Raw genomic sequence first — 144,179 nt, 5'->3', positions numbered from 1 at the left:
ACAAGAGCCCCAGAGCACTCCACATGCTTACCAGCCCTTGTTTAGAAGGGGCTTAGAGGAAGTTCCAGTCTATGGTGTCTTTCCTGAAGATTCCTTCCAGACTGCCTCTCACCTCAACTCTGTGCATCCAAATCGCCTCCTGCATTCTGGGCTCAACCTTTTTCCTGACGCGCCTTCTCGGTTCCCTGTTCTGCTGGTTGTCCTCCCTTCCTTCAGATTCCAGAGCTGATTTTGTAGCTTCCCTCTTGTTTGCCCTTCCTTCTAGTCTTAGGTTTTATTTTTACTTAGTTGCCCAAAAGATTTGGTGCAGCACATCTGTACATGAAGTTTAGCAAGACAGAAATAATCCAGACTGGAGAAGAAAGGGAAAAAGAAAATACATAAGCTGTAAAAGTTAACCTAGCTGCAACTGCCGAGCTTCAAGAAGAGAAAAGCGTGCGACATGGCTCTCCATGTCAGTAAGCGTCCAAGGAAAGCAAAGCTTTTGTGGGTAGCAAATTCTACAGCTTCTCACTTTACAAGAGACATCGAGTATGGTAGACCTTGTCAGCACGTTTATGGAACTTGGAAATTTTCATGTGGCTTGTCTTGGTTCAACTTCACCGCTTACCTGTTGGAGATGTCCCCAGCACAGCGCAATACCCTCTTCTCTTGGGTTCTACTCGCTTTGCTGGGACCAAGCTGGAAATCAAATGGTCTTCCGGTTATAAACTTTTATGTCATGTTTCCTGTCCTGTGGGAAAAATCATATCCACAGGGAGGCCAGTGGCCAGCTACTTTGTCAGCCTGCACCATGAGGTCCTTCCTCCCTGTCTGGCCCTCAGACTCCTGTGGCTGCTTAAACCTTTACCAGCTGCCCTCTCCCACCACAGAGTCTAACCAATGAAGAATTCATAACGAGCTATGGCGGATACCTCTTCCATGATTGGCTGGGTTGCCAGGTCCCCTTTGCTCCTCCAGGATTAGGGGCAGTAGTGGGCAACTGCTCATCCACCCTGAGCGGGACACAAGGGTGAGCACAGACTCATCTCCTTGGTCTGCCACTTGCCAAAACACAGGCTGGGAAACTTGAGGAAGGTCCACAGAGGCGGGACGGAGGGGCGAGGAGGGAAGGCCAGAACGGACCCTTAACGTCATGACCCACCAATCACTAGTTTAAAACAATAGCTGATTTTAAATAATTCCGTCCAGCCGAGCACAGACCGGTGGTGCGGACCCACTTGACCTTCGTCACGCACAGTGTGACTGATCCCCCTGCCGTCTCCCCACCCTGCCGTCTTACCTGCACTTCCTACGTGGCTCCCAAAGCTAGCTTGATCGCAATGCCCCCCATGCCTGGTGACAGCTCAGATCCCTCCAGTGGGATGTAGGACCTTGTCCGAGGGAGGCGGCCCCTGGTAAGGAAGCAGAATAATGAGTCCCAACGCTGCACCCTAATCTCCAGAATCTACAAAGATGTCACTTGCCTTAGTGAAAGGGACTTTGTGGGTGGGACAACAGTGAGGGTCTTGAGATGGGAAGAAGAGCCTTGGATGGCAGGTGGTCCCACAGCCGTCAAGAGGGTCCTGAGAAGTCCAAGAGGGGACCAGAGAGGCAGAGGTGGGATGCAACAGCCAAAGCAGAGTGGCGGTGGTGTGACTCACCGGCCCCGGTGACGCTGAAGGCAGAAGAGCCAAGCAGTGCGGGCAGCCTCTTGAAGCCGGGGGGCAGGGACCCACGTTCTTCCCCGCACCTCCATGAGAAGCACCCCCTACCAACCGCTCAACTCCAGTCCCAGCAGAACTGGTTGGAACTTCTGCTCTCCAGAACTGTAGGATAATAAATCTGTTGTTTTCAACCACTGTGGTTCTCAAATTTTGTGACAATTTATTACAGCATCAGTAGGAAATTAATCTAGTATCCCTTGTCAAATGAACACACTTCTGATTTTTCCTTCCTTCTTTCCTATCTTCTTTCCTTCCTTCTTTTCTTCCTTCCTTCTCTCCTTCCTTCCTTCTTTTCTTTCTTCCCCCCTTCTTTTCTTCCTTCCCCCTTTTTGTTCCATGGGATGTGATACGAAGCCTGGAGGGATAGCAGCCATCTTGTGATCCTGAGGCATTATGAGGGTGAAACCTTCATGCTCAGGATGTCAAATGGAGTCTGTTTGGGGCCCTGAGGGCTTCAATGAGTCTCCAGTTCTGAACTTCTTGTCGCATGAGACAAATGAGATTCCCTCTTCCTACGTCAGGTAGTAGGCACTTGGGTATTGGTGTGCTGAAGCTCACCCACCAGCCTCTGGGGAAAGAGTGGTGAATTTTTAGGAAGTGGACTAACTGATTGCTAAACAGAGACGATAGTAGAGATCAGGTTGTACAGTCTAACGATTAAATAAGCTGTATGTAAAATGAAGGTAACACACACTCAAAGCTCACCTCTCCCTGGCTCACGAGTGAACTCGGCTCTGTGCTCTGGGGTTTGTGTGTCAGAGTGTGTATGAGTGGTGGGGACGTCATGCACCACCTAGTTCTGCCACCGCAGACGGCATAGGTACCACCTCTTCCCAGCCCCACCCTCAGGGGCGTCACAACACTAGCTTGAAGCCACCCAAGAGGGAGAATTTACACCACAGAAATCAGCAAACACTACCAAACAAGGCCTGATTATTTCCCCAGAGTCTATTATTTACTGGCCAGTTTTATTTTTGTGTTTCTACCGCCAAATACATTTCTTTTACAACTCTTAAGAATTGACACTTAAAGATTATATATATATAATCAGGAGTGTCATGTGATAGATACAGTGTGTAATGTTCAAATCAGGATAGGTGTAGCTAGCTCCTTAAGCATTTATAATTTCTTTGTGGTGAAAACATTAAAAAACCCTTTCTTCTAGCTTTTTGAAATACACAGCACATTATTGTCATCTACAGTTGCCCTACTGTGCAGTAACACACCCAAGCTTCTTTCTCCTTCCTGTTTGGAACTCGGTGCACGTAGACGGTCTTTCCTCAACCTGCCTCCCCATTCTCTCCTAGCTCTGGTAACCACTACTCTACCGTCAAATGCATCTATGAGAGGCATTTGTTTCTAGATTCCACATCTGAGTGAGACCACTGGGGTATCTGTCTTTCCATGCCTGGCTTTTTTCACTTAACATAAAGTTCTCCAGTTCCATCTATATTATGACAAATGATAAGAATTCATCTTTATGGCTAAAGAGTATTCCATTACATATACACACCACATTTTCTGTATCCATTCATTTGTTGATTGACACTTGGGTTGATTCCATTTCTTGACTATGGTAAATAATGCTAGAGTGAACATGGATGTGCAGATATCTCTCTGACACACTTATCCCATTTCCCTTGGATATATACCTGGGAGTGGGATTGCCAGATCATATGATAGTTCTATTTTTGAACCAAATACATTTCTAACTAATGCACATTTGATGGTTTTTAAGTTTCCTCACCGAGCACACTGCTTGTCATAAGAGCCATGACTTGTCAACTCAAGTTATATTGACACAAAACTAGATTCTTCCAGTTTCCCTTTTAAATAGACAGTTAGGTACCAGGCACTGTGCAAGGCAGGTTCTTTCTTATTTAGTCTCACATGGTCCTTGCCACTCTTCTCAAAATTCCCATTCCACAGGTGAGGAAACCCACACACATAGGGACCATAGGGTATGTCAATGGCCTGTGGCCAGTCCTACCTGATCCTCACCAAGATAGGACTGAACCCACTCTCGTCTGACTTGGAAATCTATGTTCATTCTCTAGTAACCCTATGTGTTTTGAACAAGGTAGTGTGAATCAATATTTGTTAAGTCATTTAAACAAAAGGGCAACTCTTGCAGAGAGTTGGGGGCCTGGGACGCTCTGCTCACGGCCAGGGTGGCGTCCTCACCATATGTGCAGAGAACCTTGGCACCGGGCTGCTGTTCCTGAACATCAAAGCGAGCCCTGAAACACTTATGGTCAGAAGATTGAATTTCATAAAAGTATTAAATTTATGTGTTTTCGAACAGCCTCGCTGGGGGAGGCACCGTGGTCACCGCTCTCTCATCTTGAAGCAGACAGAGAGTAATTTCCTCCTTTGCTGGTTGTCAGCCTGGCTCCCAATCATTCCCTCCAGAGTTGGCAGAATTTCAATGACTCTAAAATTAATCTTTGGGGCAGAGTCTGTCCTGTGCCTTGAAATTCTGGGAGCTTTGCTGTGGTCTCAATGTCATTGCCTGGGATGGGAGGTTAGGAGGTCAGAGGTGAAATCCCAATTCTTCGTCCAGCTGGGGAACCATGGACAACCCTGCAGACACAGTCTACCCTGATTTTGTGATGGGGAGTCCCACAAAATTTCTCAACCAGAGTGATTAGAACTCAGAGAGAATGGCAAGCCATATTCAGGAGGTTTTAAAATTAGTTTGATGCACACTTATTGAGTTCCTAAGGAAGACAGACATGTGAACGGATACAGTGACACAGGTAGTGACACAGGTAGTAAAAAGGTGTGTACAGGCTGCTGGGGTCACACAGAGCCTGGGGTGACCCTGCCCAGGGAGAGAGAGTAGACAAAGTTTTCTGGAGCAGGTGATGCCTGAGGTTAGGTTTTGAAAAGCAGAACTGGATGAGTGATAAGGTGGGGAGAGAGTTACAGACAAGGGAATAAGCCCCTACTAAGCAATAAGGTGGTTAAACTGCAAGAACCTTAGTTTATGAAGCAGAGCATAAGACACGGAATGGCAGAAAAATAGCTCCAGGCATGAACCAGGGCCAGGATCTGTAGGGCACCTGGATATCACACTAGGGTACCTGGACTTTATCCCACATGCAATTGGAAGTCATCCAAAGTTCTAACCAGGAGATGACACAGACATACTTGTGTTTCTGAACCATCTTAGAGGCCTCAAGATCCTTAGCAGTTCAGGGCAACAGCACAGGCAGGAGAGGAGCCCAAGGGGAGAGCAGAAGAAAGATGGCAGAGGACCAGCCTACTGACCCCTGTGCACTTGTTGACAGAATCACGGGACAGAGGGAGTGAGATTAAAGCCAGTCTACGACAAGCCCCGAGTTTCTGAATTAGGTAACTAGCTGCATGGTGGTAGTAATTAAGCACAGGTGGCCACAGAGCAGGCTGGTAGGCGAGAGGAGTTGTAGAATGAGTTCAGTACAATTTGGGGGGCGGATCACAAGATGGAGGGATGCAAAAGCAAACGGACAGACAACTCTTCATGGAGGACCAGGTGTGGTTCACCTTCGACTCAGCTCTAGCAAGAATCCTGGCACACAAAAGGTTCTGCACCAGTATTTGTAAAACAGAAGGCTACATCAAGCTCAGGAGAAGGAATAGAGTTTACAGAAAGTGCTGATTAATTGTACCTGCTAACTTGACTGGGCTAGGGGACGCCCAGAATGCTGGTGACACATTACTTTGGGCATGTCTGAGGGCGTTCGCAGGAGAGACTGCAGTTTGAATCAGTAGACTAAGTAAAGAAGGGCCACTCTCACCAAGGTGCGTAGGCATCGTGGAATTCATTAAGAGCCAGACAGAACAAAGAGGCAGTGAAAGGACACTCTCTGTTCCAAACTGGGACCCATTTGCTTAGACATCAGAACCACTGGTCCTTAGGTTTTGGATGTCAGGACTTAACAACAGTGACCATCAGTTTCTCAGGCGTTCGGTCCTGGTCTGACCTACACCACCAACTTGCTGAGTGGAAATCTCGGAACTTCTCAGGCTCCATCATCAGGCAAGCCAGGTTCCAGGGTCAGCCTCCTCTTACAGAGGTGAACACGTCCTACTGGTTCTTTCCTCTGGAGAATCCTCACAAACACGCTGAGAGTGGTTGAAAGTGAGAATGAATAAAATTCCAGAGAAAGAGATTTTCTAGAGCGTAAAGAGAGCCAAGCTCAGGGCCCCTGGGAGAACCACCCTGTAAGAAATGGACGAGACAGGCAGGTACAAGGAGCTCGCGACTGGGGATGCAGAGTGGTTGGAGGGTCGCAGAAGTCAAGGACGCAGGGACATCATGAGACACTCTGAGGACATGGAGAGCTGGGACACCCTGAGAGAGGCCTGCCGGAGCCTCTGTGGGCCTTGGCAAGAGCAGTTAGTGTGGTGGAGGAGACAGGGGCCAGAAGGTGCTGAATGTCACACGGAGGTGAGGAGAGGGGCCAGGGAAGTGGGGAGCACTGGGGGCACTTGGGGTCAAGGGGATGATTTCTCAGAACAGGAAAGACTGAAGCACGGCTGGAAGTGTTCAAAAGTTGAACCTGCAGGGGGAAATAGGATCATCTGCTCTGTAAGGTCCTGGGCAGGTACCGGGCAGGAGACTGGCCACACAGTGGGCAGAAGGGCCCAGACCAGGGGAGATGCACTGACCGCTGCCAGGAGGCACAGGCCGGCGTGGGGAGTTGTGTGGAGGTGTCGGGAGACGTGGCATCATTGACCGACCACAGCCAAAGAGCTGGGAAAGGCTCCTCGTTCTCACCCCGGGTCTGGTAATGCATTAGGACATGTTCACCCAAAGACGCGGTTCATACTCGCGGAAAATCACAACTACGAAATTCCAGGGACAGACGAAGAAGACATTTTAGGATGAGGCTTCATTAAAAGGAGGACACCTTAGAAACAGAAGTTACAATGACTTTTAGAAGAAATTTCAGAAACATTTCCAGAACGAAATCGTACACCACCCGTCATCGGGTGAAGGGCTAGAGATTCTGGGGATGCTTCTAGTATATTGTTTTTTATTTTCTACCATGTATTGGATTTATTTTGAAATTCACAAAAAAATACAGTTAAAACAGGGCTGACATGACAGCGCTGAGTTTCTCCATCCACAACAATTCACATTCTTCTCTGTTCATTTAGCAGCAGTACCAAGGGCGTTTCCTCTGCTGGAAATCTTCCTCCCCCAGTCAGGTTACACACAGGGGACCTTCCCGCCACCTCCTGACTGGCTCCTCGCCTTTGTCCTTACAGCCCTACTCCCAGAGCACAGGAAGCCGCCCCTGCATGAATACCGACTTTGAGCTGGTGTCCAGCACTGCGGCCAACTCACAAGAAAGAGCCTGTCCTCACACAGGGCAGGTGGCCGAGGTGCCAGCCAGTCCTGAAGTCAGCACAGTTTCCTTGACACTTTGCCTGAGTTCTCGCCTAATTCTGAAAATGTGATCCAGGTGGGTGTTTCAGGGGCCGATCCCAAGGATTTGAAAGAGACAGAAAAGAGTGGGAATCGCCAAACCTTCTTCTTAAAAAAAAAAAAAATGATTGGCACCAAAATAGACAGGTAGACCAGTGGTACAGGAGAGAAGACACAGAGACAAACCCACGTAAGTACAGTTATCTCATACTAGACAAAGGTGCCAAAAACTTACAATGGAGAAAAGACAGCCTCTTCAACAAAAGGTGCTGGCAAAACTGGAAATCCATATGCAGTAAAATGAAATTAAACCCCTCTCACCCTGTACAAAACTCAACTCAAAATGGATCAAGGATCTAGGAATTAGACCAGAAACCCTGCACCAAATAGAAAAAAAGTAGACCCGAATCTCCATCACGTTGGCTTAGGACCAGACTTCCTTAACAAGACCTCCATAGCGCAAGAAATAAAAGCAAGAATCAATAAATGGGATAGATTCAAACTAAAAAGTTTTTTTCTTCAGCACAGGAAACAATCAATAATGTGAAAAGAGAGCCCACAGAGTGGGAGAAAATCTTTCCACACACACTTCAGACAGAGCAATCATCTCCAAAGTTTATAAAGAACTTAAAAAACTTTACACCCAAAATACAAAGAACCCAATCAATAAATGGGCTAAGGAAATAGGCAGACACTTCACAGAAGAAGATATACAGGTGATCAACAAATATATGTAAAAGTGCTCATCATCCCTAGTAATTAGAGAAATGCAAATTAAAACCACCCTAAGATTTCATCTCACTCCAATTAGAATGACTATTATCAAGAACACAAGCAATAATAAGTGTTGGCCTGGATGTGGGGAAAAAGACACACTTTTACATTGCTGGTGGAGTTGCAAATTGGTACAGCCACTCTGGAAAGCAGTATGGAGATTCCTCAGAAAGCTTGGAAAGGACCCACCATTTGACCCAGCTATCCCACTCCTCCGTTTATACCCAAAGGACTTAAAATCAGCGTACTACAGTGATGCAGCCACATCAGTGTTCATAGCAGCTCAATTCACAATAGATAGATTGTGGAACCAACCTAGATGCCCTTCAATTGACGAATGGATAAAGAAACTGTGGTATATATACACAATGGAATATTACTTGGCCATAAAGAAGAATAAAATTATGGCTGGTAAATGGATGAAGTTGGAAAATATCAAGCTAAGTGAAATAGGCCAAGCCCAAAAAACCAAAGGCCGAATGTTTTCTCTGATAAAGTGCATGACAATATATAACTTGGGGGTGTAGCAGGGGAAAGAAAAAAAAATTACATTTTTTTTATATATTTATTTTTTAGTTGTAGGTAGACACAATACCTTTATTTTATTTTTATGTGGGGCTGAGGATTGAGCCCAGGGCTTCGTGTGGGAGTGCGCTACCACTCAGCAACAGCCCCAGCCCCTCCAAGCCTTCTTCTAATTAGAGTGCTATGATTATAACAATAGAACTTCAGTGTCTGCATTTGTAAAATGGGGGTAATAAAACCCACTTTGCTGACTTTTGAGAAGTGGATGAAGAAGTATGACCTTTGTGTGTATGTAATATCTTGTGATATCTTGATATAACTATATCTACATAAGATGATATGTCTTTTCTGTATTGGTATTAGAACTTCTCAGTGTGGGGTTTGCATTTGAATGTGATCATTTAGAAATTGAATAAAACCTTGAACAATTCACTTCACAACCTTCTCTCTTCATTCTCTCATTTGTACAGTGGGGATGATATTACTACCTCTGTGGTGGTTCTAAGTGCCTTAAAAATGTGTGTAGAAATAGACAGTGTCCAATAAAAGGCTTTTATTATTTGTAAAAGGACTGAGTACATGGAAGGAGCAAGAAATGCTAATTCTGTGCCTCTTTGCAAAAGCCGTACAGCCATGACCAGGAACATAGCTTGCCCTGCTTCTGCTCAACAGGCCTGCAGAGGTGGTTGGCGACCCAGGCTTGTCTCAAGTGCCTTTTGTTTTAGATTCAGCACACTGACTATGCTGCTTGCCGGAGTGTTACCTGTCTAATCAGAGGACAGTGAACAAGAATGGATCCTGTATCGTCAGACAGCAAAATCCATGACAAACCAAAGAGAAGGAGACAGGGTACAGGTTCATGTAGGGAAATCTCCCAGAAAATGTCAGAGTGGAGACTGACTGCAAAGAAGAGCATTGTGACATTTGTTATCGATGCCACTCATCACTGTTTTAATGTCCTTCTGCTTCCTGGTGTCTGTTGTGAGTCCCGCCTCTGTAAGCCTGAAGACAAAGCTTGCCTGCACAGGCTCCCTTGGAATTAGGAGGTGAGCATGTGACCACAGTTCCGCTAATCGCAAACAGTTCTTCTGTTCAGAACAGAACAACGTGAGGGGAGGTTCCCTGCAGAATCAATCAGAGGGTGAGAACAGCAGCCTGGGCAGAGGTCCTAGCCACAGTGCCCTGTGCTCGCCGTGGATGGGCCAGTTGTGAGGTCTGGGTCCCTCTGCCTTGGGATGGCATTTGCAAACCATCAAGGAATGCGATTGGAGTGTTGTTCCTGCTTGTATCCTCCCCAGGAATGGGTTTCTGACCTTGCAAGGACTCCGAAGGCAATCCGTGAATGTCTTCCCTGACCACATCGCTGAGTGGGAACTCTGTTGTTTGCACTGAGATGCCAGCTAACGCACCTGGGCTGTGTTCCTCCATCAGAGCACAGGCTGGTGTAGACGTTGCTGTCTGTGGGATAATATTTGAAACAGTAACTGGGTGTTTGCTCCATATCCATTTTCTTGCACGGGTGCCTTTCTTCCTGAGCATAACACTGAACCCAGCACCTGCCTCTCCCATTACTTTAGAAAAGTCGTGTGGAATAAAAGGGGGAAAAAGAATACATCTCTTTAGGATTACAGTTTTAAGATTCTATATTATTAGAGGAGTGGATAGGATTTGGAGTACAGATAAGTTGAAGAGAAAATAAATCAGGCAGGTAAAACTATACACCCACCTGACAAATATTCTCCAACTTAGAAAATTATATTGAGTCAGAAGGAAAGCAAAGTGTACATAGAAGTGGGGTCTCTTGGAAAAAAGGGTTTGCTCCCTGAGATGAATCCCAAGGAGAAAGTAAATCCCAGGGCTACATTGTTGGCTCTGAGAGAAGGATAGATCTATACTTCATTGCCTGAATCAGACCTGGGTGTAAACAAGATAGATAAATAAATAGGTTGTAGGATGCCGCAGCAGGCAGACCTGAGACGACCCATGGTTTCCTCAAGCCCTGTTCTGCCTTGCTAGCACCATAATGATGTTGATGCGCCCAACAAAGCCCCGAGCAGAGGACAGAACCGAGCATCTGAGGCACTCCTGTGCTTGGCAGTGAGGCATCTCCATGGCGACCTAGTAAAACTAACAACTCAGGACTAGAGAGGATGCTGAGGGATGTTTGTGGGTGCTGGTGAGGACAGATGGCAGTAAAGACCAAATGAAATAGCCTCATTAAGAAGCTTCTAGGACTTGTTCATGAACTCTGGGGGAGAATGGGATGAACCACGCAGGCATAAGTGGGGCTTTCAGGGAAAAATAAAAGTAAGTAAGTTCCCTGTGGAAAACGGAAGGTCACTTTCCTTCCCTGAGTTCATGCACTGAACACGGCATGATAATTTGGGTGAGAAGGTGGCAGTGGAGTAGCTGGCAAATGAGGGAGCAACTGGCAAGAGGCAACTTCAGTTCCACTCCTAACTTAAGGTCCTGGTTTTACAAACGGGTTGATGGAGGCCAAGGGAGAGGAAGCAATTGTTCATGATCACAGAGCAAGCTTGAATCCGGGTCTCCTAACTTCCAGGCCCACGCTGCCTCCCAAAATAGCTTGTTGTGCGCTTTCCAAAAGCAACAGAACGGGAGGCAGCGCTCTGCCTGCGGTGGGCCATTTCCTCACACTGCAGTTCCTTGGTGCCTCTGTCTTGAGGGAACAGTCCCTCCCTGTCGTCTGACCCCTCATTATGTCTGGGTAGGGGAGCATAGCTGCACATCCTAACTGGAGGGATTTACAACTTTTCCTATGTCAGGTTTGGGTCCAACAGTGATGACCAGCCCAGAATCTTCCAACTGGGTTTAATCCTGAGGCAGGATGACCTGTGAGAATCTCTGCCCATGAACCTGTCATTTACCTTTGGTCCAGGTGGCACAGGGACATTTTCTAATCTTACACTCTCGTGATGCTTAGGACCGGCCACTTTGGTTTAATGGTTGAAGTCGGTCTTGAACTCGCTTAGGTAAGCCCACAAGTTGCTTACAAGGTATGTGAGTCCAAGACTCACAGACGTGGGTTTAGACTCCAGGATATATTGGAAACAGATATTTCAATTCCATCAAGAACTCCTCTATGTTTAATTTCTAAGCTACTATTTTATTCTTGAATTCAGTAATCCTAGAAAAGGATTCACCCTTAAGTTGGCCAGTTGGACCAGAGAGAGTGGCTCACACTGGCATGTCCCTGTCTTGGCTTCCACTTAATGGAAGAGGTGGGGGCAGAGGGGTCCTCCATAGGCACCCAGCACCGGTTCTAGTATCTATTAAGTGTAGGACTCACTTACAGGGAAAAGAGCCAGGATTTTCCCTTGGGAGCCTCCCACTTTAGAAGGAAAAATGACATAATGCGGTGTTGGAAATGCCATTATGGTGTTGGGTAGATGGAATGGAATTCTCTCTCACCCAGGGCCCGGGTTCGGAAGTCAGAAAGCAAGGCAAAAAAGCCCACAGCCAAGTGCGTATGAATACCTGAATCCCACCCAGCGTGGCCAGGTGCTCATGCCTGAGAGCAGAACCACAGGGACTCACACCACCCGGCTCACGGCTCCGCCTCTCGCTCCGCTGAACAGACTGGCTGGCAAAATCACCCTCCCTGGCCGGAGCAGGCTCCCTCCCATCCTCTTACCAAGAGCATGGAGTTAGATCTGTGGGATGGGACTAAGTCACCGCACCATGCAGCACTGAGCCTGAGAACCGGGATTCCAGCCTGGGTTTGCTGAGTTTGATTCCCCACCATGTCCTTTACTCCAGGCAGAATCCGGAGTCACCTCACCCCACATTCTCTAAGCCTTTTAAAACTGGAGGCAGCTCTGCGGCTCCTCCTGGGGCTTCTCCAGCCCTCCCAGCAGCAAAGTTCAGCTCCTATGGATCCGTGTGAGTCCCCAGAGGCTGGGTTGGGCTGGGCTGGACTGGGAGGTCATCCGGACAAGCAATGGGGGTGGCGGGCTGCAGTTCCCGGGCAGCTGAAGGGGTGCCATCCATTTTCCTAGGTTGTATATGCTACAAAGAGCTTATCGAGGGGTGTTTACAAATGTGAAGACCTTGCTGTTTTTAACAGATTAACATAACATATTGACTCGGTGACCTGGCAGCCCATTTACATGAGTTGTTAGTTTATACTTGACTTTTCCTGGACGGTAGGCAGATAAAGAGGCCACCAAGTTGGTGGGGAGGAAGCGGCCTGGCCCCGAGTATCCATTAAGCAGCTAAGCATGGGGTCTGTGGGCTCTACGCACCCTCAAATTCAGCCAGAACTCACCTCCCTCTTTCCCAAATGGAGATAGGAAGCCTCCCTCCCTATCTGCCTATGTCCTGCCTCTGTCCCTCACTGAACGTGTCCAAGCACTGGTTCATGTCCAAACAACATGGAGGGATTTTACTGTCAAGTAAAAATATCAAGCATTTAGGTCACAACCAGGTCAGACGGGCCAAAGGGCTCCCAGGGCCTGACCACATGCTCTGGTCTAGCAAGGTCTGGGTCCAGGGCAGTTAACTGTGCCCTAGCCTGACCACTGCTCTCGGGTTCCAGGTGTCTAAGAGACGGGCCTGCTGCGTGGGTGAGACAACTGAGGCTCCGAGACATTCACCCAAGTGATGGCATTCCTCCCCACAGACTGGGGCCAGACTCAGGCCTCTTGGTTTCTCACTTGGTTTGTGCTGCTCAAGCAGAAGCCCAAGGACTGGGAAAGTTACAAAGAACAGATGCTCGTTTGCAGGCTGGGAAGTCCAAGAGCAGGGTGCTAGTGTCTAGCAAGGGCCTTGGTGCTACATCATCCCGTAGCAGGAAGTCGGACAAGTGAGTGTGCGGATGAGAGAGGAAAGGATTTTTTTCAGCAACCCCCTGCTGAGATAATGCTACCAATCCCTTCAGAATCTAATCATCTGGGACAGGTTCCATCTCTTCACACTGTCACAACAGCCATTAAGTCTCAATGTACATTTGGAGGAACCTTCCAAACTCAGGTGTGTTCTTCCACCTGTGACCTAACCAGATCTCTTAACTGCTAGGGAACAGCGGAGCTTGTCGCTTCCAGAAGCCCTGGGACAGATGCCCGACCATGGGACCTGCGAGCAGTAAGTCATTTTCAGTCCCCAGTGAGCAAGAGACTCCACTAGGCAGCTTGTTCAAAGTGCAACCCCCAGGGGCTCACAGACTGTGGGTCTGCAGTTCAGCCAGCGAGAGGCATTGCTGACACATCCTTCGCAGGCCCTCCCAACCCCAGGCTGGGCAACCGGGGGCGTCCGCAGCACAGGGGCCCTTCTCTCCAGGAGTGGAGGGTCTCTAGTGTGAGTACGTATCTCTTCCCATCCCAGGTCCTCGTTCTAGAGCTCCCCTAGCGCCCTGTAACTGTGTTCGTATTGGAGACTCTCCTGATGGTCACCCGGTTACCGCACAACCCCCTCCAGAACTTCAATTTGGTCCCCACAGCCTGTGGCATGTGCTTCGGGGAAGGCTAGCTTCCTATCCCAGGGGTGAAGCGTGAACAGTCCAAACCCATGATTCCCAACCCTAGATGCACATGAGCGCTCCCTGGGGTGCCTCGCACACGTGTGTAAACATACACACACACACACACATGTGCATGCACGACAAGGCCCCAAGTGAGCCTAATTACATCCACATCTGAGGATGAAATTTAGAGTTGAGAATCACTGGCCCAACCATTTCCATTACCACTGGTCTAGGATGAGCATTCGATAAAATTCTGATGAACTGAAGGGATAAGAAGTCTTCTGGCAGGTGGAATGTTAGGGAAATTTTTCCTCTTTCTTTAAAAGAAGTGTGAGAAAAGGATGACCGCCCTTTCCTTTTTCTGATTTTCATTTTACCATGTATATTTATGATGCCTGGAGTCATTGCAGCCATCTTGGGGCCATGAGGGAACCAGCCTAACCATCCCAGGCTAACAATGCCAGAGAAAAAGGAAAAACTCGAGAAACTTGATGGTATCTTGGGGCAACTTACTTAAGCAACCCTGGAGTCACCTTACCCTCAGAATGCTTCCTGTGAGAGGTGATTAGCATTCTTAGATTATTTAAGACATGTTAAGCTGAATATTCTGTTACTTGCAGCCAAAAGGGTCTCTCTCAGCAGGTACACCCACTAAGGAGATTCACCTGCCTACTGCCTGAGCTATTTCTAACAGGCCTTAAGTACATCAGCAGCCGGGGCCCACCAGACAGTAAGGCTGAGACTCCGTCTACCTGCCCAAAGGACTTCAAGTGCAGTGACCTGGGGTATTGTTATTAAATCACTAGCTACCCTGAGAGCTGCCTCGGTAATAATCATGGCATTTAGAATACACTCCCCTCGTGCCAGGAGTCGGGTAAACCAGAGTGGCCACCACATGCCATCTCATCCCGTCCTGAAAATCACCCAGTGAGATGTGGAGCGCCTGCGTTTTGCACATGAGGAAACTGAGACCCAGAGAAGCTAAAGAATTTGACCATGGTTGCCCGGCCCTGAGTGGTAGAGCCAGAACGCTCACCCCAAGCCGACAGATGCTGAGAGAGTTCTATCCAGGAGGCCGTGCTGTTCCATTTTCTGAGACTTATGGAGCCCTGTGTGTTCACACATACACTGAGGTGCTCAACGATGCGAATAAAAGGCATCCATCATTGTAATCCCTAATGGAGATAACAGAAATATTAGCAAAGGCTGAAGTGAAAACAGTTCAAGTGCGGCCTAATCTTTTACAAGGCCAAGAAATGATTTACTTTATCACAGCAAAGAATTTTATTTGACAAATGCATACTTTATCATCTCTGCTCTGCTGAAAATGTAAGTTTACATTTTTCCCAGCCATAAAATTAAAATAATTTTGGCTCCAAAAACTTAAAAGAAATCCCATTGTACGTTCAAGTATTTCCCTGGAAATTTAAATGTGAAATATGGAGCTGGAACAAGTAAAAGTACTTTCAGGTGGACAGACCCTGGAGTCAGGAGGGGCAGGGTTCAAGGCCTGTCCGGGCTTCTTGCTCACTACGTGACCCCGGGCAGGACATTTCTCTCCTCCGCTTCCCTGTCTGTCGGATGAAAATCACAAGTCTCACTGCAGGCCTCGGCAGGGGTTTCAGTGGGATAGCCTGTGCCCATTGCGTGGCCACTGAGATGCACAATAAAGTTTTCCTGTTACCAACAAATGTTCAGGAAGCGTGTAGCATGGTACCTGCCACACTAAGCAGCTGCGCGACAGAGCTCAGCTCCTTCCCTGTCTTCCTTCAGTTGTTCCTCATTTCCAGCCTCCAGGGGTGCGACTCCAGACAGCAGCAAACCCAAGAAGGTCCCCTCCACCTGGTTGTAGAAGGAGTGACAAGACAGCATCCCGATCTTGGTTCGCTCGGCTTTCTGGCTGCTTGTCACAGCATCGTACTGTCCCCTGACCTCTCACAGGGCAGCTAGCCAGTCTGCCAGTGGATCATCTGCCAACGCAGAAGACAAATTGGAGAAAGTCAACGGATGGAAGTAAGAACAAGGAGAGGAAATGGTTCAGGCAGCTCAAGAGCCGAGGTCTCTTGGAAGCTGTAAAGCGACTAATCTCCATGTCCAAGTCAGGGTGGATTTCAACAAATGAGAAATGTCCAGGGAATCTGGAGCGCTCGTGGGAGAGGTGAGAGACAGGGCCCTGGCGGGGATGACCTAGCCACGGTCAAAGGGACACCATTGGCTCTCTCAAACGATTGGTTACCAAAACTGCACCCCAGGTGGCACGGAGATAAGCAGCCTAGAAACCAAAAGTCACCCCCAGCCCACCCCTGCATCATCAGTACCTCCTCTCAGCCACAGGAAACGCTCAGGGCTGTCCCCATTTTACAGAATTGCAAACTGAGGTTCATCACTGGTTATAGGTTCTCTATCAAATAAAGGAAATGGAGAGACGGAGATATGTGTGCAGCAATTCCCAGAGAGAACCCAGAGCCCTGTGTCTGGGCTCGAGCCCCAGAACTGATTTTTTAAACTTTCCAGGTGATGACAATAATCACCCAGTTTGTGAACCACTGATATCATCCAAAAAACGCACTGTGGGTAAAGTAAACACAGCCAGGCAGAGGAGGAAGCTGCCTGAGCTCACACAGCTGCTCAGTGGGTAAGCAAACATGTTGGTCCCTCAACCAGTCTTCAGGGCACTTCCCAGGTCACCCCACAGGCTGTTTGACAGCTCATGACAACCTCCAGTAGGGTCACTTTCATCCAATCAATAAGGCTTTATTGGGGGCAAGTTTGGTGCCAGGCACCAGGTTCTGGCCTTAGGGCTCTCACGGTCTGATGGGAAGTTGGTCAGGTAGCCTCCCAGTGGCAATGCAGCATGAAGGTATGTTGAGGGAAGGCAGCTGAGGTACAAGCAAGGGGCACACACGGGGTTAGTAATTTCTCCCTGGAAGGCTTTAGGGGAGGGAAGCAAAAACTAAGAAAAGTGACTTACCTGGCGGACTGATTACTTTTGTTTTAATCAGCCACTTGTGTGCCAGGACTTCAAATAATTCAAGTTAGAATCGACAATGTTAAATGGTAAGTGTCTAAGGGTATTTATTATGTGGATAAGAAAAAATTAGGAGCCACGGAATAGGTTAGGGCAAATATGTAGGACCAATATAGAGGTGACCTCTGACTGTGCCCAGGCTGCGTCTCTCTGCTTGTGACCACCGGTGGAGATCAGCCCTCGTCTGCACCGTGCAGGACACAAGAGGGGTCAGCACATCCACCAGCTCACACAGGGCTTCACCACCTCCAGGGTGACATGAGAAGGACTGGAACTCACTTTCTGGTGGGTGAAGGTGACTGGGAAAGGCACACTTTCATTTGTAATTAGCAAAGTAAGCCAGGGAGGTGTCTCTGCAGGACGGTTTGGCAAAATTCAAGAAAACATACAACATATTCAAAATGCCCTTTAAGCCAGTCATTCTACTTTTAGAAATTTATCCTGAGGGTAAATATGAAAAGGCAAATATAGATAGATGTGTGCAGGATGTTCAACAAAGTATATGGTTGTATAATAGTGGAAATGTGGACAGGGGTGAATGTCCACAGGTAGGAGATGGATAAAATGAATGATCGTGTAACTATGAACTTAAAAACCGTAAGTCATTAACAATTCTGTGTATTCACATTCACGGAGGTAAGAAAATGTTTATAATATCAGTTGTAAAAAAGCAAGTCTTGAAGTGGTTATTTAATAATATAATGCAGCATTGATGAAGTTCAGCTCTTGGAGACACGCCGTGGTCTCCAGGAAGAAGGCTTTTCTCCAGAAGGCGAACAATCACGAGCAGGGTAGGAGGTGACTTAAATATTTTTCCTCTGTATTCTTGTACAATATTTACATAATCAGAACAAATGATAGGGTTACTTTTATTTAAGATTAATGTTTTTGGAAAAAAAAATAGTCCTAAGTGATAAGAAACTGCAATTTAATAGAGATTGCAAATATTCAATTCTCATTTTTATGGACTTCTATGTCATCTAATTTTCTTCTTTTCTCACTCATGACAAGAGTCGTTCATTTGAAACTGTTTCTACACACCTCTGATAGTCAGACTCAGGGACACCAGGACTGAGGAGCATGGCCGGCTGGTTACCAGGTGAGGCCTTGAGCCAGGTGATCCAGGACTGCTTGGCTCACTGCATCACTTAGCAGTCCTACCACCTTGGGTGGCCCATGGCACTGCTGAGGCTGCTTCCTCATCTGTCGGAGATCCTACCAACACCCACCGAATCCGTTCTCCATTGCTCTGAGGTTAGTTGCTCCCAGACTCAGGAGCTGCAACAAGAACGGTTTACTGTCACTCCTAGTTTCCGTGGGTCAGGAACTTGGAGGCAGTTTGGCTCCTAGTTAGGGGTCTTTGCTGAGGCTGCAGTCAGGTAAAAAGCCAGGGCTACACTCACCTAACAGCCTGGCTGTTTCCAACTTCGTTGTGCCAAAGGGCCGCAGGTCAGGGCTGACTGTCGGTGGGGTGTCTTCTCCACAGGCTCACACAGCTGCTGGAATGTTCTTGCGGCACAGTGTCCAGCTTCCCACAGGAGGAGAAATGCAAGGGACCAAGGTGGGAACTGCAGTGCCTTGGGTGGCACTGGAGGTCACTCACCATCACCTCTGAGGTATTCCAGGAGCACAGTGGGCTCTGATTTAACCAGCGGGTAACACCAAGGTGCAAATATCAGGAGGTGAGGATGGTAGGGCCCTTTGAAGGCTGACCACCACATACTTCAAAGGAGAAGACATTTACAAGGAGCTCCGGACACCTGTGCTGCACTGGGAATTAGCGACAGATGGTGAATGATGGTCCCGACCTCTGGTTTTCCAGATGAGGAAAGTGAATCAGAGAGTTTAAAAGGTATGACTGGTCACGCAGGCAGCTGATTTTTGTTTGTTTGTTTGTTTATTGTGGTACTGGCAATTGAACACAGGACCTTGTGCGTGCTAGGCAAGCGCTCTATCACTGAGCTCCATTCCCAGATCTTTTTATCTTGTGCCAGGGTCTTGCTGAGTTCCCCAGGCTGACCTTGAATTGAGGTCTTCCTGCCTCAGCCTCCCACATTGATGGGATCACAGTTGTGCCCACTGTGCCTGGCTAGGCTGTTGGTTTTTGAGACAGGAGAAGTTAGTTTTCTAACTGGCCTCTTCTTGCTTTCCCCCAAAGGAAATCCCAGTAAAGATGTACAGTGGGGGCCCACCTGCTGGAACTCAGGGGTCTGCAGAGTTGAAGAGCAGATGTTTTAGAAGGAAGGGTGAGAAAGCTGTGAGAGGATTCTTAATATCAGTTGGAGGAATTCATTTTTCTTTGATGGAAAAGGCCAAAAGGGTCACTGAGGGGTCCTACACTAGAGAGTGACAAAACCCCAGGGTAAGTCCATTCTCTCGGTTGTGTGTGCAAGTCTTGTGAGGCCTCTGAGGGAGGGGCAATCCACCAGGTATTGGGAGACCAGGGCGGCGATCATGGAGAACAAAAAGGGGTCCAAGAGATGTGGCATCTAGGGGTCCCGCCATGCGCCATCTGTGAGTTCCATGGTCATTAAGGACTGAGGGTGGAGGTGAGGGTGGCCGTGCCCAGGACCTCTGTCTCCCTCAGCCCAATCCACAACCCTGAATCTACTTCCTCCACAGTGTGGGAGACCCAGGAACATCCAATCCAACTCAGGATCAGGATTTTGAAGCATGTGGTCTGACTTTCCTCTTGTTTTCAGCTCTCCATCATCGAAACCTGGCGCCATGAAAGCCTACACAGAATAGAATGTGTATGGTTCTGAGCTGAGCCCAGAGGCCCCTGCCCCACTGAAAGGCTCACTTCCTGCAGGGAGGGTGCTCTGGGGGGGCTCACTCAAGGCTCTCGTCCAATCCCTTTCCCTCCCCAATGTGTTCTGACCGCTCCTCACCCCAACTTAGAATGCTCTCTGCCAGGGTCCCGCGTGCCAGGTTCACCACTGATGGAACCTCTCCTGATACCTTGGGTGCCATGACCCTCCTGCCTCCTCTGCCTACTACTCTAGGCTGGGGGCTTCCTGAGGCAGATAGCAGGTCTGTAGGTGCTGTGTCCCTAGGGTGTGGCCTGAACACCATGATTCCACTCTCTGAAAAAGTCTGACAAATAATACTCTCTATCCTAATTTCATTAGCTTTATATCCAGAAACTAAGGTTTACAGTCACAAGGCAGAATCCGGCACACCCTCGGGGCTGCCATTCACAGCATCAGTGCTAAAGGTTTATCACGTTCTCTAGGACAGAGAAATGCCTTGTTCTAAAAAAAATGGTAAGACAATGCTCTAAAACAGGCAAGTAAGTGACTTGGAAAAGGTACCCATTTCCTAACAGGTATGAAGGTTCTAAATGCAGTAATAGTAGCCCTAGCCACACAGAGGTAGCTGGCCGACTGAACTTTAAAAACTGGGTTAGACAGGGCATATGCCTCCCACTGATCTTCAGTTACACCACTCCCTACTGTCTTACGTACTTATCTGCTTTTTATTCCTATGTTTACCTGGGTAACCCCTGAAGGCATGAGTTCCCAACCCTGCAATATGATACAGTGCTCCAAAAGGAATCATTTCCATCTTTGGGAAGCAAATGTTTGCAAGGTTATTTCTTAGGCTGGATGGAAATCTTCATAGATTTTCCCTACCCATCTTATTTCTGGTGTACTACAGGTCCTACAGCACAGATATAACCTTGCCCTAAAGCTCACTGTCTGACCTATTTGAATTCAACCTTCAGAGTTTCTCAGAGCCCTTCCCTTTTCCACATTAATTTAGCATGTTGTCGTCCTTCCAATGTTTCATAAGACATTGAGTCCCCTCACCATAATCAGAATGCACCTTTATTCTTTTGAAGAGGAACATTCATAAGGTGAAAAATACTGCAGGCCTGGACTAATCCCTCACAATTCAGGATGCAATCCAAAACTCAGCTGCGACAGCATCCTTGGGAACTACCGAATTAAGATTCCCGGGTAACTCACATGCACATACCTACTCAGACAAGAAGCAAAAGTTTACACTTGCTTTTGAAGGGACTTGTTCTGCTATTGGACTCATTTCCTCTTATCAGAAATCTCTGGTCTTTTCCACACTTACTGCTATTCTGCATCTTCTTATGTTTTATTGAAGTTAACAGTCTTATTACATTTTGGTGAGTTCTGCATGTGTCTACACTAAGCTCTGTAGAGCAAAACACAGATCATGTTAATCTGTCTTTGATGTCAAGCAAAGGCTCCATTTTGTAATAGTTACAAAAACTAGAGACTAGGCAAAATGACCAAGGAAAATCAACATATGCTGTTAAACAACTCAAGGTGTAGCTTGATCCAAGGATCAAGCACAGTGGCAGGAATTTGGACTCCTGACCCCCACCCCTTGGCATTAGCCCCGTCCCTGGAAAGGTTCTCCCTCTGCAGCCTCAGGTGGCTGCCAATATTGCTCAGCGCTACATGTCTTTTTATTCTAGACCAGTGGGTACAGTCTTCTGAAAACTCCTGTGAGGGCTGTTTCCTTTCACTTTTCAGAAACCTAAGCAAATGTCTCCTCAGTTAGCTCTGAATGACTTATCAGCTCATTTCTGAATCAACCACTGAGGGGAGGGGCGAGTTTACCCTAACATGCTGAAACCAGTAAGGATTCACTCCTAGAGCCATGAATGGCTGAAATGGAGGAGGGTCCGCCAGGAAATCAGGAAACTGACCTGGGAGAAGTGGTGACATGGGTGCCAGGAGGCCACAGACGTCTGCCATGATGCTTAACAGCTCTGCATCCCAGGTTCCTTTCAGTCTCCCAAGTGTGCAGGACACTCGGCATCACAGCAATCGCCTGCAAGGGTTATCGCTCAAAAACCTATTTTTGAAATGTACACAATTATTATGCTCCACTGCCTTGTTTCAGTAATCAACTTTAAAGGGCTTGGCCTACCTCCTCCTGGAATAATAAAGCAGTCACAGGAGCTCTTGGGCCACTCCAAAAACCACTCCAGAGTGGTTTGCCACACATTATAGAGGGTGCACTTGAAAGGCAGCATCCAAACTTGGGTGGAAGACTTTTGTGTTTTTCAAAAATTCAATAAGCAGCAGAAGTGACCGCATGTGTTTGAAACAGCATGCATCTTCAGGAGACAAAGTGCCTAAAACTAGATGAGGAGACTTATAATTTTTTAAATTAAAAACTGTAGACCAGAGAGGTAACAGTCAAAGTAAAATAAGCACAAATCCTACTTTTTGTTTCAAAAATAAAACCCGAGGTATGGGGAAGATTGTAATATGGAACTTAGGAATATGCTTTCTCTGCCTGCTGTTCTGTATATTCATTATGCCTGCTTGCCTTGACCCAAAAGGCTCTCAGGGACTGGCCACACTTAACTGAGAGACCCAAGGCAAGAGCAGGGAAGGGGTCAATTTCTGACTTCACCTCGGTGATCAGGGGAAACTGTCACCAGCTCCTCTGGACACATGCTGGTGGCCGAGGAGTGTGACAGCATGGGTGGACCAGTTCTCAAAGGAGCCACGTACCAGAACTGTTCCATGCCCAGGAAGGACGCCAGTGGAGTGGGGCATCTGAAGAGCAGAGAGAAACAGGGCCCGGTCTCTTCCAGTCTATCTCAGAAGAATTCTGGGTGGCTCCTGGCTTCACCACTGACGCAAGGAGGGGCTCTTACTCTACACTCACTTATCCTCAGCATCAGTTCCCTGAGAGGAGCCAATGATTCCTCTTTCATAGATTAGTGTGAAAATAAAACTATTCCTGTGACAAGTGCTAGAAACGTCCAGAACAGAGCAAGTCCACAAGGGCCATGCTTTCCCTGCCCCACTCAGTCCCTTTCAGTGCTCTGACATTATAATAAACATACACTGAACAATTTTGTTCTCACCGCTGGGCTTATACAATCATATATATGTGTAAAGTCATAGCATAGAGTACTGCAGTAGCTGTCCTGGGGTGGATAGAGGGAAACTTTTCAAAGTTCTCAAGTTTTTACAGAGATATAAACAACACAGAGTGACCAAAAGGAGCTTGGTCTCATTCCCTACTAAATATAAAACCTTGGGCAAGTTAGTTCAATAGTGGGCTTCAATCAACCACAGCATTTAAAATAGCAGCAGCAACAACAAACATCTCTCCTACAAGACTGTAAAGACTGTGAAGGTTGACATCTCATTTGCTCAACTTTATATCTGCCTAAAGGCCCGGGTCCACATACGTTAGGAAGATGTTGAAAGGAAGGATAAAATGAACTCGTGTGAAGAGTTTATCACCTTGAATGGCTTAAAAGGGTGCTAAATTATTACAAAAGATACAGAAATCCAAACAAAGAAGTTAGATCTACTACCTAATGAGTACAGTCAAAATTTTAAAATCACCTTTAATTTAAATTTTTTAAATTTAATTTCTTGACCCAGACACAGATGATTTATCAGGTCTACCACTGAGCTTCCATGATCTCTGGTAAGTTACTTTTTTTGCCACACTTGTTTCCTTAGCCACACAAGGACCCGAAACAATTTTCCTAAGATTCCTCACAGCTCCAAAATCAAGTGTCCAAAACTTCTGCACACACTTGTGGCAAATTTCCTGTGAGGGACATGAGAGAGAAGAGACACAGAACTGCCCTTCCATTAGCTCGTGGCTCATGAAACAGGCAGGAGTAGGAACAGCTCTGACTTAATGCAGAAGGGCGGGTGCCATCTGAGGAGGAGTAATGTGGAGCTTCCAGCTGGCTTTGTACAGGTGGCCTTCATTCTGGTTTCAATGTGGCAAACAGAGCACCCATCACACCAGGCACTGTGCCCGGACACAAAAACTGAACCATGACCAAGACCAAGGGAACTCTTCTTCATGGTGCCCGAAGTCTTGTGGCAGGAGACGGACAATGGGAGGGTCGGGGTTGCCAGCAGAGGGTTCCACGGAGCAGCAACAGGAGGAAACGCAAAGCAGACAGGAATAAGTTCACAGCTCTACCTGCGCAGAGGTGAGGGCAGCGTGAGAGAAGCAGAAAGGTGGGATGCGGCTGCTAAGGAGCTGCTGAAATGCCTCCACCTTGTGTGGAACTCAGACTATGATCAGTCCAACATGATAACCAAGCAACTCCAAGTGACTGACCGTACACTGAACCTCACGGAATCCCTGATCGTGCATTCAGTTACACGTTTTCTATAATGAAAAGAAATAAGGCTGAAAGAAGTTTTTAAAAATTTAATTTAAATAAATTTATTTGTGAGAGAAAAACATCTGAACATCAGGTACAGTCTGATCCACAGTGATCTAACAGGATGTTATAACTCATTCTGGAGTACTCTTAGACACTCTGTAGGGAAAATTCCATGTGGAGCATCAGCTGAACACTTATTAAAATTCATAAAGCCATCTAAGCTGAGCATAATACAATACATAATGACCATGATACAGTAATAAAATACAATATCAAATACACACTGCTTTTTGAGTTACAAACTATAGTATAAACAATTTAGGCCCCTTTTTAAAAAATGAAAAATATTTCTATTACAGCCTTATTTCAAGCATTTTCAGTTAGGTACAGCTTTACATATTTTCACTTACAAGAGATAGCAAAAGAATGCCTTCTTAAGGAACTGCAGGCAAAATGTGTGACTTGTTTCAGTATATGCACTCTGAAGTATACTATGACACATGTGAGTTCAGATAAGAGAATGGAACTGTGTTGTGGCAAAATCCTGGCCGATGATCAAGACATGGATAGTTTTCACATTTGGTTAAAAAATTTACACTGGGAAAAAAACAAGTGAGGGTACAAAGAACCAATATCACTCCTTCCAAAGAAGCAGTCCAATGCCAGAGAGTGGGCTTTCCGTTTTGACTTCAAAGTGTGTGGTCTCCTAGCTGAATTCCTTTCAGTCCAAGGCGCTGCCTGCGGCTGAGAGGCAGCACTTAAAGACGAAGCGAGCAGGGAGGAGAGTGGTCACTGACAGGCAAGCTCCGAGACGGCCCAGGCCCACTCAGGGTGAGGCGGCCAGCGCTTCGGCATAAGAGAGAACACACTCACTGCACCACACACATGGAGCTCCGGGGCGGGTGGACCGTTCTTGACATGGGATCCTGGTTGTAGTTTACAATATCTGCCTTCACCACCCTCTGTCATAAGAGAAAAGAGTTATTATCGGTACATCAGAAAGAGCTCCCCACAGTATATTTTTATTTTCTGAACTTTGGTGAACTCCTGATGATAAACATCATAAAAGAAACAGGAGTTGATATTGAAAGAATCAATCAGAACTAATGAACAGCTGTGTTTTTTGGTTTTCTTGTTTGTTTCTTTTTTTCTTAAAGAGGCAATAGCAACTCAGTTATTGAGGCTTTTCTGGTTTTATAACATTAATTGGCAGCTATCACACAAGTCTCATAAAAATGTGGCAGAGCAATATGACAATCTAAACCCTGATTATAATTTAAAAGAATTAAAATAAATCATTTACACATACTTTAATTCATGATTTTTGCCATCTACTAAGTATCTCCATAAGCCAGGACACTCAGCCATGCCTTTTCTTGGAATGTTTACAGTGGTCTGTGCGTCAGTGAGGAGAGGTGTGTTGAAGAGGACTCACAGAGAAAGCAGAGATGTTCTGAGCAACCAAGTGTTCAGACTTCTCCAGTTTTTAAATCTTGCCTCCCAAATTCCTGACTTACTTCTAAATAACTACTGGTTTGTGAATAATGACTCTAACAAAATAAGGTATAATGAGGAATTTAGAAAATTACTTCATATTCATGTTTTTAAAATAATTCAATCTAAAAGACACTTTTAACTCTTCTCTCTTTTCCATAAGCCATATATGTAAAGGAACATCCGAAACAATGAATTTAACAAAATGCCCTAATATTTATCTCTAAGTAATAATTTAAATTAAACAAATCCTTTACTGTTTTCTTTAAGTCTGCACATAGAAGCAGACAAAAAAGGGCAATTCAAGGCAAATTTGAAAATACTCTTTCAATTCCCAGCTATGTCAGAAAAAACAGCAAGGAATGAATAAGGAAACAGCTGCCTCCATTCTCCCCTTCACTGCAGGTGTAATAAACACAACCATAAAGACAAACATGTTTAAAAGTAACTGAAGTGTTATTTTAATTTGTTCTCAATTTCTTATTTAATTTTTAAGTCTTCTGGCAAAGGATCAATTTTTCAAAGTTTTAAAACAGACTTATGCAATATTGATTTACAAAATGTACAATTATCATCCAAACTTCATTCACAAGGAATGAAGAACAAGAGAGCATTCACTGGTCCTCCCCTCCCACCTCCCCAAATTGCAATAATTTATCCATTAATACCTGACTATTGTACTGAACAGATTCTACTCTGAGAAGAGCTGGTATGTTGATTATCTTCTTCCGGATACTTCACTATTTCTGCCCTGACAATATGCTGTCAATTCCATACAACATAAACATGATGAAGGAGAAAGAATAAAAAAGAGGGAGGGAGGGAAGGAAAGGGAGAGAGAGAGAAAGAGAATGAAAAGTATGTTCAGTGACTGAAAACAGAAGGGAATACCAAAGTAGAAAAAGAAAATCAACATATAAATTTAAACATGTCACAAAAGAAATAGCAGAAGGCATGCAAACAAAAGGAAAGAATAGGAATAGAAACCCAATAAACATTACTCTTTATAATTCTATTTAAATACTGAAATAGGTATGTCCATTGAACCTGCAAGACATGTAAGTTTTACTTTTCACCCCACAAGTATATATAACATATATAATATCCAGTATATTAGAGGACTATCAAGAATCATCAGGCTTTTCTACACTAAAATACAGTAAGAGAATTAATTCCATTTCCTACGACACACACCGCTGAGGATTCTATGTGCCAATTACTCTTTGCTGGGAACACGGGTAAATTACACAGGATCTAGTCACCAGCTGCTATACGACTATTTGACATACAACTCAAATGCTTTACTAGTGGATCTATGCTGTAAGAACACAAAGGAAGGAGTAATTAAGCATCTTTCAAGGCAGAGCAAGGAATGAAGAAATTAGAGGCAATTTTTACACTTAATAATATTTGTCACTTGACCAAAATTTCCTTTTGAAATTACTCTTCCACTCCTCCTAACTCTGACCTCTGTGCTTCCAAATTGCCAAACAAAAATAACAAGTTCAAAGTGCGACTGTGGGACATGTAAAAAAAATTACACAATATTTATTGTCTTCACAAACAGCAGCCCATATTAAGAAGCTCTTAACAGCTATTGTTTTCAAATCAAAATTTACAGTATAATGTTTTTAACTGCTACAGCCCTTAGGATGGAACAACATGCATGACAGAGATAACAAGCTCCCCAACATTTTTAGACTTGAAGCTATCTTTGCTTTTCTGAATGACTGCAAATATCTTATTCCAGAAAATCCTTCCTTTATACTAGCACCTACTAATGTATTAACTCAAACAGAAAAGAATCTTGATATGGGTTGCTGCTTATGAAGACATTTATAAATGAAGATTTGACAAACAACTGAGAGTAAATGAATAGGATGCTAAGGTATATGGATGTATTACCTTAGACCCATTCTGCTTAAGTTCTGTAGCAAACAGTATTAACTTCCAGACAAGACTCAAGATTTGCTAGGCACTCAGCTATTGACAGAAGCACTAACCACAAGATGAGGCTGAAGAGGCACCTCAGTGAACTGTTGAGCACCACCACCTAGTCTCCTTAAACCTACTGCTCAATGTTAAACTATGAATTTCAGTGATGAAAAGGGATTTCTAATCAGTAAGCAACTCATCTATCCAACAGTTGTTGGTTTATGCCTCTCCTATAAATAACCAGGGTACTGGACTGTGCTCCAGACATTTTGGTCAGAGTACTGACTGACATAAATGACTTTGGTTTTCCTCATCCATCTTATCAAATTAAAGAAGACTTAACAAGGCAGCATCTTTCTTGGGGATCTTGACTGTGTGACAAAAAGCTTTGTATGCTGTTTCCTCCAAACTGGAAACCCTTATGAAAGCTACAGATTCAAAACTTTGCTTTCTATGAATAGAAAAATATAATTTCCACATCATAAACTTCATGGTAGGTCGTTTCACAGCAGTTTGCTTGTTTACAAGTCATTTATTGATTTTTTTCCTCAGAGAAAATATGACCTACAAAACACCAACCTTTATTTTTAGAGTCAGAAAGTACACTTTAATTATTCTCCCCCACTGGCCAATGCAGTGAAAATGATGAAGTAGCTCTAGGAGGAAAGGAGCCGTGCAGGTGAACAGGAGCTCTGAGCTCCTCAAAGAGCATCTGCAAGAGCTTAGTGGAAAGGGAAGTGGTGGAGATCCAGAACCCACTCGAGAGGCAGCCTGGGGGTGGGGGGCTAAAAGGTGTGAAGATACAGATGGACTCCCAGGAAGGCACTTAAGATAAATTTAATTAACTGTGTAATTGTGCCTTAATCTAGATAGTTTCTACTTCAGTAAAAGACACGGTTTGCCAGACCAAGGAAATGGAGTAAGCACATCATAAAGCTAAAATATGTTACTATCTGTATCTTGGTGTTGTGAACATTTAGATAAAGGTTTTTTAAATTTAGATCTCTGTTCTTGAGATGTATAAAAGTAGGACAAAAAAAAAACCAGATGTGTAAACTATTAAAGAATATTCTGGTTGATACATAAAGTGTAGCAAGATTACAGATTATCATATGAAGCATGGATACAGCATGTTAATAAGCATAGTACTTTGTACATAGTAAAAGCTAAAACAAAAACTACTATTCTTCTTCCCTATAATGGGGCCATTATATGCTACCAGTAACATAACTTTGGGTAAGTTTTTTCATTTCTTCAGTCTTCACAAACAAATAATTTATAAAATACAAGGTTTATCTATGTGGTATCTAAGATCCTAGATAGACTTTAAATTTTATTTAAAAATAAATTTAGGGGCAGGGGATATAGTTCAGTTGGTAGAGTGCTTGCCTTGTGGATTTGCGGATTTGGGTTCAAATCCCCAGCACCACAAAAAAATAAAATAAAATAAAAAATAAATTTAAAGGTAAATAGGAAAAAGAAAAAAGGTATATGACGTGGAAATCCATTAATCAATATTCAGTGCCTGAGGGTTAGAGGGGTATGTACAAAATGAGTACCTGTGTTCTTTAAGGGAGACAAGCAGCAGTACTTAGAAAAAGGAATTCTGGTGCAGTCCTCATAAACACTGGAGAAAGTGACAGAAAGATTAACATTTGGATAAGAAGAATCTAAGTTCACTAAGGGCTAATTAAAGAAGGTCGATATTCAGGTAAGTGAAAGAGCAGGGAAGACCCTTAGGACCAGGCCTTCAATGGCATCCGTGTAGTGCAGCTACACACTAAGATGCTAATGAAGACTCGGCTGAGACCTGGAGCATGCCTACCACATGGTAGGTCCTAAGTAGACACTTTCATGTACAGTATGAAAACGATCTCAGGGGACAACAAATAATGTATGTTTTAGCAGTTTCATGAATGTCTCATATTACAGAAATTTTTGTTTTTAAGAAACTAATGCATAACTACTTCAAACTAAATATGAACTCATAGTTTATTAACTGACAAGAAAAAAAATGCCAAGACTAACAGCATGTTTATAGCCCTTAACAAAAGCATATATAGCAAAACTTCCAAACAATTAAGATTAGAAACAAAATAAAACTGTGCATTTCATCACAGGTTATCCAATACATTATTAAAGAACTAAATGCTGAATTTTCTGGAGAACAGCAGTTAAAAATTTATTTTTCCCTGACTACTTTGCAAACAAAAACATATATATAATCTGAAAAACCAGAACATCTGTTAACAAAAGTCCCAATTTTTACACCATCTTAGAGGGAAATATTTGGGGGGAGGAGAAAAGTTGAAAAATTATGCCAATAAAATTATTAAATAAGTTGGGGATTGTAAGAAATGCATCTGTAATGTACCTAATTGTTTAAATGTTTTCCTGCTCCATTTATCCCAAAGCTCCTTAAGGATAGGCACTTTACCTTATTCATCTCTATGTCCACAGATTTTAGTAATGTTCCCTGGCAATAAATAGATTCTCGAAATGTGTTTGCTGCATTACTAGAAAGTAAAAAGGGATAAGGATGTAACTTAGGGATAGAGCACCCCTGGGTTCAATGGCCAGTACTATAAATAAACAAACAAACAAACAAAAGTATAAACACAATTAAAAAAATAGATTGCATTCACTTTCCTTTCTTCCTTTCCTTGTTTTCTTTCTTATAAAACTTATAAAATGTGTTGATAACTTGATTTTATGATTCCAACCTGGGTTAGAACTAAAATAGCAAAATCCCTTTAAATAACCAGTGAATAAAACTAAAACTGAGCCTCATTATAAATATTTATGTCAGAAATTAAATGATTACTAGAGCATCAATTCCCATGTTACTGATGAGTCTAACATTAATTTTCCCCTCAAAATAAAATACTTTCAATCTCTCTCTCTCTCTCCTCCTCTCTCTCTCTCAGTGGAGTTCACTATACTGCCCACTGGGTCCAAGCAATCCTGAGTGCTGGAACTACAGACTCATGTCACCAGGCCCAAGTAGAACTTCTCATTCCCTTCAATAAACTTTCAAAATTGTTTCACTGAGAAATATCAAGTGTGAAATCAATAACTTCATTGGCACATCTACCAATGCATCAGGTTTAGGGAAGGATACATGAAGCATTCTGAGACGTAATAGAGGAGGGCTCCAGTAACTTACATTTCCCTTCACACTCATAACTAAAGGCAAGCTCCACCAGCAAACTGAAAACAGAAGGAAACCTCAGAGCACAGTAAACAGGGCAGTATGCAGGGAGGGAGGGTTAGGGTTGTGTAAGTTAGCACTCCAACATCTCTTTAGGTTAATCATGCCTGAATGTTAAACACACCTCTAAATCAGGAATATCTGGATGCCCTTGTGACAAGAGGGAGCTAAGAAAAGTAAAGTTTCCTGGAAAATTTGCCTTTTAAAATTATCACAGTTCCTCCTCTCTGGGGGTCTTCCTGCAACCTGAGCACCCCACACAGCCCAGGCCAAACTCAAGAGTTCTCCTTCATGCAGCTCACACACCTGTGAAGCACCAGCATGCTTTTCAGCCTAGGGACAGTCACCAATCACTGCAGGTCCTTGTATCCACTCTTCTAGGCAAGCAATCATAGCGTTACAATGGACTTCTTCTCTGTCTTATACAGTCATTCCACACACCCTATAAATTCTTCTTGGAAAAGCCTTTTAAATCCATCCACCCTTTCTCTTCTGCCTTGACTCTGGTCTTTACCACATGATAGCAGTAACCCAGTCTCTTACCTCAATCTCCTTCCTATCCAACCATACACAAAAACACCCCAATAGACTAAGTCTATCTCAAAATTGCTTTTATTTATTTCCCCACTTAAAAATTATTTCCCACTTGCTATAGGTTAGATAACATTCATCAATTTGGCATTTACAAATCCCTATAATCTATTCTTAAACTCCCTTTATACTCCAATACAAATGGTCACTTATTTTAATCAAACTGCTCTTTTGTTTCCTAAATATGATCTAAGCTTCTCTACCCAGGTACATTGTTCATGTCAGCTCATTTTTTAATCCTTTCCTTCCTCTGCATTCCAAACTGCTCTGTACACCTTCCCCCAACACAGGAGAGTAGTAACAGCAGAGGAATTTGTGTCAGACAGACCTGCGTTCACACCCCAGCTTCACCCTGCCTCCCCATGGCTTAGTGATCAAGTTACTCAGCTTCTCCACAGACTCAGTGTCCTGACTGTAAAATAATGAAATGTCACCTATCCCAGAGAGTTATTCTGAAGATTAAATGAGATAGCACAGTACGTGGCATAAAATATATTAATTTTCTTTACTAGAGGCAGGGACTACAATCTTAAACTTCTTTAAGTCTTTCTTACATCCACCACGACATTGTGTATATAATACATGATCAATAAATGGCTTATGCCTGCTTGGTAATCATCCACAGACTCCAATTAACCAGCAACAGACATCATTTAGAAAAAGAAGGGGGAAAGTAGAAAACCCACAGAATCTCTGAGGTCTGCAGGGGTCTGCGTGATCAAACAAATCATGATGACTCTTCTTTCTTGTATTCTCCCAAACTAAAACCAAGTTAACTATTTTTTATGTGTCTAGGAACTGTTTACACAGCACAAAATATCTTATCTTTGTGTCTGGCCATAGAAAGTACTGAAAAAAAATGTCTTTAAATCATGCAAATTAAAAGTAGCAAATTTCAAGTCCCAAATATTTTAATCAAGTCCTAGACATAACCATCTCAGTGTAACAATTTCTAATTCATATCTGTTCTAATTACACACACATACCCCAGTAACCACAAGAAGGTGACAAAGAAATAACTTTAAAAGAAAGAAAAATTAAGGATGGGAAAAGATAATTATACCTTTTAGCTATATGGCAAAGGGGGAAGGATAGAGAAAATTGAGGGAAAATGTTGTTAGTTTGTTGCTTCTAACCAAACCAACTTGTGAAGTTTAACTGTGTAGACTCTTGCTTTAATTTTTCTTTCTATCAAACACGTGACTTGGAGTGCAATCATAATGGCATCTTCAAGTTCTTGACTGCTGGTATCTGTTTTGTTTTAAGTCTAAGGCAACTATCAAGGACTAGTGAAAGAACCCAGAAATTCTCAACAATTAATAACGCTATTATACGGATAACATCAAGAACTAATATTATAGTGGAAGGTGTTTTAAAGATGAACAGATAACCCAGAAAGAGCCTAAATGAAGAAGTGCAAAACAATATACTCAGAACCTTAACTCATGAATTAGCCACTGATTAAATTTTTATTACCTTTTTCTTTCCACCAAAAAGGAACAAAATGAAGTTTCAAGGACATCATAATATGTTACAAAGTTAACATCCTTCATCTTCTGCAATTAACACTGATTCATACACATAATCTATTTCCAAGGTTTTACAGGATATGTACATAGAATGCATGAAATTTATAGGCAAAAACTAATGACCTGTTAAAAATTCATTAATTTTTTTAAAATATACAGTTCAAGATAATCACCTGTGACTGTTCTATTTCTGCTTTGTTTAATTTTATCCCAAGGATTTCAGCAGCAACTTTCTGGAAGCACAGGAAGACCTATATAACAAAAATAGGTTTAAATGATTTAAAACAAGCATGTTTAAGTTACCTTCAAATAAATTGAATTGTCTAAAAATTGATAAATAACAAGAATTGCAAAAATATGATGTAGCATGTGATTCCAAAAATAACTTCGTTAGCAACTTATCATTTTTCAAGTGATTGAACTATAGTTTGAAAGTCCATGAAATTCAATGAATTAGTCTAAACTTATATTTATCCCTAAATGCACATTTGTAAATATTTGACATGACAAGTACAATCACCACTTTAAAAACACACACCTACTAGCATAACAAACTCCCTTAAATTCCTGAAGAAAATAAAAATAAATTAATCTATATTTTACTGCTCTGGTTTATCACTGCCAACTCCATTTGGTTCTTTGAGCTCACTCTAGTGTATCTTAAAAATATTATAGTGGACTGGGTAATAATCTTTCTGGCTTTCTTATCAATTTCAACAAACACTTCATGTCTCTTGAGTAAAATGGCTTGCTACTCTTTACTGTATTTTATCATTTTAGAATAAAGGAACCAATATACTCCTTTATCTATTATAGTTCAACAGAAATCTACATATGCTTTTCTATATATAGTCAGTCTATGGCAGGTCCATTATGATTCCTAGAGCTTCCATCCTGATATTTATTGCACTATAACTTATCTTTGCCTCAAAAATGTCCTACCATATGCCCAGTCCTATTCATATCGTGATTACTCACTGAATATTTACCATGACTTTAATAATTTAATTTTAATTTATAATAAAAAAGAAGGCACATACCTTTGAAAAATGCTATTTTACTTCAAAAAAGCATGTTTTAGTTCCCTGATGGTCAATGTTGAAGGAACAACAGAAAAGCTAATATGATGGAGTATAGAGAAAAAGAGGGATCATAAAAGAAGAAAGGCATTTGGCATTTTCTTGGAGCTCAATGGAACCCAAAGGAGAATGGCTGGGCAGGACTTTTGTTTTGTCAGGACCCATCCAGTTGGTGTGTTAAGCATTCAATACAGAATTGCAAGTGAACAAAAAGAAAAATCAGCAAGGAGATTAATGTAAGAGATTATGGAAGCTAAACCAAAGTTGTAGCAGTGGAGTTGGTAAGAAACATTCATCAGGATCTGGATTTATCATTAAAGAACAGCCAAAAGGAATTGGTGATGGACAGATGTGGGTTGTGAGAGAAAGGAGAGTCAAGGATGACTCCAAAATTTTCTTGATCTGAGCAACGGGAAGAATAGGTATGCCATTTTAGAAGTGAAATTTGAAGAAGAGAATATCAAGAGCTCAGTTCTGCCTGTGTTAAACTGTTAAACATCTCAGTGGTGATGTCAAGGGGGCAGTTGGATCTATGAGTCTGGGCACAGCCCTGAGACTAAATTAGGTACTCATGGAATAAGTTTAGAAAATGAGGCACCCCAGAACTGAGCCCTACAGCTCAGAGGTTCAAGAGACAAGATGAGAGACTACTTAGGTAGAAGGAAATCAGGAGGCATAGTATCCTAGAAGTTAGATGAAGAAACTATTTCAAAGAGGAAAGAATAAGCACTATTTTATATGCAATTACTAAATAAGAAAGATGAGGACCAAGAAGTGAGCACTGAATTAAGCAAAAAAGAGGTGGCTGGTGACCTCTGACCATAGCAGCAAAAGTCTGCTGGAATTGATCAACAGAAAATGAGAGAGAAACTGGAGACAACTCTTTCAAAGCCTTCTGCTAGAAAGTGAGCAAAGAAATATGGTAATAGAGAGAGATGTGGAATTGAGAGTTTTCTTATTTTAAGATATATCATAGTATCTTGTATGCTTATAATCCAGTAGATGGGAAAAAATGATGATGCTGGAAAAAGTGAATTGATATATCATAGATTAGGCAAAGGGAAATGGGCCCAGTATAGTTCTTAATGGAGGGTCACCTTTCCTAGGAGCACAGATCCTACAGTAACCATGGGGAAGAAGTTTGGGAACAGATGAGGAGAAGAGAAGACAGGGATTACTATAGATGTGGTAACATGATTATGTTGTCTTCTCTTTGTTTCAAATTTCTTAGAAAATAGGAAACAGAGTCACCAGTAGAGAGGGTGGAGGAGAATGTTTAGACATTCGAAGAGAGAAGAGAAGCTATGAAATAGTCATCCAGATAAGAGGGTGAGATGATAGGAGAGGAACACAAGCAGCATTAAGGGCCCTCTTGCCGTTAATCATTGTAAGTCTGAAGTGAAACGTCTGGTATGCCTCTATTTTTTTGTGATCACATGCCTTGGTGCAGCCACAGGAAAGTGGAGGCTTGCTTTAAAGCAGAATTAAGATTTGGCCAAGTGAGTATGACAGTGCGAATGAGGGGAAGAGGAACTGAGGGAATAAGGGTTTAGACTGACCATGAGATTTAGTTAGGAGGAGGCAAAAATGAGGACATAAAAGGAGGTTAGGGATTTTAAAAAGAACTCAACATCAATATCTTACAGGTCCTGGTTAGGTTAAAAAAATGACTGGGTGTTATGGTTCAGATATAAGGTATCCCCAAAAGCTCATCTATCAGACAGTGCAAGAAAGTTCAGAGGTGAAATGATTGAGAGCTTAAACTAATCAGTTCATTAATCCAGATGCATGTATTAAGTGAGTGGTAACTATAGCAGGCAGGGTATACCTGGAGGAGGTAGGTCATTGGGGTATATATTTTGTCTCATGAATGGAGAAGTCTCTGCTTCCTAGCATCTTGTCCTGAACAGATTTACTCTGCCATGATATTCTGCCTCATCTGGGGCCCAAAGCAATGGAACTGACCCTCTATTGACTGAGACCTATAAAACAGTGAGTCCCAAAATAAGCTTTTCCTCCTCTGTTCTTGAATGGTCTTTTGGTCAAGCAGCAAAAAAAGCTGAGTAAAACACTGGGTTAGGACATTCAGGCTGTAAGCTGGAAAGACAAAGCAGGGTAGTGGTCAGTGATTAGGATGCTGATACTGATTCAACAGAAGGACTGCAATGATTTTTAATGACACTCATAGGAATGAGTGGCTCAGGTGTGGTGGAAGACAAATAAGGATACTGAAATCACTAACAGTTATGACAGAGAATCAGAGAAAGTACTATAAGCCAGGAGCTCAACACAATCAATGAAGGGAAATAGAAATAACCTGGATCTAGAGACAACAAGGAGTATTCTATTGATTCCACAAGTGCACAATGACTGGCACATATGTGCTTTAAAACCATTTCACAGAAGTGTTTATAAAGAAAACAATGAGCATTTTTAATGATGGTTCAATGTAAGTACAGACAATACCAAGCTAATCACGAGCTAAAATACTGGAAGTTAAAATCATCCTAAAATGACAAAAGATTCCTAGGAAGATTTGAGGACAGAAGTTCAGTGAATCCATAGACAAGTTTATCAAGTACTGACAATGTATGTTTTAAATGGCATGTGGAGCATGTGTCCATGTTCATGCAGTCCTGGAAGAAGGAGTTCCAAAGGGTCAAATTAAGTGGACCGAACCCCCCAAAATGATTAAGTACCCTTTATGCTATTAATATTTATCTCAGTCATAAAAACTATGAAGGTTATCATCCTGGAAAAATATCAAAAAGGTTAAATCACAGAAAAATTTGAAACTTTGGTTGAAATTTTCAAGGAAAAAACAGTCATGCACAAAGCCCTGCATTTGATTCCCAGCACCAAAAGAAAAAAGAAAAAAATAACAAATTAAACCCTAGATAGCAGCAAACATTTACAAAAAATTATAACAAATGGCTGTTATCTTTAGTATAAAAATGGTCAAAGAAATTTTTTAAAAGCAATGGAAAATTAATAAACTGGTAATAAGCAGAAAATGAACTGTTAATGAAATTTCCAAAGGTTGAACCACAATTTCAACTTCAAGAAAATTCAAATTTTAATAGTGAAACATATTTTTTCTTTCTTTCTTTTGTCTACCACTTTGATAAAAACTTAAAAATAAATAAATTCTCAATATTAAGAAGGGTATAGTGGTTTAACAATCATACAATGATGATGACAATATAAATTAACTTAGCCTTTCTGGTAGTAATTTACAATATGTTTCCATCCCCTATTAAAGAATCCATCTAAAGAAAAAAATCAAAACATCAAAATCTTATGGACAAAATTTTACATTAGAACATTATGTTTAAAACTTAGAAACAAAACAATATAAACATAGTTAAAATATTCTAAAACATTAACTTAATAGATTATGAAATCTATCTGATATCATTAACTGATAAGGGGAATTTTTCTACAGATAAAGACAGTAAATAAAATTTTTAAAAGTATTTCTATATTGTATCTTAACTCTTTAATGGATTTTTACTGTGAATTGGAGAGTGGGCCCTGAACATCACTTCTTAGGTTCACAGTCCTACCTCCAGTACTTATTAGTTTGGTAACCAGGGCCCTGTTACATGCCCTCTCTTAAGATTTACCTTTGAAATGGGAAAATCAAGGTACTAAAGCACCTGTCACAGAGTAAGCACTCAATAAATGCAATCTGCTAGTAGTAGCAGTACTAGTGCTTGTGAATATCAGAAAATGAAGACAAAAAGAATTCACATGAAATTAAGAATGGTCACCTCTTGGATGTGGGCATTATGGGTGATTTATGTTCTTTTAATTCTTTGAATTTTAAGATTCCTTAAAATAATAAAATAATGCTAAATTAGTTATAAAAGTAATATAACCAGAATAAGCATGTAATCTATTTTATGTTTTTAATAGTAATTAATTTGTTTCAAAATTTGAGGAATAGATTATTGTCTGGGGAATGTTAGTAAATAAAAGTTAAAAATTACTTATAACACACAGTATTCATTATTTTACTTACAGAGTCTCCTGTCTTGGCTGAGACAAAGTGGCTACTAAAACCATTTTCCTGGCAAAATCGTAAATGTTTCTCAGGTTTTACTGTTCGCATATGCTCCAAATCAACTAGAAAAGTGTTAAAGAGAGAAAAAAAAGTAGACTATTAGAGTCAATCAAAACAGTTTTTTACATGTTTAATTTGACTAACTTTGCAATAGTATTCCCTGCCTCAGACACTAGCTGTGTAATGCTAGGCAACTTGTTTAATTTCTTTATGCTTCAGTTTCCACATTTATAAACTTGAAATGATAAATATATTTATTTAATATGGAGGAGTTCTTTCAGAATTAGTTTATGTAGAGTGCACAATGACTGGCACATATGTGCTTTAAAAAAAAGTTGAGCTGTCATTATCTATATAATTAAACACACTGGTGATGCTCAAAAAAACTCTACTTAACATAATGTGATTAATTAAAGATAAGATACACTTACCCAAACACATTTAGTTTGAAACAGCTTAATTTCTTTAATAATTAGTTTTGAAATCTTTATAAACGTTAATATAACACAAATATACAGTATTCTGCCAAAAGAGATCAATATTACATTACATATTTACATTAATTTATTTACAGCCATGGTTTAATTTTATAAAGACACATTCAACTGTTTTCCATGTCTAAAGTACCCATTTGGGGAGTAATGGATAAGTATATTTTGCTTGAATAGCTGAAAGGACTTTAAAGTACAGCACAGACCTCATATCCAATACTGGTTTTATCCAGCACTCTATTTTTTCAAATGTGATCCTTTATTGAACAGTTTCTCTTTTTACAACACTACAGACCCTATAAGGGTGTTGACTCAAAGCTGTCAAATTATAAGGCAAATATATTCACAGGACTTAAGGACAACTAGGCTCTTTGAGTCAATAGAGGGGAAAAAAAAAAACTTAAACCTATTTCCTGAGGAAGGGACCCAACTGACTTGTAAAACTTGTAAATTTGCAAATCTAGTAAGCCTACATAATAGTGGCAATTGATTATCAACTAAAAAATGCTCTCATACTTCATAAAAGGCTTTATTTAAAATTATATTGAAGGTTCTTAGTTTGCAGGCTCAAGAGATCTTTCTCTAGGAGATTTCTGATGTACTTGGGGATTCCTGAGCCCCATTTATATTGCTTTCCTTGGAAAATAGGGAGGTTTTTTTTTTTTTTTTTTTTTTTCCCTCTTTTGGACAGAAGTTTCTATTCCTTAAACATCACTGAGACCTTATTTACAAGAACAGGCCAAAAAATGTCCAGATGCCACAAGCATCAATTCGTGGAAGACCAAAATACTAAACTATTAGCACTCATGTTTATACATCTAGTTCATCATAATATTGAAACTAAAATACTTTCGTAATTCAATAAGAACAAATTCTGTTGCTAGAAAAAATCCCCAATGAAATTTCTATCCAATTAAAAAAACATGAAGTTGTGTCATTTAAAGTCTGTCTGAATTTGTATTTTCTAATGAGATAGTCTGTCATTGTCTTTCTTCCTTTTTTTAATTTTGTCTTCTCTTCTTCCTCCCATCTCCCTAACTACCACATAAATTATTACTTTGGGCAATTTACATCCAAAGGTTTTTTTCTCAATAAAGATAACCATGAAGAGGCAGAACTATCACTGGTCAATTTAAAATACCATCTATTCAACAAGCACTTATTGAGCACCTGTTATATGCCAGGAACGGTGCAGGCAGGCAATGGAAGGGAATTAATTCTTTCTGCTGTGGGAGGGTTTTTGGAGCTCTGTAAATCCAACATGAAAAATACACAGTCCAGTCCTTCAAAAAGTCACTACTTCTGATGTGTTAGAATTTAGTAGGCAACATTTAAGAGGGCTCAGTTACTAGATGATTTGTTCTGAATGCGGCCCATAAAATTATATGTTAAACTTATTCACTAATGTGATAATATTAAGAGCTGGGATCTTTAGAAAATAATTAAGTCATGAGGGACTGTGACTTCATTGATAAGATCAGAATTCTTATAAAAGGATTTGAGTGAATGGCTTTCCTCTCTTCTACTCTTCTGTCATGTGAGGACAGCGCTTAAGATGCCATCTTGGAAACAGACATGGATCCTGATAAGACACTGGACCGGCCAGCACCTTCATCTTAAACTTCTCAACATCCAGAATGGTGAGAAATAAATTTCTTTTGTTTATAAATTACTAAGTTTCATGTATTTTGCTATGGCAGTACTAATGGACTAAGACAATGCAGCGATTCATTCTAAATAAGAAAGAGATGTAAAATATAATGATGGGATTACAGTGAGACACTAAGAAAATCTTTTTCTTCTATTTTTTAAGAGCATCCTTAAAATTATCCAGTAAACTATTACAATGACCTTTTGCAAAGAATCAAACAAAAAATGCAGTATATTTTCAATATGATTCATTCTCCAATTAAAAATAATTTTTATCTGGAAGGAGTGGCCACTGGAATGAAAATACATTTTTGAAAAGAAAGCACCAAAAAGCATTCTACTGTCATGTATAACTAATGAGAACAAATTAAAAAAAAAATTTTTTTAATTACTTTCACAGGAGCTGGGGATATAGCTCAGTATGTAGAGTGCCTGCCTCACAAGCACAAGGCCCTGGGTTCAATCCTCAGCACTGCAAAAAAAAAAAAAAGTACTTTCACAGAAAAAAAAATAAAAAAAGAAGAAAGCAAGCACCACAACTTTATAAACACCAGAAAGTCTATGTGCTTTTAAAGACACTGTTCACTCAATGTACAATGGTTAAGGGAACTGCTCATTTTTCATCCCTGTGTTCCTCCAAGTCAAATTATGAAATTTATATTCCCAAGAACTTCCAATGACAATTTTTACCTGTCACTGTCCTTTGTGAAGTCTGTTAACAAAGGTGGTACTATTTTAGTATCACTGTTTTTGAACAGCAAGAATTTCCTGAAGAGTTAGGCAAGTCACAAAAGAAATGTTAACTGAGGACCCCATTTTGCTTAAACATGTAGACTTCCAAACAACATAGAAAACCCAGAAATTAACCTCATATATATGATCAAATGACCTTTAACAGGACAGTCAAGACTACTCAAAGGGAAAAAGGACAATCTCTTTAATAAATGTTGGGAAAACTTTAGCATTCTTTCTTGAAGCTGGACTTTTATCTTACATCATGTGTAAAAATTAACTCAGAATGGAATAAAGACCTAACTAACCACATGACCCCCAAATGAAAACTCTTTAATATGAAGAAAAGTTTTAGGACATTGGACTTAGAGATATTTCTCAAAATAAATAAATAAATAAACAAATAGGACTGCATCAAACTTAAAAATGTTTTTGTATCAAAGCACACAACAGAGTGAAGAGACAATCTAAAAATGAGAAATTTCTGCAAATCACTATTTGATAAGGGATTAATATCCAGAATATATTTTAAAGAGTCCTACAACTCAACAACAAAAATCCAAGTAACCCTACTTAAAAATAAAAGAATTACACAGACATTTCTTCCAAAATGATATATAATCAGAGAAATGTAAGTTAAAACCACAAAGAAATATCACCTCAAACCAAGTAAAATAGCCACCACTGGGGGGTAAAAATCAGAAGTGCTCATAAGGATGCCAGAACACTTGAGGACTGTAGGTGGGATTGTAAAACAACACAACTGCTATAGAAAAAACTTGACATAGAACTACCATATGATCCGGTCATCAATTCTAGGTATATCTCCTAAAGAAAGGAAAGCAGAGTCTCAGAGTAAATACTAACACACCCCTGTTCATAACAACACTAGACATGTGAGCCCAAAGGGAGCAGCTCAATCCATCGATGGATGAGTAAACAAAATGTAGTACAGACATGCAATGGAATGTTATGCAGCCTTTAAAAGGAAGGAAATCCTGTCACATGCTACAACATGGATGAACCTTGAGGATATTATGCAATGTAAAACAAACCAGTCACCCAAAAACAAATGATACTGTGTGATTCCAGTTACAAGAGGTAACTAAAGTACTCAAATTCATAGAAACAGAAAATAGAATGGTGACTGTCAGGGGGATGTAGGGAGTCAGGAAAGTGAAATTGTTTAATGGGTATAATTTCAGATTTGCCAGATAACAGTTTTGGAGATCTCTTTCACAACATCATAAATATGTTACACTTCTGAGCTATATACACTTAAAAATGGCTAAGATGGTAAATTTTGTTATGCGTTTTTTAACCACAGTAATAAAAGAAACATAGCCTGCTGAAGCTAGAATTTCTGATATTCAACTACTCTTAAATATTTCAATGGAAAACTTCAAATTTATAAAAAAAAAAATAGATAATGACTTTTAATATACACCTCGATCAGCCTTAACAACTGTCAGGTCATGACTAATTTTCTTTCTCCCACACCCTATTTTAAAGCAACTTGAATACACTCCATATCACATCACCCATCAATATTTTAGTATCATGCATTCCTAAAGTATTTTTGTTTGTTTTGATTTCATTGAGCTTCATAGTTTTGGTACCAAAGCAACACAGGAGAATTTTGAATCCAAAGCTGTTACTTTCATCTTTCAGTTGGCCCTGCTGATTCCAGTGGAACACTCACTCCCCTAAATTTATGTGCAGGCTCAGATTTATTACACAGGTAACTTCCAGGATAAAGGGACTTTATACTAAGATACAGAGACAGATTTTGATGAGCAACAGGAAGTAAAGGGTGTTTAATAAACAGTAAACAATTTTAGGAAAAACTACATTAGATCAAAGGTCATTGTGAAGAAAGCATCATTACAACAAAAAATTTTCCCATATCCCAAGAGATGATCTTTGATGTTTATTGATCCTGAGATGATGGATTATATATAAGAACTAGCTATACAAGAAATAACTTTTCTTAACTTCTCAACTGTATGTATTAAGGCAAATGTAGAAGAAACCTGGGCTAAATACAACTATAGTTCTTCAATTATTCACTGATTCATCTGAAGATGAAGTAGGGTGTGAGAGTGAAGAACATACTTCCCAACAGGGGACATATCTTTGCCAGCACTTGTCATCTCTTGTTTTATTAATAACTATATATTGTATTCTTGAAAACTGCTGAGAGAATATATTTTAAAGTGTTCTTACCATAAAAAAATGGTATGTGAAGTAATGCATATGTTAATTGGCTCAATTTAGTCAATCCCTAATGTATATATATTTCTAAACATAATGTATGCTTTATATATAGATACACGTATATACATGTACTATGTAATTTTGTCAATAAAATAATTAAAATAGAGACTTTTAAACAGAAAAAGAAGAATGCACTCCCCAGAGTCAAAGTGGCTAGGTTTGATTCCTTGCTGTTATTATCTATGGGACACTGGGCAAATCACTTCATCTCTCATCAGTTTTCTCATGTACAAAATGGGGGTGATAACAGTACCTCTCTTATAAGGTGGCTACAGTGGATAAAAGGAGTAGACACTCATAAAGCAAAGAGATCAATGACAAGGTAAGGTACATGTGTGATGGCACACACTCAGTATTAGCCAGTGTGACTAGCGTCTTTTAACTAATTAATGCTGGGAAAGCAACAGGAACATATATTTAAAAAAAAAAAAAAAGTAGTATACAATGAAATGCAGAGACCAAGAGAATAATGGAGGGTTATAAAAGGTAAGATACAACAAGAGGATAGAGAAAGGCAATTTCTAAAACTGCTTGGGGATGACCAAAAAGATCTCACAGAGAACATGATATTTCAATTAACTACTGAAGAATGAAGAAAAGTTATGGCAGGGGTAAGGATACATATTTTTTACAAAAACCAATATGTGCAAAAGCATCTAACAGAACTTGATCTGGTGGCATCAGTAGCCTAGGCATGAAAGTCTTTCCTATGTGCTTACATGCACATAGGAAATCAACTACGCAGCTACAGCTTTCACCAAGCCTATTTCACACATTCCAGGCCACCTGAACAAGAAAAAATTATAAGCTCCAAAAGAAAATCCTAGTGGGTGCCATATACTAGAAAACCTTCATTTTCCCCATTTCATAGGAAGCACTTCTACTGAATAAACAAGGTGACAACTGTCTGTAAATTCAGAAATTATTCAGAAGAAAATTACAAATGATAAAAATATACTCTTACAGATGTCGTGAACAGTATACTTTTTTCTGTTTATTCCATCTTGTAAACATAAATAATTATCCCTATCTATGTTATAACTTTAAAAATAGAAGACAGCAAGTTTGATACTTATACAGATGGCAATTTATTTTTCTTCCTTGGGATAGTTGTTACAGTCCTATACATCTCTCAACCTAAAATGATCCATATTAACAGTATAATTGAGAAAACCACAGATAATAACAACAAAAAAGATAGTTCATGTACTTCTTTAAAACAGGTAAAACAATAGCTTCAAATAAATTTATTAAGTCTATATGAGCATCTATTGTAAGTCAAGTACTGTGCTAATAATAAACATAAGCAATAAATAGGGGAACAAAACAGATGTTACCCATATCCTCACATACATGATAAAGAATGATAAATAAGCAAACATGTAAATAAATGAGAAAATTATAATAGTTATCATAATGTAAAATGATTATAATCTAAATGGTGACCAGATATTGAGTAAGAGAATGAAATAGAAAAACAGGCACCAGAACAGCAATTATGACAATTTTATATAGGGTAACCATGAAAAACCTCTTTGTTCTGAGATCTAAATATAAAAATAAGCAGAACAAGTTAAGAGGAGGTTCAGGGAAACAAAAGTTTCAGTTACTGAAATGATGGAGAGGAAAATCAGAAGAGGACAAGATTTGCATCCCATAAGGAAAGCAAAGAAGTATAATGAGTCAGAGTCGGTACCTGTAGCACCATGAAGATATGATCCAAATACAGCAATGAGAAGCAAGTGGAAGGCTGTAACCAACAGCACAATATGATCTTTACATTTAAAAAAAGTACTCCGGATGCTAGAGGAGAAAGAAGGTTGGAGAGAAAAATAGAAGCAGAGAAACCACTTTAGGAGACTTTTTAAACAACCCAAATGGTTTCAAAATTTACAAAGTCCTTTGGGGCATCATAACAACCTTGAAGAATAGATAAGCTTTATTCCAACTGTATGCACACACACTAAAAAAAAAAAAAAAAAAAAAAAAAAACCAACAACCAGGTACAGAGTGACTTGACCAAAATTCCAAAGATAGTTATTAATAGCAACAGAATATTAGAACTATGCTACCCAATTCAAAACCTAAGTCTCCCCAAGAAGAAAGAGCATCAGCTTTGGTGATAATCACTTAACAGTGTTTATTCAGAATTCTAATTAAAATAAAAAAGATCAAGAAACTTTAGTCACTATTATTTTTTTAAAAGTGTGATATATCATACAGTTGGTTATTATTGTTAGTACTTTTAAAGTATTAGTAACAATAAGCCATAAAACTGAGCCTATAAGCATTATAGAAGAATATTAGATATGCTTTGCCTGAGCACTTGATTCTTTAGTCGTTTACAAAGGACTTGCAGCTGTACCTACTAGTTGTGTAACTATGTTAAAATGATCCATCATGATTAGCCCAAACATGACAAGTAAAATTTCCATAATAATGTGTTAAATTTGATTTACATATGTTTAAAAATATGTATACATGCTGACTTCTAAAACACACTAATGCTAATAAACAAATTATATAACAACTTTCCTTTTAATTTCTATTTGTTTACTAGCATTCAGGAGTCCTTATTCAAGGATGTCCATAGCATCTACATAAATAATTACTGCAAATGTAATTGATTTTTTTAAAAAACTGGATATATTAAATATATTATAAGCAGAATCACAGATTAGACAAAACGATGGAAATTTTTAATAAAATTTTAAAATTCTGAAATACTTTGTAATGTAATACCTTTACTTTTTCGTATTGGTCTGAAACTTTATAATGTTCCATTTCCCAAATACTACTTTTTCAACATACTGTAAAAACATGTTCTATAATGAATATGACTTGTTTTCATTTGAACCAGAATGTTACTTCATGTTTTAAAAAAAGGGCAAGTTCTAAATGATGCTAATTCATTATATTATTGTCCTACTCTCTAAAATCTAAAAATGGAAAAAAAGTGTTAAAAGTATAAACTATTTTTGATCCTTAGTCCACACATATTAGCAGGAACAGAATATTCTCAGTAAAATGACTGTAAAAAAAAGTCACTAATTTAAAAGAAGTAAAAGCAAAATACAAATATAGTACTTGTACAGATTTTCACAGTAATTTTTAGGTTATCAAGGAAACATCTAGAGTGTTGATCTGGTTATACTCAATTCAAACAAACTACTTGTCACATTAACTACCTCCAGGAAGTTACTCCAAACACAAAATAAACTGTTTATGCCCCTACTCAGATAGATAACATGACAGATTGTTATTAGTTGAAGACAGATGAAATACATTAATTTGATTGTGAGCATGTGTTTAATTTTACCCTGCCATGTACACTCTCTAATGCTGTCTTTCTATGATGACACAGTAAATCATGCCATATTAGAAGAATTGCTTAATGCAAGAAAATAAAAAATTACCAGAACTTGACTTTGACTTTGCAGATTCTTAAACCAACCTTCTTATAAAAATAACTGCCTAAAAATCAATGCATTCTACAAACATATAAAGAAAAAAGGTAACAGAGCAAAGAAACTACTTTAAATTCTAGTATAAATTTAAAGACCTAAATGCAGTTTAACATTTTTCCTATGTTAGTTTTTATACTTATTTATAAAATGTCTCTTCCTTCCTCTTCCCATTTTCTACTAGGTTTCATGTATTTACCTTATCAATTTGTGTGAGGACATTCTATAATAAGGATACTTGTCACATTTGTTCTAAACATTCCTCTTTTTTTAAATTTATCTTTTAATTTTTTTACAGACTGCATTTTGATTCATTGCCCTTGGTTTAGAACTTTCAAATATTTCATGATGCTTTTGAGAAAAATGTTAAGATTTTAGGAAGTCAAATACTCTGAGTAAGTACACTCAGTTATACTTAATTGGTTCTTTTGTTACATGCAGCCAAAAAAAAAATGAACAACATAAAAAAGGGCACAAAACAATAGCCAGTCGCAAAGTATTTGTTGAAGAAAATATTTCTAGATTATTAAAATTAACACAAAATATCAATCGTACCTAAAATAATATTTATTCTTTCTTTTACAGGAATACTATACAGGACTAAAAATTAAGTAGAGTTTCACACCACAAATGAGGCTGGGGTTATAGCTCAGTGGCAGAGCGCTAGCACATGTGAGGTGAGGCACTAGGCTCAATCCTTAGGACCCGTAAAATACACAAATAAAATAAAGGCATTCTGCCCATCTATAACTACAAAAATTAAAAAATAAATCAAAATAAATCTCACAGACATGTTAAGGTACAAATGAATACACTAATGATTTCATTTACATAAAATTCCAAAATGGCAAAACTAAAATCTGGTGAAGCACACAGAGAGTGAAAGCAAAGGAGAGGCAAAGATCAGGACAAAGGTCAAAGTTACTGTTTGGTTTACATGTTAGGCCCCCCAAAAAGCTCATGTGAGACAATAAAGAACATTCAGAAGTGAAATAATCCTGGATGGTGATAAACTGAGTGGTTACTGAAGAAGACAGGCAGGTTGTGCCTGGAGGAGGTGGGCATTGGAGGGTGTGTCTTTGGGGGGTATATAGTGTATCTGGCGAGTGGGGTCTCTGCTTCCAGATCCTCATGTGGGTTGCTTTCCTCCGCCACACTCTTCCACCATGATGTTCTGCCTCACCTCTAGCTCAGAGCAACAGTCAGTCATCTGTGGACTGAGACCTCTGAAACCATGAGCCCCCAAACAAACTTTTTCTCCTTTAATTGTTCTTGTTAGGTGCTTGGTCACAGAAGCAAAAAAGCTAACTAAAACATTACATATGAGGACAGAAAAGGGACCCAAGAAGAGCCTCTGGAGAGGCTAAACCTCACCCAGGCACAGTTCTTTAAACTACACAAACACTTTACATACTCCTCTAGATGTATACCTCCTTATAGTAAAATTCCCATTGAAATTGAAATACATGACATTCTTCTCTTACTAAACTTTCATATGATCAGTGTTGCAAAAATATTCATAGTTTTCATCATTTTTCCCAATGATTTCTTAATCCTTTAATCATAAAATCATACCCTCTTGACCCACCTATATAAATCATGAACCCTGTGGGGTTTTCTCTTTAATTACTTATCACCTGATAGATCCGATAGATCCTCACTTATTTTTTTCTTCTAGCAATTATCCAATGCTTTAATGAATTTTCCATTCTGTTACAAGATTTGCCTGATCAATTTGTATTTTTCTTTATTTTGTACAACCACATACATAGCCACAAAACAACCTAGAAGATTCTGAGGTGATAACAATGAATATGTTTAACTCAATAGTCACCAAAACACCACCAACAGCAACAAGTATCAAGAGAACAGAGAGAAAACTATGTAAGAATTCATGTTATTTCCTCAACTCATTTAGTACCATTAATAGGATTATCCAAATTTCTTCTACTGATCTATTAATGCCCAACTACTTCTCCTATTACTTCAGTTCAATGTAGCGTTGTTGTTGTTTTTTTTTTTTTTTTTTGCGGTGCTGGGGATCGAACCCAGAGCTTTGTGCATGCAAGGCAAGCACTCTACCGACTGAGCTATCTCCCAGCCCTATTACCTCAGTTCAAATTAGATAATGGAAGTAAATGAAGGCAAAGCACCAGTGAATAAAATCTTTCTGTATTTGTGGCTGACTACAATTTCTGCTGCTTTTTATAACATCTGTGCATAAATTATATAGGAAGATTGGCATTTGCTCACATACCAAAAGGGTAAAGGAACTGGAAAATTAATAAACATTCTTTAATACAATTTTGGGCATTTACCATAGAAATTCTTATTAGATAATTTCATAATGATGCATACTAGATAGGCTTATTATAAAAGTTTCTTAAGATAAGTAGGTAAAAGGCCCAGGTTCACTCACACCATTCATACACAGACTTGTGGGGTTAAAAATATATTTGCCCTGCCCAGATACTAGAAAACCCTGGCATCTTGCAAAGAACAGAAGAACTGCCTTGATTAGGCAACTATCCTATGGTTTTTTAATCCTTCTTTATATTTTCTCCTATTTTCCAATACCAACCATGATTGTAAACATTAGAAATACTGGAAGAGTGGAAGTAATACAACATGATTTCAAATAACAACAAAAGGTCATGAGTAAACAGAAAATTGTCCCAACAGTCATAGAATTTACAGTAATACAAGTAACAAAGACTTGTATAGCACCACACTGTTTTCTAGGCACTTCAAATGTATTAATCATTTAATATTGACAACAATCATTATTTGACAAATGAGGAAACCAAGCTGTAAAGGAGATACAGGACTTATGTAAGACCAAGCATCTAGTACCAACTAACCAGTTATAAGTCCTGATAACTAGTATGGCAAATGCTTCTCACTCTGTGTTTTAGGAACATATTAACTCTCTGTGGTCCTTTATCCTCCATATACATTTCAGATTTAGTTTGCTAAAACAACAAATACACAAATACTATTTGGACATTTGACTAAAATAACACTGAATCAAAAAAACTGATCTGAGGAAAACTGATACTTTTTATAAAATTAAATATATCTTTGAACAAGGTGTATTTGCTGTCTTTCATTATATCTTGTTTTTGTTTTGTCTCAATATAAGATTTCTATGTGCTAATTATATCACCTGAGAATCCTGTAGCTAATTTCTTCCTTTTAAATCTGTAAGTTGTACATGCCTCTTTCTTGCTGTTTTTAACCTTAACAGTGTTGAACAGGAATGGTGAAAGTGATTTCCTTGCCTCGTACATGATCTTAAATGGAAAGTATTCACTCTTTCACCATTACGTATGCATTAACTATAGATTTTTCATAATGCCATTCATCAAGCTGAAGTTCTTTCTCATTCCTAGTATGCAGAGAGCTTCTTTTAAAACCATGAATGGATATTAAATTAAATGTTATCAAATGCTTCTATTCATCTATTGAGATCATGGTATAGTTTTCTTCTTTCATCTATAACATGGTAAATTACACTCACTGATTCAAATATGAAACCAGTCTTCCATGTTCATGATAATCATAATGTAATATCCTTTGTAAATATTGTTGTATTTAATCTGTTAATATTTTGTTAAGAATTTTTTTTCAAATTTCTTCCCTTAACCTTTCCTTTTTCCTTTCTTCTTGCTTTGGGTTTAATTTATTTTCTATTTTCTTAAGGTAGAACTTAGAGCACAGATTCTAAGGATTTTTTCCTTTTTAAATACAAGCATTTAATAATGCTAAGAAGCATAATCCTTTATAAATACTGCTTTAACTACATGTTATAAACTGATATGCAGTTCTCTTTTTTATGAATTCAAAACATAATTTTTGTGATTTCTTATTTGTCTCACAGGTTATTTATAAGTGAGTCATTCAATTTCTAAGTATTTTGGTGATATTACAGATAATTCTGAGGATTGATTTCTAGTTCACTTCCATCACTGTTACAGAACATATTCAATTCTTTTAAATTTCTTAATTCATTTTTTTCTAGGTGATAATATTTTCTATTATTGTAAACATCCCATGTGTATTTGAAAGTAACATGTACTCTGTTGTTGTCAGAAGGGATGTTCTATAAACATAAAATTAGGTCCAGCTGGCTAACATTGTTCATACTGGTTCCTTATAGAAAGCATACAGTTAGGACTGCCTTTCTATCCCTATATTTTAATTGGTATATTTAGACCAGCTATCTGCAAGAGTTTTTTGTGAAGGACCAGATAATAAATATTTTAGGGTCTGTGTGTCATGCATTCTTTGAAGCAACTACTCTTCCATTTTAGTGAAAATGCAGCCATGCAGACAGATCAGAGTGACTATTTATGGATACTAAAATTTTATTTCCACATAATTTTCAAGTTTCATGAAATATTATCCTTCTATTTTTTTCCCCTACCATTTTAAAATGCAAAACGCATTCCCAGAGAGTGGGTCATACAAAAACAGGTCATGGGCCATAGTTTGCTGACCTCTGCTCAAATCACCCCTCTGCTGAAAAATCCTTAGAGGCTTTCTGTGGTTCTCACGATAAAATCTAAGCTCCTTAAAACATTTTGTCTGTTTCTCAATTCTTCCAGCCTTGCACCTTAAGCTCCAGCTGTGACAAAATGTTGTAAATCCCCCTTATGTTAGATATTTACTAACTTTTGCAGCTTTATTCATTCTTTTACTTCTTTCTGGGTTGCCTTTCACTTCTCTTCATGGCACACTCCTGCACATCCCTATCATCTCTGCTCTAAATTTTTCCGGCCATTTCTTCCTATCAAGTTCCCTGTGTCTCAGGTACTTCACTCTACAGTAACAATATCAGACTGTCCTCTCCTACCACTGTGCTTGGTAGGCACTCATGAAGGAATAAAGGAGTGAATGGACACTTTAAAATGTACAAGGGAACTAAATGTGTGCAAATGTTTATAATACATTAGTGAGATTATAACATGTAATTATATGTTTAAAATAATAAAAAATACATTTTAATCAAACTAATTTTAGAAATATTTTTTAAATTCCAATAAAACCAAAATCCTTTTTGTCAATTATAAAATGTCTCTTAGATCATAATATTAAAATGTAATATGACAAGCTCTTAGAAGATGTTGGCCCAAAATGTCAATACACCAAGAAGTAAATAAATAATAAGAATAATGTACAGAAGTTATTCTTCCTCTTAAAAAAAAATAATAGATCACTTAAAGAAAAGACATAAGTGAAGATAATTCCTTTCAGAATTTCTCTTGTGAAAAAAGAAAAATCTGTTCCTGAATGAATCTAAGTCTACATACAAAATTTAATCATTTTTCACTAATTCATATAAAAAATACAGAATATAATCAGTGAATTTTAGTTTTAAAAAAGGAACCTTAAAAAAGGTAGAATGTAATTTCAACCTTCAAAAATACTCTCCATTGCAAAGAACTCAGTTCATAGTCCCAATATATTAGCATATCAAATTATAACTTTATGGATATAAATGGCAGTGGTGAGGAAAAGCTGGAATAAGAAAGGAAACAAAATTATACTGACCAACTTTGGTGTTCAATTTTAAAACCAAAATGCATTTCTTTTCAGAAATTAAAATGGACAAGTTCAGTTGATAAGTTTTAACAATACCCACCTATTTTTTGCTTATTTTCAGACAACTGCCACTTTACGTTTTTGGTTAATCCCGAAATTACAGAAAATAATAATATAGGACTTGAGGACTCACACCAGAAGAATTTTTCTTTTCTTTTTGGCACTGGTGACTGAACCCAGGGGCACTTTACCACCGGGCTACATCCCTGTCCTCTTTATTTTTCACTTTGGGACAAGATCTCTCTAAGTTGCTGAGGCTGTCCTACAATTTGCGATCCTCCTACATCGGTCAGTCAAGTTGCTGGGGATTTTTTAAATTCCCACATTTAAGTATTCATCTTCAAAAGATTCAGCCTTTTTGTAGAATCTCTCTGTCTCCTTATGAGATTTTAAATCTAGAGCTGAAGAGTAAATTGTAATGAAAATGTTTTGATCTCTCAAAGGAGACAAATATATATATAGCCAAAATTCTAGTTCAATATCTGACTTAAAACCAGTAGTCTTCTTTGTATTGGGGTGTGTTACTGAATTATATACACATTTTAACTTTAAAGTTTTCAAATATAGAATATGTTGCTTCTTATTTAAAATAAAACCCTAGAAGTATATCTCAAGTATGCCATATAGTATATGAAGCTGAAATAACAAACATACAAGTTTACACCTAAAAGAAGCAAGAGAACTTACACGGAAAATATGGTAAGTTAAATACATTACTTAAACTCAATTCTGGGGATAGGTGGCTTTCCTGTAATATGAATCACTTGATTCTACTGATACTGCCAATAATAGACCTCTTTTACTGACTACTGCAAGAAAAAAACTTTTAATCATCAAGTTTCCTTCCATTAAAAGTCAGAAATACAATTAGTATTTATGAATAAAATTCTTAATTTTCATAATGAATACTGCATTCATGGGGGAAGCAATGAGAGCACTACTGAACTTTGATTCCCATTTTTTTCAGAATACTCATTATTTGAAGAACAGAGGAAGACTACACTAAGGAAATTTAGAACAATTAAGTAATATAGCTTTCTAAGTTATAGCACTAACAAGAACATTCCATTCCTAAGCAGCGAATTCTCTCATTTTCTCTGTTTACCTCGATCTATTAGTCAGTGAAGCTGGACCCTTGATTTATTTTTCCCTTTTGTAAGACTTTATAACAGTCATTTTTATCAGAAATAATCCCAAATGGAAAAATGAGCAAGCTATAGGAAATCCAATCTCTGGACATCTTAGTTTACTCTTCAAAACAAAAATTTTAAAAATTTCAGAACAGCAAGGAAAAATACATGTGCTAAAAAACATTATGTGAAAAAAATTACACATGGAATAAAACTGGAAGAAACACTAATGTATTATTAACAAGTGGTTAGTCCTCTGAGGTAAAACTATAAATAAATTGCTTCTTCATTAATTTCTACATTTTCTATGTTTTATAAATATGTACTAATCATTCTCTACTTTAAAATCCTACAATGTGTATGCATATATATACACATATACACACACGCACACACACACAAATATATTATCAGAGTAATTAAAGAATAATTCCCACTGCATCCATGCCTTAGAAAATACTATATAAGTCATATATTTTAAAGAATTCACCACGCTATTGCTTAAATGAGATAAAAGCATATGAAAATATAAGTGCTTTATGAATGAGCATATCAATAATTTCTGGTATTCGAACAAGCTGTAGTTACTCTGCCAATATTTAATCGTATTTTTAACTAAAATTGGATAATATTTTGGACTTCCTGATTTGGAATTAATTTTTTCAACAATTTTTAATTACACTGTCTTGTTAGTAGGTTGCACTAACAGTCTCAGAAGAAAATAAAACACCTCGTTGGGGGACAAAAGTGGCATAATGGCTATTCTGCCTACTTCCAACAAATCAAAATGTACAGTAAAAATTCATTACATATGATAAGAATTAACTAATCATACTGAAAACAAAAGATACTGAAATCGGTTCTAATGACAAATCACCTGTCATTGAAACAGGTGGTTCAAACTTAAAAGCTGCCAAAAATAAAAGTTTTAAATATTACTTTATAATTATCACATCATAATTCACTATCTATAATGTAAATGAAGGTATGTCCAAATGCTCTTTGTCAAACACTTCTCTCTATGCCTCCACCACAGTACTGATTTAAAATGACACTTCTGTGTCAACGTAAGCCATTTAAATATTAAAAAAAAAAAAAAAAACTTTTTGGTTCCTTTTTGTATTCTTTAGCTCAGTTTTGTACAATTTATCTTTAGAGTGAAAAGACTGCAATTATCTTTAGAGGATTTTGAGGTCTGTTTAAGTATTTTTAAAACTAATACACAAGCACAATTAAGTTTTTAATCCAAATTATTATTTAAGTTTCAAAATACATACTGATAAGGCAAATAAAATACTAATAATGCAAATACACAGCACTGAAAAAGAAAAAAAAAAAGGAAAAGATGCCAAGAATAGAAGAGAATTATAGAAAAACTTCTGGAAGATAAAATGAGCCAGTAGAAATAACTTCTCTTAATATTAAATCTAATTTTAAAAAGACTATTATTAGTAAGAACCCTAGAACTACAGTTCAATTAAATAAGCAGAACCACTGTGAGTGATAAAGAGAAATTTATTACAGGAGTTAGATGTTCCATATCTGCAAAAGCTGGTGGGGCAGGAGGAATAGGCTATTGTCTTTCCAACTATTCTTGAGCCAGAAATCACTACAGGCCAGCGGAAGGACACTCAGGAAGGGAACAGGGTAAGGGAAAAGAGCAGACACACGGAAACTTGCATGGGTAAGCTGAAATGGCCAAAGGTACAAGAAGAAACTAGAACCTGAAAGGGACAACAGGAACTAGCAATGCCAAACTAGAACTCACACCTCTTTCTCACCAACTTCAAGCCTGATGTCAAAGATCAGTGATCTATAGGAGAAGCTTGTACCCTTCAGAAAAAGCCACAAATGCTGGGCAAGTACTCAGAGAAGGGGAAGACATGGCAAGAGCTGGAGGAGCTGTTACCTCACATGCTTTCTCATCCCTTGTGAGAGCTGCAACAGTGCCAGGTATTTAGCACTGACCCTCAGAGACCAGAAGAAGTGCCAGACACTTTGCTTCCTCCTTACAAATCATTTGCAAAATGTTTCTTGTGACCAGTGCTAATGAGAACAATACAGAGAAAGAAATTTGGGGAAATGTATTTCTATTGTAGCCAAGTTAACCTAGTAGATTCACCACAGAAGGAAAGAGGTCAGTGCCTCAACACAACCGCAAGCTGTTCAAAAAGTGTAAAGAGAGAAAGGAAGGACAGCAGACACAGCAGCAAAAGCCGTTAACTCAGTTCAAGGTAAGCCTTTTTTATTTCTACAAAGGATAGCCAACCTACTGCCCACCTTGCGTACCACATTAGAGGCCTGACGGCCAATGCACAGGATATACTGTAATCACAGTGACATTTGCATTATTAAGGAAGAACAGCTATGGTAAGAACTCAGCTCATACTCAAGGTAAGAACTACTAAGAAAACTCAACAGTGACTTTCCAACAAATTTTAAAATCCAAATCAGCTACCAATGTTATTAAAATCTATCTTCATATTTAAATAGAAACAAGCTAAAGAATCAAAACTATGAATGTGAGGCCACAGAGCTGCTGATTTTTAAACAATGGTCAATAAAGAAAATGAAGGACAGTGCAAAATAAAAATCCATGCAAAAATATGTGATGCTATGGCAACTTTAGGATCAATACTATGAACATACAGCAAGAACAGGCTAAGGAAAAGACTATGGGGATGGAGCCTGGCTGCTCGGGAGAGATGCAGCCACATCAATGTTCATAGCTGCTCAATTCACAATAGCCGGATTGTGGAACCAACCTAGATGCCCTTCAATTGATGAATGGATAAAGAAACTGTGATATATATATACATATATATAGATATATATATATATATGTATATATATATATACACACAATGGGATATTACTCAGTCATAAAGAATAATAAAATTATGGCATTTGCAGGCAAATGGATGAAATTGGAGAATATCATGCTAAGTGAGATAGGCCAATCTCAGAAAACCAAAGGACGAATGATCTCGCTGATAAGTGGATGTTGACACATAATGGGGGGGTGGGAGGGGGACAAGAATGGAGGAAGGAAGGACTGTATAGAGGGAAAAGAGGGGTGGGAGGGATGGGGGGAAGGGAAAAAATAACAGAATGAATCAAACAACATTACCCTATGTAAATTTATGATTACTCCATGTACAAACAGAGAAATAACATGTATCCCATTTGTTTACAAATTAAAAAAAAAAGACTATGGGGATTAAGAAAGAACCTTAAAATTCTAAAATACAATTTCCAGAACAGTTTTCAGAACAAAATAAATAAGAGGCTAAACAGTAGAATGAAATTGACAGAAATCTTATTGATCCAGAAGAAAAACTGAGACATTTTCTCAGATATAAAGAAAACAAAATTCAAAAATGACAGAAGTCCTGAAAAATAACTTAAAAGCTGTGAAGAATATGTGATGCAGCTCAAATTTCTATAAATCATTTTTTCTGAGCTGATAATAAAGACATAAAGATGGATAGAGCCATCCAAGCACCACAAAGTATTAATTTTAAAAAATCTAAACAATATGGTAAATTTCCAATACTCCAAGGTAAAGAAAAACTCGTAAACTCAATGAGATAAAAAAATATAGAAGGAAGGGTAATCAAGACTAGCATCAAATTTTTCATTTTCAACATTAAATATCAAAATACAACAGAACAACAGAACAATGATTACAAAGTTAGAGGCAAGACGATTCTGAACTTAAGTGAAACTATTGTTCAAATGTTGGCAAAAGACGAAAGTTCAAACAACAGACACAAGGCACACCATCTAATATAACTTTTGTGAATAAATGATTAATTGATGAATTAAGGCACACATAAAAACAGATGGCTCATTGAAGAATTCAATGGATGCAAGAAAAGTTGATGAAAAACGAAGCTATGAAACCCCATGATATGTGACTATAAAGCATACTATACAACCAATGTAAAATTAACAATAAACTGACAAAATAAGATTAAAATAAAAATCTAAAGATGAAATGGAAGGGGAAAAGCAAAAGTACAAAAATACTTTTTGGGTACAAAGCAATATATATTCTTTTTTATGCTGCTAGAGAATTCTGTATTAAATGTTAAATGACTTAATGATAATACTGAATATTATTTAGCTTTTAAGGATAAAAATATATTTTATATTTTCAATACAGTTAAAATATATTTTAAACATGAAATCAGATTGACTATATTTAGAAAATTAGAACTACAATTTTAAAATTTCCAAAATCTCTAGAGGAAAATGTAGTTTTCAAAGTATTAACTGATCTACAAAAGACAAGAAAGGGTCTTTGGAACATTCTCTTCCACCGGGTTTCCTTAGAATAGCATTCACTTGATATCAAACCAAACACAAAACATTCTTTGATATGTTCTAGAAGACCACTAAGATATAATACTTTTAAAGCATTCTTTGAAGTTATACTATTAATCTAATCAAGATGATCAGCAAGCAATTGATTCTAGAATTAAGTCCCATTGCATGATACTAAAATTAAGGACTAAATCCCATTTAAGACTAAATCAACAAATGCTATTCTCCTGAAATCTTTTGCAGTAATTTAATACAGAACTTTGTTTCAAAAATTCCAACACTAGCAAATTCACTCTCTAGCATCAAGAAAGTACTCAAGGTGTCACATTATGCCTGTGTACGTGCAACTGAGCAGGAATTCTCACAGAAAGCCGAATTGATCCAAATATGTTTTCTCAAAATCTTGATGACTTTGACATTATAAGAGGACTAATAGAAACTTTTATTCTATGGAAAAGTTCTTGGCTTTTACAGGTCCTAGCACTCTCGTTTTGTTTGAATTTAACACATTTATACAGAGTTCTATGGCAACAAAAACCTGACAGAACAGCAATCACACTTTGGAGCTGCGTCAATTTTAAATAATGTACACGTGATTATCCTCATAGGATTAGCACTTTAAGATACTACTCCCTCCTTCCATTTCCACTAAACACTTGCTTATATTACTACAGCAATAAAATATGACAGAAAAAGAAATTAAGCTTAGATTAAAGGTAATGTGGGATTTAAGATGTCACATCGGTAACTATAATTTGTTTTATGATTATCATATTACTATCAAGTGTATCTCTGGAGATTTAAACTTGAGATAAGGGTTTAAAATGAAAAAGGAAAAAATCTGCCTAACTGCTTAGTTTCAACATGGAGATGATCTCTGACATTTTCAGCTCCTGACAAAATTCCTGGGAGGTTTTCACAAAGATTCAATGCAAAAGACTTACTGAAGGTGGGGCAGAGCAGAAGTCATCCTCTTCTGAGTCTCACGTTACCATTAATCTCATCCAATCAGACAGGATTCATGCACTGAAGAGGATGCATTCTTGGAAAATCATCTCTAAGGAGATTCTCCACACCATGAGAACTGTGAGGAAAATTATTTGATCCTTGCATAAAAAACCCCAACGATGATGCCTCCTGTCTTTTGTTTCAATTTCCATGGTATTCATCCTTTAACTTGATCCTCATTTAATAAATCCCATCTTCCTCTGCCCATCCATAAACTGGTCACTGTTCATTTTCAATCCTGTAATTCTAACCTTCCTTATTATTTTATGGCTATACATTGAAACCTATTAAGTCTTTAAGGGTAGGGACACTGTCCTCCTCTTTTTGAATTCTCAGTTTTTAGCATGATTCCAGAAATAACAGGCCTTCAACAAATGTTGGCTAAATAAACTTGCCATATGGTACTATACTAATGAAATTATACTCATGTTAGCCCACAGAGTTAATCACAACATTTAATTTTAGTCTTGGTTACCTTTCCTCACAAAATTACTAATGAGAATATTTTCAAGCTACGGCAAGTTTAACTTGATTCAAAGGCTACAACATGTACTTTAGAGCTTCGGGTTTTTGAAGCCAGTCCCTAAAAGAAAATGTTGATTTGTGTAGATTTTTAATCATCATTACATCCTCTTTTTCCTCCTTACTATGTATAAAACTGAGATGTGTATAGTATTAGAAAATAACTCAGCCTCATAATCCAAATGTTCAGAAATCCCTATACACCTGGTATTTTAAAATAAACTTGTTACTGATTTTTTTCTAATTTTTTCTAAATTTGAAAATTCTCTTCATGAAAACAGTTAAAAAGACATTAAATGCAATCTTTGTTCTTTGAATATGTGTATGTGCATGTGTGTCTATAAAGTGTGTGAAACCCAGGTCCTCATACATGCTAGGCACTTGCTATATCACTTAGCTATACCCCTAGATTTCATTTTATTTCATATGTATATTTGAAGATATAAAACACTTTGAAGATATACAATATTTAAAGACTTAAAAATCGTTTTCAAATACTACTGCTTTCAACTATAACAGAACAACTAGGACAAGATTTTTTCTCCTGCTGTAAACAAGTACAAAATTGGATAAGGGGAATGAATGGGAGGGAAGGGGAAGAGGGACAGGAAAGACAATAGAATAAATCAGACATAATTCTCTTATGTATATATAAATACATGACCAGTGAAATTCCATCCACATCACGTACAACTGCAGAAATAGGATCCTAAATGGAAAAAGTTACACTTCATTTATTTATAATATGTCAAAATACACTCTATTGTCATGTATATCTAAAAAGAACAAATAAAAAAAGAAAAAAATTGGACAAAATATATAAAGCAACTATTTTCAGACAACAGACATCAGGCAGGACAAGCACATGATCCTTGAGAAATAAACAGACAAGGTAAGTTAAAATTTATAATCACTCTATCTTTCTACCTGGAGGTATTCCTAGGCCATAATGAAGGGAAGGAGAATGTGATGAGCTTGATAAATACAGGAAACAGACTGTACTTTAAGTGAGCAGAAGCACTTGGGATTTGTGGAGCAGAGTACAGAAAGTGGAGTTCTACAATGAGAAAAAAGTCCTGACATCTTTCTAGTTTTCTGTACTATGTTCTTTACTAAGCTACACATGTTTGTGGATATACTCTAAGATTCTGGGCAAGAAGAAAAATTAGGCTATAACCAGAAAAATTCCCAGCATGCAAAAAGACTTGGGAAATATTCAACTGGGAAAGAGGAAGGAGCTCATTGAAATCTCAAGGTATTCGGTAGGAAAGAGATTAAAGTAACAATCAAACTACCTCTTTCTATAGACACTCCTAACAAAGCATAAAAACAAGCTTTGGAATATCAAACCACAAATAACTTAAGTGCCTGTCAAAGTTCAAAAGAAGATAAACAAAAGCTAACATTCAAGAAAATAAAATGTTCAAAGTCCAATAAAGAAGTAACACACATGTGAAGAAGAAAATATCAGTGAATCAAATGAAAACCAGTCAGGGAAACAGATTCAGAAGTGGCAAAAGTTATGGAATTAAGCAACATTTATTTTTTTTAATGAAAAATTCACTAGAGGGACTCAAGAGCAGACTCAAGCAGAGAGAAGAAATAATCAATGAATCTGAAGACAGATCAAATGAAATTACTCTGCCTGAGAAGTAGGAAGAAAAACAAATGAAGAAAACTGAACAAAATATCAGAGAACTATGGGGCACCACCATGTATTTCTTCTCAGGAAAAAAAAAGAGAAAGACTATTTGAAGAAATAATAAGCAATTAACTTTCCAAATTTTATGAAAAACATTAATGTACACATCCAAGAAGCTCAACAAATTCCAAGTAGAATAAACTCAAATCGATCTATACTAGACACAATATAACCAAACTGAAATAAAGGGGAGAAAAACAATCAACCATCTCAGTAACGCGTCCCCCGCCCCCCCGCCCCCCCCTGCCAAAAAAAAAAAAAAAAAAAACCTGACAAGACGTTCAATACTGATTTCACTCTTCACTCAATGGGAGCACTCCTTGGTGCAATTAGGCAAGAAAATAAATTAAAAGGAAGCCATACTGAAAAGGAAGAAGTCAAATTATCTGTATGTGAAGATGCCATGATCTCATATATTGAAAATCATAAAGAATTCACATAAAAGTGATGAGGAATATAGAAATACTGCAACTCCTGTATATTACGAGACATGGTAAAATGTGCAGCTGCTCTGGCAAATGCTTTTGACAATTCTTCCAGAGGCTACATTTGGCCATCTCTCAAAAAGTCCAACAGAAAGTTAACACATGACCCAGGAATTCCATTCTTGGGTATCTTCACCAGAAATATGAAAATCTATGACCACACAAAAACTTGTACACAATGTTTCAAAGCAGCATTATTTATAATAACCAAAAAAGGAAAACAAAACAAATGTCTATCAACTAATGAATTGATAAATAAAATGTGGTACGGTAAATGCACACAACACAATGTTATTTGGCTGTTTGAAAAATGAAGCATAGATTCATGCTATCACAGGAATGAACCTTTAAAAACATTAATTTTAAATGAAAGAACTCAGACACAAAAGGCAACATATTTCACCATTCCATTTACATGAAATGTCTAGAATAAGTAAATCAATAAAGACACAAAGTAGATTAGGGGCTAGGAAGAGGGGGAGGAAAAGAGGGAAAAGTAAGTAACTGCTAATGGCAGTTTAGATCATGCATATAAAACTCCCAGGTCCCTTCTTCATCTTCAACTTTTTCTCTAATACAAGACACGATAATGTCCTCAAACATAATTATACACATATAGTCCCAAAGACCTAGCATCTCCACCCATTTCTCTCTTTAAAAAGCATATCAGATTACAAGGTAACATCTCACACACACTCACACACACACACACCCTTTATTTTTCACAATATTTGGATATAGAGCACAACATATCACAAAAAATCAAGTGTGTCACAACTGCCCGCTGCACAAGAAAATTTTCTCTAAGATAATCCACCTGAAAGAAGTTATTAACATCAAAATGTTTGATTATAAGACACTGACAAATTTTATCAATACTAATTTTAAATACAGCTTATCAAAAAGTTACTTTTTCTATGCCTCTTGCATAATTTATACTTCTCAATTTATCTTCCAAAAATTATTTAAATGTGATGCCCCATATACTTTACATTTATTAAATTTGAAAGAAGTCTTTAGAAAAACATTAGTTCAAAAAACAGTAAAACACCCAAGCTCATTTACGAATTAAACCTAAATGCTCAGTAAAAAAGGGTATTTGCCTAAATGCCAAATATGCTTCTAATTCATTAAATCACAATGGCTCTGTTATGATCTGAGTCATGATTCCCAAAAATGGCAACATCTTAACACCTAGTACTTCAGAATGTGAATATATTTGGAGACAGAGCCTTTGAAGAGGATATAAGGTAAAATGAAGTAAGTCATAGAGATGGGTCCTAAACCACTATGCCTGGTGTCCTTATAAAAAGAGATGCACAGTAGAAAGACGTTCTGAGTTACTTAAAAGGCTGTGGCAGGAGGATCCAAGTATGAAGCCAGCCTGGGCAACTTAGGACCTGGCTCAAATTTTTAAAAAGGGCTGAGTATGTAGCTCAGTGGTAGAGCACTTGCCTAGCATGTGTGAAAAATTATCAACCCCACCAGCACATTGATCTCGGACTTCTAACAGAATTATAAAGAAATAAACTTCTGTGGCTTAAGTCATCCAATCTAAAGTACTTTATAGCAGTCCTAGCGAAAAAATATTCTTCTGTTATTTATATCCTCTAACCTGTTAGTGACATGGAAACAAATACCTAAATATAGAAGTGGAACTAATATTTCAAGAAATGATAAAATAAGTTCTTTGGAAATATAAATGTAGAAAAGAACTCTGGATCTCTTTTCCAAAAGCCTGAATTACTTTGGGTGTAGTGGGACTTTAGAATAATAAATTCCACATTCTTACAACAAAAAATTGTAACAAAAAGTTAGCTTCCTTTTTGTGTCATGGTACATACATGTGTGTTCGTGTGTATGTGTTTCAACTGTAAATAAGATAGCATTAAATTTCAATGTGAGAAAGTCCTTGAATTGGCTCAACACTTCCCTGTAACAACATGAAAAGCAGATATGCTTTTGGGGAAAACAGAGCTAGATTCAAATCTCAGCCCCTGCCTCTTACTAGCTACTTCACAATAGACACATTACTTTCTCAGTCTCCTGAATCTAGCAAAGGAAGTTCACTAAGCCTGATGCCTAGCACATAGCATGTAACACGAGCTTTATAAAACAGACATCATTCCATCTTCATTTCTTATTAAAAACTCAGCCCAAAAGGAATAGCAAGCTATCTATCTAACTATTACTGAAAAAACTGCACCAATGTGCTATTATCTGTATTTTACTATCATATGGTTTAAATAATAAAGCCTAAATATAATCAAAATTAGCACAATAGTTTATATTAAAGCTATTTATATAAATACTACAAAAAACAATAAATACTTGGCATGGACTCTCTTTAATGTATGAGATTTAAGATGGATTCAAAATTTTTTTTCTTGCTCACTCTAATTAAACCTTATTTTAAAATGTGACATTTTGGAGAATTTCAGTAATCCCACTTAAAATACAAACTCTACTAATTTTGCAAAGATCCATTCCACATTCTACTTAATTCTTGGTTGACAGTTTTTTCCTCCCTGTGATACATTACAATGAAATTAAATATTTTTTTTCTTTTGTAGACTTAAAGTTTCGTTGTGTAAGTAAAAAGAGCATAATAGACAAAAACAGTAAGATTTTAAGTTTCCTGAAGGCAAAATTAATGATATATGTGTTTTAAAGGTAGTCATGTAATCAGGGAAATGCAAATCAAAACTAATTAAGATTTCATCTCACTCCAGTCAGCATGGCAGTTATCAAGGATACAAATAATAATAAATGCTGACAAGGACGGGGTGGGGGGAGGTACAAATTCGTGGTAGAACTAAAAATTAGTACAACCACTTTGGAAAGCAGTGTGGAGATTCCTCAAAAACCAGGAATGGAACCATCATAGGACCCAACTATTCCAGTCCTCAGTATTTACCCAAAAAAAACTAAAATGGGCAAACTACAGCAATATAGTCACTGCAGTGTTTACAGTAGCCCAATTCACAATGGCCAAATTATGGAATCAACTGAGATGCTCCTCAATAGATGAATAGATCAAGAAAATGTGCTGCATAAACAGAGTGGAGTTTTACTTAGTCATACTGTGCATTAATCTCCTGATAGGGATTAACTGAGTGCTAATAGTAGGTAGGTAGGGTGTGTCTAGAAGAGGTGGGTCCTGGGAGTATGCCTTTGTGGTATACATTTTGCCTGTGGTGAGAGAAGCTTTGTCTTTCTGTCTGTGTGTGTGTGTGTGTGTGTGTGTGTGTGTGTGTGTGTCTCTCTCTCTCTCTCTCTCTCTCTCTCTCTCTCTCTCTGCTTCCTGATTTCATGTCCTGAGCCAATTTCCTCTACCACATTCTTCCGCTATGATGTTCCGCCACACACTGGGCCCAGAGCAATGGAGTCAGCTGTCTATGGACTGAAGACCTCTACTACTGTGAGTCCCAAATAAACTTTTCCTCCTTAAAATTGTTCTTATCAAGTCTTTTGGTCACAGCAGTGAAAAAGTTGACTAAAACCAGAATCTAACAAAATCATGTTATTTATATATATATATATATAAATGTACCAAAGGGAAAATCTCCTTTATATGTAGAAAACACCAATCAAAAATAAATAAATAGCAGAATGCAGTGACACATGCCTGTAATCCCAGCAGCTCGGGAGGCTGAGGCAGGAGGATCACGAGTTCAAAGCCAGCCTCAGCAACTTAGCAAGGCACTTAGTAAATTCAGTGCCTCTGCCTCTAAACAAAATACAAAAAAGGGCTGAAGATGTGCCTCAGTGATTAAGTGCCCCTGAGTTCAATCTTCAGTACCAAAAATATAAGTATAAATATAAATAAATAAATAAGTAAAGGAGTGAAAGGAAGATCAGCAGAGGAGAGAGTAAACAAGGAGGGAGGAGGTAAAGAATGGAGAGGGGCAATGGAAATTGAAATCAAATTTCTGCATGCATAATTATGTCAAAAGGAATCCAAATACTATGTATAAATAGAATGCTCTAATTAAAAAAAGCAGTCATGTACTCAGAGAGAGCACATTGTTTTAAACAGCCATATAATTTTATCATTCCTTTTCTACAATGCTTAATTTAAAGGTGTTTGAAACAATACAGAACTCAGAACATGTCTTTCATTTAAATATATACAGAATCACACAGAGAATTGGAAGCATTCTAAAGAATCACCTCATTTTATCAAATCATTTTAAAGGAATTAATAGATAAAATACAGACTACAATAATATTTATTCTTTTTCCCATTGTTAGCAATATATCTCTTTTATAGTCTACAGTAGTTAATCTCTCCCATTCCCTAAATGATAATGAGAATATATTTTCACAGTAGCAATTTGTGACATTTCTATAAATCAATGTGCTGCAGTGATACCTAAATAAAAGCTTATTTCACTATAATGATGCTTCCAGGCTTCCCTCAAGTCAGGTGGTTACTTGTAGTTAATGATCTGTGACATGCCACACAAGTAGTCCTAAAAAGACTTATTATCCATCGCATGTGCAACAATATTTGCTTTATGGATGGCTAAATGAATGAAGACATTCAATGTAACTGTAAAAGTAAAATCAAAAGAAAACTTACAAGTAACATGTTTTCTTTAAGTAAAAGGGCTGTGACCATTTTCCATTAATACTTAACCTTTTGCTGGAGCAGTGCAACCACATATGAGGCTCCAATCCATAAAGTCCAAGAGCTGTTCTGGGTTAATGCTAATTAACTGCCCCCAATCAAAAGAGCAGTCACTTTCCACAAATGTTAGATCATCAGCCTCTATTGTTGGCATCAGTCACATCTTAGAGTTTAATAGTAAAAAAGAATACACACAACTTGAAAACACATCTTTTAACCAAGTCTATATATACATATACAACACAAACATGCCAAGAAAAGAATTATGATGTATGCAAAATTGGCTAATCTCAAATACTTTACCTTTCAAATCTGCCAGACTTTGTATGCATTCACATGTTTATCATTTATAATTTTATTTCATTTACTAGAGTCAGTTTTTGTCTACCATATGTCCACTGTAGATTAACTATTCCCTTAGGCACAATTGAGGACTTTCCATTTGTTGTAAGAAGAGCTAAGTATGAAGGACACAGCCAGAAATAACATTTATACCTCAACCAAAAACAGAAGCACATTCAAACTCAAACGATGGTTTATGTGGCATCTACTTTTTTTATTAGACACATGTCTACATAACAAAATAAACTTGAGATACAAATCCATGGCAACAGTGCAAGAGCTTTCATCATTCAGATGAGATATCAAAATTTTTTCACCTTCATCAATTGAATATAAACAATTTTCCAAAACATACTTCTAAACTCTAAGTTAAAAGAAAGTTTGGTTTACAAACATTAATTATAGCCAACATTTTAATCATTATGTATTTCAAGGATTATTTCAAATTTTTTTCATCTTTTGATTTTTAAATCCTTATATTAGAAAAATTCATACATTTAGCAGGATTTCTCTTATTATCCATAAGTAGAAGACAAGATTTGAAGAGAGAATGGGAAAGACAATAACAACTACCATATGCAGCAGTATCATATAAGAGGCATGGTTCTAGGAACTTTACATATATTTAACTCTTAAGCTAATTCTATGTTTAAGTCTACTTCCTAATGAGATAGATGCTATTATCAGTCCCAGTACACAGATAAAAAAACGGAGATACCAAGAGGATAAGTAGTGCATTATAGTCACACAGTTCATAAATGAACCCACATCTGAACCCAAGTAGTCTTGATTTGGAGTCTGTGGCCTAGTTACTAGTCTACACTGTCTACTTCTATTAAATATATTTGGGGGTAGAACACACTAAAAATTAAATATCCCTAGAGTAAAATATAATTTCTCATCTTTTTAAGCTTGAAATTTTGAATGAAAATAAAAAGATTAATTAGGGTTAAGAGTTTACTTTAAAAAAAAAAACTACATATGCAATGGAAAATGTTTTCTAAATGATTTTTTGTGGTACTAACACTTAAGAAGTGACACTGTTATTTTTCCCAGCTTCATTAAGGTATAACTGCCAAATTAAAATTGTACATATTAACAGTGTACAACACAATGTTTGACATATGCAAACTTGAAAATGATAAAATCAAGTTAACACATCCATCATGTCACACACTTATTTTTTTGTGGTGAACATTCAAGAACTATCCTTGTCAGCAATTTTCAAGTACAGTAGTTCCTTAGTATTTGCAGGGAACTGATTTCAGAACCCCCTGCAGATACCAAAATCCCAACATGCTCAAGTCCTTTATATAACATGGTGCAGTATTTGCATATGATACTAAACACATCCTCCCATATACTTTAAATATCTCAGATTAGTTATAATACTTAATACAATGTAAATAGTTGTTATAGTAAGGGAATACTGACAAGTTGGGAAATCTGCACGTGTTCTGTACAGATTCTTTTCCCAATATCTTCCACCTACAGTTGTTTGAATTCAGGGATGCACAAACTACAGATACAGAAAGCCAACTGTATACAATACTATTACCTATAAATACTATGATGAACAATAGATTCCCAGCCAGTACACACCCTGACAATTTATAACCTTTGGCCAATATCACTTCTTCCCAACACTCCAGACCCTGACAACTAACTCTACTCTCTGCTTCTATGAGTTCAATGTTTTTAAATTCCACACATAAGTGATATGATACAGTATTTGTCTTTCTATGTCTGGTTTATTTCACATAGCATAATGTCCTCCAAGTTCAGCCATGTTATTGCAAATGACTGCATTTCTTTATTAAGGTTGAATAGTATTCCACTGTGCACAGGGGCATGCGCGCGCGTGCACGCATGCACACACACACACACACACACACACACACACCACCACCCCCAATAAAAAAACACTAAATTTTCTTTTCTTTATCATTCACTGATGGACCCTTAGACTGATTCCTTTTCTTGACTATTGTGACTAATGCTTAAATGAATATGAGAATAAAAAAATCAATATAATTGATTTCATTTCATTTGGATACATACTCAAAGTGGGACTCTGGATCATATTTTTAATTTTTTGAGGAACCCCCATTCTATTTCCCATAAGGGCTATACTAACGTATACCCAAAAGCATTGTACAGAGTTCCTATTTCTCCACATCCTTGCCAACACCCAACTTTTTTTTTTTTTTTAATAACAGCCATTCTAAAAAGTGATGATATCTTACTGAGGATTTAATTTGTATTTCTCTGATGATTAGTAATTCTGAACATTTTTCTTATACCTGTTGACCATCTGTATGTCTCCTTTTGAGAAATATTCATTCGGGTGGGTCCTTTTTAAATCAAGTTATTTGTTTTCTAGCAATTGAGTTGTTTGAGATTCTTACATGTTTCTAGATACTAACTCTTTATCAAAGATATAGTATGCAAATATCTCTTGTCAATCCATAGGCTGTTTCTTCACTGGTGATTTTTTCCTTTCTGTGTACCTCTTTGGTCTGATGTAACTCCACCTGTGCAGGTGATCTGGGGGTTATATCCAAAAAAAAAAAAAGCCCAAATAAATATTAAGAAGCTTTTTTCCCTATGCTTCTTATAGCAGTTTTATAATTTCTACTCTTACATTTAAGTCTTTTATTCATCTTGAGTTGATTTTTGTTATGTGCTATGACATAAGGATCTAATTTCATTGTTTAGCACGTGTAGCTATCCAGTTTTCCCAGCATCATTTATTGAAGAGACTGTCCCTTTCCCATTATGTGTCAAAAAAGTAGAAGTATAAGTGAAACAGGAAACATTACAAAGAATACAAGAGAAATTTTTAAAATCACCGGAAATTAGTATGAGCAACTATATGCAAACAAATTGGATAGCCTAGAAGAAATGAGATACTTTTCTATAAACGTACAACTTTCCTGGAATGAATAATGAAGAAAATCAAAGCAGACCAATAAAGAAGATTGAATTAGTAAGCAAAACTTCAAAACAAGAAATACCCAGACCTAATGGCCTCACTGGTAAATACTGCCAGTCATTTAAGGAACAGTTTGAGTCAATCCTCCTCAGATTCTAACAAAACATCAGAGAGAACACTTCTAAACTCATTTTTTATAGCCAGCATTATCTTGATATCAAAGCCAGGCAAAAATACAAGACAGGCAACTAGACACCAATATTCCTGATGAACACACATGCAAAACTCCACAACAAAATGCTGGCCATATCAAATTCATTAAAAGAATCATAAAGCCGGATGTGGTGGCACATGCCGATAATCCCAGCAGCTCAGGAGCTGAGGAAGGGGGATCAGAAGTTCAAAGTCAGTCTCAGAAACTTAGCAAGGCACTAAGTGACTTAGTGAAACCCTGTTTCAAAAAAATAAAAAGGAATGGAGATGTGGCTCAATGGTTAAACAGCCTGGTGTTCAATCCCTGGTACCAAAAAAAAAAAAAAATTATAAGCCACCATGTATCCCTGAGACTTAAGAACAGTTCAATATATGCAAACCAAAAAATAAGATATACCACATTAATAGAATATAAGATAAAAATCATAAGATTATCTCAATAAATGCAGAAAAGGCAAGTTAAACTATCATGTTAAAACTGTCAATAAACTGGGTATAAAATAAATCACCTCACCGTAATAAAGTCTAAATAAGACAAGAAGATGGATAACATTATACTCAATGTTCAAAAGCTGAAAGCTTTCCTCCTAAGACCAGAAACAAGGTAAGATTGCCCAATCTACCATTTGTATTCAATATAGTGGATGTCATAGTCAGAAGAATTAGGCAAGGAAAAGAAATAAAAGGCATCCACATTAGAAAGGAAAAAGTGAAACTGTCTCTATTTATAGATGACATGATCTTACATATATAAAACTCTACACATTCTACCAAAAACTGCGAGAACCAATACATGATTTCAATAAAATTATAAGATGAAATCAATATACAAAAATAAGTAGCACTTCTATACACTAACAACAAACTATTCAAAGAGAAATCAAGAAAATAATCCTACTTACAGTAGCATTAAAAAATAAAATAAAATATTTAGGAATAAATTTAACCAAGGAGGTGAAAGAACAGCACTCTGAAAACTACAAAACACTAAAGAAAGAAATAAGAAAAACTGGGTGTAGTGGTGCACACCTAAAATTCCAACAACTCTGGAGGTTGAGGCAGGACGACTGCAAGTTCGAGGCAAGTCTCAGCAACTTAACAAGAATCTGTCTCAAAATTTAAAATATAAAATACAAAGGTCTAGGGATGCAGCTCAGCAGTAAAGTGGCCCTGGTTTCAATCTTCAGTACCAAAAAAAAAAAAAAAAAAGAAGAAGACACAAATGAAAAGATATCACGTGTTCTCATGAGTTCATGGATTGGAAGAATCCACATTATTAAAATGTCTATAATACAAAGTGATTTGAAGATTCATTGCAATTTCCACCAAAATTCTAATGAAATTTTTCACAGAATAGAAAAAAAGTAATCCTAAAATTTGTATGGAACCACTTAAAAATCCAAAGGGTTAAAGCAATCTTAAATAAAAAGAAAAAAAATGTAGTCACCACACTTATTTCAAAACATACTACAAAGCTACAGTAATCAAACATGATACACATTTAGTATCCCTTGACTGAAATGCTTGAGACCAGAAGTATTTCAGATTTCTGACTTTTTTTATTTATCTGAATAAACACAATGAACTATCTGGGTGATGATATAAAAGTCTATACAAGAAAATCATTTATGTTTCACATACACTTATACATACATCCTCAAAGTAACTTTACACAAGTTTTAATAATTTTCTGCATGAAACAAAGTTTCGTAGTGTGTAATCTTCCACTTGTGGTATCATGTGAATTTTCAAAAAGTTTCAGAATTTAGAGGATTTCAGATATTTTGATAAGGGATGCTCAATTTTTACTGATCCCAGTGACTCAGAAGGCTGAGGCAGGAGGATCACAATCTCATGCTTGTAATCCCAGTGACTCAAAAGAGGCAGGAGGATCACAATCTCAAGCCCAGTCTGGGCAATTTAGTATGATGGTATCTCAAAATAAAATAAAAAGGGTAGGGATGTAGTTCAGTGGTAGAGTACCCCTGGGTTCAAACCCCAGTATTGCAGAAAAAAAGGAAACAAAATATTAATACCATCCTCCATTCCTTCTTCTTTTCCCTTTCCTGCTTTATCTATCTCTTATTATTATTGGAAACATATTTTCTTTCTTTCTTTCTTTCTTTCTTTCTTTCTTTCTTCCCTGGAACACAGCTAAATGAGGGCAGGGATAGCCATTTGTTCACTTCTATAATACCTAGACTGATATGTGCTCAAATATTTATTAAATGAATGGAGAGATAATAATTAGAAACAAATAATGTACCTACCAAATTGTTTTATTTACACTGCAAAACTAGACTATCAGGCTGTGGAGGTAGCTCAATAATACTTACTGTACAAGGCCCTGGTTCAACCCCCAACACCACACACATACACACACAAAAAAAACCCTAAAAACATTCATTTGAAATTTTAGAAAATGATGTCACATAAAATGAACATTTAAAATTTAAATTCTAATTCAAGAAAATTTTAAGTTTTATGCTATTTTTACCATGACCAAAACCACTCTAAAACTGACCATATTTCTAAGGTATGCCTGGCAAATACTAAGAATTCAATGAATCTTAGTTAGATATATTACTATTTTTATTATAATTATTATATGCACTTATCCATAAATATAGCAATTTGAATTTTTAACAATAAAATAATTGAATAATAAAAGGAGCCAAAGAAATCTTTGCAAAGACAACAAGGTTTAACATACACATGAAGTTAAAATAAAACTTTCTTAAAACTGTAGAGCAATTAATATGTCCCATTAAGTAATCTTACAACTAAACGGTTTGGGTCAACAATTTTAAAAGTGGAAAATGATTAGGAACAGCCAGTATATTCCCTCATTTTATACACAAGGATGACCAGAAGTGGTTAAGCAAATTGCCCAAGGTTGTACAGCTAAATAAAAAGACAAAACCAAGAGAAAAGTTGCATTTTAATGATCCCAAATCTAGTATATTTTTTTAATTATATTGTATCTGCTTTAAAATACCAAAAATATAGATTAAGGAAACTATTACAGCAACTTATGTTAATGAAAATGTCAAACCCCTTTTCACAATGAAATCTGTTATTATAACTCTGTTCTTAATATAAACTTTATATTTAATAATTTCTTCTACAATTGAAAATCAGTCAGAGATGTATCACAAAAGAAACAGAAACAAGATCAATTATGCTTCCTTTAATATTTAATAAATCTTTACTGTGAAAAAGAGAAGACATTGAAATTGTATATAGTTACAGAATTCCCCCAAATCCCACAAAAACAAAAACTATAATACTTCTTAGGCTAAATAAATTACAGTACTATCAAAATGGCTTGAGGTAAGTTATCCAAAAAACAATGAAATAAGATCACTGCAACAACCATCAGGTGAAAAATGGTTTTTGAGTAATGTTGTGAAGCAGCTCTCATTTGACATTTTCTCCTCCAGCAATTGTCAGTCACACTACCAGTCTGAAGGCAAGCTTATGCTTATGATTTGTAGTTACTATTAAACCAATTAAACTTAAAATACTATCAACATGTCCTGAAAGTAAAATAGGAGTGTGAATAATCATGTAGAAGAACACCTTTGTGTAAATATTAAAAGACTGTCTCACTTGGTATGTAGAAATGCTTTCAATATCTTTCAGTAAGTAAATAACTATAGCTGTTTGAAAAATTTACATGTCAAGAGAGGAAAAAGTAAAGAAGCAGATGAAACATTACTTTCATCTGAAATACACACTTGGGTCTGGTACTTTGGGATTACTACTATCTGAAACAAAAAAGAAGCAAAGGATTAAAAGAAATTGAGGAAAGGGGCACAATGTGTGAATTTCAAACATATAAACAATGAATGTTTCAAATCCTCAGAAGAACTGTTTATGCTTTATAAATCACAGCTCTCTTAAATTGTAACAATGACTTTTTCACCTTGGTATAATACTATAGGTGATAAATTTTATAGGAGTTGGTATGAATCCTTCAAGATAAGAATAAAATTAAATATTATCAATCTAAATGTTTCACATTTCTGCTCTCTAGAAGAAATAAGAATTTTTGTAGACTCAAAAGAGTCACAGTATGGGCAAATATTTTATGTAAATTTCAATAAAATTTTCAAATTTGACAAATAACCACTTTTTTATATTTCTCTATTACTAAGAAAAAAATGGAAGTTTTTTTTAAAACATTGTGGTGATTGTATTAAGAGCATCAGCACAATTTTCAACTTAAAATTTACTTGTTTTACTAGTTCATTCCCACTAAGTCCAGGGCACACAACTTACAGGGTACATTAAAATGTAACCTTTAAACCTCCCAATGTAAAACATCACTTCCTGGGCAGAGATAGTTCTCTAAGAACAATCAATCACTGTTAAGAAGAATATACACTCCACATTGTTAATTAGTGTTGATGCACTCTTCTCTATGCCCTCATCTGTCAGGAAGATTGTTTAAAAATCTGAGTTATTAGTCTTTATTTGGGAAAGGATCTGGTTAATATCTTTAAGAGTAGAAATCATTCATCCATCCACTCTATACTGGAGCATGATAATTCCTACCCCCAATACAAGTTACTGATAACCACCACCCCTCCACTAACTATACAGCCATAAATCAGGAAGAGGGCAGCTCCTATGCAACCCCTGTTAATTCTGTTTACAATCTACCCAACTGAGAATGTTAGCTAGTCAGGGAAGAAACTGGCTGATGGATCAGATAGTAGAAAAGCATAACAGATTAAAGATAGAAAATAACAAAATGACAAATTAAAATGCCAAGTGGTTATAAAACATGGCCTGAATTTAAAATTAATGTTTAGAAAATTAACATTCCTAAATTTTCATTTCATTTTATGTCCTTGCCTGAAACACTGGAGAAAAATTTAAACTGCAGTTTTGCAGATCATGATTTTTTTAATTAAACATAAAAATTAAAACCTTATAAAGTAAAAAAGGTATAGGTTTCTATTATGTAAGTCACAAGTTAGGAAAAAGAAGCAAATTTCCTAAATTTTTTACATTTATTTAAACTAAAATCATAATGTAAAATATCTGACATTTTACTTCAAACACTACCCAACATAATACAACTAGGATGTATTTTCTAAGAAATCCCATTGACATTATTCACCAGGGTGGAATTCAGTGGAACAGTTTGGTCTGAAGGCCATCTTAACAGATTCCCTATATCTAAATATGTATTTTCCTCATTAGGAAAACATTTTCCCCTAATAACACACCCTGGGCCATAAACACTTCTAATTTCAACAGTCTTCATGAAAAGGCTTTTATCCATTCATTCAGTATTCACTCATTCAAGCACTACTCTCAGTGATGAAGTCTTTAGCTTTCATAAAGCTTAAAACTGTTAGTGGAGAAAGGCAGACATGAAATAATGACAGATGACAATGAGACTATGCAGATAACTGAAACACAATAACCTGACATAAAGGACTATGTGGCTCCTGTATAATGAATGGTCAAAGAAGGCAAGTTTAAGAAGATGATGTTTAAGGTGAGAGGAATGACAAATAGAGCTAGCCAAAATCAAAAGGGAAAAGCATTTCAAGCAGAAGATACTCTAGTACAGACGAACTTGGAATGTTTTAGAAACAGGAAAAAAAATAGACCAAGGAGACTTCAGAATACAGTGGGCAAGAAAACATGTAGAAAATGAGATCTGAGAGACAGGGAAGAACCAAATCATGTACACCCAGCAAACCTGGATGAAGAATCTGGATTTCACTGTTGAGTATGATGAGAAAATACTAAAGGGTTTTAAGCAAAGGAATCATGTAATATGATTTTTCACTTGGCAACTGAACCACAGGAGAACAAAGTTAGGAGGAGGAAGAGGATACTGCAGTTAGTTTATGTGAGAGGTGATAGTGGTATGTTAGGCCATGGCAAGAAATAAGATGACAAGAAAATTCTCTAAGAACCATTATCTTTCCAGCCAGTTTTTTAAAACATCTATTTTAGTTCTACTAATTTATAACTTGTGATCATTCAAATTGAAACTAAGTGTACTCAGCATTTTTAAAGGCTATTAGGATTAAATAATAATTAATAGTTATTAAGCATTTATTATGCATAAGACCATATATGGCTAGTGTTTTTCATGCATATCTCATTTAATCTTAAACCAACTTTATCAAACAGAAACCATTACTCTCATTTTAAGATGAGGGAAATTAAGACTTGGTAAAGCAACTTCTCTGTTAAATAAAAAAAAATTGTATCTATAATTAAAATCTAAGTCCAAACCCTGTGCACTCCTCAATACTTTAAAATCTTAAATCATACAAAGAAATACCATTAACTAATGTCTGATAGACTTCCAGAATACAGACTAAAATAAATTAATTTAATTATTATATACTTTCAATTGTTATACATTGAAATAATACACTAATTACCAATCTTTTTGCCCATTTCTTACAAGCAAATACCTTCCTCTAGTGGCTACATCATTAACTTATTCTAGTTAATCTATTTTTAAACATAAAAAACTTAAATGTTCCATTTTTAAAAATTCTTTATATCATCTACCCTCTATCCTCAGTCCAAATTTCTAAGTTTAGTATTTTATATAAAACTCAAATAATCTTATAACTTACTAAATATAAGCTCATGGCATGGAATAAATTTGCCCGGACACACCTAGTCACACACATGCACACACACACAAACACACACACACCCTTCTACTAACTTTGGCTAAAAGTTGACTACTGCTCCTAATATTTAACAGACTATATATATTTCTTTTCAACATTTGTTTTCTATTAAAGTTGCAAAGAATGGGATACAACAGTGAATTAAAAAACACTTTTAAGCAGATGACTACATTTAGGTACTCAGCATAATAATCTAGTTTTAAATGTCTATCATATTTCTCTTGCCTTTCCTTTAGCCAATGTGTGAAGTCTTTGTAAATTTTACTACTTTTTAATGTAATTATATTCCCAAAAAGAAAATGAATATATACTACTATACTATTCTAATATAACATCAATTTGAAAACAGAAATCATAAAATATTTAGGAAACTTGAAGTTAAAATGCTAATAGACTTAACTGCAGAAGGATCTTTCATTATATGATCACATGATACTGGGCTAGTGACAAATTATACAGTAAATAATATCCAGGAAAATATTCATCTAGAATCTGTTCATTTTATATATATAACAGTCTGACTGCATACTCTATGATCTCATTCTGAAAGAGAGTATTATAAAAACATGTAAGAAAGTGGTTATAGCTAAGTCAAAAGTGAAAAAAAAAACTTGACTTTTTGTACTATTAAATCTCAAACAAAATACTGTATTAATTTTCTGTAAAAATTCAAATAACATAAATGTTTGTTCTTAAAACCTGGGCATGGTACCACCAGCCCAGTTCATAGCTCATTTAGTCTGATATCCTGTCTTTAACAGCAATCAGTGGTGGATGCCTCACAGGATAGCATAAACATGTAATAATGTACATAACTATGCACCACTAAACCATTAATTCAGATGGTGGTTAGATTACATCCCGAAAGAAATGAAAACAAATCCCCTCCTTCCTCTATTATTTCCCATAAAATGATGAGAAAACTCCAATAAAGCATAAATTTCACAATAGTATAAGCCAATATTTTGGTAACATGACAAACAGTTAAGAAATTATCTCCTAAAATGAAAAGCTGAACCCAGGAACAGAACCCAAGTTCATCAAAACTGAAGATTTGTAAAGGAAGATTTCAAAGAACTGAAAAGCAACTGATTCACTTAAAAAGAATTATTTATAAAACAGATGAGGAAAATTTGACTTAATCTTAAAAAAATAAAAAGTGTGATTTCTATCCAGGTCATAGCATTTTGTGATATGTAATACTGCTTTCCTAGTGAGTACTTTATATTTTTAACTCTTCAGAGAAATGGCATTCATTCCTGTTTTGTAATGGTTTTAAATTAAGACTTAGATTTATTAAATGCTCATCTCAGTGTGCAAAACCAGATAATGTATAAATTTTGATCTGGCTATTCAGGAAACACTATTTTCTAAACAATCACAGAGGAAAAAATTACTATTCCTTTAAAGACCTTTGAAGAATACAATACTTTTGGCAGTATAAATGGGTATTGATTTAACAACCTAGTCAGGAATTGTTCCTGACTTACATCCTCTACAGTATAATTTGAATTTATTTTCTCTTTTCTGACCTCAAGTAAGTTGGAGAATATCAGGTCATATCTAATATTTCATATATTTGAAAGCCTTTATTAATATCTCATTTCCTATGAACCAAATAGCAGTCCTGTACTGATTTCAGTTTTAAAATTTTATATGATAAATCTCATAGCCCATGAAACAGATATCAAAAAATTGTTATCCCTAATTTTTACCAAGGACTGCTCCTCTCCTAATTCGGTGTACTCTTTCTCAAAAAGAAAACCACAAACAAAAACCACTGAACAAACCACAAAAATTCAAAAAAGGAAGTTTATAAGCAATTGGAGCAAGAAACAATGTATATAAAATTCTATGCAAACACTGCTTCCATCTCTAGAACAGAAGATTATTTAACAAAATGTATATCAAAACCTCTGGGACAGAGCTGAAGCTGCAATTCAGTATCATAAACTCTACAGCTGTATTGCTGTTCTTAATAGTGCATGCTGCTTCCTTAGATCACAGGAAGCCAAAACACACACTGTAAGAACTGAACTTACCTTCACAGGAATTGGCCAAAAGCAGTAGAGCAGTTATGAGAGAGCAAGGATCAAAATGGTTATTGAACAGTATATATTCATTACCACACTGTAATGCCTAAATGGGGGGCTAAATACACATTTAAAAGATGTTTACTACAATATGATGTACACTATATGGCATACTGCAAATTTCAAAAAAAAGATACCATTTATGAAGATAAAGTTATTGAAAAGACTAAACACACCCTTAAGAATTTTCTACTCAATTTGTTTCCAGTTTGGAAACAGCTTCCAAAAAAAGCTGTCAAATATCAATCTCTTTCTCAGGAAAAAATATCAAATCTTTTTCTCAGGGAAAAAAAAAAAGTCTTTGTAAGTTCTCAGTTCAGGTGGCTGTAACAAAATATCACAGAGTGATGGCCTAAACATCCAACATTATTTCTCACAGTTTCAAAAACTGAGAAGTTCAAGACCAAGGTGCAATTGATTCAGGGTCTGGTGAAGGCCCTCTTCCTAGTTTACAGATGGCCACCTTCCTGCTATAACCCCAAATGGCAGAAAAAGATCACCTCTCTCCTCTCTGTTCTTATAAAAGCACTAATTTCATTAAGAGGATTCCATTCTCATTATTTAACTACCACCCAAGAGCCCACCTCCAATTTCCATTATATTGGGACTTGAGTTTCAAGATATGAACTAGAGTGGGGAGAGGGGGCACAAACATTCAGTCCACAGCAACAAACAAACTTTACTATAAATAAGTAGTAATAACTTACTTTTATTGCCCACCAAAGCAACCAGAGGCTGAGTTTCTGACTCTTCACTCACTTTCTTCACCACAGTATACCAATCTTCTAAATTCTCAAAGCTTTGATAATTTGTAATATCATATACCAAGAGAATTCCCTGTCACAAAAGAGTTACAGAATATTGTAATGTACTACTTGAAAAAATATTAATCATAAATACTCTTCAATAATGCCTCAGATATATCAAGTAGAATGTAAAAGATAAATAAAGATTTTACATATAAATTGACTTTATTTTAAATCCTAGCAGATAAATAATAATGTTCATTCAATATAAATCCAGCAATTAAAATATAATGCAACCTAAGGTATAATTTTATCAAAAGTGACTTCCCTGCAAGATATGCTCAGCAAATTAATAGTAAATGTAAAAAAAAATCATATCACACCAATAGGAAAGGCTGCAAGGTCTACAAACCTGTCTCTCATGTTCATGAGGTCAAACATTTAAACTTTTCAATAAATAACCATCTGTTGCTATTTTTTTAAATATTTTCAAAAATGGAGATTCCATGACATCCCTTGATAGTCCATTTCAGTGTTTAACACAATTTTCTTTAAATGAAAAGTCGATTTCCTCTTTTGGTCCTCTGTGCATTGGAGAACAACTTGAGAGTATCCTCCTTCTAATAACCCTTCATATACTTGAAGATAGTTAAGAACTCCTTTACCGTCTGCTTTCCAGAATAAATAAACTCAGTTCCTTAAACTTGCCTCAAAGGGCCTATTTCTGTCCCTTTAATCACAGTTGTTGACTCTTCCCAGGACACCCTACATATAGTTTTTTGACATCCTCTTTAAAATGAGCAATGTAAAACTGGACATGATACTGTAATAAGGGTCTGAGTAAAGCCAAATATAACAGAGGGATTGCTTCCTGCCTCTTATATATCATATTTCTTTTAATTTATCTCATTATTTTGTGGGGGAAGAATGAAAAGTATATACATACACAAAATAACTACCACATTCTTGATTCTCATCCAGTTTGTGGTCAAACACTTAATACAAAATTCTGCATAAGTCTGGACTCTAATGGCATTTATGTCTACCTCTTAGGTTTTAATAATAAAAGTGAAGTACTTTTTGCATCTACTATGTATCAGATGTATATCTAGGTCTTTCATTAATCCTCACAACAATATGAGAGGCTGGCATTATTATTCCTATTTTACTGATAAACAAAGGTTACAAGAACCAAGGTCACACAGATAAGTAAGGGTCGAGCCAGGATTTGAGTCAAGGACTAAATGGCTAAAACATTTGTCTGCCAACTATATACCATGCATTGTGCTGGGTGCTAGGGATGTAAGTTCCAAACCTCAAGGACTTCATAGTTTTGAAAATCAGACACATAAACAGACAAGGATACACAGTTGTCATGGCCAGTAATATGCTGGTAAATATCAAGCAGCTGGCTTGGGCTCAGTGAGGCTGGGAGTAGGAGTACTATTGTACTAAGTACCAAAAGCTATTTAGACCAGAGGTTGGTAAAACAGAGTCTGTGGGTTGAGACCAGCCCACAGCCTGCATCTGTAGATAAACTTTATTTTAAAAAATCATCATACTAATTTGTTTAAGCATGACTAATGACTGCTTTAGTGGACAACTGCAGAGTTGATTAGTTGCAACAGAGATAGTATGGCCTATAAAAAAGTTTAACATATTTCTTATCTAGTTCTTTATAGGAAACGTCTGCCAATTCCTAGTCTACACCAATGTGTGCAAAATTTTCCAGGGATCCTTATGAATTTTTCAGGACTCATAAAAAAGATAGGAGGATAAACTTATTCACTAATCTAGCTATCTAAACAACCCTCATGCTTCTCTAATCATATTCTCAATATAATTTAAGGTAAAAACTATTTACTGTTTTTTTATATTATCATCATAATTAGTACCAGCTTTGATCTTCACTCTTGTGAAAATCTGAGAAGGAAAGATTTAAATAAGCAAAAATATTAAAATACAAAAGGAATTCTGGGACTTTCAGTTTCAGCTCCAACACATTAAAAAAAGAAACCTGTCCTTACAATAAGGAAAAGCCTGAGCACGATGAAAATCAGTGACTTTTCTTAGACTCATCAGAGAACTAAGATTTCAGGGCAAATCACCATTCTGAAATACACAAAGAGAGGAAAATCCAGATAGTTACAGTCAAGATCAGTTTACCTGGAACAGAAGCTACTAGAGGCAGTAAACGGTAATATCTAAATGTTAACTTTGACCAATTTTAATAAATCGCTAGAGACAGTGGTCAAGCTTCAGTGGAAGATGCTAAAGGCACACAGCCTTAGGGTTACCCCCACACCTCCATGGTCTTACCTCGAGGAACTTGGGGAAGAGCCAAGAAAAATTTCCTCATGGCTCTGCACAGACAGAGAGAAGTAACCACTGTGAGATATGTCCAGAGCCTTATGTTCCATGGGGAAGAAAATTTCCAACTCCACTCTCCTCTGGCCATTATGTTTCATTAAGTGGGAGAAATTCAAAACACTTGTGAAGGGCACAGCCCCATGACACAGGCCCACCTAAAGACTGAGAATGTAGAATTCTTTCCCTTCCTCATACTTAGCCACATTATTGACAGCACTCCAGTGTAATAGCAGTCAACGACAGCTCAAGAGCTACAAGACAGACTTCAAATAAGGAGTTCACTGAGATATCCAAAAAGGATGAGGTGGGGGGAAGAAAAAACATGAATTCTAGAAGAATTTCATGCCTTTGGCATCTACAGCTACAACATACATTCAATATGACATAACCCTGGCCAAAACAACATAAAACCTCACACTAAAGGTCTGTTTATCTAAATTTTTATTACTCAATTCATCCGTCCAGTTTTCATAGAAAATTATAAGATATTCCAAAAAGCACTTTCAAGAGAAAAAGCAAGCATTAGAACTAGAGTCAGATATGACACAGATTTTACAATTACTAGGTGAGAAAATTTAAAATAACAATGATTACAATAATATGCTAAGAATTCTAATGGGAAAGACAACATGCAAGAACAGGTGGATAATGTAAACAGAAAAATTAAACTCCAAGGAATAATATAAAGGAAATACTAAATATCAAAACTAGTTTAACAGCCAGGTGCAGCAGTGCACACCTGTAATTCCAGCAGCTTGGGAGGTTAAGGCAGGAGGATCTCCAGTTCAAAGCCTGCCTCAGCAACGGCAAGATGCTAAGCAATTCAGTGAGACCCTGTTTCTAAATAAACTACAAAATAGGGCTGGGGATGTGGCTCAGTGATCAAATGCCCCTGAATTCAATCCCCAGTACGAAAAAAAAAAAAAACTACTGTAACAGAAATAAAGAATACCACTGTTGAGCATATTAGTAAATAGCCTGCGACATCAGTGAACCTAAAAATAAATCAATAGAAACTTCCAAGTCCAAAATCCCAAAAGAAGATAAATAAATCAAAACAAAAACCTCAAAGAACAGTGAAAAAATTCCAAGTTATGCATCATACACCTAACTGGAATAATAGAGAAGAGACACTAGAGCTTAAGAAATATTTGAAGTAATAGCCAAGAAATGGTCCAAATTCCACATATCAAATCTGAGAGAATACAAGTAGGGTAAATACCAAGAACTGTAAAAGGAGGCCTACCACATATTTAAACTCTACAAAAGAAAAGACAAATAAAAAATCTTGAATGAAGCCAGAGGAGGAGGAGAAAGGGAACCTGCCTTCCTAATAACAAGGATAAGAATTGCAGAGAATGTTTCATCAGAAACCATGCAAATAAGAGGAGAAGGGAGTGAAATATTTAAAGTGATGACAAAAACAAAACAACAACCAGTCTAGAATTCTATATCCAGCAAATTATTCTTTAGAAGTTAATGAGAAAAAAAAACTTCTCAGAAAAGCAAAAATAAGGAATTCATTGCCTGCTGACTTGCTCAGAAGAAATGTTTTAAAAAGAGGTCTTAAGGGAACTGAGAGGAAGGGAAGAGGGGAGGACATGGGGAAGCAGTGGAGAACGAAATCATGCTATGTCCATGCATGAATATACCACAATGAACTCTGCTATATCATTATAATGCACTAATAACATAATTTAAATAATATAGTAATAACAAAAGGAGATTGGTAGAGTAAGCAGATCAGGGGAGGGAGGGAGAAGGGAAGGAAGGTTTGGGGGGATAAAATTGATCAAATTATGCTATGTACATGTATGAATACAGCATAACAAATCCCACTAATATGTACAATTAAAATGCAACAATAAAAACATTAAAGGCTCTTCAGGGAGAAGGAAAATGATCTGACTCAGAATCTAAGTTCTACATAAGAAAGAATGAGTGCCACAAAATACCTCAAATAACCATGGCAAAATGAGCAAGAAGAACAAAGCTGGAGACACCACACTATCTGATTTCAAATTCTATTGCAAAGTTACAGTAAAAAGCATAATATCACCCCCCAAAAATTGACACATTGATAAATGGAACAAAATAGCCCAGAAATGAGCCACACAAGTACAGTCCATTGGGTTCTTTTTTACAAACATGTCAAGAATACACAATGTTGGAAAAGGATACTCTCTTCAATAAAAGGTGTTGAGAAAACTGGATATATATGCAGAAAAATGAAACAATCCTTATCTCTCACCACACAAAAAAATCAACTTGAAATGTATTAAAAATGTAAGCATAAAAACAGAAACTGTAAAACTACTAGCAGAAAACAAAGGGGAAAAAAAGTTTCTTGATATTTTTCTGGGCAGTATTTTGAATCTGACCCCAAAAGCACAGGCAACAAAAGCAAAAATTGTCAAATGGAATTACATCAAACTAAAAAGCTTCTGCACAGCAAAGGAAACAACAGTGTGAAGAGACAACCTACAAATTGGGAGAAAATATTTGCAAGCCAACATCCATCAAGAAATGATATCCAAAGTATATAAACAACTCAAACAAATCAATAGCAATTTTTTTCAAATGGGCAAGGGACCTGAATACATATTTCTCAAAAGAAGACATGCAAAAAGTCAAAAGATACATGAAAAATGCTTAACATTATTTAACATCATAAAAATGCAAATTAAAATCACAATGACATATCATCTCAAATCTGTCTAAATGATTTTTATCAAAAACATGAAAGACTATAAATGTTGACAAGAATGTGGGCAAAAGAGAAAACTTTTACATTGTTGGTAGTAATGTTAATTAGTAGAGCCATTATGAAAAACTTCAAGAAGTTTCCACAAAACACTAAAAAACAGAATTACCTTTTGATTCATCAATCCCACTACTGGGTATTTATTATCCAAAAGATCTGAAATTAAGTTTATCGAAGAAATGTCTATACTACCATGTTCATTTCAGCCTTATTCACAATAGGCAAGTTACGAACTCATCTTAAGTATCCAAAAACAAATGAACAGATTAAAAAATGTGGTGTATACATATAATGGAATACTACTTACTTTGTCTTTTAAAAAAAAGGAAACGCAGTCATTTGTGACAACATGAATTGTACTAAAGAACATAATTCTAAGTGAAATAAACCAGACATAAAAAGACAAATATCACACATTCTCACTTAACATGTGGAATCTAAAATAACCAAACTCATAGAAGCAGAGAGTAGAATGGTAATTACAGAGGCCTAGGGATGTGAGGTAAATGGGGAGATGTTGGCCAAAGAGTACAAAATCTCCCAATTAGAAAGGAGCCATACTTTTTTTGTGTATGAGATCTCAACACAGCCCGGTGAATATCGTTAATAATAGTGTATTGTACATTTCAAATTTGCCAGGAGTAAATTACAAATGTTCTCACCACAAAAAATGATAAATATTTGAGGTGACAAATGTTAATTCCCTTAAATTTTTCTCAACTCTATATATAAATAATAACAGCACTTTATATACCGAAAATATATAAAATAATCAACTGTTGATCTATGCGAAAGTAAATTTAAAAAATAGATTAATACAGAATAAGGAAGGGAGGAAAGAAGGAAAGGAGAGGAAAAAGAAGGAATAAAGACAAAATAAAATAATTCCTTGTATTGTTAACTGATCTAAAATATAATTAATTATAGCAACAATCTATTGAATAACTATAGCATATAGCATATGGATAAGCAAGATGAATAAGAATGCTAAATAACAGAATGAATCAAACAACATTATCCTATGTAAATTTATGATTACACAAATGGTATGCCTTTACACCATGTACAAACAGAGAAACAACATGTATCCCATTTGTTTACAATAATAAAAATAAATAAATAAATAAGAATGCTACCATAAGAGACAGGAAGGATAGGTTGACAATATTCTCTTATAAGCATGTGTACCACACATGAAGCAATACAGTGTTATTCAAGGTGGACTCAGATTAGTTTAAAAGTATATATTGGAAACTCTAGGGCAAACGCAAAAAAAAAAAAAAAATTAAAGAAGAATGTTGATATGCTAAAAGAGGAGATAAAATGCTCAAATAAAATCAGAAAAGGCATAAAAAGAGAGTAGAAAAGAAACAAAAATAAAAGAATAGAAAACTAATATGATAAATATTAATTCAACTAAATCAATAATTGCTTTAAATATGAATGGTCAAAAATATCAATTAAAATAGAGACATGTCACAGTAGATCAGAAAACAAGACTGAACTATATATTTGCTTACAGGAAATTTATTTTGAAGAAAATTGAGTTATGGCATTTGCAGAGAAATGGATGGAACTGGAGAATATCATGCTAAGTGAAATAAGCCAATCCCGAAAAACCAAAGGCCAAATATTTTCCTTGATAAGTGGATGATGATATACAATGGGGGTGGGGAGCGGGAGTTAGAGAAGAATGGAGGAACTTTGGATTATGTAGATTATGTAGAGGTGCCCCCGCACCCCCATTATATATCCATACAAATATACATATAGTCCATACAAAGCAAACTTTAGAAAAAGGAAAATTACCAAGTATAAAGACTGGCATAATGTTAGAAAGATCTGTTTTCCAAGAATATGTAATAAGTGTCAGTGTATACGTACCTCACAGCAGAGCATCAAAATGTATGAGGACAAAACTGATAGAACTGCCAGGAATTCCAAATGCATGGACTCATTATTATGGCTGGGAACTCCTACAGCCTTTTCCCATTAATTGACACATCAAGCAAATAGATTATTAGTAAGGCTATAGTTGACTTCAAGATCACTAACAATCAACTTTCTAATTTACATTTATAGAATACTCTATCCACCATTAGAAAATACTCTCTTCTCATGCTCTCTTGGAACATTCACAAATCAGACTATATTCTGGGCCTTAAAACATACCTTTAAAAATTTATAACAATAGAAATCATACAAAGCATGTTCTGAAACTACAATGAAATTAACCATGATCATTTTTTTAAAGACAGCTTATGAAACTCAAAATATTTAGATATTAAACAATATACTTCTAAGTAATGAATGCATCCAGGAAGTCTTAAGAGAAAATTTTTAATTTTTTGAACTAATAAAAATACAACTTATCAAAACTTTATGAGATGCAGCAAAAGCAGTGCTTAGAGGAAAGTATTTAACATTGAATGCATATGTTAGAAAAGAAAGATCGATAATCTAAGCTTCCACTATAGAAAACCAGAAGAGTAGTTTTAGTCTACAGCAAAACTAACAATAAAAATTAGAGCAGACACCAATGAAAAGAGAAAAATCAATAAAACCACAAGTTGGTTCTTCAGAAAGATCAATTCTTTAAGAAAGAGAAAAGACACAAATTACCAATTTCAGAATGGATGAAAGATATCACTATTGATGATCATCAATATTAAAAGGATAATAATTGGAACAACTTTATGACCACAAATTTAATGATATAGATGAAATGGACCAACTGTCTGCAAGACACTTATTATCAAAACTGATAACTCCCAGGACCTCCACCCACAAAGCTCAGACCTCTAAGTACTCATCTCTTCAGGAGCCCATAATAAAATACAAGCATGTTCAAATATGAATTTCTCACCACATCAATCAATCTAGAATTATTAGCATTCACCCAGCCACAAAAAAGTACAACTGCCTCAGAAAAGCAACACATCTGAACATTAACTGAAGTCTGAGAACAATCTACGTGGGACTGCTGGATCTAATCTTCCTGGCATGCTTGTGGTCATCTAAATCCATCACCATGTCTCCTGCCCCACAGACCTCTAGTTTCATTTATCTTTGTCCTGTCTTCATCCCCATAATGCCCTGTGCTTCCTCTTCCCAGTTTAGCTCCAACTATACCTTTTCTTCATCGACTTTTTTATATGACCTTGGAAATCAGATTTCAAGTTTAATACATTCTTCTATATCTTCAAATTTTTCAACAAAAATTGTCCTTCATTTTTTCTCTTAACTGCACTTATCCGCTTCCCTCCAAATTCAAGAAGATACTACTAACCCTTCTTTGTAAATTTCACGACTCTTCTACAAATATTATATAAGGTTACTTTATAGTACTTTGCTTTCATCTATTTCATTTATCATATCTAATAAACATAATGAGTCAGTCAATCAAATGAATACCATTTCCAAAGTAGTGTAATCGATAGCAATTCTGAAGTATCAAATATTGGATTGGTAGCAACACTTAATAGGCTTAACAGTGAAATATTACATAGATTTAGTTCCACAATCCAGCAGGTGCCAAACATAGTACACCCACTATTTAACCTCTGAACTGAAATATTTCCTTATTCCAAAATGCAGGGTTTTTTTTCCTCCCTGACTTCCAAGATAAATGATCTACTTTAGTTTTTAGTTATATACAGAAATTAATTAAGTCATACAGATTATACAATAGCCATAACAATATAATACCTTGCTGTACAGGGACAACCTGTAAGAGAAGTCTCTAAATACAATCTGTTATAAGTTGGCAAATATGCAAATAAAAAATTCATGTAAAAGACAGCAGAGGGTTTCAGGGAGTGCAGTTTTGAGATATGCTTTCTCCCCAGTTGTCATACAGACACCAAACTATTTTGTTACTAGTTAACAGGTAGACTCGTCTGTGCGGGACACTGGCACACAATAGCAGTTGTGTTCTACCTCACAAATAACTATACTTCGTTGAGTTTATGCTCAGTGGAGCACTGTTTGCAAACCACTTAGATTCCAAGATGGAAAGAACTACAAAAAGGAAACATCCAGTCCTTCTCTGAGGTTTGTTATTAGCCTCTGTTAGCCACAGGTTACAGGGCACTAAACACTATGTACTGTGTGTTTGCTCCTAACCACTAGGAAAAATAGCCTATAACATCTTTCTGAAGACTCCTAGAAAATTTTAAATTAATTTAAAATCTGGGAATTTAACTGGGACATTTTTCAATTCTTAGAACTAGTTCTAGTTAAAATATCTCATTAATTCTTTTTGGGTGTTAATTCAATTTGGTTTCAATCAACACTATTCAATAGACTATGGCTCAAGTTTAATGTTACTAGTGAAAAAGTGAAGACAGCAAAATAATCAGTTTTATTTAGGCCCAAGTTAACTTCTAGCCTAAAATAAGCTTCTTCCTGAATGTTTAAGAAATGTTTTTTTAAAAACAGACTTGCTAGTTTAATAGACCAGACATGTACAAGATAATTGTTTACAATCACAATACAAAAGTTAGAGAATCTAAAACAAAATCCTAAATAACACATTAAACTCATGTCCTCAAGATAGTTTATGAAAACATTACTTTTGAAAGATTTTTGTACTGTATAAAATCTAAAGTATTCATGAAATGGGCAATAGAAAGAATCTACAACTCTAGAAGCAATACAGATATACTTTGAAGAATAAATTATATGATTATATAAAGTTATTAAGTATATTAGAATGTTTATGAAAGCACTGTTTTCAAAAGCAACACTTTCCCCAATTTATTGTTTTATCAATCAGAATTTCTCCGACCTAGATGTATATTTATATCAATTTTAACAAAATAGACTAGTAAATAGTCTTTGTGTATTTTACACAGCATTCACTTTTGAATTTCTAGAAAGCAGAAAAAAGTCATTACTTATCATCAGTTATGACAACTCATTTCATCATCTTGGAATTTCCAGTTTCCTAGGACAATTTCATAAAAATGGTCATGATTTTCTCATGAACACTACACTACATGATTGTTTAATAAAACAGGGTGTGGGGTGACAACAGTTACAAAACTGCATGGTATAAACAACATAAGGCATCAGCAAAAGGAAAAGCATCAACACAGACCTTCAAGACAGAGGCCTGTACCACAAGTTCCAAGAGGAAAATAATGTTTACTTTCTCCCAAGAAATGAAGCACATGAAGAGAATAGAGACATTTTACTAAACCTAAGGACTCCCAAAAAAGATGGAAATTCTCAAAATTTCCACAAATTTTCATATTAAAGCCTGCTTATTGTAAGCAGCTATTTATTAACATAAAAAATAATGTTAAGGGGATGGATAGGCAATATTGTGAATATACTAAATACCTATGATTATGTACTTTAGAATGGTTAATTTTATGTTACATTATTTTCACATCAATGCTAATTTTTATAGAATAGTAACACATTTTAAATTATTTAAATAAATAAATTTTTAAATGAGTTTAAGTAAAACAGAATTGACAAAACCCAATTCATGAACATTTTATATATATATATATATATGTTTCCCTAATTTTTAAGAAAAAAGGATTACTTAAATTTTATATTATTTACTCTGAAATCCATAAAGAACTTCTGCTCTTCATTAACTTTAGCTATTTTATAAAAAGCTATTCTATTTGACACCAAGAATCAAATATCATAATAAGTTAGATCAGTCTTATTTTTATTTTTTAAAAAATCCTGTATGTAGCCTGAAGCTAGATTTTATGGAGCAAAGATAAAAAAGAATGCAATTTTCAAATTGCATTTTATCGAGCACAGGAGTAAATCAAGGACTGTGGCTTCCTGCATATCTCTGTCCAGTGAGTTTCTTTAGCTTAATATTCACTTTAATCCCAATCTGTTTAAAATGGCAAAAAAAGCCAGACACACAAACCTGAAACAGAGGTTTTAAAAATGATAGTGCATAAACTATCAGGTCATACATTACACAAATGTAAATGTTAAACATAAGTAGAAAGATTTTGCAGGGAATAAGGAACAATGTGGAAAACAAAGAAGAAGGTTTTAAGACTCAAATCTATATAATTTATTAAAAAAATCTAGGGTCATTATACACAATTCAGAACCGTGTTAGTTTCATTTTTCTCTATTTTACAAAATAAATTAAAATCTATATTCCATCCAAATTAAGGCAAGTGTATTTTACAAGAATCAAATTTTGTACAGGAGAGTGTTACTATTCTCTCTATCCTATAGATTCATTTCTTATAAAAAACATAGCTCCACATAACCAAGTTATACCTCCCCTACTTAAAATAGTAAACTCCAATAAATGAGTAAATGAAGACATTGAGTATATATCCATAATGTCTCATGATGACATAAAAAATATACACTAATTAAAAGTTGGAGAAAAAAGCAAAAATAAAGAAATAGTACATCAGTATTATATGTAGAGTTCAGAAATCACCGTGTACTTCATTTTCAGCTAAATATCACATACTATCCTTCATCAAATGATTACATTCAATGGCTTTATTTTATTTCTAAACATCACCAAATCCAAAGCACTCTGGCAAAGCATTTAAAAGGCAATTATTCTTCACTAAACACTTTCAAAATGAACAATCAGATTTTTAAGTATTATTACTATAATATATATTTTCTATTTGTATAATTTTATTTAAAAACATAATTTATGTCTAATAAAACTCATATTGCCAAAAAATGTCACCATAATTATTCAGGTGATTTTTCTTAGTCTACATAAATTTTTTTCTAAAAATATACCACTATCATATTAAATTACTTTATGTGCTTCACACATATAGTCATACTTAGTTATCTGGCACCCAATATCAATGTCTATTAAATCTGAGGAACTATAATTCACAGACCAAAAATGTTGACATGGTGACAATTTTTGCCCTTGCAACTTAAAATTAAGTGTCCCCCTTCTCTATTTTTTTATTATAAACAAATAATCTAATAATAACAAAATATAATTTGTCATTTCATTTTTCCAACTGCTAACAATAACATCTAGTAATATAGGTAGCATGTAAAAGACATTCGGAGTTTTCTAATTCCTACCAATTCCCTCAACCAAATCATTCCAAACACAATTTGGGGAGAATGAAACCAAAGCACTGGTACAAATGCAAACTTAGACTCTACATAGGAAAGATCAAGTTAGAAAGAGTGTGTGTTTGTGTGTGCACCTGATACATTTTTATAAGAAGAGTACTGTCAATATTAAAATAATCATAGAATCTGTTCCATACCTGTGCTCCATAGATATATTTATCCAACATCTTTCCTCCTATTGTCTGCCCTCCTATATCCCAAACTTGAAGAGTAACATTCAAGTTTCCTAGAATATAAAAAAAGTATGAAAAAGTTAAGTAATAATGTAGCAAAAGAGCAGAGTTTCACAGAACACTAAGTCACAATGATAAACTACCCACTGTGCCTTTATTCTGAAAAAATATTTGGAACTGTGAAAACAATGTTGTTAAAGAAGTTACAATGGAGAATCTAGGTTTATGCCTCTACTTGTTTCCATGGAATCACATTTATAGTCTCCCTCAAAACAAAATAAAGTAAGCTTTAATTTATGAACTTATGCCTTAAAAAAAAGAAAGATTTTCAACCTTACAAAAAAGGAAATATTCTCAAACAATAGAACAATAAAGGACATGTGCACAGAGTAAGAAACATACCTTAAAAATAAAAATTGAAGCTTGATATATTAACCCACCCAAACCCACATGAATTTTGCTCTCAGTTCTAAATTCTTTTGATTCTAAAATTTTAAAAAAAGACTATAAAAATGCATCTTAATTTCAACTCAAACGAATCTTTTAGTTTGAATGTCTGCTATCTACTAATGGTAAACAATAAAAAATTATGTTTTCACATTTAACCTTTAAGATATGAATACATTTGATGGTCCTGCTGTTCAGAACTGATATAAGATACACAGACCCAGTATATTTCTAAATATTAGGATGCATTCATACCTATTCAAAGTGTGTCCACTGAAACAAATGATATGTGCTTTAAAGTCTTGATAATACACTGTAATTAATTTTCTTCCCCCATGCAAGCATCATAAAAGCATCCAGAAACACTAATAAAAAGGTAATCTTTAAAATTCATTTGTATAGTTTGCAAAATATTTGGGTGAAGCAAAATGTGTACAATAAGCTATTTCCTCTTATCAGTGCAACTGATGATTGAACTACAAAAGTAAATGACCATGTTCAATATGCATTTAGTTTAACACTTCAAAATATTCCAGCTCATAGCACTATGTTGCTTTCTTCGAAGTCTCAACTGGCATCTTCTGAATGACTTGTGAATCAGGAAAATTCAAATAAAAACTGAGAAAATGACCTCACTTTCAAAACAAAAAGAATTATAAAGACAAGAATTTTTAGATCCATGTCAGACACTAAACTAAGAGCACGTTAGTCACACTGTTTACCTACGAAACTGAAAAGAAAGTAAGACACCAGATTAACCAGCAAAATTTTACCCTTACTTCTAAGTTTTGGTGGGTTTGTATTACAATCTTTCCATTGTTTGGATGTAGGCCTGCTCCATCTGCCACTGTGCAGAGGATTTCCAGGAGGAACTTCCATTAGCGTTAATGAGAGCTACTGAAGTTTATCACCCACCATCATTCCCGCAGAAACACGCTTCAATGCTCACAAAGTAATGAGTGAAATGTTATTAAAGCCCTATGAATGTGAAAACCAAAATGTCACAAAGACTTGTCCAACAACCTATATAAACCCAATTTCTTAAAAATCTAAATTGTGAGAGAGTCAAAGCAAAATAATAGCATTATAGAACACTGTCTCAAATTTAGTAGGTGAGAAAGCTAGCTAGGAGGGTATATGTTTCAGAAGCCTCTAAATAAACAGACAGTAATCCATTCATTTTACTTGAAAAACCCTTTACAGTCATTTGTTTATATCAGAAGACAGTGCTTAACTCTTATAGTTGTAACTTATAGAGTACAACTATAGGCAATGCTTATTAATTGCTAAAAGGTATTTAATTCAATTTATTCAAGGTCAATATTCCCTATTATTTAATCTTGCATCAAGATAATATGAAGCTTTTTGCCTTTCCTTTTCTTTCTTTATATTCTTTCAGATCCTCCCTGAATTAGGTGTTGTGAATACTTCAACTTTAAGAACATGCTCTTCATTACATGTTTCCAAATGCTGCCTACAATCATCTTTAAAACCCTAAATCATCTACCTATCTCCCATCTTGGAGATTTATATTCATATGATGAAGATACTTTTAAAAATCTGTATCTTTTTGAACACTGTTGTTTGCTTGTAGTTTTATTTTGTTAAGATATAGATTCTACTGACTCAGTAGTAAAAGTAACTATGCATTATTGATAATCCACCAGAATAATCAGCAATGCATATTTTGATAGAATATTATTGAAAAAAATTTACTATCATTGTAGCTTTGACAAGAGGCATTAACTGCATAGATATTTCATATACTTAGAAATATGCATTTTTAACTTCTACATTAGAATTTGGGGTTTATTAACACTTAGAACTAAAAATGGGGATTTCCAATTTGAGGAAAAAAGTCATGAAAAGTGATTAAAATCAATTTTAGCTTAGATTTGAAAGCATAAACATATGAAGTTTCCCATTATGTTTTAAAGATGACATACCTATAAAACTGCATAAGAGTATTCAAGTGATACTATAATTTTTTCAATCAAGTCTCTATCTAATACAAATGTGTAACAAGAATATTATAGAAATTGTCAGCAATCTAATCTCAAATGCAAAATGCAATAAAGTCCCTGCTCCTCTGTAAGAAATGACATGTAACTAGGAAAAAACAAAATAGATGAGGTAACAAAATACGGGTAAGATGCTTTTGGTATGAATCAAAGTCACCAAGAGGACTCAACAGAGTCCTTGTAAAAGTATACTTGGTGCCTTGGTTAACCTTACTTAAAGTGCTGCATAGTCAAGATGAAACTAAAAACACAAGACTGCCCACTTCTTGTACTAAGACTTAGAAATCCTTTTCACAGTAGAACGCTGTTTACTGGACTGTACCCACAAGCTTCCTGAAAGTATTTTGACTAAGGCTCTTAAGAAGCTCTATCAGCAGAATCTCTGACTAACAGATACACTATTTTAAGCAGTAAAATCTGCACAGTGGTTGCATCCAGACTATACAGCATACCGGATCATGAACTATACTAAAATGGATGAGTATTTGCAAAGTAATGACCTTGAAAACCTGCATGAAGAGAATGTGAATAGATGGACATGAGGTTTACATCCCTAACAATCTGACTGTTCAGAAGACTTTACTAAAATAGTAACAAATATTAGATTCATATACTATGCTGCTTTACCATAAATTCAACAATTCAGCCTGCAATGTTTAATTTAGCAAATGATACAAATAATAATCATTCTACATTGGACACTTATAATGAATTAAAATTAGGATGAAAGCATATAAAGGATGAACTATGAAGCTTGTAATTTATTTATACTTCTTAATATATATATTAATTACCTAAGATCAAGATGCACTAAAACCATTTTTGAGTTCATTAAATGTTAAAAAAAAACTTATCTTTTTAAAATGTAGAAAAATTTTTTGAAACACTATATATCAAAATAAAAATTTCATCAGGAAAATTAAGATATACATTCATTAAGAGTATATGTTTCCAAGCTGTGGATATAGCTCAGTGGTAGAGCACTTACCTAACATGTACAAAGCCCTAGGTTGAATGTGTTATACCAAAAAAAATTTTCTTAAAAAAATGTTTCCTAACATCACTTTTTAACCTAAATACTTTCTAAGCCTAAAATATTATACCTTAAAATTGAATCTTAAGAATACTAAAACTTTTTACAAAGTAATCAGAATTTTTACATTGGTAGTACTATGCAATGGTCAAAATCATCACAAAAGTCACATAAAATGTCCAAACCAGTCTTATGTTTATACTATTTAACTAGGTCTTGCTCCTTCATTTAAGTCTTTCAACTAAAAAAAAGAAATTAAAATTAACAAGAAAAAAGTTCGTGCTTTTGCTAATTAGCATCAAAACAAAATAGCTGATAACTATTGAGGTTCTCTATGTACAACTGGCATCCCTGAGAAAAACTTGTGAATCTAAATTTTTGACATGTATGTTATATGACTTGTGACTGCTGTGTGTGTCTTGGAATGGAGCTTTAATCTATCTGTATGAATCAGAATGATACAAAGAAGATATTTTCAGCTTTGAATATATTAAAGAAAAATATAGATGAAATAAAGAATGTATGTTTCTCATTAAACCTCTTACTGAACAATAACTTATTAATGGAAAAACTAGAATTATTTTTCCTCATGTTGTATCTTCTATTTTTCACTGAGAACTAAAAACAACCACAAAAATAGAATATATTAATAATGAGATTTGAAGAATATCTCCAATTATCAAGAGTTTTCCTTAACTGCTCTATAACTTTTATGGGGAGTAATCTGATAGATGGGGTGTTTTGATAAGTTAACAGATTTCAATAACACTGGAATTTATTAAATCCTGTCCTCCTGTATCACTCACATTCTAGTATATGTATTTAACATTATACCATTTTATTCAAATGTGTTTCCTTACAGAGGAGAGGGTGGATGGTTTATAAAGTCAATGAAGATAAACTGCTTTTAATAAAATACTTTAAACATATAATTTGACCATTGAAATTGAATGGACAGAGCATTTTAAAGCCCCAATTGTTCAGAAACTAACTTAAAACATAAACCACTCTTTTTGTGTTATGATTTCCCTGTATTTCCCACAAAATGTGCTGCAACTGGCATCTAAATAGTTTCTTTGCATGGTGAACTGAAACATCTTGAATGCTCAAACTGTATTTTTATGAGTGCCTAGGGACCCTAAATTTTAGTGGTCTATTAAATGCCAGCAATTTCATGCTGCCTTGCATAAAACAGCATTCACATATTAGAGCACAGAAGTTCCATAGCTACATTATACTTCTGTTCCAACTTTCAAACAAAAAAACTAAAGTAGAAGCTAATCAAAATAATATTTTAAAAAATAATCCTTCCCAATCTTTTTACATTTAGTTAATACAATATCTGTTAACAAATTTATAGAATTTAATTTATTAACACCTTTTAGAATTTTATAAGCCACTATGGTTTATCCTCAAAAAATGTGTAGTGGCCAGAAATAGTGAGGGGGTGTAGAAGCATATAACCTCTTTCTCACCCACATGGACAATATGCCTTCATGGAGATGCTGATGAAAGTTAACCTTCCTACAATATATATTTACTGATTACACATATTTCCTTGCAGAAGCAGCACCAAAATTTATCTTACACATTTTTTCCTTATGTCTGTTATTTTAAGATTTGTACAATCTTCTATGTTAAGACTTTTTAGTCTCTTACCTGGCAATGTTATCCTTCTCAAAAAGAAATCCAGTCCTATAGTTTGCTTGTACTGTTTCCCAAAAGTTTCTTGAGCAAAACACGTAGCTAAGGAGGTCTAAAAAAAAATTAATGCATAAAATACCAAAATTAATTTATGGAAACATAAGACCACTACTAAATCTTAAGTATTCTTTTAACATTTATACTCCAACTGATCCCAGACAACTTTAAGTAGCTCTAATCACTTACAAGAGAGAGGAGGGACCTAATACTGCTAGGTAAACTTTACTTACTAGCAGCCAGCAGTGGGGACAAAAGACTAATCAGTTAGATCCCTTCAAATCCCCTGGCTGTCAAGCAAGGGAAATTACAATTTGAGAATTATTAACAGCAAACTAAAGCAACATGACTAGAAGTCTGAATCTGACCTATCAGCTCAAAAAAATTTTTTTCAGAGAACCCTGAGTTTCACTTCTAAGGTTAAATATTTTGAGGGTAACTGTGCTCTCAGCTAAATAAGAAGCACTACTAAGGAGGGTAAAGCAGATTATAGAATTTCTTCTCATTTTTCCTCCAAGAAATGCATCTTAATAACCTAATTTTCTTCTATGTTAAAGATACTAAACAAAAATAAGTAAGTAGAATGACCCTGATAATATGTATCTTTTAAATAAAGAAGCTAGCATTATTAAGATTAATATAAAGCAGGCAATATAAGTATTTCCTATTCAAGGATCATAATGCTTAAAAGTCATAAGATATTATAAGGAGAACAGATAATTATCTACTTTTTCAATAAAAGAGTTTGATTCAAAAACCCTAGAGCTTTTTTTTTTTTTTTAAATGCACTTCTAATCAAAGCAAATGAAAATTCTGGTAATAACTTAAATAACTCAATAACTCGGATATCTTAAACACTTCAATTGCACTATTCTTATTTGAAAACCTCCAAAAAGGACAAAAAGGCAGCCTCACAAAGTTTTTATACTCCTCAAGACAGAGTGCCAAAGTTAAGGGAAAATAACCCTTTTTATCTTAAAAGTTAAAATTAGATGTCAACTCTTAAAATAACAAAAACTAAGATAAAATTTCCAAGATAGCTTATTATAGTTAATTATGATGTAAGAACAGCAGTGCAAAAGAAAACTTGGCCAAATTTCAATTTCTTTTAACATGACTTAAACTTCCTTTTACACCAAAAACATATTTTTCACAAATGGCAATTTGTACACCCTAACCCCAACTTTTAAAAATATTTACTCAGAATTTGTAATAAATTGCTAAGATATTTGATCAAGTAATTATTGAGCACTACCATAAGAAACATGTTCTACTAGACATTCAGAAATACACTCACTACATTTGTTAAATCCTTGAAGCACATAACAATTTCAAAACTGAAAGATCAGATTAAAAGAGGTAAGCATTCTTTTTAAAGCCTTTTTGGTTATCTCTTTGCCTAATGGTGTCATTGAACTTGTCGAACTTGGAGCAAAAAAGTCACCTGTAAAGAGGTTCAAAGTGCTGAAGAAAAATAAGTATCACCACTTCCACAACTATAAGTACTTCAAATGTTTAATACATGAATGGTTGAAAATATACAGGTCAAGAAGAAATTCAAGGTACATGTAACAGCATATTATCATTTGAAGTAATTTTTCCCTTTCTTTTAAGATTCTCAATACTTAATATTTTTATGTTAATATTCAGAAAAATTCTGAGTAAAGTTCTTTTCTTGGAAACAGGACTTCCAAGATTTTTGAAGCTCTGTCCTCAAATATTTGAGGCAAAAATAAAGTCTCAAAATTGGTGGAATTTCAATGGGAAGAAAGTATAAACTGTCAAAAGAGTAGGTCATAGGAAACACACACAGTATTAAAATAAGTTCATCTCCTGACATCTTGCTCTACAAATTATTCAGAGAATGAACAAAATCTATAGGGGAGAGGCTTCTTCTTCAATTGTCTAGACATTATCCCAATTTTCACACTTATTATAATGTCTCACATATTACTATATGGATACCCTTCCTAAAAATTATAAAGTGAACCACCACCAGCTATCATATCTGAAACATTTTTATCTGATTCTTTGTATTTTTTTGTTTGGAAAATTAATAGTAACATTTTTTAAGCAAATTACATTAACTAACACTGATAAAACAGCAAAAAAGACTATTTTTCCTCAAAAATATCTTAAGAAATGTTTAATAAATCAAAAGTATAAATCAGAACTGAAAATAAATAGAAACACGTGTCATTGGAGGGAGGAGCTAAATTTCTCTTGAAGAAACCCGTTAGTGGTTATGTCAATAGTATTCTTTATTGCTTCTGTCTGTGCATATCAAAAACGCCTGGAGTTAAAAGGCACAGGAAAAACTAATGCTAGAAAAATGACGAAGAGTTAAATCAGGATACGTAGAAGAAGAGAAGCTGAGTTCATAAAAGAAAAAGACAGTAAAAGGAGACTGGAATACTAGTAGCTGCCAATAATTTGAGACTGAGAAGGGTATGGAAAAAGAAATGTTTGACATAAGAATAAAAAAGAACCTTAGGTTTCAAATGCCCATTTCTGAAAATTAGTGGCAGGAAAAAATCTGTTCCTTTTTAAATGCATTGTTTAATCAAGAGGATAAAGACTAAGTCAGAGCACCATAAAAAATATCACTGTTATTCTTTGAAGCAGAAATAATAAGTCCTGATTCACAAGTGAAAAAAAACTGTTCTGTCCTACAGAAGACAGAACTTAAAATAGAGATGAAAAACTATATTCACACTAAATTAGCAACTAAGTAAAAATATGTATAAAAGTCTAAATTTTGGAAAACATGGATTTGAAATTATGAATGAATTTCAACTGATTAATAGATATACAGTAGATAAAAGCCAGAAAAAAATGTACAAAAACTTAAAGAAATATGACAGCATATGGAATAATAGGTGATTTGAGGATCATTTTATAAGTGTACTAGTATTACTGACAGTCTTAATTTTAAATGGAAAATAAGCTGTTAATTGAATACCATAAAATCTAGGAAACAAAAAAATTACGTGGCCTTCAGAATAAAATCTAAATGATAAAACCATAAAAACCTAAAATTTTTATTGAATAAGTGTTACAAACAATGCTGATTTATTTATAACAATTCACTTATTCGAAATCCTTCTTAAGTGTCCAAAAACTCATATACTTCATAAAGAAAAGTGACACCAAGTTCTTTTCTTTCCGATCACATTTAAAGGTAATTACAGGATATCAAAGTATTTTCCTCAGAATAAAACTCACTAATGCAGCCTAGAAAGACAAGAAATGATAGGAGTACTCCAAATTTTGCATACAATGGCCCTAAACCTCGAATTTCAGAACCAAAAGCAGCAGGAGTTGTGCAGAACCAACTGCCAAGGAGGATGCGCAGAGAAAAGGTCACTGCAGAAACCAGAGTCTAAACTACACCAGCAACATGGAAATGTGACACCGAAAAGGGGAAACTGGCAGCAATAAAGGCTGGCGTTCCTGAAGGCTGCCTGGGGAAAGGAGGCGGGCAGGAGAGAGACAAACTTTAGCAACATTCCCAGAAAGCGTGCTGGTGCCCTCGACAGAAGCGACAGGTGTGAAGATACCCCGGGCAGAGGCTCTTCCATTTATTTGCAGGGTGGGTCTCAGATCCTCTGAGATCCTTGCGACCCTCTCCCTAGAGCAAACTCCTGGCAGTTTATAGCACTGCAGGAGTTCGCAACCTGAGGTCAGGAACCCCTGCTCAGGACACTGACTGCCTGGTGATGTTCTCAGGCACGCACTCATTCATTCTTTCGACCAATGGTCATTGGTCATCGAAGGTTGGCTTTTAAGGCAGGGACCTCTGTCATGCGGGCAGTTCTACCCTCAGCATCTTGCCCACAACAGGAGCTCAGAAAACGCTTGTTGAGCGAATGCTTGTACTGACAGGTGCTGCGCTGGGAGCGGAGCAGGACAGGTACGACACTGGCGTAGGAGCTAACGTTTATTGAGTGCACACGTGTTCTGGGAGCTTCGTGTGTATTTTCGCACTGAACGTGTATTTTCACATTTCACCCCTCGCGGCGACCCCTATGATCCCATCTTACAGAAGAAGCCCAAATAGGTTCGTAACGTGCCCTCCGGTGACCCGCCGGGAAACAGCCGGCCCGGATCGTCTGGCAGGGCGCCTGGGTCCTGAGCGGAGCTCTGGGGGCTCCCTGTGCAGCGCGGGCATCGGGACCGGGAAGGGCCGGGGACGCCAGGCGAGACCTGCTCTGCACGCCGAGGCGCGGGACGCCCTGGCAGACGCTCGCCCTCCTGGGAGGCGAGCAGCCGAAAGCTCCCCAGCGAAGGGCGCTGGCCCGAGTCTTGAAGGAGTTCGCGATCCCGCGGGAACCGGTTTTCCGTTTCTAAGGGGGCGCTGGACAGCTCTCCGCCTCCGAGCGCCGCTCCGAGTTCGGCCGCAGGCACCGCCAGGAGGGCCGGGCCTAAGGCCGCGGGGCGCGGGCCGACGAGGCGACGCCGGCGCGGCGCTGGCTGGGGCGCCGGGGCCGCGCCGGGGCTCCTGCAGGCCTGGGACGGCGCGCCCGCTCGAGGACTGACCTTCCCGGAGGTGCCGTCCCCCAGCACGACGATTTTCAGTTGCCGGTCCTGGCTCTCCTCCTCGGAGTCCGACATGGTGTCCGGCGAACCTGGCCCGCCCCCCGAGGTGGAGGGAGGAAGGGAAGCAGGAGGCCTCCGGGGGCGGGGGAGAGGAGAAAGGGAGGTGATGAAGCGCCGACCCCCCGCCCCGGAGTCTCCACAGGCGCTGGAGGACTCCAGGGAGACTCACTCTCCGGGCGCCATCTTGCCAGCCTCCCCGCCCCCTGCGCGCAGCCCCCGCCCCTGCGCATGACGTCGCGCGTGCCCCGCCCCTGCGCCAACCCCGGCCCGCCGCGAGCCTCCCGGCAGGCTGGACCACCAGGATGCGTGGGGGTGTCCTAGAAGGACTGACGCGACTCGGCGCTGCACTGGCAGAGGCAGTTTGCTGAAAGAGTAAGGTAAATGTGTCTTTCAGGTTAAATATAGAAAATGTGGGCATAGGAGCTTTCAGGCATCCTATCAAATTCTGCTCTGTCTGTCCCCGCCTGAGGCGACCCCTAAAGCTAATGGTTTAACCCAACGGGGTGGAAGATGCTGATGTCTGGTTGCCATGGAACCCAAAAGTCGGAGAGGCGATGGGGCGTGGCCTGTCTCCGGGCACCCACGCGCGTTACCCGAAGGAGTCCGAGGGGAGCGTTCTCTGCAACTGACTTGGAGTCCGAGGTCCCGCGCAGAAAGAGCCGCGGCCGTGGGGCCTTCCAGGCGATTAGCAGCAGGAGCCGCAGTGAAATCAGTGGGGCTGTCCTTCGATCTGCTACCTGTTTTGGCCCTTCAAGCCCTTGGTTTCCTCCCCTTAACTACCGGAGTCGGAAGATTCATTCACCACCTGTACCCTGGGGCCAACCTCCTGGCGAACGCCCTTCACCTAGGACACCGAAAATCTGGCCCCGCCGGGATTCTGATTTTCCATGATAATTTTCCTTTTTTCCACCTTCATTTCTCACAAATATGGAGTTTCCCGGAGGATGCCTGTTGTGTATGACATCTTCACTCTAGCAGCTAAGGGAGCTGGTACTTGCTACAGTTTGTGTGTGTGTGTTTTGTTTTGTTTTGGTGGTGCTGGGGATTGCACCCAGTGTCTTGTGTGTGCTAGGCAAGCACTCAACGAACTGAGCTATATCCCCAACCCCTTTGCTACAGTTTTCAAACATTTCTCAGTTTTAATTTCAACGCATTGATGATACGTATAACCCACCACAACATAAAGTCTTTGGCATTCACAGATTTCTTAAGAGTATAGAAGGCCTGGTCCAAATAAAGGGAGAACTGACCTAGACAATTTCCGAACAGAAGATCATCCCAATTTTATTAGAATACATCCACTCTTAAGCAGTTCGTTCTTTCAGAAACAACCTGGACTATGGGATGGTTATTAGAATATTCAGTTTCTCAGTGGGTAGGGAAGACAGGGAACTAAAGATACCATCAGAGTACATTATATGCACATGTGAAAGTGTCATAAAGGAACCCAATTTTTGTACAATTAATATGCACTAATAATTTTTTAAACATTTTTTAAATTTTTTTCTCACCATAAATTTTAGCCAATGGCAATAAGTATGTCCTCTAAAGTAAAACAAAAAATTCTCATTCTAAAAAAAAAAAATTCTCATTCTAAAGGAAGTTGTTCAAAGGGCCAGGGACAGTGGGGGAGAGGGGTGATAATTAATACCTAATACTTAGTTCAACAAATATTTAGCGAATACCTACTGTATCGGGCATTCTTCATCACAACTCTTCTAACCACTGAGGACAGGAAGGAAAACAAAACGTGTAAGAACTCTGCTCTATGGAAAGTACAGTCTGGTGGCAGGATAATGGCTAGACAAGATGTCAGGCCCCGATTCTTGGAAACTGTAAATGTTAACTTATATGGAAGAAGCATCTTTCTGATGTGATCAAGTGAAGGATCCTGAGAGGAGATTATCTTAGACTACCTGGGTAGTCCCTTAATGCAATCATATGCATCCTTAGAAAAGTAAAAGGAGAGTTGGCCCAGACAGAAAAGAAGGAGGCAGTATAATCACAGAAAGAGAGACTGCAGTGATGCAGCCATAAGCCAAGGAAACCTGGCATCTAGTAGGAGCTGGGAGAGGCAAAGATTAAATTCTCCCATTCAGCTCACAGAGAGGATGCATCTCTACCCACACCTTGCTTTCCAGTCTTTTGACTTAGAACTTTTGGCTCCCAGAACTGTGAGCATATATGAATGTATGTTATTTTCAGCTACCAATTTTATGATAATTTGATACAACAGCCACAGGAAAGTAATTCAAAGAACAACACATATTTAATAACAAGAAAACTTCAGATTCAGATAGATTTAAAATAGTGAAACAGCTGATGGATGGGATAGAGCAAAAATACCTGAACATTATTATTCATCACTAAAAATAGTAAGAAAATAAGTTAATCAGAAAGTAATTTAGAAAGTACGAGTCTCTGCTATCTTATCAAATGCAGTAGTAATTCCTCAGGTTCCTTCAACTTTTTTTGAAATATTTCATAACTTGAAGATACAGATTTTATGCCCAGAAGTCCATATGAATATGTATTTGGGGGAAAAGATAAAATATTATTTAGTAAGGCAAAGTAATGTCCGTACTCTAAGCTTTTACATTTCTGTATTTCTACTAAAAACATAGGAAAAGTATAGGTGCAATCCCCAGAACTTACTGGTGTACAAAATGTCTAAGGAAAAAGAAATGAACCACCCTTCCTAAAATTATTCTCTCCAACGTTTGTATGTAAACACAGAGACAGACATATGAATGTATGTAGGGGTGTGTGTGGGTGTGTTTAAACACACCTAGAACAAAATACAGAACAATTCAGAATCCCAGCAGATTTCCTCATGTTCTCTCTCAGTCATCAATTCTCCAAGGTAACTAGTATTCTGATTTCTAGCAAAATAAATTAGTTTTAAGTGTTTTTGAACTGCTTATGAATAGACTACACAAGTATGTATTGTTTGGTATCTGCCTCCTTTCACTCAATAGAATGTACATGAGAGTCTTTCATGTTGTGTGTGCAACATTGCTGTATGCTTTTACATTGTGCCCATTTATCACTATTCATTTACCCACTTTTCTTTGATGGACATAGATGTTGTCTCCAGTTTGTGAAATGATGAAGTATGCTCCTTAGTACACATTACAATTCCTCCAAAGGAAATTTCAGTCCACAAATACCACTCTACTTACAAAAAGTTCCCGAACTGGGATTGTAGCTCAGTGGTGGAGTGCTTGCCTCGCACATGTGAGGCACTGGGTTTGATCCTCAGCACCACATAAAAATAAATACGTAAAGGTTTTGTGTCCATCTACAGCTAAAAATATTTAAAAAGAAAACAAATCCTCCATGTACATTTATAGTTTTGAGATGAGTGAGGCACTTAACAATCAGGAACTGGTTCATGTATACACCTTCTGAACGTTTTCATGTAGTGATTTTACCTTGGAGCATCTTATCTGACATATCTAGGTGTCTCTACTAAAACATCAATTTTCACTGAGTGTTTTGTTCAGAAATATAAAATTGTCATTTCCACACAAATAAACACATTTAACTTTCAATCAAAACCTCCCTGATTTCTTCAAATTGATGGAATGTTGCTAAATTTCATTTGAAAGAATAAACACTTAAGAACAACCAGGAGAGTAAGGAGGAGGGGCAAGAAATAAAGGAGACATCAATTATCAATATAATTTTATTTTTCTATTTTATTTTTGTTGATTCTCTTAGTTATACCTGATGATAGAATTCATTTTCATGTAATTATAAAAGCATGGAATAAATTTGCTCTAATTCATTCTCCAGCATTTCCCCTTTCCCTCCCCTGCTCCCTCACCCCTCCTTGTTCCTTTCCCTCTACTCTACTGCTCTTTCTGTTTATTATAGTTTCCTATAGTTCAAAGATAAGAGAGTATTTATTCTTTCTCTTTCTTTTTTTAAAATTCTTTTTAGTTTATATACCACCAGTAAAACTCCTGACATGATCATGGAACACAAGGTGCTCCAATTCTGTCCCCAACACTTCCCCCTCACCCCCTGCCCAGCTCTCCTCCCTCCACGTCACCAATCCCTTTTCAATACATCTTTTAAATTAGTATCCAGTGGACACACACGATGCCGGGACCCACTGTGTCACATCCATGCATGCACACAGGAAAGGTCAGACTCATTGGTTCCACTCTTCTTCACTTTTCCTGTCCCTTCCTCCTCCTCAATCAGCTTCACCTACTCTCATTTCCTCTATTTTCTCTCTTCCTTGTTTTTTTAATATCCTCTACCCCTTTATTTTGAATTAGCTTCTGCATATCAGAGTAGATATTCTACATTTGACTTTTGGGGACTGGAGTATTTCACTTAACATGATTGTCTCCAATTCCATCCATTTATAGGCAAATGCCTTAACTGCCTGTGCCAAATTCCACTCTTCTTATGGCCGAGTAATACTCCATTGTATAATTACACCATATTTTTTTATCCATTCATCTGTTGAAGGGCACCTAGGATGGTTCCATAGCTTGGTTATTGTGAACCGTGCTGTTATAAACATTGATATGGCTGCATTACTGTAGTAAGCTGATTTATTTATTTATTGGTCTCTTTAGTTATACATGACAAAAGAATTCATTTTGATATAATTATACAAGCATGTAATATATCTTATTCTAGTTAGGATTCCATTCTTGTGGATGTATATGATGGTGGGGTTCACTGTGGTGTATTCATGTATGTACATAGGAAAATTTTGTCAGATTCAATCCATTGTCTTTCCTTTTCCTATTCCCTACTTCCCTCCCTTCCCTTTGTCTAACTACTGAACTTCTGTTCTTCCTCTCACCCCATCCCTTATTGTGGGTTAGCTTCCATGTATCAGAGAAAACATTCGACTTTTGGCTTTTGGGGACTGGTTTATATTACCTAGCATGATAGTCTCGGGATCCATCCATTTACGGCAAATGTCATAAAGTTATTCTTTATGACTGAGTCACACTCCATTGTATATATGTACCACTTTTGTGCTGGGTGAGAGATAGGGGTCAAGTTTCATTGTCCTACCTATGGACGTCTGCTTTTCCCAGCCCCATTTCTTTAAAAAGCTGTCTTTTCTCCAATAAATGTTTTTGGCACCTTTGTCTAGTATCACATAACTATACTTATGTGGGTTTGTCTCTGTGTCTTCTCCTCTATTGGTCTTCATGCCTGTTTTGGTGACAATAGCATGCTGTTTTTTGTTATTATAGCTCTGTAGTATAATTTGAAGTCCAGCATTGTGATACCTCCAGCATTGCTCTTTTTACTCAGGATTGCTTTGGCTATTCTGAGTCTCTTATATTTTCAGGTGAATTTTAGAACTGCTTTTTCTTGTTCTGTGAAGAATATTATTGATTTTTTGATGGGAATTGCATTGAATCTGTATAACATTTTTTGTAGTCCAACACTTTTGACAATATTAATTCTGCCTGTTAAAGAACATGGGAGTTCTTTCCATCTTCTAAGGTCTTTTTCAATTTATTTTCTTTAGTATTCTACAGTTTTAATTGTAGAGATCCTTCACCTCCTTCATTAGATTGATTCCCAAGTATTCTTAATGGGATGGTTTTGCTAATTTATTTTTCAGCAGATTCATTATTAGAGTATAGGAAAGCAATTGATTAATGTGTGTTGATCTTGTATCCTGATGCTTTACTAAATTTATCAGCTTTAGAAGGCTTCTGGTGGAGCTTGTGGGGTTTTCTAAATATAGGATAATGTCATCAGCAAAATAAGGTAAACTGACCTCTTCTTTTCCTTTTTTTTTTTTTTTTTTTTTTTTTTCTTTTTGGTGCTGGGGATCGAACCCAGGGCCTTGTGCTTACAAGGCAAGATACCGACTGAGCTATCTCCCCAGCCCCTATTTATATCACTTTAATTTCCTTCTCTTGCCTGATTGGTCTGGCTAAAGTTTCAAGGACTGTGTTTAATTAGATTGGTGAAAGTAGACATCTGTGTCTTGTTCCTATTTTTAGAGGAAATGCTTTCAGTTTTTCTCCATTCAGAATAAAGCGGGCCTTGGGTTTGTCATGTATAGCCTTTACAATGTTGAGGTTACTTCCTCCTATCCCTAGTTTCTCTAGTGTTTTAAATATGAATGGGTGCTGGACTTAGTCCACTACTTTTCTGTATCAATATTGAGATAATCATATGATTCTTGTCTTTACATCTCTTTATGTGGTGAATAACATTTATTGATTTCTGTATGTTGAACCAATCATGCATCCCTGGGATAAAATCACTTGGTCACTGTGTGCTATCCTTTTAATTATTTTTTTTGTATGTGGTTTGCAATTCATCAAGGATATTAGTTTTATTTCTTTGTTGTGTCTTTGTCTGGTTTTGGTATCAGAGTGATACTGGCTTCATAGTATTTGGGATTGTTCCCTCCTTTTCTGTATCATGGAACAATTTGAGAAGAATTGGTATTAATTCTTCTTTAGAGATTTGGTAGAACCCAGCTGAGAACACTTCAGTATGGGCTTTTCTTTGTTGGAAGGCTTTTGATAACTCTTCAGTTTCATTATTTGATATTAATCTGTTTAAGTTTCCTGGTTCAATTTGTATAGGTCATATGTCTCTAGGAATTTGTGAGTATTTTTAAGATTTTCTAGCTTATTTAAGTATCAATTTTCAAAATATCTTCTAATGATTCACTGGATTTCAGTAGTATCTGGGGTGACATTCCACTTTCACCTCATTTTCTTTTTTCCTTTATTATTATTTATTTTAGTTGTAGGTGGACACAATACCTTTATTTTATTTTCATGTGGTGCTGAGGATTGAACCCAGGGCCTCACATACTAAGCGAGAGCTCTGCTACTGAGCCACAACCCCAGCCCTCACCTCTTATTTTCTTAATTTGGGTCTTCTCTTTTTTTTCTCTTGGTTAGTTTGGCTAAAAATTTATCAATTTTGTTTATCCTTTCAAAAAAAATCAACTCTTTGTTTCATGGATCCTTTATATTGCTTTTCATCCTCAATTTCATTGATTTCAGTTCTGATTTTAATTATTTCCTATCTTCCTCTGATTTTGGTTAATTTGTTTTTCTTTTTCTAGAGCTTTTTTGGTTTGATGTTAAATCATTCATCTGGTATCTTTCTACTTTTGTAATATAAGAACTCAGTACTATAACTTTTTTCTTAGAACTGCCTTCATACTATCCCAGAGATTTTGGCATATTGTATCACTATTCTCATTTGTTTCTAAGAATTTTTTTATTCATGAAATTTCTAGAATTGTTTTTTTTCATATGATATAAGGTAGGATTCAAGTTTTATTTTTATTCTATATGACTATCTGATTTCTTCTGGTATTCATTTATCATTCAGAGTCTATTATTTAATCTCTAGGTGTTAGAGTGGTTTCTGTTCTTTATCTTGTCCTTGATTTCTTATTTCATTCCATTATCATCTGATAGGATACAAGCTACTATCTCTGTCTTTCTCTTTCTCCTTTTATTTTATTTATTTATTTATTTTGTATTTGCTAAAATTTGCTTTGTGGCCAAAAATATGACCTATTTTAGAAAATATTCCATGTTCTGGTGAGAAGAAAGTGAATTCATTGATTGATGGATGAAATGTTCTGTAGATGTCTGTTAGGTTCATTGGATTAATAGAATTTTTTTAGTTCTGAAGAATGTTTACTTGGTTGAAATCACCCAGTACTATTATATTGTTGTCCATTTGATCTAAATATTGAAAAGTTTTTATTGTTTGTATGTAGATATACCATTATATCTTATTGTTGGATGAATCCTTTAATCAGTATGAAGTGACCTTCTCTGTGTCTTGTGATGAACTTTAATTTTCCCTTGAGGTCCATTTTGTCTAGTGTAAGAGTAGCCATCTCTGTTAGTTAATGGGTATCATTTCCTTGGTATATCTTTTCCCATCCTTTCAGCTTTAGTCTGTGGATGTCTTTGGGAGGTGAGTCTCTTGCAGACAACATATTATTTTTTTTTAAATTCCAATCAACTAATATATATCTTTTGACTGAAGAGTTTAGAACATTGACATTCAATGTTATTATAGAGAAATGATTTTTATTTCCTGCCATTCTGATTTATTTCTGATGTGTTATTCAGATTTGATTCTTCTTGAATTGACTGTTCTTCTTGTGAAATTCATCCCTATGCTTGTTTTCATGTTTCTTATTTATTTCTTCTTCATGAAATATTTTTTGAGTATGTTTGTAGAGTGACTTTGTTATGAATTCTTTTCATTTCTGCTTTTCATAGGTTTTTATTTCATCTTCAATTCTGAAGAACAATTTTTCTGAGCATAATAATCTTGATTGGCAACCATTTTCTATCAGAGATTGATATAAATTATCCAAGTTCCTCTTAGATTTTATAGCCTGGGTTGAGAAATCAGTTGCAATCTAAATTGGTTTACCTGTAAATGTGACCTGCTGTTTTTCTCCTTCAACTTTTAAAATTCTACCCTTATTCTATATGTTATGTATTTTTATTGTAATGTGTCTTGGAGAAGATCTATTCTGATTTCGTCTATTTAGAGTACTATATGCCTCTTGTATTTGAATTTCCATCTCATTCCTGAGATTGGAATATTTTGTAATATTTTATTGAAAATATGGTACATGCCTTTAGTTAGTATTTTGGAGACTTGATCTACCTCCAATGATTCTTAAATTTGGTCTTGATGTTTTTTTTTATATTCGTTGAATATTCTGGAATGTTCTCTTAATATCTTTTCTTTATTATGTCTTTATTTTCAAGATTATATACTTTGTCTCCAAGGCCTGGAAATCTCTCTTCAATGTGAGCTAATCTCTTTGTAATGCTATCAATTGAATTTTAGTTGATTTATTGAGTCTTTTATTTCCAGGAATTCTGTTTCTTTTTCAGAATTTCTTTCTCTTTATTGAAGTGATCTTTCACTTCCTGTATTTTCTCTCTGAGTTCACTTCTTTTAGCTTATTGAACATTTTAACTATGAACTTTATAAATTCTTTTTCTGACATTTTCTTCACTGTGGTACTGATGGAGTCAGTTACTGAAATGTGATGGGTTCTTTGGGGTAGCTTCTTCCCTTTCTTTTTCATGTTGTTTGTATGTCTACCCATCCATTTGGGATGGTTAACACTTCTTTTAAGCAAGGGATTAAGGGCTTATTTCTTGTAAGACTCCTAGTTGGGCAAATATCTGGTTATTGATATTTAATTCAATGTGCACCATTTTTAGAGAAGCCACTGAACCCTATTTATTACAATCACTTCAAAGCCAAGCCATGTACTATTTAACCTTATGTAAACTGAAAACCTTGTTGATACAGTTCTCCATAATTCTTTTAATCCAGGTATAAACTTGTAGTAAAATTCTGGAGCACATAAAAAAAATTATTAAATTGATAAGATTGCTATGACATTATAGGGGGGCTGAAAGGGAGAAGAGAGTAAGATTTGGCAAAAGAGAAAGAAAAAGAAAAAAGATAGAAAGGATAATACACACCAAGGTAAAAAGGAGAAAAAGATGTACAGGGGGTATTGAGGTAGTAGCAGATAGTATAAGGGATAGAGGGGGTAAGAGCAACAAGTATAAACCAGAACTAGGAAAACAAAGATAGATAGAGTGATCCCAATTACTGCTTTAAACCTTAGAAGAAATACAGTCAAATTTGTTGAAGGTAGAGTGTTGATTATTAGGGTAACAACTATCAATCAAGATACACAGTGATATCCATGATCAAAGTTGACATTAGAGTTATTTATAGTAAACCATGCCAAGGTGAAGAAAATTCTTATTGAGTCTTTGTTTGGATTTCATTAGGATTTGGGACATTTAGCAGATGTCCATCATTCTTGGGCTGTGGATCCTTCCAGAGGTGCTGGAGCACAGGAACCCTTCTCTTAGTTGCCATGGACCTCCCACCAGCCATTTCTGGTTTGTCAGCTCAGGGGCCTGTGACTGACTGCTTGGAGGGTGCGGGTATTCTGTCTGTTAGCTGTTTCTATTGTGTGAGGAGTTCAGGATTCTGGGCTCTGGGCTGTCACTGTGTGCCCACTCCCCTCCACAGGATCTTTTTTCAAGGTAATGTAGTTGTTCTCTGAGGCTCTAGACCCAGGCAACTTTCAGCCTTGACTGACCTTCCACCATGGTCACCATCTGGGTGCCTTCCCTTTAAACTTCCTGGGAAGTAATCATCGGCCATTATCTACTTTGTGATAATTTGCTAAGGTATAAATTTAAGATGTGTGCGATTTTCTATGTTTCACTTAAATTAAAAATATAAATATATATATATATGATGGATAGTAAATGCATAGTAGAATCAAATCTAGAGGGATGTAAAGCAAATTATAAATAGCTACCCATAGAAATTAGATTACAGAGGACTATCCCTTTCCATGTTACACATTTTGGTATTATATGAATTCTTTTCAGTGAACATAAATTTAATTTGAAATTGGTAAAGAAAGAATGAAAAAGTAGGTCAACAATTACAAAAGACATAATAACAGTCCTTTTCAGTGAGCAAATGAGAACTTCATCATGTGTTTAGTACATTCTACTATTACATAGAAAATCTGTTAGTTTCACAATCATCTAAAAGTCTTTGTTTGAAAAGAAAAAAGTCCTTCTGCAACAGAACCTCAGGCTGGTTTGTGAGCAGCAATTTCCCAGCTGTCCACAGTTCTGCCTCATTGCTTGGGGATGTGCTTCACTGATTCCTAAAGCATAGCTCCAGACAAACCGAAAAATTGTAGAGCAGGAGAGTTCTCAAATCACCTCCACAGCTGTGAAAACCAGACCTATCACAGTTCTCCAGCAAGGAAGCCTGGTTAAATAAGGTAATATTGTGCAAGTATTTCGAACGTTGGAGTTGGGGTGCAGATGCAAACTATTACTTGAAGCTCAACGATGGGAGCTTTCAGGATATGGATTTCCCTGAACTCAAAATTCTCAGAATTCAGTGATTTGGGGAAACTGCATTTCCAGATTCCATGGTATGGTAGTATGTTCCCCAAGATATAGCATCTTTTACTTTGATCTCTTCTGAAACTTTATTTTATGCATCTCTCTACTGCATAATTCTTCATCTCCAATGGCCCTTGCCTGTGTCATCCAGATTTCCAGTTTATTCATGTTGTTCAATTTAGTTTCAAGAGATTGGAACGTGTGGGATGTTTTTATCAAGTGTTACCTTAACCTTGGTATGGGGTCTCCCCAAAATGAGTTCTTTTGGACAATAGTCCTGTGAATTGCTTTTCAAATAAAGTTTGAAAGCAACTGTGGCTATTCCACATTTGGGAAATGACAATGAACCTGAGCACCTCTTACTCTGAGAAATACTGCAATAAGCCACCTCTGTGGATCTTTGTTTAAACACAGTGCAGCTTGAAGAAAGTAATCCAATATTACTTGCAAAATAGGTTCTTTGGTCGAGAAGTTGGGGACTTTCCCAGGCAGTATTTACTAATATTATATAGAACTAAAATAAAAGAAATCACAATTTCTGAAATCCTACTTTGAACTAAAAAATTTCAGGAAAGAAAAAAAAGCTTTCAAACCATTAAAAAATCGATTCCCAATACTTAAATCCTCATTACTGAAGAGCTTATATGGTCCTCCATCTCTCCTTAAATATATGTGGATCTCTGTAGGATATGCAAATGTTTTGACTCAGAATGTATGTAAAGCTCAAAGGAAGAAAAAACACACACTGATATTTATGTAGGCCTACAAAAATACTGATATCAAAATAAAGACATCTTAATGACTATTTCCTGTTTTGAAAAGACTCTGTTTAAAGCTGAGAAGTACCTTCATCATGATTAGGAAAACAAATTACCATCATAGGAACAGAAAGGCCCACTCCAACACAATGGTTAAAGTGGTAACTCAGATTTAAGTAGATCTGGTGTTCATTTTATACTCACGCTTATGACCTTGAACAATTGTTTTAAATTTACATGAATTTCAGTTCTTTGTCTACAAATGGAGATTACCGTAATAGCTCATCTGCAAAATGGAGATTATAGTAATAGTACTTTTGTTATAGGATTGTCATGAAGCTTATCAACAATACGGATATAGTGCTTAGTATAATACTAAATCTATATGAAAACCTACTAGTAAAGTCTCATTTTTAAATCAAATAAGCACATTAGAACACAAATATTCAAATGTGCTCCATCTATAAAACACTCACCCTAGCAACCTATCCAATGGAGTCAGCAATGCTAATATTTTTCCAAAAAGAAAATTTCTTTTTTTTTTTTTTTTTTTTTGCGAGGTGAATGAAGGGAGAGAGAGGAAACTTCCTGAGTAAACCTGCATGAGCATTTGGTGGGGCAGGGAGAACCATTTTCCTGAAGAAATTTAACTGAATTCAATAAAAACATTGGATTTAGCCTGTGTACACACAAAGCTGTGGATTAATACTGCATGCTTTGTGATGGTTAATTTTCAGAAACTGAGGTTTCCTGGAGAAGAAATTCTACCTCAAGACTGCCACAGTCTAGAAAGCCTGCCTGAGTTTCCAGCCAGCATGCCTGCCCTGCAAATTTCAAACTTGCCAGAGTCTACACTCACATGAACTAGTTCTTAAAATCTGTCACTGTCTGTTTCCCCCAGCCCACACTCTGTTTCTCTGAAGAACTCTAACTGACACACCCTTTGAGGGATATGAAAATGAATTGTGCCTTTGTTTGATTAATATTTATGCTGCATTTCCACATAAAAGCATTTCCTAATTCTTCTCTTGTTTCTTTTTGAGCCCCCATTATGAACCAGACAAGAGGAACCTCAACATAGATTATCAAATGTTATCTTCATGATGTTCCAACAGAATTATGATGGAGAAGGTCTTAAATTATCATAAGTTGAAATTTATAACTTGCTTTACAGAACATGAGATACTGAAAGAAGTGTTTAAAAAAAGAAAAAAATAAAGGAAGAAGTAAGGAAACCTGAAAATGAAAAATGAATAGGTAAGTAGGAAAAATTTTTATTTCAAAAATCTCTTGTAATTTAGCCAGGAAACATTTTGAGCCGTTCTGAGCTGAGCATAATTAGCTTTCTCTAAAGAAAGTTCAATTTCTACATAATAAAGCAGAGTATACTTTTCCCCAGATACTCAACCTCCACTATTATATGGTATATTCCTGAAAATTATTTAAGGATCTATACTGGAAAAAGTATGAATATAATGAGAATAATAAAACATGGAATTAATTTCAATTCTAGTTATTAGTAACTTGGTTGCCTTGGGTAAGTCTCTGAGCCTCAGTTTTGTTACCATAAGATAAAAATAAGTAAACACCTCAGTATTAAGAAGATCAAACTAAATACTAGTAAAGACCTCTGTGATTTAGACAAAGATATGCAAATACTTTTTATTTTTCTTCATTCAAATTTTCTTTTTCTCTATGTACAATTTAAATATAACAGAAATAGACTTGGAAAAGAGTTATAGCTAAAACTCTGCATTTTTTTTAAAATGAAACTTTAAAAAGTAAAACTTACAATCCCTGAAATTAAAATCTTGGGAAGTGAGTTAAATAGTACTTTTGCAACAGTCAGTAACTGGAAAGATGTATATAATGAAATTACCCAGAATGTAACCTAAATGTATCAGGATATTAAAAATAGGAAAGAGGGGAAGAGAAACCTGGAGAACAAGATGAAAAGACACAATATTGCCTTTGAGTTGGAGAGAGGCACTAGTCTAAAGGATAAAGTCTTTTTCCAGAACTAATGAAACACATTAAAATGCAGATATGTAAACACAATATACTAAGCAGAATAATGAAAGTGGTGCTCAGACTTGTGCCAATACTTCATAAGCCACCAAACACCAAAAAAAAATTTTTTTTTCATATTATAGTCTACATAGGCTAATCAGAAATCCTAATTAATTTATTTCCTCATAACCAGGGAAGTACAAAATAATAACACATATCACAATGATACATTTAAGTGTGACTTTTAAAGCATTTGAGTTTTTCCTCATATTTTTTGTTTGTTCCTCTGTGTATCAGGTCAATTCATTACTTGCTGGAAGTCATACCAGAAAGCATTTTTGCCAAGTATTTATGTTCTTTCTTTATTCAGGTAAAGTAAATCCCATACTTTCTCAGTAGGGTTAAGGTCAAGACTCTGAGGGGAGCTACTCCTTCCTAATTAGTTCCCCAGACTCCTCTTTTTCTCCCCCTCTTTAAATAGCCACAACAGTCTAGGGAAAATGTTTGGAGTCATAATGCCCCTGATGAATGAATCCCTGATGAGGCAGCTGGTTTCCAGAAGGGACCCCTCGCTGTGCTGCAATTATGTTGAAGCTGAACCCCAGTAGTTCAGGTCACAGCTAAAGTACTTCAGGGAGAAATACCCATCTCTGAGCTTCATTGTACGATACAGTGAGCTGTGACACTCCTGCCTCTCCATCCAAAGCCTTCACCCCAAACATCAATATGCTCATTAGTTAATGAGAAAAATCCTTAATGATGTGAATGCATGTAGGGGTCCTCTGTCGGTGACCCGTGGAGGGAAAAGATCCATGCTTTCAGAGTACTGGTAACTTAAAACCCATCTAGAAATCTTGAAAATGATTTTCTACTGATTAGATAATTCACTTAATTTCTGAGTACTAAATAGTCACCTGTGAATGGTTGGAGCCATATTGAGATTCTCAGGAAAAATCATTCTTAAGGGGAAAATGTATAAATATAAAATTATATATCACACTAAGAAACACAAGATATTGGGAATTTTAAAAATGCTTTATCTTAACAGAAAAAAAAATTAAAACACAGGCACTTAGGACACAGAATTATTTATCGGCACTATCTGAATATATGCAAGTTCAAGCCACCTTTCCATGACTCCCATGGATTTATTTATTCTCCCTCCCTGATCCTTCTGGGATAATAAAAACCTGTGCTCCTGTTCCATTTGAAGGTGTAACTCTCCCTCCCTTGATTCTATCAGTAAGGTTGTGTCAGATATGAAGCTTATTATTGTTTATGCCAAGAGACATAACTGAAGACATAACTAAAGGCACCTGTGAGACTCCTGTGACTCCACCTTTACCTTAATTTCAAGGAAAAATAATTCTAGTTGTATTAGTCAGGGTTCTCTAGAGGAACAAAATCAACAGGAAGTATGATTATAAAAGGGATTTATTAGATTGACTCACACAACCAGAAGCTGGATAGTTCACTGTGGCCTTCTGCAGGCAAGAGAGCTGGAAGAACCAGGAGCTGCGCAGTCCAAGACGCAGAAGACCCAGAACAAGAAAGATCAACAGTGCTACCCAAGTTGGAGACCAAGGCTTCTGGAAACTACCTGGAGAGTCACTGGCAGAATCTGCTTTGGAAGAGTGAAGAAGTGAGAGTCTGATAGCCTCAGCCGATCTATCAAAGCAGCGATCAAGAACCCGTTCAAGAAGAGCCCAGCATGCATCTGCATCTGCTTCCTTGTTCTTCCAGCTTTTATTCCATCCTATTGGGTGGTGCTGCCCACGCTGAGGGAGGGTCTCCATTTCAGTTCACTGTCCCACATGCCAGTCATTCCTAGACACGCCCTCATGGACACACCCAGAGGCCTCTTAATCATTGGCATCTCTTCATCCAATGGAGTTGACAATTCAAATTAACCATTATCCTAGTCATTCTGGGAAAAAAAATAATAGACATTTTAGTAGACAGAAGAGATCACCCCTACTCAAAGTTAAAAGACTAATGACAGAGTCATTGGAGAGATTTACCACACATAAAGAGAAAATATAATGAATAACTAGAATAAAAAGATTGCCTACACTATGAGAATGCTACCAGGATTTCCTAGGGCTGCGATAAAAATTAACACAAACTTGGGGCTTACAACAACAGGAATGTATTTTTTCTCATAGTTCTGGAGGTCATAAGTCCAAAAGCAAATTGTCAGTAGAAAACACAGTCCCTCTAAGGGCTTGAAAGGAAAATCCTTCTTGCTCTTCCAATGTCTGGTGGCTCTAGACGTTCTGTAGCTTGTGACTGCCTCACTCCACTATCTGCCTCCATCAAGATGTGACCTCCTCCTTCTCCAAGTCCTTCCTCTTCTCTGGCTTTTAGAAGGACACTTGCTGCTCCTAAATAATCTAGGGTGATCTCATTTCAGTTACATCCTCAAGGGTGCATTTTTCAAATAAGGTGGCATTCACAGATTTCAGAGGTTAGGACATGGATACATCTTTCAGGGACCCATTCAACCTGCTACACTTCTAATCAGACTTCTAGTTAGAATCCATCTCCAAGTTTTTGATTTGAGAACATCTACTCCACCATGAATGTTATGGTTTAAGCATGAGGTATACCCCCAAAAGGTCCTGCATGAGACAATGCAAGAATTTTCAGAGGTGAAGTGATTAGATTATGCGAGGTTTAACTTAATCAGTGGTTTGATCCACTGATATGGATTAACTGGGTGGTAACTGTAGGTAGATAGGTTGTGGACGAATGAAGCAGGCCACTGGGGTCATGACTTTGGGTTTTATATTTTGCCCCTGGTGAGCAGAGGTCTCTCTGCTTCCTGACTGCCGTGTCCTGAGCTACTTCCTCTGCCACACCCTTATGCCATGATGTTCTGCCTCACTATGGGCCCAGAGCTACAGAGTTGACTATGAGCCAAAATAAACTTTTCCTCCTTTAAGTTGTTCTTATCAGGCCTTTTGGTCACAGAGACAAAAAGCTGACTAAAGCTGACTAAAGCAATGAACGTAAAAGATTGAATGAAAAGAGGACTCAAGATACAAAATCACAGTGAAGCAGAAGCTTAAAGCAGTTAAGAGAACTAAATCTATGAGTGTAAGTTAACTTCAGGTCTTGAAAAATAAAATCAATTTAAATTTTTTAATATTTCAAAGATCAGTAATACCTATAGAGCAATGCAGTGGTCACCCCAATAGCAGAGGGAAAATTTTCAACTTTAAAATTTGTTTTTCTAGTCCTAGTTCTAACTAAATGCTGAATTTTATCAAATTTTTTATATTAAGGATTTTTCCAACAAATGTTGTTTTTTTAGTACATTGAATTTATCATTTTCAAATAAAATCAACCTGTTTATTAAAATATTACAGTAACTAAAAATATCTTCAACCAAAGTCTACAATCACTCATGACCTTTTAAAATACAAAACCCTTAGAAAATTAGGAATAGTAGAGGAAAACTTCTTTAATATGACTTAAAAATCTTGATACCCTTCAATAAACATCACACTGAATGATAAAACTTTGAAGCATTCCTAAGTTTAGAATAAACAAGCAATGATGCTTATTATGTTATACTCTATTCGATATTATAAGAACAAACATTGGAAAAGATAAGCAGTCTCTGATGATATGATCACCTCCATAAAGAAGGTAAGAAAATTTAATAACTCACACACTTAAGAAAAGTTCATTAAAATTGCTGGATACAAAGGACAGGCACAGTATAGCATACCTATAAACCCAGCTACTTGGAAGACTGAGACAGAAAGATTACAAATTTGAAGCCAACCTTGTGAACTTAGCAAGACCCTACCGCAACATAAAATAAAAAGGAATGTAGTTCAGTGGTAAAGAGTTCCCTGGGATTCATTCCCCAGTACCAAAAAAAAAAAAAAAAAAAAAAAAAGTTTGCTGTATATAAGAGCAATGTGCAATGATTAAGGGTATTTATAAAGGAAAATTTAAAAGTTATATTTAAGAGGGAAAAGGTAATACCATGTGGACTGAAATGTAAAAAGAACCAAAAAAAATGATATTTATGTGGGTAGATAAGTAAACACCAGGCACATAAGATGACATCAGACAGGATGAAAGGATAGAATTAAAATACGTGACAATGATAATATTTGTGTCAGAGAATGAAAGGCATAAATAAAAAGTGGTTTAAAGTCATAATACGTTCCATTTAGAAATTAAAAGATAAAAATTATGACCATCTTAATAGAGGGAAGGAGTGAAACATCATAATTCAATAGAATTGTAAATCTATTTATGATTTTTTCAATATAATTTCAATGTATTGCTTCACATTGGGTCTAAGGAAGCACAAGCTCCAATGTCTTAAATCCCACTTAAGGATGTACAGTTACAGGTTACAAACTTCATCAGCCCACTCCTTGACTTGCAATGGCCAAAGTGAAAGGTCTCTGTGAGATGACAGAAGAGCACATCCTCTCATGTCCTGAGCAAGGCATCAAAGCTGAAGGGCAGAACAATCTTACCACCGGTCCTGTAAAAATTACCCTGCAGCAGTGATTCCCCAACACTCAGAGAAGGGAATGAGCCCAGGGTTTAGCAGTTTCTGGACACAAATTGAACAGATTTTAAACTGAGGGACTCTGTTGAAGGATTTTCATTCTTTTCTATGATTCCATTTTGCAGAGAGAAAGCAGAACTCAGGTCTTTGTAGAAGTGATGAACAGGCTTCGTGTCTCTACAGCCACCTTGTTCCTGACACCAGTAGCACCCTCTATCATCTCTCCAGCATCTTCATGTGTGTGTTTCTTCTTTGCCCCATGTCCCCTTAACTCCATTTAGGGTGAATCTTTGGGCTTAAGTCACTTGTTCGATCAGCATCATAACCTCGTCATCCTGTGTTGAAAATATAAGCAGTTTTTTCCAATTAGATATCCCATGTACTGGAAGAGTTGCACATCATACTGTGTGACAAAAGTCAGTGCCTTTCCAGGGTGCCCAGCAATGGCTGTTCAACCTATACCATAGATGCTCTCATTGGAATGGAGTGGAATGTCCAAGTAGACCACTATATCCACATGAGGAATGTCCAAACCTCTGCTTGCAACATCAGTTGACAGAAGAATGGAACAAGCCTTGTCCTTAAACTTATTCAGTGATCCTAGGCACTTGCTCTGACTCATCTGTCCATGGAGAGGGCAGCAGGAAATCCAAGATTTCAAAGTAGCAAAGCTGTTTTCTGAGTATTATTACAGGTTCTGTGGAATATCATGAAGGACTTTTCAGGCAATTCCTTGACAATATAAACCAGGTAGGTATCTGGAATTTAGAGAGAATAACAAGATAATATTTGCTCTAAGTTTTCAACTTCTGGTATTTAGAGGAAACAGTGAAGGATTTCTTCACAAGATTTCACAGAATTCTTCAGAGTTGTACTCTGAGGTTTTTGCACCTTCTGGGTCATGTTAGCAGAGAAATGTTTTCCAAGCTTAAGGGATCACTTTAGGATCATGTCAACCTATTTTATATGTTGGGTTTTTTTGGTTTGTTTGTTTGTTTATTTATTTGTGTGTGTGTGTGTGTGTGTGTTTGGGTTTTTTTGCCAAGGATAAAGATTGAGACATTGAGTAGATTTCACCTATAGTAACAGCACTCTGCACTCCAATAGTGGACCCCAAGTCTCAAAGGGCTCTGAGATCTGAAAGGCCAACTCCTGAGTGGGGGATAGCATGTGGTCAAACCAACCAGGGTGCTTACGGCAGAACATTCATTCAGGATGGGCAAAGCCAAGGCCCCTGTTCTTCCACAGCCAGTTTCTCCCAGCCTAATATCACAACCTTGCATGGCCAGAGGAATAGCTTCAATATGGATCTTAGGGCTTTGCCCACCTCCACTGGTCACAGACATCTGTCACACCCAGGTCTTTAAAGGTTTTTATTTCCTCCTCCTCCACTACCAGCTGGGACGACTCACTGGGTGAATCATGCTCCTCCAACCTACATTCATGGTTTCTTTAAAATTCTTTCCGAAAACTAGAAATATAAAGGAAGTCCCCTAATTTGATTAAGAAATTTACAAAAAGCTTATGGCAATATAATAACTAGGGGTAAATAATGAGTTTTCCCTTTGAGGTTGGGAAGAAGATAATTCCCACTAACATTCCTTACTGATGTGCCAGGAGCCCTAGCTAACACCATCACTTCAGAAAAGGAAGTATTAAAATGATCAGGGTTGAAAAAAACAAAATTATTATCTGAGGTTGACCCAATTATGCACAATGAAAATCCAAAAGAACTGTGAATGAATGATTAACTTTATAAGTAAATTTAGCCAGTCTCCTGGATAAATATTCAATATCCATATCTTCAAAAATCAATTGCAGTTCTATGTACCAAGAACTAACCAGAAAATTAAATGAAAAGAAAAAGCTAACCTTCACAATAGCATAATAAATAGTGCTTAAATACATATTTAAGAATATATCTTGGATGGGCAGAATTAATATTGTCAAAATGGTCATGCTACTAACTGTGCTATATAGATTTAATGCACTTCCTATTAAAAATCCAACAACATTCTTCATAGAAATAGAAAAATTAGTCATGAAATTCATATGGAAAAATAAAAGGCCCAGAATAGCTAAAACAATCCTTGACAAGAAAAGTGAAGCAGGAAGCATCAAAATACCAGGCCTTTAATTATACTACAGTGCTACAGTAACAAAAACAGCATGGTATTGGCACCAAAGAGACATCAAGGAGCTGGGGTTGTAGCTCAGTGGTAGAGCACTTGCCCTACATGTGTGAGGCACTGGGTTCCATCCTCAGCACTACATAAAAATAAGTAAAATAAAGATATTGTGTCAATTTACAACTAAAAAATATATTTAAAAAAAATAGGCATGAAGACCAATGGTACAGAACAAAAGACACAGAGACAAACCCACATAAATACAGTTATCTCATACTAGAAAAATGTGCCATAAAAATACAATGGAGAAAAGATAACCTGTTCAACAAATGGCACTGGGAAAACTGAAAATCCGTATGCAACAAAATGAAATGAAACCCCTATATCTCACCCTGCACAAAACCCTACTCAAAGTGGATCAGGTCCCGAGGCATTAGACCAGAGACCCTGTGCCTACCAACAGAAAAAGTAGGCCAAAACTGCCATCATATCAGCTTAGGAACAGATTCCTCAACAAGACTCCTAAAACTCAAGAAGTAAAATCAAGAACCAATAAATGGGATGACCTCAAACTGAAAAGTTTTTTCTTAGCAAAGGAAACAATGTGAAGAAAGAGCCTAAGTATGGGAGACAATCTTTGCCACCTGCACCTCAGATAGAACATTAATCTCCACAATGTATAGAGAACTCAAAAAACTTAACACCAAAAACACAAATAACCCAATCAATAAATGGGCAAAGAAACTTAACAGGCACTCCACAGAACAAGAAATACAATTGATCAACAAATATATGAAAAAAAAAATGTTCAATATCTCTAACAATTAGAAAAATACAAATTAAAACTACACAGATTTCATCTCACTCCAGTCAGAATGGTGATTATCAATAATACAAGTAACAATAAATGTTGGCAAGAATGTTGGGGAAAAGGTACACTCATACATTGCTGGTGGGCCTGCAAATTGGTGCAATCACTATGGAAAGCACTATGGAGATTCCTCAGAAGACTTGGGATGGAACCACCATATGATCCATTTATCCCACTTCTTGTTATATACCCAAAGGACTTGAAATCAGCATACTATAGTGATGTGGCAAATTCACAATAGCTAAGCTATGGACCAAACTAGGTGCCCTTCAACAGATGAATGGATCAAGAAAATATGATATATATACACAATGGAACATTACACAGCCATAAAGAAAAATGAAATTATGGCATTTGCCAGTAAATGAATGGAACTGGAGAATATCATGCTAAGTGAAATAAACCAATCCCAGAAAACCAAAGGTCGAATGTTCTCTTTGATATGCAGATGCTAACACAGTTGTGGGGGCAGTAGGGAAGAATAGAAGTACTTTGGATTAGACAAAGGGGAATGCAGGTAAGGGAGTGGGGATGGGAACAGGAGTGACAGTAGAAAGAACTGGACATCACTTTCTTATGTTCAAATATGAATACAGGACCAGTGTAACTTCACATCATGTAAAACCACAAGAATGGGAAGTTATACTCCATGTATGTATGATATGTCAAAATACATTCTACTGTTATTAAAAAGAACAAATAAAAATTAAAAAAAAAAAAGATTTTCCAGAAGCAACCTAGAAGACAGTTCCTTGCATGAAATTGACAGGATAATTTGCAGGGGTCCCCACTAGCTACTTTCTTGTAGGGAGGCATTTGCTATGATCCATGAGAATTCATTCTTAAATATGCAAGTAACTATAATAATGTCTTCTTTTAATAATTAGAAAAGATGTCAAATTTGTGTCATCAGTGCAACATACTAACACCACTACACCATTTAAGTGTAAATACATACACTTAATAATGTGTTTTATTATCTACAGGGTGTAGCAGTCATAGTATTAGCAATTTTGAATAGGCATAGTATTTACACTTTTGGAGTTTACACTCTTGTTTGATGACATATCAAATGATAGAGGGGTCTTTTATATGCTTGATATTTATGAAAGTCTAATATTAGTTTCTTAGCATTAGTTAAAAAATGGTAAAGTATATTATTTTATTTTCATATTCACCCAATAACTTTTATACTACTTTTCTTTTAACCTACTCATGTATAATGTATGTATATATTTTAATAAATATGAAATTCCATTATCTTGACAAAAAAATTCAATTGAGTTGTAGCATGTATCAAACTGAAAAAAAAAAAAAGAATACATGTGACCAGACTTATTTAAGATATACTTTAAATTTTTCAGTAAAAAATGTTAAATAGTTTAGGTTGTTAGTAAGAAGGAGCAATTTATTTGTACTGATAAATGGAAGGAAAAATGACCAATGAACTAGTCAGAGAGCTCTGGAACAGGTTCACACACACAGAAATTCAATAGCTGTTAGTGGAGACTCTGGTTATCAGGAAAGAAAGATTAGACTTTTGAAAAAATAATGGATATTCAAACCAAAGAAAAATAAAATTGAATAAAACCCCTACCTCACACCATATACCACACAAATTTGACAATAAAGACTTAAACATGAATACATAGCAAGACTATAAAATGTTAGGATCTAATTTAGGAAAAATATCTTCTTGACCTCAGAAGAAGGAAGTATTTCATAAGGTAAACACAATAAGTATTAACCATAAATGAATAATGTGATGAATAAAACTGCACTAAACCAAGAACTTCCATGTGTCAGAAAGACCCTATAAGGAAAGTGAAAAGCCAGAGTGAGAAAGACTATTTACAATGCATATAAAATTTTTACATATGTATAAGAAATTTTCAAGACTCATTTGTATCCAGTGAATATATATCAATAAACAAATGAGCAACAGATTTGGAATTGGTACTTCAAAACTGAAGAAATTCAAATAGACAATAAATACATGAAAAAAAATACTTAGAACCTCCTCAGAAACCAAGGTGGTGGAATTTAAAGCAGTAAGACATCACTTTGCACCCAACAAATGGTAAAATATTTAAAAGATTAACAATACAAAATCATGGACAGGAGGTGGAGTAACACACTGTTACAACTCTTGAGAATGCAGATTTATAAATTCTCTGAGATAACAGTTCAGCATTTTGTAATAACTTGGAGATGCACACATACATTATGATCCACTCATAGGTCTGTCTTCTATATCTTGCTCACAATCACAAGGAAATATGCACAAGAAGGTATATTAAGGCATTATTTACATAACCCAAAATTAATAAAATGTCCATCCCCCCAAAAACAGATAAACAAATGTTCTATAATGGCATTTTATACATTAATGTTGTTAAAATAAAGCTACAGATACTCCCAACGATGTGGTTGAACGATGTGGTTGAATTATATGACAATGATGTGGTCATATAATATGGAGCTACAGGCAAGTCACAAAAGAACACACACACACACACTTGAGAGAGAGAAAATTATCCTGAGGATGGAAAATCAAGGACAGGAAAAATTAATCTATATTATATAAAGAAGCTTACACACATGGCCAGATATTAAAGAAAAGCAAGGAAATAATTATCATTCAAGACAAGTGAGTAGGTTAACTGGGGAGAGGAAGTGATTGTGGCAAGCTTATGAGGGATGTCCAAGGTTCTGGTAATATTTCTTTTTACTTGTGTAGTCTTTAACAGTTTGTCTAGTTCATAATTATTTTTAAAATATATATGTATGTGTGTATACATGAAAAGTAATATTTACAAAGTGTTAAAATCGAAACCGCACAATGAAGAAGATAAGGAGATGGTATTCATGATGGGCCAATACATTAAGATAAACTCCACTACATTCAATATTTAAGTGAGAACTATTCTCCTTGATTGAGCAGAACCAAACAGGTCAAGTGGCACTCTGTCATCTCAGAGCCTTAAACCCCATTTGTTATGATTTGGATATGAGATGTCCCCCAGTAGCACCTTTGTTAATGCAGAAATTTTCAGAGGTGAGATGATTAGTTTTTGAGAGCTGTATCCTAATCAGCTCATCCTAGTTTGAACAGACTGGGTAGTGACTAAAGGCAGGTGGGGTGTGACTGGAGGAGGGAGGTCACTAGGAGCATGTCCTGGAAGGGCTCATCTGCCCTGTGGTCCTTCCCTCTTCCCTTCCTCTGCTTCCTGGCCAGCCATGAATGGAGCAGCTTCCTTCACTCACACCCTTCTGCCATGATGGGCCCAGAGCAATGACATCAGCCAACCATGGACTAACTCTCTGAAACCATGAGCCAAAATAAACTTTCCCTCCTCTAAATTGTTCATGTCAGGTATTTTGGTCTCTGCGATGTAAAGCTGACTAATACACCCCTTTCTACCTGTGGTTTGCTTTCCCTTTATTTTACTCATACCTCCAAACCTACTCGGAAACTTTGAATTTTGACACAAGTTTTCACTCCGTAATCTTCCTCATATTCTCACAATTTTGTGCTACTTCTTGATTATGGGACTTCTCTTTCATCTTTTTTTTTAAATTCTTTTTATATTTAAGCTTCTCAAGAAGTTCTCTATGCAAGTATTTATTTTTTAAAACAACTTCTTTAATCCCCATTAGCATTGTTTACAATTGAACTACTAAAATTTCATTCTAGAATTTCATAACTAATTCCAACCTCTTGAAACCCTTCATTTTTTTCCAGTGTTAAATCATGAGTCTATGCATATCTTGTGCTCTTATAATCTAGAACACCTTCTATGCCCAATATCACTTCAAAATTCCAAATTCCAAAGCACGAGATCACTTTGTTCTGAACTTCCCATGAGTAACAAACATTAGCTTTCTATTAATGCATAACAAGTGACCACAAACTTTGTGACTTGAAATTGCATTTATTTATGTGCCTATGGTTCAGGTGGTCAGAAGTCTGTGCACAATACGGCTGGATTCTCTACTAAGGGTCCTGCAAGGCTAAAATAAAGGTGTTAACTAGGCTGCATTGTCACCTGGTCTGTTGTCCTCTTTCAAACTTGTGGGGTTGCCTCTAGGTTTGATTCCTTAAGGTGGTAAAATAGAGATCCCTGTTTCCTTGCTGGTGGCACCTGAAGTATGTCTCTCATCTGTTTCCCTTGCTATGTAGCTCCCCTCCATCTTCAAAGCCAACACAAGAGAGTTTTCCTGTGTCAAATCCCTCTCCTGCTTGACATCTCTTTCATGAGGAAGGGACCAACTCTTTGAAGGATCCATTGGATTTATGAAAGTAGAAGGGAGACCAGTTGAGTAGTGGGAGGGGACCAGAGGAAAGAGAAGGGAGGGAAAATGGGGCTACTGAAGAACAAAATTGACTGAATTATGTTGTTCTCTTATGTGCATGTACAAATATGAAACCATGAATCCCACTAATATGTATATTCATAATATATTAATAACAACAATGAAAAGCTCCATCTGATTAGGTCAGGCCTAGCCAGAATCAACTACTTTTCTTAAAGCCTCCTGTACCATACAACATAACCTAATCCTAGGAGTGACAATTCCACCACAGTCACACACGAGATGTACACACCAAGGTGTGGGTGAGGATCTTGAGAGCTATCTCAGAATTCTAATTCCACACCAGCTCATGCTCCCCTGTGGTTTAGAAGTAAACTAGAATATTAAATTTCCTACTTTTTATTTAAAATTTGAACTCATATTATGGGCAAGGTCCTTTACTAGATGATACACATTAGTTTACCTAATAATTAGTTTATCTATGAAACAGGTATTATTATCCCCCAATTTATAGATGGGAATACTGCATTTTAGATTCATGATGACATTTGTCTAAGGTTACCCAAGTGAAAAATTGCAGAGTGAAGACTTCAACAAAGCCCAGTCTTCGGAATCCCCCTTCTCAACCACTCTGCTGTGCGCTCTTGCCAGTAATCCTTTCCACATAATCACTTATAATATCAAATTGATCATATTTGCATAAGATCCCAAAATATATGCTCTAGTTTGAATGTTTCGGTCTGCTCTGAAACTCATGTTGAAACCTAATTCCTATGCACCAGTTAGAAGAGGCAGGGACTCCCCTTTGTGAATGGATTAATGACCCTCTAGAGAGGGATCAGAGGAGGGCTTGTTCTCTTCTGCTCTTTTGGCGTGTGAGGAACAGTGCTTCTCCCACCCAGAGGATACAATGTTTAAGGCACCATCTTGGAAGTGGAGTCCGGGTCCTCCAGGATACCAAACCTTGATCTTGAACTTCCCAATCCAAATTCCTGTCCTTTGTAAGTTACCTAGGCTGTGGTATTCTGATAAAGCCACACGAAACAAAGACAATTCAATGTAAACATTTTAATTTTTAGTTTAAATTTGTAGTTGCCCACTAAATTCACTTTACAAAATGTTAATGAACTGTGACTCAGTATTTTAATGACTGTTGACTCATTATCTTCACAAACTTGTAGCATAAGACAACAACCAGTTATCACCTTTAGGGATTCTGCAAGACAGGAAGTTGGGCACAGCAGAACAGAGATGGCTCTTCTTTGCTATACAATGTCTGGGTTTATAGATAGAAAAACTCAAATGACTAAAAACAACACAAATGCCTGGGGTACTGAATAATCTAGGGACCTCTTCATTCAAAGTCTGGATTCTATACTGGATGATTTGAAGACTTGGCTTAGTTAGGACCGACATTGGGAGCATTAACATGTCCTCTCAATGTGTCTTTCACATTCTCATAACACGATGACTGTGTCCCCAGAGAGAGCCTCCTAAGAAGGTGTAACCAGAAAGCACACATTCCTGAAGACATAGGCAGAGGCTCAGAAGTCATCTGACATCACTTACGTGCATTGTCTTGGTTACAAGCAAGTCTCTAAGGCCTGCCCATATTCAAGTGGGTGGGGATTACACTCCATCTATCAGTGGGACAATGGTGAGTGCACGTGGCAGAAGAGCAATGAGGATGCATGATATTGTTGCAGCTCTTGGGAAAATTTGAAGTACAATATCCAAATCTTGAAAAAGTTTACCTACAGAACAGTGAACTGTAACTACATGCAATTTGCTGTGGACTGAAATGCATGCCCCCAAAAGATTCACTGAAGCCCTAACAGTCAGTACTTGTGAAGGCAATCTCATCTGGAAATAGGATCTTTGCAGATTATTGAGTTAAGATGAAATCATTTGGGTGGGCCCTTAGTGTCACAAGAAGAGAAAAGAGGAGAATGCCTTGTGAAGACACAGAGACACACACACAGGAAAGATGTCCCTTAGAACTGGAGCTGGAGTTTGGAGTTCTGCTACTACAAACCAAGAAATGCCCGGCCTAGAAGAAACTGGAATAGGTAAGGAAAGATCTTCTCCTGGAGCTTTTAGAGTGCGTTCCCACAACATGACTTTGCACTTCATACCTCTAAACATATGAGAGAACAGAGTTTTGTTGTTTTAAGTCACTCGGGTTGTGTAGTTTGTTATCTAGTAGGCCTAAGAAATTAACCCATAATCCTTCCAGTTTTTAACACAAATGGTGTGCATACTATTCTCCATTTTGCTTTTGTTTTATATATGTGCATATTTAATTGCACTGAAATATAAAATTTACTTTCTCCTAACATTTCCCTCGTCTAAAGAGGACAGTATTTTTATCAGCACACTTTCTAAACACTCTTACCTGATAAACACCAGATTTTTCTTTCCAAATGCAGTTCTTTTCTCTATTATTTTCCACAGGATCCTGCTAAATAGTTTTCTCTTGGCACTTTTCTTCTTTCCATTCTAATCAAGATTAGTCAAATTTTTATGGTAGTAAATATCAAAATCAAGTCCTCGCCTGGAGAAGTCCTCAGTATTCCCTGCTTTTTATATCACCTCATAGCCAATTCTATGGGGCTATTGTCTACAATCCAAATTCTGCTACCAGCTTCTTTATGTTAAACCCTTTCTTTGTTGAAGTAGTGTAATAGCCAGACATGGTGGCACATAGCTGTAATTCATGCTACTCAGGAGGCTGAGGCAAGAGGATTGCAAATTTGAGGCCAGTCTGGGAAATTTAGCAAGACCCTATCTCAAAATAAAAAGGGGCAGAGAATGTAACTCAGTGGTAGAGCACCCCTGGGTTCAATCCCAAATTAGCAAAAATTTAAAGTATGGGAATATAGCCTGAACTAGATTTGGGAATTGCTCAGATATAGCCATGTCCTTCAGAACCAAAGGACCAAATGAAGTGAAGACTCCCGCAGGACGTTAGGCAGAACCTGCACACCTGGGGGAGGTGAGAGAGTATTGTCTCTCCTTTTAATTTTTCTCCATGCATGTAATTTATTCCACTCTCTCTATTCAGCCTGGCGTTCTCTGCTTCCTTACCCCATTCTGTAACACAGCCATGCTCCAAAACCCAGGCTTACATGACTATAATTTCAGTTACAGCATAAATAAATTCACTATCACCAAGTGATTCCCAATTCCAAACAACTGACAGAATCTGACTGGCTCAGTTTGTTTCAGGAGTCCATTCCAGGTCGGTCCACCTGGAACTCAGGTCAGGGTCACTACACAGGGTCCCATGTGAGGAGGACAATAAAGAGCGAGGGGAGATGACTTAAATTGTATACTACACTGAGAGCAACTTACCAAAACTCTTTTCATGCTTTTGTGTCCTTCATGAATTATGTTCCAGCTTTCCATGTAGTTGCTCTCTTTGGGCTTGTTCTCCCTTTCAGCACCCAGCTACCCTGCCTTCTTTTTCCTTCTTGATTTCCCTTAGGACTCTAGCTTCGTCTGACTCTGTCTGTGCTCTTGATGATAACCTGCATCCACGTATTGGGTTTTGGTGTGTCTGTGTCTTAAAGGGGTGGGGAATAGAGAAGCATCAACTGCATTATTGTTATCCCTAAAAGGAGCTTGCTCTGGTGAATAAAATTTCTCCACCTTAATTCATGCATTCACCTGTTTATCCTTGATGTTTATCCTCTGCCCGCTTAACAATTTTAACAGCTGTTCTCATTTCTGCATTCTCCTCTTCTTTCTTCTCCTTCTGCATGATTTTTCTAGTACAAGCTACATCAATGCTAGCCTTGTTAGTGGCTCTGAAGTCCACAGGAATTATTGACCCAGTGACACTATAATACTAAACATCATTTCTCATTTTATCTCTTCCAAATTCATATGGAGAGAAGGTGTATGGTAAGCTGTGTGGTATGGAGGATTGGGTTTCCTAGTGTAGGAGACCAGAATGTGCTGTCTCAAACTATAACTAGCCATAAGAGATTGGTGTAGGCCTTCAGAAACATGCCTCATTGGCATAAGAATTATTTTGAACTGATTATTGTTAAGAAACAGCACACAAAGAAGTAGCTCTAAAAACAGTCTCAGTTACTCTTTTGTTAAAGGTACAAATGACTTACTGACTAATAAAACGCAAATGCTATGTAAGTGGTTGGTAGGCTGTGTTGTTTAGGGAGAACGAAAAGTCTGTTCAGTACAGGTGCAATCCCCACTCCCTATTTTCCACCTACTGTTTGTTGAATCCAGGATGTGATCTTGCACAAAGACAGACTGTTCTGGTAATCTTAATAAGATGAAGAATTGACCTTGGCAGAAATTCAGACTCAAAGGAAATCATCATCTGTAAGTGTGTGTCACTGTACCAGGAAGAGATGAATGATTCTTACTTACAAGAGGTGCTTATCAATAAAGACACCGACAAATCTGCATAAAAAACACTCTTGCTTACCATGCTTTTCCCAGTTCCCTTCCCATAACTTGCACCCTTCTTTCCCTTAACTACAGGTGATACTTAGATTTAGCCCAAATTCTAGCCACCTCTGTTGAATTACTCATCCCTGAGTTTCACCCACGTATATATGAAATATACATGTTGATAAACTTCTGCTTTTCTCTTGTTGGTCTGCCTTTTGTTATAGAGGCTCCAGTCAAATCCCTAAAGGCTTAAAGGAAAAGATTTTGTTTTCCTTCTGAGCACTGAAAATGATCCCTGAGCCTGAGAATCTTTTGCAGAAATTTTGTTGGCAAGTGTTTCTCTGAGCTGTTCCTGCAAGGAGGTCTCTATTGGGCCCAGTGAGAATCTAACCCTGAATATAAATGTGACTGAGTCCTCGCTCCATCCAACAAGGTGTTCTGGAGATGGGTGACTCTTCTGAATTGTCCCAAATTGAAACAATGAAGCCAGTTCTTTGAATTCTTAGTGACCAACTGGTCACTAATCATGGGACAACCTCTGAGAGGGAGTTTAGAGGTGCTCTGCAGCTGAGAGCTGAGAGCTGTTCCTCCTCTGAGGAAGATGCAACAAAGAAAGGACATGGGCAGAACATTGCAGTGACCACCATGTGTGATATCAGACTGAAAGTTCAATAAAACTAACAGTTGGAAGACCCTGGCTTTGATTTTGGTTTTGCCAAATGCATGTGTCCTTCGATCATTTATATCTAAACCCTGGTTACTCCAACCACAATTTGAGATAACTACAGCACACTCCACAGGCATTTATTTTAGAGTAATAATTCCACATATACATAAAGAGGGGCAGGCAAAGGACATAGCTATAGTAATGAAACATTCAGCAAAGCAGGTAGGGAGCACCTAAAGTAAGCATTTACCTGTCCAGTTTAAATGGATTAAGTATCTCTCCATGTGCTAATATGGAAACGTCTTTAAGTAAGACTACAAGGCAAAAATAAAAGCAGAGGGACTAGTGGTGTGATCAGAGATAGAGCACTTGCCAAGCGTGTGCAAGGCCCTGGGTTTGAGCTCCAGCCCTGAAAACAAAATAAAAGCAAGTTACATAACAGTCATGGTATGATCTAATTATACATGAAATAATTACACAAAAATAAAACCATGTATGCAAATGCTTTGTGTCTGGAAGAACAAATGCCAAAGTAATATGGGTAATTATCACTGGGAAGGGTCTTAGGATTGGGGCAAGGTTGCAAGGTAGGAAAGAAGAAAGATCAAATTATTTTACTCAGTTTATGACTTGTGATAGTCACATATTACTTATGTAACTTGAGAGAAAAAGAAGGAATTATAAAGTAGATTATACTAAGGTGATTGTATGCAAACTATAAAATTCCATTTCTGAAAGTCCATGATTTTAAGTCCCATTCCTGTATTTTTACTCCACCTCCCTCCTTTCCATAGTGCTCCCCAAAATACAGTTGTCCTTTGGAATTCATGGGGTATTGGTTTCGGGCCCCCAAAGGATATACTCAAAATCTGAGTATGCTCAAGTCCCTTATATAAAATGCTGTAGTGTCTGCATATAACCTGCACACAACCTCCTGGATGCTTTAAGTCACCCCTAGATAACTCACAGTGAATGATAAAATGCAACTGTAATATGAGTAGTTGGTAGGCTGTGTTGTTTAGGGAGAACAAAAAGTCTGTTCAGCACAGGTGCAATCCCCCTTCCAAATTTCCCACCTACTGTTTGTTGAATCCAGGATACAGTCTTGCACAGAGACAGACTTGTATTGGTACCCCTAACAAGACGAAGAATCGACATTGGCAGTAAACTCAATCAAAAGTGATAGGAGAAAGTGAGAAACCAGAAATAGAAATTTTCTTAAATGTGACTATTTCTCATATTTAAACATGTTAGCTAAGAAAATCTTAACTATTTAATGGCATGTCCTCTATACTTAATTTGAGTTTCAGTTCAATAGTTGTAGCAATCGCAAGGAGTACACACTTGTAATAGCTACAAATAGATGTGAGCTGATTCAGAGAGGTCTTGGATGAAGAGCTTTGACTTTTAATATGAAAAGGAAAGTTGGACCACCAAGATGTGATTACTGTCTTGGTAATCACAATTCTTGTATGTGTATAATTAATATAAGGCATTCTGGATTTCCACCATTTTAAAAATAAGATGTTGAGTTTGTGCATTTACAATAATTCCTTTCCAGCATTCTTTAAATTATTCCAACAGTAAAAGCATTTGAAGGAAGAGTCTATGTACACATAAAATATTCATAATTATAAATGCTAAAACCCTCTAATACTCTCACAGTGTTGAAATTCAATTTGATAATGCACAGAACATTGTAATACTCTCCAGGAATTTAGCAAAGAAAGAATGATTGTCTCCTCTCTCTACCAGACTGGGACTGTTTGGAGGGAAGTCTCCTTAAAGTGAAAAAAGGGTCAAATCCAATTAAAACTGCAAAGGAAACTTCGAAAGGATGAATGCCATTAGCGCAAACTGGAATGTGGCCAAAACACAGGGTAATACTTCAACTCTTAGAAAAAGTGCCAGGGGGATATTTAACAACTGCAGGTGGCCAAATGCTTTCTCATAGTCTCATCAGAAAAGTCATTTATAGCAACAATATTCACCAAGGAAAAGTAATATCACTTGACAAACTGCTTATTCAATTACTATTTAAACTGACATTGGTCAGGTATCAATTGAAACTACTTCTCTATAAGATGATAAATTCAGAAATGAAACACTTCTGCTATTAAGCAAGGTGAGAGCATAGAATACAACTGCTATTTAAATCTAGCATTGGATTTTCCTTAAAAAAAATTATCATTTTGGTCAAAAAAGTGAGCCTTGATATATTCATGTTTTTAATTTCCTTGTATGTTTTAGAAGTCTTTAGGAAATTTAACCCAGAGTTTATTCCCAACCATATTTTCTCAGCATATGCTTATTTTATGACTTCAGTCTGCTATTTCCATAACCTGCATGAGAATGAGCTTGACTAACTTTTTATGTACAAATTTGTCCAATCTGTGAATTATTGCATGATATGATTTCTTATTTCTTTTGTAACCTACTTTCCTTTTTATCTCTTGAATATTTATTTCCACCAAGCGCTCTCACCCCACCTCCATCAGGGTTATAGGAGAAACATTTTGTGAACTGTGATATGAAGGTGATGGAAAATGCAGGCCTGTTAGTGACATAACACATCCATCTCGAATCCTGAAAAGGATATTATGTGAACAAATGCGCACAGTGAAACCTAAAAAGTTCCCCGTTTGTAAATGCTGTATGCATGAGAGCTCTGCTTTTACCTGCTGTGATTTAAAAGGCTAGAGGCCTCATTTTGAGCCACTAAAATTCAAAGTGACAGAAACCTACAAATTTTTATTGCTGTGCATTTAATAAAATTTACATTTACAAGCTGTCAGTTTGAAATGTTGAATAACTGGTACTTTCGCATTCAGACAAGCAGATTTGGTTGTGCCGGGGGTTCATTACTACCCACTTACACGTTCCTTAAATACTCAGAATAATCCTTCAATCTATGACTTTTGATATCTCCTAATTCAACGCTGCACAAAAACACCATTGAGTTAGCAGCAAGGTCAACAAAGGGAATTTATTGTGCTCTCATAAAGCACGACGTAATTAAGAGCCCCTTTCTGCTTGTTTTAATGTGCTAATACGAGAACATTAGAACCAAGGCACAGTCTCTTGCTAGGTGTCTGCAGCAGCTGCCTAGGTTTTTGGTAATTTACTTACTCAATTATGTCGACTCTCTTAAATCCACAACACTGGTGGGTGGTAAGGTAGAAGGATAATAAAAAGCATAGAGTAGGAAACCCCTTTAATGCATGTTTTATGTGCATCTTGGGTAACATTTTTTTGTTTGTTTGCTTTTGAGAACAAGAATTAAAGATTGTAACTTTAGGAAACTCTCAGCCCGGGAATAAACGTGCATGGATTTAAAACACCTCTAAAAGTTATGAGATGTACAATAATCCTATGATTATGTGGTCTGTTCTTGAAAAAGAATATTAAACTGAATGTTTGATTCAGTAATACAAAAACAGATTATCCAATGACTTCCAAGGGGGAATATGAGAAAGGCCATCCATAAAGTTACTATATAGTAATAAATCACATGCACTTCCTTATTCCTCATGGAAGTGGAAAGACAGAAAGAAATTGATGAGAGGATATGTTTTTATACCTTCATAAGGATCACCTTTAAGAAAATTTCTCCAAATTGTTTACTACCCAAGTAAACACAGAGTTCTTTTCAAATGGGCATCCGACAAAAAATGCTCACTACACTCTCAAAACACCTCATTTTTCTTATGAGTCAAAGAAGCCTTAAATGCCAACATGAAAGTTTTAATTTTTAGAAAGCAGTTGTTTTATACTCAAGTCAAAGTACAAAGTAAGAAAAAAGGCCCAAAGGGGAAACTTAACCTGATTTACCCAGTCATTATTCAAATATTAAAAATTAAATGATTAAACCAAATACAAATTACTGACAACCTTGGAAATTCAAATTGCTTCATTTTAAATTTTATTTAAACTGTCTTTAAAATGTGGCATTTGCATAAAAGGGCAACTTATAATGTGTCAATATCAAATGAAACTTGGAGGGAAAAAAAGATTAAGTAATTTTTTCAAATGTCACATTTTATATGACATTCATTATCTTTTTTATACACCTCACAAAACATCTTTGATAAATCACTAATTTCCATGTTACAGCTCAAAAATTGCAAAAGAATTTATAAATATGAAATTACCAGATTTAGTTGCAAATTAGATATCTCTAAACTTTCCTCTCTAGAACTCTTTTCCTTTGCAACACAGTTAAAAATAAGAAGCAACATCAACAAACCTTGTTTTGTATAATTACTTTTTAGTCATTGTCTTTGAAATCATTTTCAACATGCATTTTGCTTCTGAGAGAAATCTATTACATTTGATCTCAAGGACATTGAAGATATAAAATATGAATATTAAACCCAATTTAAGTCCCATGTATAATATGCTCAGTAACATTGGTAACTGAGGTTCCAAAGACAATTTTTTTTTTTAATCTGTAGTTGCCAGAGTGAGTTAAATTCTTTGAAAAGAAGCCCGGGAGGTTTTGTTTTTAAAATGAAAAGTGAAACCTGAAAATGGCTGAGGCTACAGAATGACAGTAAATGTGTAAAAAGTCATCTTTTCTCTTTTTTTCCCCCTTAATAATGAAATCACTGAACTAAAGGGACCTAACTGAGTTGGCAGTGTGCAGAAATCACTGAGGTAACTTCTTTGCGAATTGTGTGTTTTCATTACATCCAACATAAGCTGCTTGGTTCCCCTGTAAGGAAGTCCTTCTGTAGTTGTGAACTCATGGTTCAAAATGACATCTGTCACAAGGTCAAATAATCTCACCTCTCAAAAAAACCCCAAACCTAATTTTATAGTAAACAGGGCAGTGTCATATCTAAGATTACAAATACCAATGACTCATCCACTAGTTTGGAGTTGAGAGAGGGAGAGTCTTTTGCCCTCTTTCATCAGCTCAGAGCAAGCTCAGGCTAAACACTGAATTTTCACGTTTACCCTTACACACTTAGTTTCAGTGTCTGTTTGAATGGCAAGTGTATTGGTGCAGTGTATGTGCTGAATTTATCAGGTCTCTATGAATCGGACTGGTTGCCTAAAAGATAACCAAACTCTAAGTAACTAAAATAACATCAATATTAATATAATTGTATTTACTAACCTCGCACTACTCCCTCCTGCCTGGCATAAGTGTTGGAATTACAAGTCAGACAGGGCTGAGCAGCAATCTTCAAGAAAATTGCTTTAAATTGGCCTTCATTAGTTCTCATAGCTCTGAAAAACAACCCAAAGTGCACGTCTAAGGACAGTGAGCCAGTAGCAATAACTCCCTATTAAAAAGACGGCATGCTAACCTACTCAGGCAGCATTCATCCCATTTGATAACTACCATTACATAAAGAATCTCCGACCACAAAGCAATTCTGCTATTTCTAAATTGGAATTGTTAGGACCAAATCTGAAATCCAACCTAAATGTCATGTATGTTGATTCCAGTATGCTTTTTAAAATAATTGTTGAGAATTGGAGATTGGAGCTGTACTTTTAAATTCTTTCACCTAATGTTCCTTGGTTATAAATAATCAATGGTACACAGTAACAAAGAACAAAGACCCTAAAACTTTCACAGAAAACTCAAAGGTAATTTTGATACCAAACACCAAGTGGAAAACATATTTCAAAGAGAAGAAAAAATTCTTCTGTTTCATAGCTTTGCTTTGAAGCGCCTGCTCTTTCTTGACATCTGCATAGTAAAAGGGAGTTTAATTTCCTTGGTCAACTATCCTTTCTGAAAATCCTGCATTGGCAGACTTGGAAATGGAAGGAATTTTTCTCAGGGATTAATTCTCGACTCTTCTTAACACTCAGAACGCTGAATATCTTCAGTACACAAGCCAGGGAATTTGGTCCTTGGAGTTACACACTTCAGCAAACAAATGTTTGAAAAATACTTTTTCAACAGAGAGACTGCACAAAATCCATCAGACTTACGAATTATCTGATATGAAATTGATATGCCTATTAACTCCCCAAATCAGCGTTCCCCTAGTTTATGACTTGAAAATTTTCCAGCATTTCGTCTTATATTGGCATTTCCCTTTCTGAATCTTACCACTGGTTTTGTTCCAAAAAATAATATTTCAAAACAGAACAGTAAAGTAAAACATTTTGGGCCTAGCAAATAAGACCACCTTCTTGAAAGCCAGGTAATTTTCTCAAAGTCCCCATTCATGCCAATTCACCCATTTTGACTTGAACTGTTTTAATTTAGTAAACATTTTTTGAAATACAAGGTTCTGTGAATTCAAGTGTCTATTCAGTAAAACATGGCTATTCATATCAATGGAAGGATGCAGCTTGGAGAAGTAGCTAAAACTTGGGTCTTAAAGTTAAGAGATACAGGTTTTACCATTTCCTATCCATATGGCTGTGAGTTAGTCACTTACATTCTCTAAGCCTTTATTTCTTCACCTGTCAAGTGGGTAAAACATTAAAGACTTGCACAGGAGGACATGAAGTAATGTTTACAAGGTACTAAACATGGTGCCGAGCATATAGTAAGCACTTAGTCATGGCAGCAGTTATCTCCATGTTTAACTTGATTTTTTTAATTAAATGGAAGTTTTAGATCAAAACAATGTCACCTTTCTAAAACTGTCAATCTTCAATTCAGATGTCAGTCTTTCATAGATTGCATACTGTGCTCATCAGATAAAATGTGAAAACTTGGATCATTTGTAAATGCTTTCCCACTAAAAACCCAAACGAAACAGAATGAAAGCAAAATCTTTTCCTTCAAAATATCTGGCTATCTGTTTTCATAAACAGGACATTAAAATGACAAGGATATTTTTCACTTTTCTTCAAAGCCCTTTGCCATCATTTTTTTAAAATTGGGGATTGACTACAGGAGCACTCTACCACTGAACCACATCTCCAGCATTTTTTAATTTTTATTTTAAGTCTTGCTAAGTTGCCCAGGCTGACCTCAACCTTAAGATCCTCCTGCCTCAGCCTCCTGAATCTCTGGAATTATAGGCATCTGCCACATCATTTGGCTGTTCTTTCCCATCAAAAACCCATGTAGTATTTTCCTTCGGCCACTTGCATGTAAATCAAATAGTATTTTAACACTCATTTCAAGATTCATGTTGAGGTTGACTTTGCCTTCTTCTTAAATAGTCCACTATTGAGCAGAATTCTAAAGCTTTGTTCTTTATTCTAACTCCATATTCAAACTTATTTTGCTAGATTACTGTTTCTAAAAAGATATTAAGCAGGGCATGGTGGTGCACACCTGTAATACTGGAGACTTGGGATACTGAGGCAGGAGGATTGCAAATTCAAAGCCAGCCACAGCAACTTAGGGAGATTCAGTCTTAAGATAAAAAATAAAATAAAAGGCCTAGAGATGTAGCTCAGTGGTAAAGACATCTGGATTTAATCCCTAGTACAATTAAAAAAAAAAACTTAAGAAAATATCTATATATGGAAGATAAGTGTATGTACCATTCATTTTCTTCGGTTCTCTTGCATATATAACTTATTTTAATGCAAGTAATATAAATGAATTCTCTTACATTGCAATATCCAACAAGACCTAAGATTATTTATTTCTAAGTCAGAGTACCTGTTCTTTGCTAGAATCCATTTCTAGGAATCTAATTACACTATTAAAATTATTTTCAACTTTGTGATTGAGAATAAGAGAGTGTAGAAATCCAAAGTAAAAGCCACAGTGGTTCATTGTGTGGGGAGGGTATAAGCATTATTTCAAACTCACTGGCACTCAAGGAAAGAACCGGGTAGTCTGTTAATAAGCTTCAATTTAGTTTTCATATTTGTAAAGGAAAAAAAAAAAAGTTGGGAAGACAGCCCAGGCAACCCATGGTGAAATATTTTTCCAATATAACTATGGCTGTGTGGTGGTCTCTGAAAAGACCACCATTTGAAGAAAGGGACTCTTGCCCGACTTCACCAGGAATCAAGAGCTTCCTTCTGTCTTGGAGTCGACTACTGTGGGATGCAGTTAGCGTTAGGCACACATTGACAGCTCAGATCGGGCCAGCTTTCTTAATGGTGCCACTTTCTGCTGGCTTCCCTGCATCCATGGAGGTAGGACTCCAGAAGTCAATGGGAGTTCAGGGCATGTGAGTGCATGTAAAGCATGCCCATACAGCTCAACCAGGCCCATAAAAGCCAGGAAATGAACAAGTTCAAGTTCTCATAGTGTGTTAATGTGCCCACAAATGTACCTCCTTTATACATTTAACAGCTCATGTAGTAATGAAAAGTGCCATGTAGAATATAGAGCTCCATGTGCAAGGTGGGCTAATTAATATGCCTATTTGTGCTCCTTAATTGTTTCATTCCTTGTATTTTTGGTTAAAGTAACACTGCAAACCATTATATAAATAGTTTATACTTTATATGGAATTTCATGTAAAAGAAACCAAGGGGGAACAACAAATAAGGAAAAATTCTAATGGTATTCTTGTTGAATTTCATGAGCTCAATATTCTACCTTTCCCCCCCCCCTTATAAACAGCCAATATATTGGCCAAAAAAAAATTTTTTTTTCAATCCTGGCATAATCATTCAGTAAGTCAATAGATGGCTTAGTGAAAGCAAAAGGAGAGACTGGGAAGTCCAATTGTTTTGGAAATTAGCATTCTACACTTTCAATCATTCCTCTTGTAGGTCATCTCTGTAAAACAGCCAGATATCAAGTCTGACACTTTGAAGTCCAAACATGTTTGTCGGTTTGAAAACTAGGGAAAGCCTGGGAGAAAGACTTGAATTTTAAAGCTTTCAGTATTACTAGCGAGGTCTGGGGTTTGGTTGTTTTTCTAGGAGAAGCCAAAGGCCACTGAAGATGTTTTTCCACCAATTTTTCATAAGCATTTAAGCTAAAGGGGTGGGGGTGGAAAGAGGGGAGGACATGGTTTTCTTCGCGGAAGGAAATTAGAAGTCACCGCAAATAATTCACCTGGATAGGTAAAGGCGAGCAAACACTGTTCGCTTGTGAATCCCTGACAACTTCATTACCTCCTACCCAAGGGAGAGGCCGCGCCTCGCGCTCCATTTCAGACCAGCAAGGACAGGGCTTTGAGGAGGGAACTGGGGAGGGGCGCGTTCCAGGTGTGGGTTCAGCTCGGCCCTCGCCAGAGGCCTCCGCAGGTGGCTCTCCTTGGCAGCAAGACCCGGCGCAAACCCGCCGGCTTGGGAAGCCTGACATGACCCCCGCCGAAGCCGGCAGGAAGCGACGCCTCTGTTTTCTGCCAGAAAAATGTGGCCTCCGCTTGTCGGGTACAGCCGGGATTCTGTGTTTCGAAGCAAACTGCTGCAAAATCCGAGAGTGGCAACGCTCCCAAACACCCCCGAGCCGCGCGATCGCCTCTCACTCACCTAGTCCCCAGCTGGCAGAGGCCTCAACGTCCTCTAAGGCCACGCCCGGATTGGTGGCTGCAAAGATGATCACCAAAGCGCCGGTACCGCGGGGCCTGGCTTAGAAGGACCCGGGGGCGACAGAGCTGTCTTGGGACCAGCACAGCATGCGCCATGAGATTCGAGGGAACTAAGCTAATCGAAGAACCCAGAGAGGTCCCCAGAGCAGGGCCTGAGGAGGCACATCGATGCTGTGGACGAGCGTGGCAGCCTCACCGGAGGGGGTGACTTAAATGCAGACCTGGTCGCAGGTCTGACGCCCAGCTGCTACACCTTAGGTGCAGGTCGCTGGCCATCCTGGTGTTGGCTGGCACAGTGGCTCCCAAGACGTGCAGATTGAATCGAGGCCAGACTCCCCTCGCCTGACCTTCTTGCTCTGCATGGCCTCAACGTCTTGCTGTGAGCCCCCCCCCCCCGCACTATCTGCACAAAGATCACCCCAGGGGTTAAAATGCAGATCCCCGAGTCCCACCCTTCTCCATTAAAACCAAGCACATACCCCCACTGAATTTTCATGTGTGCCGAAGTTTGAGGCAATCTAGGCTCTGCCCCAGTCCAGAGCATTTTCATCTGGGGGCTCTTTGTCTCTCTTTACCTTGGTAATGAGGTAGACATTGCCAACTCTGCTTTCCGGAAGGACCTGCGGCACAAAGCCCCACGCAGGAGGTGGTCCTGAGCGCCTGGGACTCTCCTTGAGCAAAGGCAGCGTTAGGAAGGACAAAGCGCTGCTAGCGTTTGGGTAACACCGTCGCCACCCTCCCGCCTCCTCGAACCTACTCCCGCTTCTCTTGCCAGCACAATCGCCTTTGGCTGCTGGCGTTCCAGAAAACGCCACGGTTGTTACCTGGACTGGAGTGTCCAGCAGCTAAGGCAGAGGCCGATTGCACCCAGCATCCTCTTGAGCTCCGCCTGCCAAGAGGGAAGTAGAGGAGGGACGGGGAAGAAGGGACACTAGCCTGGCTCTTAGCGCAGGTGGTCTCTGAGGGTGACTACGCCACATCTGCAGCCCCGACCCAATTTCATCTGCCCCCACCCAATACCACTGGACCTGAGCTGAGCCTCCGTCCCCGTCCCCTGAGTATTCCTGTCCACCTAGCAGGGACCTACTCCCGCTGTTACAGTCACCACCCGGCGTCGGAATTCCTGGCCTAGTCCTTTCTGCCCTTAGGGCTGGGGGACGCCAATGAGATCTCTGCCGCCGCTGGACACCAATGTGTTCCAATCTAGCGCATATCTGCCTCCAGTATCCTGTACAGTCCGGACTTTGCAGAGAGGGAAGGGTGGATCGATTGGGAGGAATAGTGTGGCCTTCAGACAAGAGCACACCAGAGATCAAGCTAAGCGCGCATGCTCTCGCCGCCAGACCGAGATCCGTCAGCGTGTAGGGGAGCCCGGGCTTCAAAGTTGTCAGTCCTTTCTCTACGAAGGCAAAACGGAGTGGATAATTCACGCCCTACTTGGGACCCAAGGACCCGGATATGAGTGTTCAGTCATCCATTTACTGTCCCTGCGTCCACCTGAGATGCAAGGGGAACAGTGTGCGCAAAGCGACCTCAGACCCCTTAGGGCAGCTTCCCTTCAGAGACCACGGGGATGGTCCAGCCATTTCTCCGGCTCATTCTGTGTCCTCAAGCAACCAGTAATCTCTGTACAAGTTCAATTTTTGCAGTTGATAACATTAGGATAACAATCCCTTCCTCTTGCCACAGAGAAACCTACCAGATGTCAGGTACACTGGGCCCTGGGAACCCAGCAGAAGGAAGCATGGAGGCATGGTTAAGGTCCTGTGGGCTCCCAAACTAGGCTCAAGGATCAAATTCAGGTTCATTAGTTGGTTAAGTGCAGGACCGCGCAGGAATTCAGCCCTTTGTAACTCAGCCCCCTCAACGGTAAATCGGGAGTTATGATATGTCCCTCATAGAGTGGGTGCCAAGTTAGCTAAAGTGTACATAACTTGCCGTGGTGGCTGACTCCTACCAAAAGCTCAACCATTGCTACCCGTTTCTCTCGTCATCCTGCTTCAGACTGCGAGTGATGGCCACATCTTGCCCAGAACAGGTCCTTAGGATGGAAGGGAAGATTGCACAAGTGAAAACCTGGCGGAGGAGTGGGCAGCCTGGGTGCCGCTGAAGAAGCCAACCCTGGGTTCCCACCAACAGGCTGCGAAAGCTGAAAGCACAGAGAACCCTTTGCTCTGCCAGGCCTCAGAGTTGTGACGCTGAGCAGTGGCGATTTGGTAGTGAATCCCGCCGGTGTGCAGCACAGCCCAAAAACCTGGAAACTAACCACTGGCGCAGACTCAGAGGGGTGGGGCGAGGCAGCCGTTGCTCCGAACCCCACCCCAATCCCAGCTCTCAGCAACACCGCCGCTGGGCACTGCGGCTGGGGAGTGAAGCCAAGAGGCCCCTTGCTCACAACCACTTTTCGAATTAAATCCCTGCAGTAGCATCGGAAGGAGAGGGAAATTCCAGCAGAACAGGACAACCTTTTCTACCCTGAGATGTCTTCAGTGAAAGGGGCAGAAGTTGCCTCACAGGCACTTTGAAAGTTTTTCTGGGAAGGCTTAAAAAAACACACCTAGAAATTCTTTGTGAATATGTCCCAGAAAGTCCTGCTTTGGTCCTTTTGTTTTCAGGCATTTGTGAGCTGACTAATAATAGGGGCTTTCTGCCAGACACACTGTTAACCATTTTCTATGTTCTAAATTTAAATCTACAAAATAACCTGCAGATCTCTCAGCACCTTGCAGGCATTCAAGTGATTTATGGTAGACTTTCAGAAGGGGCATTTGTGTATCCCGGAAGAATTCTGCACTTCCGCTGACATTTTATGAAGGACTAAGTACCAAAT

At 37.1% G+C, this 144,179-nt stretch overlaps 1 protein-coding gene and 1 pseudogene across 2 annotated transcripts; both read right to left on the bottom strand.

Annotated features, from left to right (window-relative positions):
* Nucleotides 1–24,107: 24,107 nt before the first annotated feature.
* Rab28 (RAB28, member RAS oncogene family) lies at nucleotides 24,108–101,441 on the bottom strand. 2 transcript variants are annotated; one of them, XM_047566884.1, is made up of 8 exons: nucleotides 101,184–101,441; nucleotides 96,603–96,699; nucleotides 91,407–91,495; nucleotides 78,981–79,110; nucleotides 37,942–38,045; nucleotides 33,012–33,089; nucleotides 26,241–26,334; nucleotides 24,108–25,040 (listed from the first exon to the last, which is right to left on the bottom strand). In XM_047566884.1, exons 1-7 carry the CDS (start codon nucleotides 101,256–101,258, stop codon nucleotides 26,245–26,247), a joined length of 663 nt encoding a protein of 220 aa, XP_047422840.1. In that variant the 5' UTR covers nucleotides 101,259–101,441; the 3' UTR covers nucleotides 24,108–25,040; nucleotides 26,241–26,244. The 2 variants fall into 2 exon arrangements, with proteins under 2 accessions (XP_047422840.1, XP_047422839.1); XM_047566883.1 differs by lacking the exon at nucleotides 26,241–26,334.
* An 18,213-nt stretch (nucleotides 101,442–119,654) lies between these two features.
* Nucleotides 119,655–120,861, bottom strand: LOC124994315 (probable ATP-dependent RNA helicase DDX47; annotated as a pseudogene).
* Nucleotides 120,862–144,179: the final 23,318 nt, after the last annotated feature.

This window comes from Sciurus carolinensis, chromosome 10 (genome assembly GCF_902686445.1).
Source record: "Sciurus carolinensis chromosome 10, mSciCar1.2, whole genome shotgun sequence".
Classification (NCBI taxonomy): Eukaryota; Metazoa; Chordata; class Mammalia; order Rodentia; family Sciuridae; genus Sciurus; species Sciurus carolinensis.
Note: the sequence above shows the minus strand (reverse complement) of the source record. Positions and strands in the feature narration are given on the sequence as shown.

Excerpts from the sequence above, each read along its gene's own strand:
- Rab28 (XM_047566883.1), bottom strand. The coding sequence starts at position 101,258 with ATGTCGGACTCCGAGGAGGAGAGCCAGGACCGGCAACTGAAAATCGTC. Across the intron at positions 96,700-101,183 it reads GGGACGGCACCTCCGGGAAG|ACCTCCTTAGCTACGTGTTT; the intron begins GTCAGTCCTCGA and ends ATTTTTTTTTAG. Across the intron at positions 91,496-96,602 it reads GAGAAGGATAACATTGCCAG|GAAACTTGAATGTTACTCTT; the intron begins GTAAGAGACTAA and ends TTTATATTCTAG.